The sequence below is a fragment of the Pseudophryne corroboree genome, chromosome 1 (genome assembly GCF_028390025.1).
Source record: "Pseudophryne corroboree isolate aPseCor3 chromosome 1, aPseCor3.hap2, whole genome shotgun sequence".
Classification (NCBI taxonomy): Eukaryota; Metazoa; Chordata; class Amphibia; order Anura; family Myobatrachidae; genus Pseudophryne; species Pseudophryne corroboree.
This window is the reverse complement of record NC_086444.1, coordinates 458,529,194-458,673,372: the sequence shown is the minus strand read 5'-3', so window position 1 is coordinate 458,673,372 and position 144,179 is coordinate 458,529,194. Positions and strand designations below refer to the sequence as shown.

The 144,179-nt window shown below is 44.9% G+C and overlaps 1 protein-coding gene across 1 annotated transcript; it reads right to left on the bottom strand.

Moving 5' to 3' along the window:
- Window positions 1-54,157: 54,157 nt before the first annotated feature.
- LOC134980776 (histone-lysine N-methyltransferase 2D-like) lies at window positions 54,158-133,020 on the bottom strand. The gene is made up of 5 exons (XM_063947770.1): window positions 133,004-133,020; window positions 132,878-132,912; window positions 57,222-57,296; window positions 56,936-57,148; window positions 54,158-55,988 (listed from the first exon to the last, which is right to left on the bottom strand). Exons 1-5 carry the CDS (start codon window positions 133,018-133,020, stop codon window positions 55,585-55,587), a joined length of 744 nt encoding a protein of 247 aa, XP_063803840.1. The 3' UTR covers window positions 54,158-55,584.
- Between the last annotated feature and the right edge of the window lie 11,159 nt (window positions 133,021-144,179).

The window sequence follows — 144,179 nt, the reverse complement described above, 5'->3', positions numbered from 1 at the left end:
GTGGGCAGATGTATAGGCTTGAATGGCCTTTTGCTGCTCCTCCATCCTCTGAAGCATATAGAGGGTTGAATTCCACCTTGGTACCACCTCTTGCTTCAGATGATGGCAGGGCAGGTTCAGGAGTGTTTGCTGGTGCTCCAGTCTTCGGCAGGCGGTGGCTGAATGCCGAAAGTGGCCCGCAATTCTTCGGGCCACCGACAGCATCTCTTGCATGCCCCTGTCGTTTTTTAAATAATTCTGCACCACCAAATTCAATGTATGTGCAAAACATGGGACGTGCTGGAATTTGCCCAGATGTAATGCACGCACAATATTGGTGGCGTTGTCCGATGTCACAAATCCCCAGGAGAGTCCATTTGGGGTAAGCCATTCTGCGATGATGTTCCTCAGTTTCCGTAAGAGGTTGTCAGCTGTGTGCCTCTTAAGGAAAGCGGTGATACAAAGCATAGCCTGCCCAGGAACGAGTTGGCATTTGCGAGATGCTGCTACTGGTGCCGCCACTGCTGTTCTTGCTGCGGGAGGCAATACATCTACCCAGTGGGCTGTCACAGTCATATAGTCCTGAGTCTGCCCTGCTCCACTTGTCCACATGTCCGTGGTTAAGTGGACATTGGGTACAACTGCATTTTTTAGGACACTGGTGGGTCTTTTTCTGAGGTCTGTGTACATTTTCGGTATCGCCTGCCTAGAGAAATGGAACATAGATGGTATTTGGTACCGGGGACACAGTACCTCAAACAAGTCTCTAGTTGCCTCTGAATTAACGGTGGATACCGGAAACACGTTTAACACCACCCAGGCTGCCAAGATGACTGCTGTGATATTTCATCTTCCTCGCAAAGGACTGTTGGACAGTCAATTGCTTACTGGAAGTAGTACAAGTGGTCTTCCGACTTCCCCTCTGGGATGACGATCGACTCCCAGCAGCAACAACAGCAGCGCCAGCAGCAGTAGGCTTTACACTCAAGGATGCATCGGAGAAATCCCAGGCAGGAGAGGACTCGTCAGACTTGCCAGTGACATGGCCTGCAGGACTATTGGCTTTCCTGTGTAAGGTGGAAATTGACACTGAGGGAGTTGGTGGTGTGGTTTGCAGGAGCTTGGTTACAAGAGGAAGGGATTTAGTGGTCAGTGGACTGCTTCCGCTGTCATCCAAAGTTTTTGAACTTGTCACTGACTTCTGATGAATGCGGACCAGGTGACGTATAAGGGAGGATGTTCCTAGGTGGTTAACGTCCTTATCCCTACTTATTACAGCTTGACAAAGGCAACACACGGCTTGACACCTGTTGTCCGCATTTGTGTTGAAATAATTCCACACCGAATAGGTGATTTTTTTTGTATTTTGACCAGGCATGTCAATGGCCATATTCGTCCCACGGACAACAGGTGTCTCCCCGGGTGCCTGACTTAAACAAACCACCTCACCATCAGAATCCTCCTTGTCAATTTCCTCCCCAGCGCCAGCAACACCCATATCCTCATCCTGGTGTACTTCAACAGTGACATCTTCAATTTGACTATCAGGAACTGGACTGCGGGTGCTCCTTCCAGCACTTGCAGGGGGCGTGCAAATGGTGGAAGGCGCAAGCTCTTCCCGTCCAGTGTTGGGAAGGTCAGGCATCGCAACCGAAACAATTGGTCTCTCCTTTGGGATTTGTGATTTAGAAGAACGCACAGTTCTTTGCTGTGCTTTTGCCAGCTTAAGTCTTTTCATTTTTCTAGCGAGAGGATGAGTGCTTCCATCCTCATGTGAATCTGAACCACTAGCCATGAACATAGGCCAGGGCCTCAGCCGTTCCTTGCCACTCCGTGTCGTAAATGGCATATTGGCAAGTTTACCCTTCTCATCAGACGCTTTCAATTTTGATTTTTGGGTCATTTTACTGAACTTTTGTTTTTTGGATTTTACATGCTCTCTACTATGACATTGGGCATCGGCCTTGGCAGACGACGTTGATGGCATTTCATCGTCTCGGCCATGACTAGTGGCAGCAGCTTCAGCACGAGGTGGAAGTGGATTTTGATCTTTCCCTATTTTAACCTCCACATTTTTGTTCTCCATTTTTTAATGTGTGGAATTATATGCCAGTATCAATAGCAATGGCCTACTACTATATATACTGCGCACAACTGAAATGCACCACAGGTATGGATGGATAGTATACTTGATGACACAGAGGTAGGTAGAGCAGTGGCCTTCCATACCATACTGCTATATATACTGGTGGTCACTGTCAGCAAACTGCAAAACTAAAATGCACCACAGGTATAGAATCTAGATGGATAGTATACTAGACGACACAGAGGTAGGTAGAGCAGTGGCTTTCCGTACCGTACTGCTATATATACTGGTGGTCACTGTCAGCAAACTGAAAAACTAAAATGCACCACAGGTATAGAATCTAGATGGATAGTATACTTGACGACACAGAGGTAGGTAGAGCAGTGGCCTTCCGTACCGTACTGCTATATATACTGGTGGTCACTGTCAGCAAAACTCTGCACTGTACTCCTCCTATATAATACTGCTGGTCCCCAGTACCCACAATAAAGCAGTGTGAGCACAGATATATGCAGCACACTGAGCACAGATATGGAGTGTTTTTCAGGCAGACAATGTATACAGGTGGTCACTGTCAGCAAAACTCTGCACTGTACTCCTCCTATATAATACAGCTGCTCTCCAGTCCCCACAATTAAGCAGTGTGAGCACAGATATATGCAGCACACTGAGCACAGATATGGAGTGTTTTTCAGGCAGACAACATATACTGGTGGTCACTGTCAGCAAAACTCTGCACTGTACTCCTCCTATATAATACAGCTGCTCCCCAGTCCCCACAATTAAGCAGTGTGAGCACAGATATATGCAGCACACTGAGCACAGATATGGAGTGTTTTTCAGGCAGACAACGTATACTGGTGGTCACTGTCAGCAAAACTCTGCACTTTACTCCTCCTATATAATATACTGGTCGTCCCCAGTCCCCACAATAAAGCAGTGTGAGCACAGATATATGCAGCACACTGAGCACAGATATGGAGTGTTTTTCAGGCAGACAACGTATACTGGTGGTCACTGTCAGCAAAACTCTGCACTGTACTCCTCCTATATAATATACTGGTGGTCCCCAGTCCCCACAATAAAGCAGTGTGAGCACAGATATATGCAGCACACTGAGCACAGATATGGAGTGTTTTTCAGGCAGACAACGTATACTGGTGGTCACTGTCAGCAAAACTCTGCACTGTACTCCTCCTATATAATACAGCTGCTCCCCAGTCCCCACAATTAAGCAATAAGCACAAATATTTTTGCATCAAGAATTCAAGATTAATAAACGGAGAGGACGCCAGCCACGTCCTCTCCCTAACGTTTCCAATGCACGAGTGAAAATGGCGGCGACGCGCGGCTGCTTATATAGAATCCGAACTCGCGAGAATCCGACAGCGGGATGATGACGTTCGGGCGCACTCGGGTTAACCGAGCCATACGGGAGAATCCGAGTATGCCTCGGACCCGTGTAAAATGGGTGAAGTTCGGGGGGGTTCGGTTTCCGAGGAACTGAACCCGCTCATCACTACAAAACACTAGCAACACACTCAGAACTTTACCAAGCCAGCTAAATGCCATCAGTCCAAAAAACAACAACAACGTACAGACAGATTGGGGGGAAAAAAGCAAAAAAACATAACATAAACACACCTGAAATAATCCCACACAATTTGAGCCCTTACGGCATGACCCCACTGGTTAGCACTTCCCCCACGGAAGGCCCGTCCAACCACTGGCTCCTCATCCGGCAATTCCTCCGTGTGGGGAAGCTCTACGCGACTCCTTACAGCGATGTTATGGTGAATAGCGCACAGGACCACAATTTTACTCACCATCTCCGGCGAATACATGATGTCGCCACCAGTGCGGTGGAGCACACGAAAACGCCCTTTAAGAACCCCAATCGTGCGCTCCACCAGCTGTCTAGTGGCAGTAAGCTCAGAGTTAAATGCCGACTGTGGTCCTGGCCTGGGTTTGCTGTAAGGAGTCATGAGCCAGGGGCTGCAAGGATATCCACGATCTCCTGTTTTCGAATATGAGAAGAGAAAAAGGAGATAAGCCCAATTAAAACCTAAAAAAAAAAACTTACATGATCAAAAACACCAACAACACTCACTCAATAGCCACATGTCTTGGCCTTCCATCATTCTTAATCTTTGCCATATCCCTGATTGTCGAATGACATGTGCATCATGGGAGTTCCCGGGGAACTTAGCATTCAGGGACAGGATCTGGAGGGATGGGCCACAAACAACCATCACATTCAGAGAGTGGAACAGTTTCCTGTTCCTATAGATTTCTTCATTATGTCTTGGTGCAACTATGGCAACATGTGTCCCATCCACAACCCCAATAACGTGTGGGAAGCGACTACCCCCTTCCTGAAATTGTCGCTTCACCACAGCCAGGGCACCAGCATCCAAAGGCATTGATATAAAGCATTGATATAAATTGCTTTACTCGTCGGATAAATGCTTGGCTGACACGCCGCAGGACCTTACTGAACTGGCCCTGCGACATGCCAACCAGGTCATCAACTACATGCTGGTATGATCCTGTGGCCAAAAAATTTAACACAGTAAGGAATTGTGTCAATGCTGGTATTGCTGTAAGATACCTAATGGATTGTTCTAGATCACTCTATTATGGAGAGAGTGTCTAGGATTAGATGAGGTGGCAGCCTGTATCTGCGCAATACTACATCATCAGGCATCCCAAAAAAGGTGACACGTGTTCTGAAAATTGGTGGCCTTGCATGCCTCTGTTGCCTTGAAGGATGAGGAGCCGGTTGGGGTGGGAGGGCTTCCGCCGGTTGGGGTGGGAGTGCTTCCACCTGTTGGGGTGGGATTGCTTCCGCACCAACACTTACGGACATCACCAACTTCAAATGAAGGTAGGAAACATTAAAACACACCATCCATTAACAACACACATTGGTAAATAAACAATTATGTGTATGGCAGGTCAAACACTTACTGCAGGAGCGTACTCCATATCTTCCTGATGAAAATCCGGAACAAACAAACAAAAAAAAAAAGCATTAAATCACATTTACCTACATACCTACAACATTGTTTTCCATCAATACAAAATAAATTAAAGAAAGACAACCAACAAACCCAGAATATTTATAGGAAAAAAGAAAAAAGAAAAACAATGGGAACAACATGTAAATTACAAACAAAAACAAAAAAACCTGCAAAGGAATAACACAAGAAACTGCATACTTTGGACATTAAGAAAACAAAAAAACAACAACTAAAAACAACGCTAATAGGAGCAAACACGCTGTCACCCCTAGAACACCATCCCACCCACGGTCAAACCACTTACCTGCTCTGAAAAGGGTAAAAAAAACTTCAAGAAAGGGAAAAAAATGGCTACTTTGCCTCAGAAATCCCAAAGAACAAACAAAATCAGAAATTGGCAACCTACAAGAGAGAGGAGAGGGCAATGAGAATAGGAGCAAACACACTGTCACCCCTAGAACACCATCCCACCCAAGGCCAGGACACTTACCTGCTCAGAAATGGAAAAAAAGACTTCCAAAAGTGCAAAGAAAGGGCCTACTTTGGCAAATCCAAACAAAAACTTCCACAATAATAATATAGCAACCTACAAGAGACAGGATAGGACACTGAGAATAGGAACAAACACACTGTCACCCCTAGAACTGTAACACTGCAAATTACATGTTACACAACTATTAGATACTACATGTATACACAGAGAATAACTTTATAAAAAGCAAAAAACAAAAAAAAAACAGTACTACCTCCTAGACCTAGATACCCTTTGCTGCTATATACTGACTAACTTACAAAAATTCTTAAAGTTGATTTAAACACGCCGTCCGCAAAGCAACAAATTAAAATTCGCAAGCTAGAAAACGCACATTAGTATGCAGTATACTGCTAAATAACTCACTCGTAAATATTCTTCCCAACATGTCCGCCTTGTCTGTATTGTGTCATACCATACACTCACGCACACAGGCTGCATGCAAGGCCTTCAAATAGCCAGTACTGCAATTACTGGAAAAATTAGCATAATTGGCGCACCTGTGCGAATTACCGCACTGAAAACACACGCAGCTATAAATCGGCAGACAGCTGTGCCAACACACATGCCTCCATCAACATGGCTACACCTGAGGAAATAGCTGCAGAGCTGGAGATGGTGCAGCAGCAGATGACAGCATTGACATCTCACAGAATAGCGCTACGGAGTCAGATGCTACAAGCTGCCAGTGGTGCTGTTGAAAGAGCAGGACCCAGTACTGGGGCAACCCAATCTTCTGATACACAGGGGTATGCTGTGAGTCCCCTGCCAGACACAGATACTGGGGAAACTGAGGTAGATTCTGGAGTACGATCACAAACCCAAACGACACAACCAGCAAGTGAAGAGGAAGATGGTGAGGAGGTACAGGGCGATACCTCACAGGCTACAGCCAAAAAACGGAAAAGACAGCCCGCATTTTCTAAGAGGGAGCTTAGAGTTCTGGTCACACAAGCCATGGACAAAATACATTGAGGCAGCAAAAACATGGGTGCTGCAACCAAAGATCGCATCTGGGGGGACATTACAGATTCTGTAAATGAAGTCGGCTCAATTGTCCACACCCCACAGGAAGTTAGAAGACGGTAAGTGTATATTGGCACACAATTTCATGCCCAATTTCTAAAAAAAAACTTACCTATATGTAGTGATGTGCACCGGACATTTTTCGGGTTTTGTGTTTTGGTTTTGGATTTGGTTCCGCGGCCGTGTTTTGGATTGGGACGCATTTTGGCAAAACCTCCCTGAAATTTTTTTGTCGGATTCGGGTGTGTTTTGAATTCGGTTTTTTTTTTTACAAAAAACCCTCAAAAACAGCTTAAATCATAGAATTTGGGGGTCATTTTGATCCCATAGTATTATTAACCTCAATAACCATAATTTCCACTCATTTTCAGTCTATTCTGAATACCTCACACCTCACAATATTATTTTTAGTCCTAAAATTTGCACCGAGGTCGCTGGATGGCTAAGCTAAGCGACCCAAGTGGCCGACACAAACACCTGGCCCATCTAGGAGTGGCACTGCAGTGTCAGGCAGGATGGCGCTTCAAAAAAATTGTCCCCAAACAGCACATGATGCAAAGAAAAAAAGAGGCGCACCAAGGTCGCTGTGTGACTAAGCTAAGCGACCCAAGTGGCCGACACAAACACCTGGCCCATCTAGGAGTGGCACTGCAGTGTCAGGCAGGATGGCACTTCAAAAAAATTGTCCCCAAACAGCACATGATGCAAAGAAAAAAAGAGGTGCACCAAGGTCGCTGTGTGACTAAGCTAAGCGACCCAAGTGGCCGACACAAACACCTGGCCCATCTAGGAGTGGCACTGCAGTGTCAGGCAGGATGGCACTTCAAAAAAATTGTCCCCTAACAGCACATGATGCAAAGAAAAAAAGAGGCGCACCAAGGTCGCTGTGTGACTAAGCTAAGCGACACAAGTGGCCGACACAAACACCTGGCCCATCTAGGAGTGGCACTGCAGTGTCAGGCAGGATGGCACTTCAAAAAAATTGTCCCCAAACAGTACATGATGCAAAGAAAAAAAGAGGCGCACCAAGGTCGCTGTGTGACTAAGCTAAGCGACACAAGTGGCCGACACAAACACCTGGCCCATCTAGGAGTGGCACTGCAGTGTCAGGCAGGATGGCACTTCAAAAAAATTGTCCCCTAACAGCACATGATGCAAAGAAAAAAAGAGGCGCACCAAGGTCGCTGTGTGACTAAGCTAAGCGACACAAGTGGCCGACACAAACACCTGGCCCATCTAGGAGTGGCACTGCAGTGTCAGGCAGGATGGCACTTCAAAAAAATTGTCCCCAAACAGCACATGATGCAAAGAAAAATGAAAGAAAAAAGAGGTGCAAGATGGAATTGTCCTTGGGCCCTCCCACCCACCCTTATGTTGTATAAACAGGACATGCACACTTTAACGAACCCATCATTTCAGCGACAGGGTCTGCCACACGACTGTGACTGAAATGACTGGTTGGTTTAGGCCCCCATCAAAAAAAGAAGCAATCAATCTCTCCTTGCACAAACTGGCTCTACAGAGGCAAGATGTCCACCTCATCATCATCCTCCGATTCCTCACCCCTTTCACTGTGTACATCCCCCTCCTCACAGATTATTAATTCGTCCCCACTGGAATCCACCATCTCAGGTCCCTGTGTACTTTCTGGAGGCAATTGCTGCTGGTGAATGTCTCCACGGAGGAATTGATTATAATTCATTTTGATGAACATCATCTTCTCCACATTTTCTGAAAGTAACCTCGTACGCCGATTGCTGACAAGGTGAACGGCTGCACTAAACACTCTTTCGGAGTACACACTGGAGGGAGGGCAACTTAGGTAGAATAAAGCCAGTTTGTGCAAGGGCCTCCAAATTGCCTCTTTTTCCTGCCATTATACGTACGGACTGTCTGACGTGCCTACTTGGATGCGGTCACTCATATAATCCTCCACCATTCTTTCAATGGTTAAAGAATCATATGCAGTGACAGTAGACGACATGTCAGTAATCGTTGGCAGGTCCTTCAGTCCGGACCAGATGTCAGCACTCGCTCCAGACTGCCCTGCATCACCGCCAGCGGGTGGGCTCGGAATTCTTAGCCTTTTCCTCGCACCCCCAGTTGCGGGAGAATGTGAAGGAGGAGCTGTTGACGGGTCACGTTCCGCTTGACTTGACAGTTTTCTCACCAGCAGGTCTTTGAACCTCTGCAGACTTGTGTCTGCCGGAAAGAGAGATACAACGTAGGTTTTAAATCTAGGATCGAGCACGGTGGCCAAAATGTAGTGCTCTGATTTCAACAGATTGACCACCCGTGAATCCTGGTTAAGCGAATTAAGGGCTCCATCCACAAGTCCCACATGCCTAGCGGAATCGCTCTGTTTTAGCTTCTCCTTCAATGTCTCCAGCTTCTTCTGCAAAAGCCTGATGAGGGGAATGACCTGACTCAGGCTGGCAGTGTCTGAACTGACTTCACGTGTGGCAAGTTCAAAGGGTTGCAGAACCTTGCACAACGTTGAAATCATTCTCCACTGCGCTTGAGTCAGGTGCATTCCCCCTCCTTTGCCTATATCGTGGGCAGATGTATAGGCTTGAATGGCCTTTTGTTGCTCCTCCATCCTCTGAAGCATATAGAGGGTTGAATTCCACCTCGTTACCACCTCTTGCTTCAGATGATGGCAGGGCAGGTTCAGGAATGTTTGGTGGTGCTCCAGTCTTCGGCACGCGGTGGCTGAATGCCGAAAGTGGCCCGCAATTCTTCGGGCCACCGACAGCATCTCTTGCACGCCCCTGTCGTTTTTTAAATAATTCTGCACCACCAAATTCAATGTATGTGCAAAACATGGGACGTGCTGGAATTTGCCAAGATGTAATGCACGCACAATATTGGTGGCGTTGTCCGATGTCACAAATCCCCAGGAGAGTCCAATTGGGGTAAGCCATTCTGCGATGATCTTCCTCAGTTTCCGTAAGAGGTTGTCAGCTGTGTGCCTTTTCTGGAAAGCGGTGATACAAAGCGTAGCCTGCCTAGGAACGAGCTGGCGTTTGCGAGATGCTGCTACTGGTGCCGCCGCTGCTGTTCTTGCTGCGGGAGGCAATACATCTACCCAGTGGGCTGTCACAGTCATATAGTCCTGAGTCTGCCCTGCTCCACTTGTCCACATGTCCGTGGTTATGTGGACATTGGGTACAACTGCATTTTTTAGGACACTGGTGACTCTTTTTCTGAGGTCTGTGTACATTTTCGGTATCGCCTGCCTAGAGAAATGGAACCTAGATGGTATTTGGTACCGGGGACACAGTACCTCAATCAAGTCTCTAGTTGCCTCTGAATTAATGGTGGATACCGGAACCACGTTTCTCACCGCCCAGGCTGCCAATGCCTGAGTTATCTGCTTTGCAGCAGGATGACTGCTGTGATATTTAATCTTCCTCGCAAAGGACTGTTGGACAGTCAATTGCTTACTGGAAGTAGTACAAGTGGTCTTCTGACTTCCCCTCTGGGATGACGATCAACTTCCAGCAGCAGCAACAGCAGCGCCAGCAACAGTAGGCGTTACACTCAAGGATGCATCGGAGGAATCCCAGGCAGGAGAGGACTCATCAGACTTGACAGTGACATGGCCTGCAGGACTATTGGCTTTCCTGGGTAAGGAGGAAATTGACACTGAGGGAGTTGGTGGTGTGGTTTGCAGGAGCTTGGTTACAAGAGGAAGGGATTTAGTTGTCAGTGGACTCCTTCCGCTGTCACCCAACGTTTTTGAACTTGTCACTGACTTCTGATGAATGCGGTCCAGGTGACGTTTAAGGGAGGATGTTCCTAGGTGGTTAACGTCCTTACCCCTACTTATTACAGCTTGACAAAGGCAACACACGGCTTGACACCTGTTGTCCGCATTTGTGTTGAAATAATTACACACTGAAGAGCTGATTTTTTTTGTATTTTGACCAGGCATGTCAATGGCCATATTCGTCCCACGGACAACAGGTGTCTACCCATGTGCCTGACTTAAACAAACCACCTCACAATCAGAATCCTCCTTGTCAATTTCCTCCCCAGCGCCAGCAACACCCATATCCTCATCCTGGTGTACTTCAACAGTGACATCTTCAATTTGACTATCAGGAACTGGACTGCGGGTGCTCCTTCCAGCACTTGCAGGGGGCGTGCAAATGGTGGAAGGCGCAAGCTCTTCCCATTCAGTGTTGGGAAGGTCAGGCATCGCAACCGACACAATTGGACTCTCCTTGGGGATTTGTGATTTAGAAGAACGCACAGTTCTTTGCTGTGCTTTTGCCAGCTTAAGTCTTTTCATTTTTCTAGCGAGAGGATGAGTGTTTCCATCCTCATGTGAATCTGAAGCACTAGCCATGAACATAGGCCAAGGCCTCAGCCGTTCCTTGCCACTCCGTGTCGTAAATGGCATATTGGCAAGTTTACGCTTCTCATCAGACGCTTTCAATTTAGATTTTTGGGTCATTTTACTGAACTTTTGTTTTTTGGATTTTACATGCTCTCTACTATGACATTTGGCATCAGCCTTTGCAGACGACGTTGATGGCATTTTATCGTCTCAGCCATGACTAGTGGCAGCAGCTTCAGCACGAGGTGGAAGTGGATCTTGATCTTTCCCTATTTTAACCTCCACATTTTTATTCTCCATTTTTTTAATGTGTGGAATTATATGCCAGTATCAATAGCAATGGCCTACTACTATATATACTGCGCACAACTGAAATGCACCACAGGTATGGATGGATAGTATACTTGATGACACAGAGGTAGGTACAGCAGTGGCCTACTGTACCGTACTGCTATATCTTATATACTGGTGGTCAGCAAACTGTGCAAAAATGAAATGCACCACAGGTATGGATGGATAGTATACTTGACGACACAGAGCTAGGTACAGCAGTGGCCTACTGTACCGTACTGCTATATATTATATACTGGTGGTCAGCAAACTGTGCAAAAATGAAATGCACCACAGGTATGGATGGATAGTATACTTGACGACACAGAGGTAGGTACAGCAGTGGCCTGCTGTACCGTAATGCTATATATTATATACTGGTGGTCAGCAAACTGTGCAAAACTGAAATGCACCACAGGTATGGATGGATATTATACTTGACAACACAGAGGTAGGTACAGCAGTGGCCTACTGTACCGTACTGCTATATATTATATACTGGTGGTCAGCAAACTGTGCAAAACTGAAATGCACCACAGGTATGGATGGATAGTATACTTGACGACACAGAGGTAGGTACAGCAGTGGCCTACTGTACCGTACTGCTGTATATTATATACTGGTGGTCAGCAAACTGTGCAAAAATGAAATGCACCACAGGTATGGATGGATAGTATACTTGACGACACAGAGGTAGGTACAGCAGTGGCCTACTGTACCGTACTGCTAAATATTATATACTGGTGGTCAGCAAACTGTGCAAAACTGAAATGCACCACAGGTATGGATGGATAGTATACTTGACGACACAGAGGTAGGTACAGCAGTGGCCTACTGTACCGTACTGCTATATATTATATACTGGTGGTCAGCAGAATTATGCACTGTGCTCCTACTATATACTGTCTACAATGCAGCACAGATATGGAGTGTTTTTCAGGCAGACAACGTATACTGGTGGTCACTGGTCAGCAAAACTCTGCACTGTACTCCTCCTATATAGTATTATACTGGTGGTCCCCAGTCCCCACAATAAAGCAGCACAATGAGCACAGATATGGAGTGTTTTTCAGGCAGACAACGTATACTGGTGGTCACTGTCAGCAAACTCTGCACTGTACTCCTGCTATATAATACAGCTGCTCCCCAGTCCCCACAATTAAGCAGTGTGAGCACAGATATATGCAGCACACTGAGCACAGATAAGGAGCGTTTTTTTCAGGCAGAGAACGGATAAAACTGGTGGTCACTGATCAGCAAAACTCTGCACTGTACTCCTCCTATATTATACAGCTGCTCCCCAGTCCTCCCCACAATTAAGCAATAAAGCACAATCAAGTTCAACAATAAAAACGGGGAGGACGCCAGCCACGTCCTCTCCCTAACATTTCCAATGCACATATACAGAATCCGGCGCTATTTGTTGTAATGAGCACGCCTGCTGCTATGTCCAAAAGGCTGGGTTCACAGCCTGAACAACAACATACAAAAAATACAAGGACAGCGCTGGCACATTCACATTAAAATAATGCTTTTAATAACCCATATAAAAGATTCAGGTATACAATATTTCTCATTAGATATAATTAAAATATATGGTTCATATAATTCATACCATATTGCTATCTTGTGTTGCCAGCCAGAGAATATTGCACAATCCTAACTATATTTCTCTAACGTCCTAAGTGGATGCTGGGACTCCGTAAGGACCATGGGGATTAGCGGCTCCGCAGGAGACTGGGCACAACTATAAAGAAAGCTTTTAGACTACTGGTGTGCACTGGCTCCTCCCACTAAGACCCTCCTCCAGACTTCAGTTAGATTCTTGTGCCCGGCTGAGCTGGATGCACACTAGGGGCTCTCCTGAGCACCTAGAAAGAAAGTACAGACTCACTGCAGCGAGGGACTAAGGGGAGAAGAAGCGAACCTACCTAACAGGTGGTAGTTTGGGCTTCTTAGGCTACTGGACACCATTAGCTCCAGAGGGATCGACCGCAGGACCCGACCTTGGTGTTCGTTTCCCGGAGCCGCGCCGCCGTCCCCCTTACAGAGCCAGAAGCAACGAAGAAGAAGCTGCAGCATACAGCCAGTTCCCAGGAGCAAAAGTCCTCCCCCGCTTCCTGGAATTCGAGACGTCTCCCCCCCGCCGTTTCCTCAAATCTGCCTTGCCAACCACTCCCTCAGGCAGGGAGGCAGTGTTACAGGCAATTCACAAGCTGTATTCACAACAAGTGATAGTAAAGGTGCCCCTACTTCAACAAGGAAGGGGTTACTATTCCACAATGTTTGTGGTACCGAAACCGGACGGTTCGGTGAGACCCATTTTAAATTTGAAATCCTTGAACACATATATAAAAAAATTCAAGTTCAAGATGGAATCGCTCAGGGCGGTTATTGCAAGCCTGGACGAGGGGGATTACATGGTATCACTGGACATCAAGGATGCTTACCTGCATGTCCCCATTTACCATCCTCACCAGGAGTACCTCAGATTTGTGGTATAGGATTGTCATTACCATTTCCAGACGTTGCCGTTCGGTCTATCCACGGCTCCGAGGGTCTTTACCAAGGTAACGGCCGAAATCATGATACTCCTTCGAAAGAAGGGAGTTTTAATTATCCCGTACTTGGACGATCTCCTGATAAAGGCGAGGTCCAGAGAGCAGTTGTTGGTCGGGGTAGCACTATCTCGGGAAGTGCTACAACAGCACGGCTGGATTCTAAACATTCCAAAGTCACAGCTGGTCCCTACGACACGTCTGCTGTTCCTAGGGATGGTTCTGGACACAGAACAGAGAAAAGTGTTTCTCCCGGAGGAGAAGGCCAAGGAGCTGTCATCTCTAGTCAGAGGCCTCCTAAAACCAAAACAGGTGTCGGTGCATCACTGCACGCGGATCCTGGGGAAAATGGTAGCTTCCTACGAAGCGATTCCATTCGGCAGGTTTCATGCAAGAACCTTCCAGTGGGACCTGTTGGACAAGTGGTCCGGATCGCATCTTCAGATGCATCGTCTGATAACCCTGTCTCTGAGGACAAGGGTGTCTCTGCTGTGGTGGCTGCAGAGTGCTCATCTTCAAGAGGGCCACAGATTCGGCATACGGGACTGGGTCCTGGTGACCACGGATGCCAGCCTTCGAGGCTGGGGAGCAGTCACACAGGGAAGAAACTTCCAAGGACTAGGGTCAAGTCAGGAGACTTCCCTGCACATAAATATTCTGGAACTGAGGGCCATTTACAATGCCCTAAGTCAGGCAAAACCCCTGCTTCAAAACCAGCCGGTACTGATCCAGTCAGACAACATCACGGCGGTCGCCCATGTAAATCGACAGGGCGGCACGAGAAGCAGGACGGCAATGGCAGAAGCCACAAGGATTCTCCGATGGGCGGAAAATCACGTGTTAGCACTGTCAGCAGTGTTCATTCCGGGAGTGGACAACTGGGAAGCAGACTTCCTCAGCAGGCACGACCTCCACCCGGGAGAGTGGGGACTTCATCCAGAAGTCTTTCAAATGATTGTAAACCGTTGGAAAAAGCCACAGGTGGACATGATGGCGTTCCGCCTAAACAAAAAGCTAGAAAAATATTGCGCCAGGTCGAGAGACCCGCAGGCGATAGCTGTGGACGCTCTAGTAACACCGTGGGTGTACCGATCGGTTTATGTGTTCCCTCCTCTTCCTCTCATACCAAAGGTACTGAGGATAATAAGGAGAAGAGGAGTAAGAACTATACTCATTGTTCCGGATTGGCCAAGAAGAGCTTGATACCCGGAACTTCAAGAAATGATGTCAGAGGACCCATGGCCTCTACCGCTCAGACAAGACCTGCTGCAGCAGGGGCCCTGTCTGTTCCAAGACTTACCGCGGCTGCGTTTGACGGCATGGCGGTTGAACACCGGATCCTGAAGGAAAAGGGCATTCCGGAGGAAGTCATTCCTACCCTGATTAAAGCTAGGAAAGAAGTAACCGCAAACCAACCGCATATGGCGAAAATATGTTGCGTGGTGTGAGGCCAGGAAGGCCCCAACGGAGGAATTTCAGCTGGGCCGTTTCCTGCACTTCCTACGGTCAGGGGTGACTATGGGCCTTAAATTGGGTTCCATTAAGGTCCAGATTTCGGCTCTATCGATTTTCTTCCAGAGAGAACTGGCTTCACTACCTGAAGTTCAGACTTTTGTTAAGGGAGTGTTGCATATTCAGCCCCCTTTTGTGCCTCCAGTGGCACCTTGGGATCTCAACGTGGTGTTGGATTTCCTAAAGTCACATTGGTTTGAGCCACTGAAAACCGTGGATTTGAAATATCTCACGTGGAAAGTGGTCATGTTGTTGGCCTTGGCTTCGGCCAGGCGTGTATCAGAATTGGCGGCTTTGTCATGTAAAAGCCCTTATCTGATTTTCCATATGGATAGGGCAGAATTGAGGACTCGTCCCCAGTTTCTCCCCAAAGTGGTATCAGATTTTCATCTGAACCAACCTATCGTGGTGCCTGCGGCTACAAATGACTTGGAGGCTTCCAAGTTGTTGGATGTAGTCAGGGCCCTAAAAATCTATGTTTCCAGGACAGCTGGAGTCAGAAAGACTGACTCGCTCTTTATCCTGTATGCGCCCAACAAGTTGGGTGCACCTGCTTCCAAGCAGACTATTGCTCGCTGGATCTGTAGTACGATTCAGCTGGCACATTCTGCGGCTGGACTGCCGCATCCTAAATCAGTAAAAGCCCATTCCACGAGGAAGGTGGGCTCTTCTTGGGCGGCTGCCCGAGGGGTCTCGGCTCTTCAACTTTGCCGAGCAGCTACTTGGTCGGGGTCAAACACGTTTGCTAAATTCTATAAGTTTGACACCCTGGCTGAGGAGGACCTAGAGTTTGCCCATTCGGTGCTGCAGAGTCATCCGCACTCTCCCGCCCGTTTGGGAGCTTTGGTATAATCCCCATGGTCCTTACGGAGTCCCAGCATCCACTTAGGACGTTAGAGAAATTAAGAATTTACTCACCGGTAATTCTATTTCTCGTAGTCCGTAGTGGATGCTGGGCGCCCATCCCAAGTGCGGATTGTCTGCAATACTTGTATATAGTTATTGCTTAACTAAAGGGTTATTGTTGAGCCATCTGTTGAGAGGCTCAGTTGTTGTCATACTGTTAACTGGGTATTGTATCACGAGTTATATGGTGTGATTGGTGTGGTTGGTATGAGTCTTACCCGGGATTCAAAATCCTTCCTTATTGTGTCAGCTCTTCCGGGCACAGTATCCTAACTGAAGTCTGGAGGAGGGTCTTAGTGGGAGGAGCCAGTGCACACCAGTAGTCTAAAAGCTTTCTTTATAGTTGTGCCCAGTCTCCTGCGGAGCCGCTAATCCCCATGGTCCTTACGGAGTCCCAGCATCCACTACGGACTACGAGAAATAGAATTACCGGTGAGTAAATTCTTATTATAATAGCATGCAGCTAAACACTTAACCTGAGCAATCTCATACGACCCTATTGTCACAATTGTAACCTTTTTTGGCAGCCCGTTACAATAGTAGCTGATGTTTGTAATTTAGTGCCTGTATAGCTATTTAACGAGCCTCCTTCAAGTGGCAGTTCTTTGAGTGCACAATTTATAACACAGTCTCTGCACGGAGTTTCTCCGTATACTTTAAACTGGTATTAGATGTTATTTCCAGCTTTATAATTATTCAAAGTCCCCGCTCATCAGAGCCATAGGATAGGTCATCTCCGTATTAATTGACAGCTTTGCATGTGCTTAAATACCTCTCCCGGCTTCATCAGTGTATAGACACTGATGAAGCCACTGACGGGACTCTAAGCGGAGAAACGCGTTTGTCATAACTCCTGCAAGGAGGATTGGATATACCAAGTAAGTGCCGGGCGGCCAGAGACAGCTACCCACATGTAAAGGATTGGACATCTCACCTGCTATTCATCATACGGTGGACTCCAGATAAGGCTATTTTTTGAAGCGATAGCCGGGAGAGGTATTTAAGCACATGCAAAGCTGTCAATTAATACGGAGATGACCTATCCTATGGCTCTGATGAGCGGGGACTTTGAATAATTATAAAGCTGGAAATAACATCTAATACTAGTTTAAAGTATACGGAGAAACTCCGTGCAGAGACTGCGTTATAAATTGTGCACTCAAAGAACTGCCACTTGAAGGAGGCTCGTTAAATAGCTATACAGGCACTAAATTACAAACATCAGCTACTATTGTAACGGGCTGCCAAAAAAGGTTACAATTGTGACAATAGGGTCGTATGAGATTGCTCATGTTAAGTGTTTAGCTGCATGCTATTATATATAGTTAGGATTGTGCAATATTCTCTGACTGGCAACACAAGATAGCAATATGGTATGAATTATATGAACCATATATTTTAATTATATCTAATGAGAAATATTGTGTACCTGAATCTTTTATATGGGTTATTAAAAGCATTATTTTAATGTGAATGTGCCAGCGCTGTCCTTGTATTTTTTGTATTTCCAATGCACGAGTGAAAATGGCGGCGACGCGCGGCTGCTTATATAGAATCCGAATCTTGCGAGAATCCGACAGCGGGATGATGACGTTCGGGCGCGCTCGGGTTAACCGAGCCATACGGGAGAATCCGAGTATGCCTCGGACCCGTGTATAATGGGTGAAGTTCGGGTGGGTTCGGTTTCCGAGGAACCGAACCCGCTCATCACTACCTATATGTGATGTTGCCTATAGCAACCAAATACATAACGTGTACAAGCAAACAAAACAGGTATTCATAACTTTTATATCCATAACCCCTAATTCTAATCACATATGCAGTTGGGCCGACTTCAAGTCCCGCCTGAAGGGCAAGAGGTCTGCGGAGTTGAATGCCTAGAGGGCAACAGGGGGAGGTTCCGCTGCCACTGTGGAATACACAGATCTTGAGAAGCTGGCGATGGACTGCGTGAGCTACGAGGAGGCGGGTGGGGTGTCTCATATGGACACGGACCTGCCTGAAATTGTTAATTTACATGACTTGCCAGGTAAATTAACACACTTAAAAAAAAAAAATTCAAGATCTGACTTATTCATGTAATTTGTGTCATTTTTTCTCTCATTCTTCTATTTGCTTTTAACATAATACAGCACAGGAAGGTGAGCAGGTAGAGTCAGAGGAGGGTTATCTGGCTGAGGCTGAGGTGGGGGACCTAGTGAGTCCGACAGTGTGGGTCACCAGATTCCAACTGCCCCCCTCCCCCCCCCAACCCTCTGCTATCCCGGCCATTCTGTCTGAAATTGCCAGTTATGGTGAGAAACTGACACAATTTCAGGACAGGATGATCCGGGAGGTAAGCCAAATACCTGTACGGCTCACTGAACACACAACCTGTGTTGGGCAAGGTGTAGCTCAACTCTGCCAAGGTCTGGCAGAGATCAGGCAGGGACAAGCCAAACTCGCCCCCTCATTCCAACAACTCGCCAGCTCTGTTGTGCAAGGGCTCCAGGACAACGCTAGCCGCCTTGGCCACAGTGGCAGGGAGCCAGCCACATCTGCTCCCTCCCCTCCCCCTGCCCAGGAAGCAGATCCCACTGGGCAGGGCCCTCAAAGGTCACTTCGCAGACCGAGCCGTGACCAACAACATCAGGCGGGGCAAAAGAAGAGAAAGTAATGTCTCTCCAGATGCCCAGCACCCATGTTTGACATGTTGCCTTGATGTGTTTTGTTTTTGGCTTGTGTGGCCAGAATGGACAACTCCCTCATGATGAAAGGGGGTTGTTGTATTGTTTTTTGTTTTGTAGCCTGTGAGAGATTTTCCTGTACACTTGATCCATCTTCCTCTTCCTAGCGTGCTGTGTATGTTTGGGTTTGTGTATTGTGTCCAGAATCTATCTCAGTTTTCAAAAAAGTATCCTCTGGCTGGGGGCTCACAACATATTTTTTTGTTATGATTACAAATTGAATTTTGCCAGTAGATGGGGGCACCACAGTACTTGGTTCTGTTCTGTAAAAATCACCACTGGCAGCTGTTTGTTGCTATGACCAAATTAGTTTTTCATGCTAATTTCTAGCCATGTTGGCTTTTTCAATTGCTATAATTTCTTCAGTAAAGCAAAATTTACCAAAAAATGCTTGTGTGTGTTTTTTTTACGGTTATGCACTATTGAAAAATGTGAACAGTAAATTGCATATTGACATTTGTGGTACAAGGGAACAAACAGAATATTCTTAAAAACATTGTAAACTCAAATTTACTAAATGTATGCCTTTCACAACACTTAACTGTGCCAAGAAATAAAAACAACATTTGAAATCAACTGGGGTTACTAGGGGCAACATGCCATAGTATTACAAAGGGTCACATGTTCCAATACTAAAATAAGTGTGTTATTAAGTAACATTAAGTGTTGGCTGCATTATGTGGCTCATGTTGTTTGGTATGTACAAAGGAAGATGGCAATGCAGAAAACATGGCATGTTGCCATTTAGCTGATGTAGTTTATAAGTTGGTTTATTCACACTTGATGAAGGGTAAAACTTTAAAAAACATGCTGTTAACATCAAAGTATTTGCAACAACAATAAAAAAAAAATACATTATTTGTGAGTGTGTCAGATTTAGACATGGTAAATGTTAAATTGGGATGTGTAAAAACAATTGCTGACAACAGTCATTTGTAACTGCAGTGTTTGGCAAGTAATTGCTCAACAGGTGAATTAACTTGCCAAATAATAGCTAAATTGGGCAGACACTTGTAGCAGTAGTTCGCAAGGGCTGAGTAGCTGCAGACTTACTCCTCGGCTACGTTCAGCTAGCGAACATTTGTTGTGTACTTTTAACCATCTGCTACGCATTTTTGCACAAAACACGCCTACTGCCGTTTGCATACTCCCACACTAGCCACCTACTTTCACGCCCATTTCGTTAGATTGCGAAGCCTAGCCTCCACACCGCCTCCGTCACACCCTCTTTTCGGTAGAGTAGTACGTACTGAAAGTCAGTTAGTATTTTTGCACAAGCATCATAACGCTGCCTTTGCGCACGCGCAATGTGGAACCCGCGCATGCGCAGTTTGCAAATTTTCACCGATTGCGATGCGATGAACTGCTGCGAACAACTCGGAATGAGGGCCAATATTCCATATGGTAGTCGAAGAAATCTGTATCGACCTTCTGGTGTATTAAATGTACAAAGCTTTGAGCTGGCCTCATCTAGCTTCATTTGCCAGAATCCTGAAGATGCGTCCACTTTACTGAACCATTTTGCTCCCGCAAATTGCGACATGATTTCATCTCTGGTTGGTAGTTTGAAATGTTCTCGTTTAATAGCTTTGTTTAAATCTCTGGGATCTAGACATATTCTGAGTTGTCCATTTTTCTTTTCAACAATTACTAAGGAGCTTACCCATTCAGTAGGCTCATCAACTTTCTGTATCACACCCAAGGCTTCCATGCGATTTAACTCTTGTTTCAGTTTTTCTCTCAGCGCAAACGGAACTTTTCAACAGGGGTGTATCACTGAAGAAACTTATGTGTCTATATTTATTTTATGCTCTCCAGGCAAACAACCTAGACCTTCAAACAAGTCTCTGTATTCTGTAAACATCGATTTGCAGTCATCTTCTACTTGTGATGTCACCATAAAAACTTTCTTTAGCAAGCTTAGCTTCTCACAGGAACTTAATCCTAGAATCGGTTGCACATTTTTATCCACAATCAGTAGAGATGTTTTTAACTGTTGTCCCTTATATTTCAGTGTCACTAAGCATGTACCTTTCACAGGGATTTCCTCCCCAGTGTACCCTGTAACTTTCACTTAGGCTGGATGAATTTTAGGTTTTACTCTAAAAGTCTTATAGTCTCGAAACAATATTAAATTCACCTGCGCGCCAGTATCAAGCTTAAAGGGAATGACATCTCGTTCACAGTTAAAGGGACAATCCATTCTTTCTTATCTGCACTGCAAAGTTCAATGCAATCCACAAAGAATTCCTCTGTTTGTTTAACAGCATGCACATTGGTTGTTTCACTTTTCATTTTACAGCATTTGGCAAAGTGATTAAGTCTACCACATTTCATGCAGGTTTTACCATAAGCCGGGCACATTTTAGGATTGTGAGCATTTCCACATCTACTACACATTTCCTTATTAGACTGTGGCTTAGACTGCTTCATTCTTGAGAATGGAGGTTTGCTTGGCTCTGTTTTCTGCACTACATGGACAGCAGCATCAACTTCCTTGTGTACCGTTTTGGCTTGAAATCTAGTTATTTCTGCAGATCTACACATAGTCACTGCCTTGTCTAGTGTTAGGTCTTGCTCTCTCAGCAGTCTCTCTCTGAGTCCATTATCAGGTATTCCACAGACAATACGATCTCTAACCAGTGAATCCTTTAAATCACCAAACTCACAGGTTTTACTGAGTGATTGCAGCTCTGTAACATACTGATCAAATCCATCTACAGACTTCTGATCACATGTGAAAAACTTATATCTTTCATATGTCACATTTTTCCTTGGCACAAAGTAATCTTCAAACTTTTGCATTATAGAAGATAGCACCATATTCTGCCCCTCAGCAAACTGAAAACTATTATAAATGTCCAGCACATCCTCTCCTATCACATGGAGGAAAATGGATGCCTTAGTTTTGTCAGCATCTGTATCAGCTCCACATGCAGCAAGTTATATATTAAACCTTTGCTTAAATCTTTTCCAGTTTTCAGACAAGTTACCAGACATCAGCATGCCGGTTGGAGGAGCCAGTTTATCCATGGTTACTCACTGTTTGAAGAGAGGAGCACACGGCAGGCTTTGCAGACACTGAGTATCACAGCCTTACAGACTTCTGCAAGATTCTATCACACTCTGAGAGCACTAGCAGTCCAAGTTAAACTTCTTCTGACACCATATTTTGTTCATGTTTGTAAATCCAGTCATAAGGACATAGAAACATGTGAGTTCACAGCTGTGCTGTTTATTCCATCACCAACTCCAGGCACACTGCACACTGGACCACCACTTCCCAGCATCCCCCTGGTCCCAGGGACCATCACTGAAGATTCAGGCTTACACATATTAGTAAGGAAGTGTCTACAAATATTAAGCATTATAATACACTAACATCACACTCCAGGCGCCGAAAAAGTTCAGATTTCTTACAAAGGTTGTGTCTTCTTTCCATATCAACCAACCTGTTGTGGTGCCAGTAGCTTCTGACACCTCAGCCGTTTCTAAGTCCTCGAATGTCGTCAGAGCGTTGAGGACTTATGTTGCAAGAACGGCTCAGATTAGGAAAACTGAAGCTTTGTTTGTCCTTTAGGACCCCAACAAGATTGGGTGTCCTGCTTCTAAGCAGACTATTGCGCACTGGATCAGAGGTACCATTCAGCACGCTCATTCCACGGCAGGATTGCCGTCACCAAGTTCGGTAAAGGTCCACTCTACAAGGAAAGTGGGTTCGTCCTGGGCGGCTGCCCGGGGTGTCTCGACATTGCAGATTTGCCGAGCAGCTACTTGGTCTGGTGCAAACACGTTTGCTAACTTTTACAAGTTTGACACCTTGGCTGCTGACGACCTTAAATTTGGTCAGTCTGTTTTGCAGGAACATTAGCACTTTCCCGCCCATACTGGGAGCTTTGGTACATCCCCATGGTACTAAAATGGACCCCAGCATCCTCTAGGACGTAAGAGAAATTAGGATTTTAATTACCTACCGGTAAATCCTTTTCACGTCCTTTTCTCGTAGTACGTAGAGGATGCTGGGCGCCCGCCCAGTGCTAATTTTTCCCTGCGTTACGTTTTGTCTTTTTTACACAGGTTCTCATGTGTTAAAATGTTTTACAGCAGTTGCTGTTGTGTTATTCATGCACGTTGGCATTGGTTATGTTGAAGGCCATGTTGTGCGACATGGTTTGTATGGTGTGAGCTGGTGTGAATCTCGCCACTAGTTTAATGTGAATTCTCTCGAAGTTGTCCGTCTCCTCGGGCACAGTTCCTATACTGAGGTCTGGAGGAGGGGCATAGAGGGAGGAGCCAGTTCACACTGTTGAAAAGTCTTAAAGTGCCAAAGGCTCCTGGGGAACCGTCTATACCCCATGGTACTAAAATTGACCCCAGCATCCTCTACGGACTACGAGAAAAGGATTTACTGGTAGGTAATTAAAATCCTATTTTTACAGTTCTGCTAATGAGGAATTTTCTTGTGATACCATCGCCTTATTGTAATCTGGTAAAGGAGCATATGGCAGCTGCTGTGGAGTGGGAGGCTAATTTGCAAATACCTGTGATGTGCATAGAGATGAGTGAGTTTACTGAGCTCATAAACAGCCGCACACCCGCTTCCCACCTGTTCCATGCTGCTCAATAAGCCAACCAGGTGGAGGGGGGCTAAAGGCTATTATATGGGGTTGGGGACGGGTGACCGGCGGTCAGCATACCTACGCTGGGATCCTGGCCACCAGAATGCCGACAGGGGTGCGAGCGCAACAAAGCTACTTGCGGACAGGTTCTGTTTCCACTCTATGGGTGTCGTGGACACCCACGAGTGGGAAATGTCCTGGCCCCCCTGCCAGCATACCGACGCCGGGATCATAACTACATCCCGTTGTATGAGGGCAGTTATGGCTTGTAGATGATTAAACCAAACCTGATGTGGGTATGGGAGAACCGTTGTAAGAGCAATAGGTTTTTTGTGAGGTATCTGCTTATCCAACTAGCTGGCCGCAGCCTGGCATATTATTCCCCTTGAAGATAGGCCTCAAACCCTGATGCCCTGTGGCAAGTTTGAAGAGTTACAAGCTCTTTGAGGAAATTACATGCTCTGCCAAAGCTGGACACTGTTAAATTGCTTTAGGAACATGAGACATACTTGCATGTACTGCCTTTTGCATTGAGAAAGTGATACACATTTCTGCAAATTACCCCTCCCTTGGAGCACTCCCATGAACCCTACATGAAAGTTGAGAAAGCCAGTTAGTGATATCTTACTATTTTAGTTTACCTTCGAGGCCTGGGAATATTCATTTAATTTGGCTTGCAGCGTGATTAGTGGAGGCCACCAGGCAAGCTTATTCGGGGAGTCACTGAGTGCCAGTAATTGGAATAATAATAATATTTTTTTTATATAGCGCTCTTTCTCCAACAAGACTCAAGGTCCTTTACAGACATCAAAAACAATGCACATATTACAGAAGATTTAAGTAATACAGCAATAGACAAGCCATGCATAGAGGCATAAGGAGGGCAGTTTTAGTGGAGCGCGAGCTCCTGTTTTGTTCATATGTTTGTAAATCCAGTCATAAGGACAGAGACATGTGACTTCACAGCTGTGCTGTTTATTCCATCACCAACTCCAGGCACACTGCACACTGGACCACCCACTTCCCAGCATCCCCCTGGTCCCAGGGACCATCACTGAAGATTCAGGCTTACACATATTAGTAAGGGAGTGTCTACAAATATTAAGCATTCTAATACACTAACATCACACTCCAGGCGCCGAAAAACTTCAGATGGTGCCATGTGGCCACTGCCAGGACCCTTAACATGGCATAGCTCTCTTGAGGTCTGGCCTGGCCAGGTGCTGGGCTCTTCCCAGACGTGTGTCCTGCAGGTGTCAGGGGAGCCATGTAGCTTTCTGTTATGCACACCAGTGCCTGCAGGAAAGTACTGGTGTCAGAACTGTTATGCACTCCAGTGTCTGCAGGAATGTACTGGTGTTTGAACTGTTATGCAAAACAAATGGACTCACAGACAAACTGGGGAATATGACATAACGTACACAGAAGGTGATAGGGTAACAAAATACACACAAAGTGAACAGAGAAGCCCAGAGGCTAAGGAACTGGGTATCTCCCTTGTATTAGAACTGCTAAGATGGAAAAAGCAAGATGTTGTGTTTTAATACGTAGAGAACCCGAAATGCTGTTGCTAAGGGCAACAGCAAAACCCTAAAGGGTTACCAACGGGTGTGGCAGTAAACTCCTTGGTCAGAGATGGAATGATAGACACAAGGAGAGTCTCCACAATCCTATTTCTCACTTGCAGTGCACAGGTTTTAGCTTACTGCCACTAAACTGACCCCTGACACCTAGCACAGTGAGACAGGATTAGACAGGCAAGTCTTAGAATACAGCCGCAAACTTGCTAAGTTCACAGAGTAGTAACAGAACCCCAGCAAGCTAAACGACTGACTCCAGTCTTACTGCTAGGTCTGGATTGGCAGAGTGTAATACCAAATCCCCAGGCCTATTTGCAGTGAGCAACAAACAAATACAAAGCTACACAGTACTGGCTAACTTTCATGAACTGACTAACCAACAAAGATTCAGCAGCATCTGCTTACCCTGAAAAGAGGCCTTATAAAGCAGGTGCTGTCCACGCCCCACTCAGACCTCACAGACTGTGAGCACAAAAACCAGCACCGGATCCCCTGCCGTGCACAGAGCCTATAACCACTGCACAGCAAAAGACCCGAACCGGAGTATCAGCTGCGCTCAGGTTACTCCACTAGCACTTGTCTCCTGGTTGCCATGACGACGTGGCAGCACAGGGCAGGAGACCCTAACACTTTCTCCCTCTGCCCCCTCACTGCAGCCTGCTCTCAGGTGTTGTGCTGCACTCAGTGAGCCCACCGGCTTGCTCAGCTCATACCCGCCGCTCAGTCCCCATCCTGGCCTGAGAAAGCCTGGATGGAGGCAGGAGGGGGAGAGGAAGGTGGGCTGAAGTACTCTCTGCTGGCTCACTCTACTACACTGTGCAGTACTTGCCCATCTCAGGTGAGAAGGAATCTGTGCTGCTCTTGCCTTCCTGTTAATCAGGGGTGGGGAACCTTTTTTCTACCAAGGGCCATTGGATATTTATAAAATCCTTTGGGGGCAATACAAAAATTATCAACTTAAAAATGAGCCTGCCCCCAGTAGATATGCCCCTAGTCAGTAGTTATGCCCCAGTAGATATGCCCCCAGTCACTTGTTATGCTCCATTAGATATGCCCATCACTTGTTATGCCCTATTAGATATGCCACCAGTCAGTTGTTATGCCCCATTAGATATGCCCCCTAGTAGCGACACTTACACTCACACATTAAAAGGTAAAAAACCCCACAATACTCACCAGCCCCACTCCTGCTTCCGGACCATTACCCTCCGCCTGCCCGCTCGCTCGCTCCTCAGAACTATGGGAGAGAAGGCATGACATCTCTCCCATAACACCGCACAGCAGCACACGCACACTGCCAGAGGTGATGGGGCTGGAGGCTGAAAATGGTGATGAAGCTGAGGAAGGGGATGGGGCTGAGGAAGATGATAGGGGCTGTGGCTGAGAAAGGTTATGTGGGCTGTGGCTGAGGATGATGATGAGGTACTGAGGATGGTGATGAGGGGCTGAGGTAGGTGATTAGGGACTGAGGAGGGTGTTGAGAGGCTTAGGACAGTGTTGAGGGGCTGAGGACGGTATTGAGGGGCTGAGAAATGTCTTGAGATGATGAGGGCTGAGGACGGTGATGAGGTTTCGGGGAAGGGAGTACGCGGGGCAAAGTTTCAACCCACTGGCCTGGTCTGGACTCTCTGGAGGAAGGTACTCACTGGTCTGGACTTAATGGAGCAATTGGATGCTGGTCTCCTGCGATTAGCTCTGCAGCTATCTGTGACAGCCCAGCAGGTGAGGTCAGTCTTCTGTAGGGTGGTGGGGTAATCAATGTTTGTTTTATGTTTTTCTGGCTGTGGTGGAAATTAATCAATGCGTTATTTTTTTTCCTGTGGGACCAATCACTGAGTCTAGGTGTCTCATTTTTTTGTGTAGGCCAATGTGTGTGTTGTTTCCCTATGGGGGCCAATTTGTGTTTGTGTGTTTTTGCCACTGTTTGAGCCAATGTGTATGGCCTTTTTCCTGTGGTGGATTTTGTGTGTGTGTGTGTTTTTCCCCCTGTGGGGGAATTTGTGTGTTTTTTTCCCCGTGGGGTCAATACTTTGTTTTCCCTGTCAGGGACAATGTGTGTGTGTTTGTGTATGTATGGGGGGGGGGGGGGGGGCAGTGACATGAGCTTGCTCCGGGTGCCATGGCTCCACGCTACTCCTCTGGCCAGGCTTGGACTGGCCCACAGGGGTACAGGGGAAACCACCGGTGGGCCCCACTGCCTGGGGCCCCCATCTCCTGCTCTAAGGATCAGGTTCCAGACTGTGCACTTGAATTATACATTATACAGATGTTACCTTATACTGGACTATGGTGTATTTTCTACAGTGCATTGCTGTTATTAATCTGTTATTAATCTGGTACATTATCATGCATGCAGCAGCTGAATTTACTGTATATATTTATGAAGGGGCCCAGACGTTGTACTCTCTAATGGTTACCAATGAGGTGGCAAGCCACACCCCCTCTGCAGACTGATCACACCCCTAAACATGGGCCCCTACCACTGCATTTCCCCGGTGGGCCCTACATGCCCCAGTCCGACACTGCCTCTGGCCACACAGACATAAAAAGAGAGCCTAAAGTACACAGTAAGCATAATGCAGGATTGGTGTAGATATTTTGGGTAATAACTTCCCGGGGTTGTGTATTCCACCCTCACAATGTACCAGGTGAGGCAACCATCTTGGGCTCACTGTGTGGGAATACCCTTGGTTGAATTGTCTACTTCTAGAAGAAATGACACACAATGGGGTAAGTGAGGCGTCCTAACGCTCAGAGTAGGGTCCCAACAAAACTGTCAAGTCCATGTATATTTCATCCCATCCACAAGTGTACCAGATGAGGCAGCCATGTTGGGCGCACTACAAAGGTTACACTTTGGGAGGTGTGCCATACAAGGGCCAAATGCATATATGGGAAAACTGGCACAGGTTGCTGCTGGAAGGGTGTGCTATACATTTGCATGGTAGTATGAGGTTAGCATATGTATAAAGCTGAAGCATTATTTTTCCTATTAACAGATGTGTTATTGCAACCAAGGTAACATTGGGTAGTTTATTCTTTATTACTTTAATATATTTGCATTTATTTATATTTTTCTCCAACACCTAGAATGTATTTATTACAGTACAGCAGGCTCGTACTGGGGCACAATTTTTCTTGCTATGTACTTTTTTTTTTTACTTATGAACAGTATTTGTTGTTTTTTGTTTTGTTTTTTTAAATAAAGGAATGCAGTACCACATCCTTATTCATTATCATATAGATTGACTTGCTGGCAGTATGTTGTGGAATCAGCCATGTGGAAGCCACTAAGCAAGTCTACATGCCTGCCAGTGACTGAAGTTAGCAGCTATTCTAATGGGCTGAGCATCAGCTGTTCTGGATAGGCTGCACTATCACATACTACTCCAGAGCACACATCCAAGAGTAGTAAGATGCCTAAATGTATCAAATATTGTGGCTCTCATATTTTTTGTATTTCTGTATCTTGAGTTTATGGAAAATGCTGGCATTTCATTTGTATTCCACATCTACGAAGAGTAATGTGTGATGCTTAAAGGCTTTGTAACACTAGGGAATATGGGGGTCATTCCGACCCGTTCGCACGCAGCAGTTTATCGCTGTGGAGGGGTCCGGAATGCGTATGCGCGGCGGCCGCAATGTCCAGCAGAACGGAGGGCGGATGTCTGACGTCAAAGCCGGCTCCAGCATCGCTGAGATCGTCGCACAGGGTAAGTATGTCCAGGGCTGGTCAACTTTTGCTTGAAATTTTTTTAGTTTAGCAGGGCTGCACAAGCATTCGCAGCCCTGCTAAGCTAAAATACACTCCCCCATAGGCATGTACTAGTTGATCGCAGCAGCAGCAAAAAGTTGCTGGCTGCGATCAACTCGGAATGACCACCTATGTTAGAATATGCAATAACAGAAAATAGAAAACGTAAATTTGTAGTTATAAAGATTAATTAACCGGAAAGGCTAATGGTAGGGGATATCTTGAATATGACATTTAGTGTGAATTCAGACATTTGTAGAACTGCTGTTTGGTGAGAGCAGAATACTTACATAGAAGGAATTGTAGAAATTTTCATGTACTGCGTCAGTACTGTGTCACTTTGTGGCTTTGCAGAGCACGGCTGTGTAGGGTGACATTCAGCAAGACAGTTCTAAAAGATAAGTAGAACCTTAATAAAAAAAAGTAAGCAGAATTTATGCATGATTTGTAGAGGAATTGCAACCTGGCTGGCATTCATAAACATTTTCCACATAGAGCATTTATTTTATATTAGCTTACGAAATGCATATACACTCATACTCCTTTCAGACCGCATTTGGCGGGTCGCACCCGGGAGCCGTACACAGGTGTTTCCCGGGTGCGACCTGCCTCATCTTCTTTCACAGTGGCTTCCCCAGCCCGGCATATTGACTGGTTGGTGACGTCAACTGTGATGCATGCGGAGGCGGCGCTTGGCCTGTCCATACAGTGTGAACGAGAAACGGGTCACATAGACCCGGCAACACGTTCACATCGCACAGCAACCAGGGTTGAAATACCGTCCATTTCAGACCGTACAGCAACCTGGGTTATGCGCGCTCATGTGCAATAACCCGGGTTACCAGTTGGAGGTCTGAAAGGGGTATCAGTGGTCACTATTTTAGAGACAACTTTTTAGAGATGGGATCTAGTGCGATTTAAAGCACAATGTATTCTAAGGACGTTCTCCATTGGTCTATAGAAACATCCAGTATTAAGCAATAAGATAATGCCATATAAGTGGAAGATATTCCATAACAGTTTCTTAGCAACACATTGCACAATTGACAGGCTGTAGAGGTAGTCCACTGCGCATCCAAAGGCTGTTTGTGTCTGCAACAAACGGAGATAGGCTCAGTCCAATAAGGTGCAAGCTCTGTCCAAGTCTTGTAAATTCGGTGAATGGTGTGACTAGAGTCAAAGTCAGAAAAGGCTTAACGCATTTCCTTGGGCACAGCCACACAGCTTCATCACATGCATTCTGATGAAGTTGTGTGGCCTTGCCTAGGTAACCTGTATGAAGTGTTACATGCTCTTTTAATTGGAGAATAAAACTAAAAATAAGTAAATCATCACATAGATGGGAAATACTTATTGATATTAGAAAGAGAGACATCAATTATCCCTTAAAAATTATTTAATGATCTCTGGTTCCCCTGGGCCCACGAGAAAGCACACTCTTGCTATTTCTACACTAATGGAATATTTGATAACCACCCAATACTGATTTTTGAGTAGTTAAGACCACCAAACAAACAGATTTCTGGGTGCTTTTTTGAGAATGAGAGCATCATGACAGCTAAATGCCATGTGTAGCATAGGAGACATAGTGGGACTGTAGGGAGGTAAGTCATTCAGTTTGGTCACCATCTAATTACAAGGGCATGCATTTTGTCAACAGCAAAATTGGGAGGCTCTACAATATAAAGCGACAAGAGATGTAGGGTCAGTTTTGTGCTGTCTTTATATTAAAGTCACCATAGATATGTGTAGTAAATCCACCAAAGCTCTGTGCAGTCTGCATAGTAAAGCCAATGTAGGTGTGGGGTCTGTATAGTAAAGCCACCATAGGTTTGTAGAGTCTGTATAGTAAAGCCAACATCGGTCTGTGGTAGTATAGTAAAGCTATCGCAGGTCTGTCTGGTCTGTATAGTAAATCCACTATAGGTCTGTGAGGACTTTATAGTAAAGCCACCATAGACCTGGATAGTTCTGGAATCTTCTGTGATTTGTATATGGGCCTGCATCCAATGGATGGATTTGTGTATTTGATTTTACTGTAGCTCTTTGACATAGTATCTTATAATTATAAATATATTTAATAGGCTTTGTAAAGTCACATCTAAATAAAGCAAACCAAAGCCATAACACGTTGACAGAAGAGCCTGGGTCGCTTTTTCACATGGACCCTCAAACTTTAGGGTGTCAGAAGGTGGAAGCTACTGTGAATTTCTGCTAATGCCACAGACAATGGGCTGTCTACAGAGACACCCACCGGATACAGCACTGTGGTGCCCACACCATCGGACATTTGATCAACTATATGTCTGACACATTCCAGTGTCGCTGCTTTGGTAGTAAATGTAGATGCTATTGTAATGGATATCAGTGCCTCGCCCGTACTTTGTTCTGGAACACCACAGTATATTAACACCACATACACAGACATACTAAAAACCAGGAGAGTGGAATGGCTGAGCATCCCCATTATCTCTTGGGAGAAACAACTGAAGAGAGAGAGCCTTTATTTCACCTTTTCCCAGGTAGTACTTGGTCAGATTATTATCTCCACATAAAACCAGTGTTATAATTACCTTTCAATCACTTATCCAAAGAAGCAGTGGCCACGCCCGTGAGTTAGAGCGCCAACAACTGCACTTTACAGCATCTCAGACTTGCACAATTTAGCCGCATAGGGCTGCGTACAAAATTCAGCAAATTCGGGGGCAGAGCAGGCCATGAGGGGTGTGAGATGTGGTGCCGTGGCTGGCGTTTCAATGCCACTGCAACAGCAACTCACACCCTTTGCACACAACTATATTCCCCACCCATAAAGTGTTAAAATAGAAAAAGGTAGTAGCCATTACATAATAATATACATGGTTTTTTGTTTGTTTTTCCTATGCTAGAGATACCCTATTGATACTCTGTTGTGTGAGTCTCAAATACCTGAAATTTCTCACAATTGTCTCTCAGGAGTGATAATTATCACTCTTTACAAATATGGCAGAGAAGTCTTAGACAAAGGGTATTCATACAGCATGACACTATTTAATGCCCAGGAGCAATCTGGTGTTGCTCAACCTGAACCAAAACCTCTGGGCTGCAGCAGTGAGACACAGGCTTAGTTAACAGCCTACTGCACCTTTTCTCTTACGTCCTAGAGGATGCTGGGGTCCACATTAGTACCATGGGGTATAGACGGGTACACCAGGAGCCATTGGCACTTTAAGAGTTTGAGAGTGTGGGCTGGCTCCTCCCTCTATGCCCCTCCTACCAGACTCAGTTTACAAAATGTGCCCGGAGGAGCTGGTCACAGCTAGGGGAGCTCTCCAGAGCTTTTCTAGTAAAATGTCATTTTACAGTTTTTTTATTTTACAGGGAGGCTGCTGGCAGAAGCCTCCCTCCAGCGTGGGACAAAGGGGGGGGGGGATTAGTGTCCGCCCTGTGGGGTCTGAGCCACTTACTCCGCTGAGAGGACACTGAGCTCCTGAGGGGTCAGATCGTTCCCCGCCGCAGGGGATAGCTCGCCCAAGCAGCATGCCGCAAACCACTTACAGAGCTGAAGAATCGGTGGCGAGTGAGGCACCGACCCCCCTAGCAAGGGGGGGGATGGTGTGAAGATGGCGGCAGCAGGGTAGGGGCGCAGTATTAACTGCGTTCTGGACGGCTCAGCGGTACATGGTGCGGCGCTGTGAGGGGTGCCCTGAGCCAGCGTTACACCCTACACTGGTCCAAAAGCCTGTCGGGGTCCCCGGATCTCAGCCAGCACTCAATCCTCATGCCAGTATAATCCTATGAAGAGCAGGAAGACAGCGCCATTTTGGGGGCGGAGCTTCTCAGAGCGGACCCAGCAGTGTTCAGCACCATTTTCCTGCCTGCACAGTGCTGATCAGGAGAAACAGGTCCCTCCACAGCAACTCCAGCTACCTGTTGTCGAAGTCAGAAAATATTACAACACATACATTGCGTACAAACACCACATAGATGGCCTCCGTGTGCGTACGTGTTCGGCTGTGATTGCACATGTTCGCAAATTGCGTATGGTCGCTCCCGCGGTCCTGCGCATTAGAGCGTGGTATGAGTAATTACAGTGGAATTTGTACTCTCATGGAAAAGCCACAGAGACATATCATAAATCTAATCTATATATTGTATAAATCTCACACTGTCTGCTTTTTCTTCTAAATAGCATGAAGATCGGTCACACATAAATTAAAACTCCCAGAGACTAAAATACAATGGCCTTATTTGCACTAGGCTTTGAAATTCTATGAAGAAGGCAAACACCTTTGTTTACTAGGATAGCTGAGTTTCTATTTAAAACAATAAGTACTGGATTGTCATTGTCTCACCTGAAGACAAAAACAAACGAAGAGACAATACCCAGGAACCGAAGTTACGAGAAACTCAATTAGCAAATAGCTAACCAAGGTACAAACCAGACATTTAGAAATCTGAGATATTGACATTCATAGTTTGAACTCTTGGAGATGTATGTGTATATATATATATATATATATATATATATATATACATATAATTCCTAACAAATTGTAATAGCAGGAGTATGTGTGTGTGTGTATACGTATATGTATATATATATATATATATATATATATATATATGAGTATATGGATATATGTGGATATATGTATATCTTGAGGATGGGAATAGATAATCATATCATGTGTGGGATCATATTGTTCAGAGTCACGTAAACATTAATCTGATGGGAATAAGAATATTATTATATATTACCACATTAAATTATTAATAATACCAGATTTATGTATGATTAATGTGACGGGTTTAACTGGTCATGGGGCGGGAACTCAGATGCAAATAACAGAAACCACATATCAAGTCCTAGCCAACGCCCACTTCTTGAGCTGACCAATGATCTCCGGTGCACAGGATATGTCCCACCCCCGAACCAATGGAAGAAGAGCACACAGTGTCTATTGTATTATGTTTTGATCTACTGTATAAAAGATGCCTGCTGCAGGCCTGGTCACACAAGACTCACAAAGTTATCTATCTAGATGACAGAGGACCAGACAGGGTAGCGCGGTGAAATCCAAACAAGTATGTATCATTGACTGTAGCCATTATTCTTTTGTATTGTATTGCTTTGTTATTGTAACCCCCTTTCAGTAATAATACGCTGTGGTGTCGGAACCCAGTAGTTTAATTACAATCTGGTGTCGTGTCTTCCTTTCCCTGCTAAGGTTTAAAGTGTATTATTATCGCATTGCATAGCTGTTAAGGGTTCACGGTGTATCATTGGGTGTGTACACGCTGTGTGTACTTTGTACAGCCAGTGCGGCGTTTGTACGCAAAGTCTATACTCGGTACGGGACTCTGTACGCTAACGGTGTAAAAGTCCGTAGGTTGCGGATTAAGTATAGAGGCCGCAGCGGCTTCATTTAAAGTGTATGAAATGTCTTTTTAAAGTGTTGCTTTTAGTCCTTTATGAAAATCAGCATTCTCAATTGGGAGCATCGTTCGGTTTTCCACATACTCACAGCCTAACAGGTCACAGCAGACTTAATCTATCAGCAAAATGGCGGACAGAAAGTATTCTACGTAACCTTTTCTTGGTCGGTGGATGCACAAAAAAACCCTACTTGTGTGCTGATTAGATGACGTCTGCTCTGTATGGTTTGTAGAGATGCTGGTAGAACCTGTAAAGTAAACAGGAAAAAAAGCTATTTAAAAATCTGTGAAATTTTTTTGGCGCCAAAAGCGTACACAACAAAAGGCACCCATACTCTTTGTATACCCTCTCACATTGTTGCCATAAGATTCAGATTGCTAGATTCATTTAGATCTGTGTGAAATCGGTTACATTTGTTGCTATATAGTTAAAACTAAACTAAATGTTTAAGGAAGTAAGTGTAAAGCACAACGCAGTCTGGCCTGGTTATAAAGGTTTATACAGAAAGAAACTGTGTGTTGTGTTAAATGAGCGATTGTAGTTAGTTTTGCTCACATTTATAGAAGTTGTGGGATTTGTTTTATTGCGGACGTACGGTTTTGTACACGTGTCTCGGACAAAGTACAGGACTGCGCACGCAGCGTAAAAGACACGCACGGTCGCGTGTTTACGCAAAGTGCGTAAGAGTGCGGGCGCTAAGTACAAATTATACAATAGTGTCGTTTAGTTAAAAGGTGGGACAGTAGCCATGCTACAATAGCACAAAACTGACCGGTTTCTAAAGCAGATTAGTATTAAAAAATTTTTTTTTATTGCCTCTGGGGGTAAAGCTGCCAACCTGAATGAATCCAAATTTTCTGTACAGAAAAACAAAGTATAATTGAGTGAGTGAACGTAGGAGTGAGTGGATATTTGAACCCAGGGAATTCAGGATCCCGTCGTGTGGTACACCAAGTGAGTGGAGGCTTGGTGGCGTGAGGCGGCTGACTCACGTTAGTATAAGGTTTAATACGTAAGTCATGAGGAGACTTACACAGGAGCATGGTAGGGAATTGTGAATTGTGTTGTGACCCATATAGTTTTTTTGATACGCTCCGGCTGAGGTTTCGCAGCTTGTGATTAGATTCCAGTGGTCGTACGGCAGATAAGTAACAAGTACCTATACGCTGTGCGATTGGACCGCGCGTTTGTGGGTGCGATATATAGCGCAACGTGATATCCTATTTACGAGCTTTTGCGTAATATCGCTGTATCATTAGCGCTGTATAGAGCATACGCAAGCGTGATTTGTGTATAATAAAGTGCATAGGGAGTTTTCGCTGGTCTCTCTCAGGAAAATCTCCAACGACAGATACTTTACTGGAAAGGGTAAGTTATTCCTAAAAACTTCCAGTAAATATAGGTCAATAGGGGCCCTAAGTTGGGTACATTGCCTTTCGCTATCGACAGTGTATGGTAGTACTGGCCAACGTGGGCGTGAGCGGGTGAAGAGCGCTCAGAGAACTTTCACTGTCACCTTATATTGAGTATTTTGGTGTTTGTGGGAAAAGGCCCACAATTATGGGAGCCAGTTGCTCAAGTAAGGGACGTTTTGTAGCCAGGGTTCAGGTTGAAGAGCTGCGGCCCAGGGGATCAGCGAAGTTTAAAGGAAAAAGTATTGAAGACTTTTTGTCTGAATGGGAACGTATGACTGACAAAGATAGGGAACCATTCCCTAGGGTGGGCAGCTTTGAACCAGAGGTATTGCAGAATTTAAGCAGTAAAATATGTCTTCTTAAATCCAGAAAACAAAGGATTGTTTAAAGTTATGGCAACAGGAGGGGGATGTGCAATGGGAACAAACTCGTAAAGCAGGTTCCAAACCTAACAGGAATGGAGACACAAACACACCATTACCGACACAGGTCGAAGAAAAAAAGATAGCTACAATCAATGGTACATCTGTAAATGATAGTAGTATGCAAGAGCAATGTGTTAACCCTAACCTTTGCAAGTTGTATCCTGTTTTGAAGTCTTTTCAAGGTTATAGGTCACAGAAAGATGAAGGATCCAGCCAAATCGCAGCTCTCCTCCAAGCAGTCACTTTGCAAGAAACTCAGGTGGGGCCTGTCCAACCAGGTAAAGCAGTAACAATATTCCCCAATGAAAGAACTAGTGAGGTCACAGCTACCGGTAAGTGTGAAACAGTTCATTGCACAGAGACAACAACACCTCACAGTAAACAGATTAGGAACAGAATGGTAGAATTACACCCTGTTTTGGAATTAGTAACTCCCAATGGGGGAACTGATAGTCAGGGAGTTATCCTCACCAGGAATAATGCAATGTATTGCCCGTAGCCCAGAGATGAGCTGCGGTCAATCATTTCAGAATTCCCCGACCCTCGGAAGCATTTAGCCAGATGTCAGAAGTTTTTCAGAGATCTGGGTAATGCGTATGAACCGACAAACAAACACTGGCGGATATTTTTTAAAGCGTGCCTACCCCCTAATATTGATACCCAAAAATGTTTCACTGATTGTAGATTAGAGTCGGATAGTCGTATGACTGACAAACACAATCAGTAGAACTTAGTGCAAATTAACATGCAACTAGAGTTGTATTTCCCCACAACTGTTAAGTGGAGAATAATTTTCTCCATAAAACAGAGGGAAAATGAAATGACATCTGAATATTTCCATCGGGACCTGCAAATAATGGATAGATACATTGGGGTATCAGATACAGGGAACAATGCGAATTACAGGGAGGTGGCTGTCTCTGTGCTAATGGACGGACTCAATAAGGCAGTTAGGGACAGGGTACAAGCATCTTTGCCTAATTGGAGAGGGGCCACAGTAGCTTGTCTTAGAGCATGCGCAATTGAACATCATAAGAATATTGCTAGGCGTAGAAAACAACAGGAGGAGAAGCTGATGACAATAAGTCTACAGGCTCTTGCAGCAAAGTCCCACCAACCTAAACCCCAAAACCCGGATAGTAAGAATAGACCTAGGATATGTTACACTTGTAGGAAGGAAGGGCATTTTGCCAGAGATTGTAGATATAGTAGAACACATAGTCAATATAGACCCCTAGACAGAGAAAACAAGCCACGTTATTAAAACACATAGATGGGATCAAGGGACATATAGTAAGGAATCACGAGCCATATAGAAAACACAGATTCGGTTAATGGGAAAAACAGAATAAATGCAACTTTACCCTTTTGACAGAACTTGCTGGGGTTAGGAGGAGGCCTCTAAACTTTTGCTTCTTCCTCTAGCAGAAGTGACCTCTAATTAACTTAACAGGAGTTTTGTTAGAGATGGTATACATATTGAGTGCTCCCGCCCAGGAAGCACAAAGTATGTTGGATACCCAGGAAGACTAATGTTGCATTTCACTGTTCTAGATGCATGTCCATCAGAGGTAGAGGAAATTATCTCAAAGATACCGGGTTCCCTATGAACTTAGAATAGACAGGACACTGGATTGATGTCTGGGATAGTCCCAGTAGAGATTTAACACACATAGAATTCTTTTTAGGGGAGCAGACCGAGTAGAGAATCAATCCCCCGTAGTGCCCAATCCAGATGTCAAATTTTGTAAAATCTTCTTTGCCTCTACAAACTTATCTGTTACTAAACTCTATGTGATTTGTCTTCAAAGTTTCCTATTCATCTCTTGCGTTCACCGACAGGATTACAGTTCAGACGCCACATGCCTACTCGGTCTTTCAGAGCTCTGCCCAAATCCAGTATATCTCACCAGTATAAGAGCATAAGGACACCAGTATTAATGCAGTGTGCCTGGTCATGCACAAAGGGTGGAGAATGAGAATACTGGTGAAGGGAGACTGTGTACAGACGCCGATATGCGTGATGGTGTGACAGCCTGTTGGTGAATGCCAAACCTGGCATTTCCAAATCTGACATTTTTCTCTTCTTTATTTACTATATCCCCCTCTCTTCTCTCATCCAGAGACGGTTTACTTCACACAACTGATAACACACGATAGTAAATTGAAATGAAAAAAGATTTGTGTTCTTTACAGGCGGTCTGGAGGTCAAAGGGGTATGGCCAGGAATCCTCAGGACTGTGGACAGGTGGACAAGGTAAGCCGGTGGCCCCCAGAGCATATCTTCCAAGCTTAGCTGAGGCGGCACACGGTCTGACTCATCTAGGCAAAGAGGGTATGTGCAAGCTGGTAAGAGCCTACTGGTGTGCGCCAGGATTCTCTTCTCATGCAGGTAAGAGAGCAATGACATGCTTTACTTGCTTGAGGAAGAATATTGGAAAGTCAATACCAACAGAGCCATCCCATATCCCTCCGACAGACGGACCTTTTCAGGTAATACAAATCGATTTCATACAGTTACCACCCTGTAGGAATTTAAAATATGTGTTAGTTTGTATCGACGTATTTTCCAACTGGGTAGAAGCGTTCCCTGCTGCCACAAATACTGCTACGTTTACTGCAAAGAAAATTGTGCAGGAATTTGTGTGTGGATATGGTATCCCTAGAATAATTGAAAGTGACAGGGGTACCCATTTTACAGGTGAAGTCTTTACAGGTGAAGTCTTTCTCTTGATACCACCCCATTCAAAACAGGGACAGTGTGCAACTAAGGCACGAGGCAAAACTATAGGGGCAAGGCTTCATGGGGAAAAGACGTGGCCACAGAATAGTAGTGGGCAGTACGGATGGTGTAATAGTCAGCATTACTGCCTCACAGCACTGAGGTCATGAGTTCAATTCCCACCATGACCCTAACTGTGTGGACTTTATATATTCTTCCCGTACTTGCGTGGGTTTCCTCCGGGTAATACGGTTTCCTCCCACAATCTAAAAATATACTGGCTCCTTACAAAATTAACCTTAGTGTCTGTGTGTGGATGTGATAGGGAATATAGGGGGTTATTCAGGGTTGTCAGCAAACCAAAAAACGTAGTAATTAGGCAAAACCATGCTGCACTGCAGGTGGGTCAGATGTAACATGTGCAGAGAGAGTTAGAACCCCTACACACGCGCCCAGCTCTCTTGGTCCGGCCACGGCAGTAAGTCCTCCGGCTTCCGACCATCTCTCCTACTTCTGACTGTGGGCAGTTCATACCGTGAAGCTGGGCGGAAGTGAGTAGCGGGAAGTTGCCAGTGCTGGGCGGGCACTTGCAAATCAGATGGCATTGGCAGGATGAATGAAACCTTAAATGCACACTAAAAAATAAAATCTATAATTTATCTCTGAAACACACTAGAACAAGACTCAGCAGGACTCTGTGTGTGTGTGTGTGTGTGTGTCTTTAGACCTGCATACTCTCATCAGTTAGCAGATTACGCAGGACCCAGACACCCAGACGGAGAGGAGCAGATCCCTGGGTCACTTACATCTATCTCTCCCCCCTCCTACCTCCCCTCTGGGAAGCTCTGTTGGTAGCTCATGAAACCCACTACTCCTGTGTCTCTGCCAGCACTGCATACTATCCTGCTCACATTCTGGATGCTTGGTTCTGCTGCTGCACAAGAGGGAGAGCTTGTGATGTCAGAGTGCTACAGCCAGGAGGCCCCCTGACAGAGGGAGGCCCAGAGTACTTTTTTCCCTGCGCCCCCACCTTAATCTGGCTATGATGTGGAGGGAGTATGTTTTGTGGTGTTCCTTGCTGTATTCAGGATGCACAGTCATTTATTATCCACAAAAGGACTTGAACTTTGCATCATAGCTGACAGAGCTGACCTTGTTCTGTGTATTGTTTCTATTTACATTTTTCTTGATTTAAATTAAAGCTTGAACCACACTAAAGTGACACATGTAAGGTAGGCCCTTTGTTAGATGTAACAGATAAGGAGTGGCAGTGTGAGTTAGCCATAGTAGTGGCTGGCCAGAAGGAAGTCCCTGTTAGCTCCCACTGTCAGATAAAAGAAAGAAATCCAGGGAAAGCCATCAAAATGTAAAGGTGATCTGTGTGTCTGTTGCATATTTGTGGAGGGAGAAAGGAGCTTCTCCAGTTATTCAAATTAGGACTAAGAGACAGAACTATTGGCAGTGCTTCTGAGGAGACTGGCAGGTTGTGTGACCTGATTACAGAAATTTTTGTAAACGGTGACTTGAAACCTTGGGCTTACTTCATGTTTGTACACAATGGCCGATGTTCACAAAACAGCGATTATCGAGAGACGTGCTGCGATTGCAGTGCTCAGTGCTAGGATAGAACTAATATCAGTAATACCCTCTTCACACTGCTGAGATAACGGGGCTATTGCTGGGTTGACCTTGATGATGGCCCGGTGTGAGAGGCTTCCCCAAAAATAACCCAGGTCCCATTTACTGCATAGGGAAAGCCAGATTCCCGGCGATCGGAGATCATGTAATCTCCAAGCACTGTCAGAACAGTTAGCACTGCACCCGTGTGCAGTGTAACAGGGATGTCCCTGGAATAACCTGGGTCAGAGCCGCAGTGTAAACAGGTTTTGTCCTGGATTGGTACCCTGTTCCAACTCCCTTGTCGGACCCAAGAATTTGGTATGATAGGGGTATAAGATTGAATGGTATAATGCAGCCCAGTCAGTGAGGTGGAGCTGTAAGCTGACCAGTTTACATTGTGGCTAGATAGTGTGAAAACACTATAAAAATATTCAAGTATACTAAAGTCTATTAACCGACTGCTACTATATAGGGCCATTAAAAGGTTAGCTGGGAGTCTTGATTAATGATGACAAAGATAAAGCTGAGATATTGAACAAATTTCTTTCTTCATTGTTTACTAGAGAGGACTGGATGGGGGTGGCAGTGCACAGCAAATGCAATGTTAACGTCCCATTACTAAGTAATTGTTTAAGTGAGGAAATAATCCAGAAGAGACTAAGCAAAATTAAAATAAATAAATCTGGTCTGGATGGACTTCATCCAAGGGTTCTTATGGAGCTTATGGGGGATATTCAATTTGCCCTCGAAGAGACATCGGGACTAAAAACCTCTGATGTTTCTTCAGGGGCTGCGGCCGGGCTATTTCATTAGCTCGGCTGGTAACGAGTGCAGTTACACCCGTAAACACACAGGTTCAGTGAAACCTGTGTGTTTTCGGGTGAAATAGCCACGTTTTCGGATGAAAACAGGGCTGTTATTGTGCATTTCGCTCCGGCAGGTGAAGCAAAATCCCTGATAAGCCGTGGCATGCACCGGCTTATCAGTTCTAATTATATAGCCCCCAGCGGCGTCACATTACACCCGCAATCGTTGTGGCCAAATTGAATATCCCCTAAACTCAGAACTAGCAAAGCCTTTATATTTGATTTTCTATGATTCAATTACAACAGAAATGGTAACAAAGGACTGGCCTATAGCATAGGTAGCGCCAATATTTAAAAAGGGGATTAAAACTCATCCTGGTAACTATAAACCAGTAAGTTTGACGTCTATAGTGGGGAAAATATTGGAAGGTATAATAAGGGATATCATACAGGAGCACTTGGAAACCTCCAAGGTTATTAATATGAACCAGCATGGTTTTGTGAGGAATAGGTCATGTCAAACTAACCTAATTAGCTTCTATAAGAAATCTTGACCAAGGGAAAGCAGTGGATGTCGTCTATTTAGATTTTGCTAAAGCCTTCGACATATGAGACTGATTTTCAAATTAAGAGAGCTTGGTCTAGGAAACACTATTTGTACTTGGGTACGGATTGGCTGGATAACAGGGAACAGTGAGTGGTAGTTAATGGGATGTTTTCCAAGTGGGCCTCAGTATTCAGTGGAATACCACAAGGGTCTGTACTCGGGCCACTATCGTTCAACATATTTATTAATGACCTAGGAGCAGGTCTGGAAAGCACAGTGTGAATTTGCAGATGATACTAAACTGTGTAGGGTAATTAATTCAGACAAGGGTGTTGAGTCTCTGCAGAATGACTTATTTAAACTAGAAGTTCAGGCAAATAAATGAAGAATGAGGTTCAATATAGAAAAATGTAAAGTTATGCACTTTGGTACTCAGGGGGTGATTCAGACCTGATCGCTGGGCTGCTAACTTTGCTGTCCTAGGTACAGATATTTGCCGCCCCATGGGGAGTGTAAATTCGCTGTGCAAGTGTGCAATCCCATGTGTATGCCGAGCTGCAAAAAATCCATTGTGTACAGTCTCTGAGCAGCCCAGGACTTACTACTACAGTGCGATCAGAACAGGCTGATCTGGGCCGACTCTGACATCAGACACCCTCCCTAATAATGCTTGGGAACGCCTGCGTTTTTCCGGACACTCCCAGTAAACGGTCAGTTACCACCCACAAATGACCTCTTCCTGTCAATCAGCTTGCGAAGGCCCATGCAAATGAAATTTTCGGACCATCCTGTCGCTGACCGGCAATGCCCGTTGTTGTCCGACGCGTGTGCGCATTACGGTGCATACGCATGTGCAGTTATGACCTGATCACCCTCTGTGTGAAAACGCACAGCAGCGATCAGGTCTGAATCAGGCCCTAAGAACAAACGGGTGGTATTCATGTGACCGCCGGACAGCTGACCGACAGTCACATGACCTCCTCCACCAGCCCGACGGGTCACTGTCCCGATGGTCGGCATGCCGACCAACAGGGACTATTTCCACTCGTGGGTGTCCACGACACCCATAGAGTGGGAATAGAACCCGTGGCGACCGCAGCGTGGCAACCGCAGCGAGCCCGCAAGGGGCTTGCTGCACTCGCCCCTCCCCGCCGGGATCCCGGTGTCGGTATGCTGCCAGGATCCCGACGTCGGTAAGCTGACCGGCGGTCAGGAGACCGCCGGTCAGCCGTACTACACCCGAACAAACATGCATCCTACAAATTAAATGAGGAAAATGTAGGGGAAATTGTAGTTGAAAGAGATTTGGGGATGCCCATTGATAATAGACTAAGTAGCAGTACGCAATGTCAAAGTGCTTCAACAAAGGCTAATAAGGTGTTAGCATGCATAAAATGGGGAATTGAGACAAGGGATGAAAGTGTAATCCTGCCACTGTATAAATAATTGATACAGCAACATCTTGAATACTGTGTACAGTTCTGGGCAAAACACTAAAAAGATATCTTGGAACTTGAGCCACTAAATTGGTTAAGGGTTGGAAGCACTGGAAGAAAGGCTTACTAGTTTAGGTATGTTTACATAAGAGGAGACATTACTATTTATAAATATATAAAGGAAACAATACATGGCGCTATCAGGTGATTTGTTTTTTGGAAAAATCTTTACACTGGACATGAGGGCATCCTCTGAGGTTAGAGGAGAGAAAATTTCACACCCAAAAGGAAAGGGTTCTTTACAGAAAGGGCAGTAAGGATATGGAATTATCTGCCAGAGAAGGTTGTAATAGCTGACTCATCAATATGTTTAAAAATGGATTAGATAACTTTCTTACTGAAAAGATATCCAAGGATATAGCATTTAAAATTACTGTATTTTAGAAACAGGACAAATTATAGTGTTAGATAGATTTAAAATATAACTCCATCCGGGTCATTATTGTTACACTATAGTTACATACAGAGTAGTGTACGATTTATACTAAGGTTTAACTCGATGGACAAATTGTCTTTTTTCAACCTCATTAACTATGTTACTACTAGAAATCCAGGTACTTTCATTGTATGTGAAGATATTGGAAATTTTGCCTAAAAAAACAGGTAAATATAGATCATACTTACTTATTCTCTCGGCAGTAGCAGTAGACTCATAGTATATTTCTGGGTAGTCCACCGCACCCCCGGAAGAGTAGGCGCATCTGCCGCATCCCGCCCACTTTCTTTGAAAGTGGACAGGATAGGTGGATAGAAAATGAAAATTGGAAGATGCGCCTATCAATCAACCTAGATAACTACTAATTCAGATTGACAGCTCTCACAGTGGGTTCTGATTCCCACTACAATAACAGTAACATAAAAAAGAGTGGCATGCTTATTTGAATAAGTGATGATGCCAACTGATATAATCAAATTATTTTAATGATGTGTGTGTGAGAACACAGTCTAGACTTCAGTCCCGGACTGAGAGGGTACCCGGGAGGTGCATAGCTACTTTACTGTTTCATGTCTGCCCCACACACACCAGAGGAGACGGAGGGGTAACTGAAACACTGAATTAACTCCTGAACACCAGGATAGTGGAGGCAGTAGGCCAGGATCCACGGACTCACCGGGAAGCAGTATGATGAAGGTGACAGTGAGCTTCGACAGAACCCGGGTAGTGGTGCCCTGTGTGGACGATAACCTGAAAATTTTCCAGCCTCATCCAGCAAGCGGGGACCAGGTACAAGAAGGCTATCACCAAGGTTCAGCAGCGACTTTATATTGTTTGTGAAACCACCTGTCCTCCCTATATTAGTCGGGTGGTCCCTCCAAACCACTGTGCATTCTCTGCTGAAGCACCTCACTTTCTGCCCTAGGATGGAGTGACCTATATCTGTGGTACCTGTATCATGATCAGTCTTACATTGTGGCAGCACTGTAGGGCTGTCCCCCCATATTACTGTGACACACACACATACACACACACACACACACACACACACACACACACACACACACACACACACACACACACACACGTGCAGGAGGCTGGGTCAGCTGCTGCTCTGAAACTCTGTAAAAATTGTTACATGATGCCTCCAACTCCCTGGTGGAAGTTTCTGCACAGAGTACTGCTGGCTGCATTGTCTGTGAGCACCAAGGCTGGAGGTGCATAGCTACTATACTGTTTCATGTATGTGGTGCGTAGGACAGGGGAAGTGGGGCACAGGCTGCTGCAGAGACATGTTCCCCCCCCCCCCCCCCAAGAATTATTGCCCTGGTTGACAGAAATCTTAGTTTCAACCCTGCCTTGACTCTAGCAAAAGCCCTGATATGATCTGATTATTCTAATACTAGAGTTTGCCTATCCCAAGAATATCCATCCTCCATGTAGTGGGAACTGGAGAGAGTTTAAAAACCGGCGCCTAGGCAGACTCAAGCTTCATGGACATGAGTAGGACTGGCAGAAGGCAGGATTAATAGAGGTGGAGGCCCATGTGCAGCCTTTGTGGGAGCCCTTCTCTCGCTGGCGCATGCACAGAGTAGACTCTAGAATTGTGCATGCACTGAACTCAGGGAACAAGGCTTCCACAACATTTTCCTGGTGGAACAGGTTCTATTCCGATGCCATAGGTGTCGTGGACACCCAGGAGTGGGAATAGCTGTGGCAGCGCTGCCAGCATTCTGGTGGTCAAGATCCCAGTGTCGGTATTCTGACCGCCGGGATCTTGTACACTATGCAGATCTGAGGGAGAATGGAACCTTCCCCATTTATATTGTGATTTCTGCAGTGCTATCTGAAAGGTAAGAAACATCTATGTGTGTACGGTGTGCCCTCCCTGCACCGCACACCCTGCACCCATCATAGAGATACCCATGGCTGAAGTGTGGCTTGTAAAGCAGAGATGTGCGCCGACCCTGTGTTTTGGATTTTGGATCTGTATTAACTTTGTGTTATGGTTTTGCAAATCGCCCTCACATATTTTGGTTTTGAATTTGGATCTGTAAGTTAAAAAAATAACTGCTAAAATCACATAATTTGTTCCTGCAGTATTATTAACTTCAATAACATTCATTTCCTGTCAATTTTGACCACCTCACAGCTCACAATATTGTATTCAACCAGCTAAAGGCTGCAGCAAGTTGGCTGTTACTAAATGACAGTGCAGTGGCACAAACAAATGAAGTTTAAAGTACATCTATGAAACATTGCCACACAGCAGTGACTGAAAAGAAAAGTGGTACATGATGGAATTTTCCATGAGTCCTCTCATCCACCCCAATGTTTGGATATTAAAAAATGACATGCACAGTTTAACAAACCAAGCACTTCAGCGACAGGTACTGACACTTTTGGGGCTGAAGTGCTTGGTTTGTTATGGCCCCACAAAACAAGCTACCAATGGGATTAAAGCAGTTAAGGTAACAATGCTGTCAATGAGCTCTACAGTGGCAAGATGTTATCGTCATTCTCATCCTCACTCTCATCAATGTTTATATCCTCCTCACACAATACTAATTCATCCTCGCTGGAATCCACCATTACAGAAGTCTCTGTACTTTCATGAAATTGCCAGTAAAGATCTTCCTTGTGGAATTTTTAGTTAATTTTGATGAACGTTGCCTGTTCCACATTTTGAGGAAGTAACCTCCTACACCGAACACTGACAAGGTTCCCGGCAGTGCGGAAAACTCTTTTTGAGTACAAAGTAGAGGGTGGGCAGCTTATGTAGTACAAGGGCCTCCAAATGGCCTTTTTTTTTCCTTCCAGTAGTCAAAGGGACTCTATGAAATGCCTATTTGTACACTATCATTAAAAAAAATGATCCACCATTCTTTGAATGTTGACCATATCCTATGAAGTAACAATAGAGGTGTAACTAATTTTGGCCAATTCTTTAAGACCAGATGTCAAAATGTTGTGTTGACTCATCCATCTGCATCATCACTGGGTCTCTTGGGAATGGTCAGGTTTTTTCTCCTGGTAGCAACAGTTGCCGGAAAAACTAAAGGAGGATAGTTGTCATGTACCTCTTGAGCTGACAACTTGCTCACCGGGAACGATTTGCGTCTCTTAAGATCTGGGTTAGTTTTAAAGAAAGACATGATATACAACTTAAACCTCGGATCAAGCATAGTAGCCAAAATGTAGTGATATGATTTCAAGATGATGACAACTGTTGGATCCTGACAAAGCAAATAAGGAACTTCATTTACAAGTCCAACATACTTAGCGGAATCACTTTATTTCATCTCCTCCTCATTTCTCAAGCTTCTTTTTACAAAAGTCAAGTTAGTGGAATCACCTGTCTTAAGCTAGCAATATCAGAACTCACTTCACAGATGACTACTTTTAATGATTTCATCACCTTGCACAACATGTAAAGTATTATCCACTGTGCATTCCCCCTCCTTTCCTAATATCATGGTTTGTTGTGTAGCTTTGTATGACTTGCTGCTGTTCCTCCATCCACTGAAGCATATAAAGAGTAGAATTTAACCTTGTTACCACCTCTTGCTTTAGTTGGTGGCATGAGAAAATGATTGCAGCTGTTGCAATCTCCTACATGTTATTTCTGAATGCCAAAAATGTCCCAAACTTTTTGGGGCCACAAACAGCATCTCCTGCACACCCTGTCATTTCTTAAAAAACTCTGTCACCAAGTTGATTGTGTGAGTAAAACATGGGATGTATTTGAATTCACCCAGCTGTACTGCTCTCACAATATTTGTGGCATTATCAGAAATCACAAATCCTGAGTCCAATCAGGGAAAGCCGTTTTACTATGACATCCCTTCGTTTTTCTAAAAGGTTGTCAGAAGAATGTTTTGTAGTAAAGTCAGTGATACAAAGATTAGCCTGCATCTGAATGATCTACCATTGTTTGTTAGATGCTGCTGCTGTTCCAACTGCTGAAGGTGATTCACCTACACAGTGTACTTTCACAGTTATGTAATCTTTAGTTTGCCCAGTTTCGGTTGTCCACATATCTGTGTTTAAGTGGACAATGGGTACAATGGCATTTTGCCAATGATTAAGGTTTTTTTTAACATCCTTGTGCAGGAATTGCTTGTATAGTAAATGGAACTGAGATGGAATTTGGCAGCTGGATGCAGGACCTCAGTTAACTGTTTAAAACCTGCTGCGTTAATGGCGGATATTGGCTGTAGATCGAATACTGGCATAGCCATCATGGTGTAAGTGATTCAGTGTGCGACTGTGTAACAGCTGTCATACTTGCTTCCTCTTGCAAAGGATTTGTCTAACAGTCAATTGTTTGAAACTACTAGTAGTCTCCTTGGTCCCCTTCAGGGATGAAGATCAACTCCCAGCAGCAGCTGCAGCAGGCCTAGCACTCAAGGATTCTTCTGAGAAATCCTGGATAGGGGAGGGGTCACCTAGCCTTATCAAATTGGATGCAGGACTACCTCCGATCATTAGTGAGGATATTGATGATGAAGGTGTTGTCAGAGGAGATTGCAGGTGCTGGAAATTAGCTGAGAGAAGGGAGGTAGCTTATTCTGGACTTCTTGTTCTTATTTGTTTAACATAAGTTTCTGATTTTCCCCAAAACTCAATACAAATGACATAACAGGGAGTAGGTTCCTAGATGGTTACGGTACCTTCCTCTACTTACTGTGGCTTTACAAATGACACACTTAGACTCTCCTCAGGGAATTGTGACATTTTGGAACAGTTTGTTCTACTGCCTCATGCGCAGTAGCAAATAATCGCTCAACTGCAGCCACCTCTGAATCAGGCCCTCTGTCTTAGCTTAAAAAAAGTTGATCATCACTGAAAAAGGACACCCATTTGGATGCAATACATCTATTATTGGACTTATGTTTTGTATTTTCTGTTCCCATAATTCATTACACTGAGTGGTTTTCATGAGCAATAATAATACATTTTACACACGGCAAACTAAAGCTGCTGCCATATTTTTTTTTATTCAACAACAAGCATAGAATTTCCTTAACTCTTCTTTTTGCACACCACTTGAGGACCTGTTCAGTTTAGTACTGCTATGCTATCATGCTTTAAACAATGTTGGAAATTGTTTTGAAGCAAAGAATATAGTCAGAGGTTTTTTTTAGCTCTTACCTTGTATCAAGGTTTTCTTTTCTGTACTCCCACTGAAATACTTTGAATTAATGCATGAAAATGAATAAAATCAGAAGAAACACATCCATTGTATTTTAAAGCCAAATACAGTGTACAGAGTGTACTGTTTATGTTTAATTGTTATATCGTTTTTGAGTGTGAGGCTTCATTGAAGCACCAGTTTTCTGAAATAAATACTAATTCTCTGATTTAAAACTAGTACACACAGGCATTCACTTTACAAATTGAATGTGCATTAACCACATGCCTGACGTGGCATGGTCGCATCAGATGTCACCACACCAACAAGTGCCTTATTTGGTCTGGTTGCACTCGATGTGACCAGGCAGATATACAGTGCGTGCAGCGGCAGGAAGAGAAACTTCCTGCAGCTTCTGCTCTCAGAGGGACCTTCCTGTCCCTTTGCCTCCCTGCATCCTCCCCAGTGTCTGCCATGTTGCCGATCACTGCTGAAAGTTGCAATGGTCACAATGTTTCCAATGGTGACAGGACGATGTTTTGATGTTTGGGGGGAAAATCAATTTTTTTTACAAATATCAAAATATAAAAAAAATATTTTTTCAAATAAAATCGCTAGCTGTTCTACCCGTTCTTCGCATGGGAGTTTCAGATTTTCACAGTTGTACATAAAAATAAATGTTAAAAATTTGGTACATCTATAAATATGTAAATCTGAGACCTCTTAATGTAATTAAATATTAATCCATGGTTCTTGGCGTTACCCGAAGAGCACCCATAGCAGATATGGTAAAAAGTGACTGGATTATTTTTGTGGTTTATTAAATTCTACACTCTGGAGGTGCAATCCAAATTTTGATCCAATTGTCCATTTGGGCGCTATTATTCATGCAACACAAGCCACGCATTGGTAATGATGTCATCATGTCAACTCCTTTTCATCCCCTTAGGGGAGGTTTGTTAAAATTCAAATTATGTTGTTTTCCAATTTCCCATCTGAAGAATACCTGTTAAATTTCAGCTTCCTAACATGTCAGGAAGTAAGAGAAAATCACTTTAACCTCTTATATGCACGTTTACACTAATAATTAAAAAAAATATGTTAGACAATGAACCTGTACATACATGCTCTGGGGTTGACTCAAAGGCACATACAAACCACATGCAATGCTAATGTTCATATCCAAGGGTGGATTGGCCATAGGGCACACCAGGAAGATTCCTGGTAGACTGACATGTCTGTGGAGCCTGTGTTTTGTGTGTTGTCATGTGGCCCCCACCCCCCACATGACAGGCAGCCCTCTGCACTCAGTACACTGCATTGTCCCCATTCATTCTGTTATTCCATGTATGACGTACAGCCATGGCCGGATTAACAATGGGGCGGATGGAGCTGCAGCTCCAGGCCCCCCATTGAAAATATGCCCACAGGAGTGACAGCAGTGACAGGAAAAATCTCCTTCCTGTCACAGACTGCCAGCGGCCATCCTCTCTCCCGTGCATCTCCTCCCCCGGCTCCAGCACTCACCTGAGATCCGTGCAGGCAGTGTGGTAGCAGCCCCTCCCCTCCAGTCTCTCCTTCACTCAGGGCCCGAGTCTGTCACTCACAGGCCCAAGCTCCGCCCCCCAGGCTGTACTGGGAGCTGCTGCTGATGCAGGAAGCCTGGTAAGTTTAATGGCTTCTTGTTTAGTGGAATCAATAGTGTGTGTGTGTGTACTGTATGTATGGTGTGGTGTGTGTATACTGTATGTGTGTGTGTGTGTACTGTGTGTGTATACTGTATGTGTGGTGTGGTGTGTGTATACTGTATGTGTGTGTGTGTACTGTGTGTGTATACTGTATGTGTGGTGTGTATACTGTGTGTGTACTGTACAGTATGTGTATACTGTATGTGTGTGTACTGTGTATGTATACAGTATGTGTGTGTACTGTATGTGTGCTGAATGTGTGTATACTATATGTGTGTGTATATATATATATATATATATATATATGTGTGTGTGTGTGTGTACTTTGTGGGGGTGTACTGTGTGTGTGTATAGTGTGTACTGTGTGTTTGTATATGTGGGGGTGGTGGGTGGGTGTACTTTGTGTGTGTAGTGTGCACTTGTGAGTGTACTATGGGGGTCATTCCGAGTTGTTCGCTCGTTATTTTTTTCTCACAACGGAGCGATTAGTCGCTAATGCGCATGCGCAATGTCCGCAGTGCGACTGCGCCAAGTAAATTTGCTATGCAGTTAGTGACCACAGACCACTTCTAAGCTTCTATGCTTTCTGGCTGATGTTTTGGTCACTTTTGAAAGCTGGCGGTGCTTTCACTCTAGTGGTAGCATGAGTCTACAACCCACACAAGTGGCTCAGGTAGTGCAGCTCATCCAGGATGGCACATCAATGCGAGCTGTGGCAAGAAGGTTAGCTGTGTCTGTCAGTTTAGTGTCCAGAGCATGGAGGCGCTACCAGGAGACAGGCTAGTACATTAGGAGACGCGGAGGAGGCCGTAGGAGGGCAACAACCCAGCAGCAGGACCGCTACCTCCGCCTTTGTGCAAGGAGGAGCACTGCCAGAGCCCTGCAAAATGACCTCCAGCAAGCCACAAATGTGCATGTGTCTACTCAAACGATTAGAAACAGACTCCATGAGGGTGGTATGAGGGCCCGACGTCCACAGGTGGGGGTTGTGCTTACAGCCCAACACCGTGCAGGACGTTTGCCAGAGAACACCAAGATTGGCAAATTCTCCACTGGCGCCCTGTGCTCTTCACAGATGAAAGCAGGCTCTCACTGAGCACATGTGACAGACGTGACAGAGTCTGGAGACACCAAGGAGAATGTTCTGCTGCCTGCAACATCCTCCAGCATGACCGGTTTGGCAGTGGGTCAGTAATGGTGTGGGGTGGCATTTCTTTGGGGGGCCGCACAACCCTCCATGTGCTCGCCAGAGGTAGCCCGACTGCCATTACGTACCGAGATGAGATCCTCAGACCCTTGTGAGACCATATGCTGGTGCGGTTGGCCCTGGGTTCCTCCTAATGCAAGACAATGCTAGACCTCATGTGGCTGGAGTGTGTCAGCAGTTCCTGCAAGACGAAGGCATTGATGTTATGGACTGGCCCGCCCATTCCCCAGACCTGAATCCAATTGAGCACATCTGGGACATCATGTCTCGCTCCATCCACCAATGCCACATTGCACCACAGACTGTCCAGTAGTTGGCGGATGCTTTAGTCCAGGGCCTATATTTACTAATAATCCGAGTTTGTCCGATTTGTGTTTTTTTTTTCTAAGTCCGAACACGGGAATTCACTAAGCACAAATCTCGGCAGTGTTTGGGCTATTCGTAATGGTTTTAACGGCAAAGTTCAGAAATACGAATGAATAGACCATCGGTCAAACGCGGCTGTTATTTCATACAACATGGGTATTGACTATTCATTTGTATTTGGGTGTTAGTCTCTGAGCGCTCAATTGCGGTCGTATTTTTTCGCGATTCGTTAAAATAAGCGGCAAAAAAATAGACCTGCTTTTTTCAGGCGTGTTTACATGTGTTGCCACTTACAAATCATTCACACCTGAATTAGGATACCTATAAAAGGATCTTAGGCCCATTTCAAACAACCTACACTCAGAAATGGCAGCAGGACTGTGGACCAGTGATCTTTTGTGTGCTGTGGGATTCCTCAGACTCAGACATCAGCCTGTAAGTAACCAGGGCCAAGAAACTGAACATGGTCAGCAGGTTGTACAGGTTCCGCGGAGGCTGCGCAGGCCTCATTTTTTTAAAGGGCGTTTAAACTTGAATGCATTGTCCGATGACAGGGTCATACAGATGTTCCGTCTAAATCGTAACAACATTTTCCGTCTGTATGACCTTGTCAAACTGGGCCTAGACCCTGAGACACCACGCTCTCGCCCTGTCTCAGGCCTGCACAAACTTCTGACTGTGTTGCACTTTATGGCTACTGGGAGCTTTCAGGCTGTGTCTGGGGATGTCATAGGAATCTCACAGCCCTCATTTTAAAGAATATTAACACAGGTGATGTATACCTAACTACCTCCTCTGTTTTTGGTAGGTTTTAATTACTCTCAGTGGCCAGTTCTGTCCTAAAATCTCATGTTTTATTTTCTATCAAATATACACACAGGTGTTGGCTGTTTTGCAGCCCCACATCGATGCCTCAATCTGCTTCCCTACCCAGGAGTCTCAGTGGCATGCCATCAGGGTAGATTTCTATGAGCTTGCTGGCATGCCCAATGTGCTGGGAGCCATAGATTGCACACACATTCAGCTGAGACCACCTAGGGGCAGGCAGCACATCTATACTAATCGTCATCTAGATCACTCCACAAATGTGCAGGTGGTTTGTGATGCAAAACTCAAAATAATGAGTGTTGTTGCTGGTTACCCTGGGGGCTGCCATGACTCCTTCATCCTCAGTCGGTCATCCCTCTTTGATAATTTTGAGGATGGACAAATGCCAGATGGATGGCTGCTGGGTATGTCATTTGATATGTGTAGGCCTGTGTATACTTTGGCCAAATACAGTGTGTTACTTATGTATTGCTGTATCTTAACATGAATCACGTTACTATATCTGTCTTTCAGGTGATGGAGGATATGGCTGTTTCTCTTGGCTTCTAACTCCATTGTCCCGACCTGATACCCCTGCTGAACACAATTACAATCATGCACATAAGTACACACGGAATGTGATAGAAAGATGTTTTGGTGTGCTGAAATCTAGGTTTCGGTGTCTGGATAAGTCTGGTGGCCTTTTGTTGTATAGTCCCTTGAAGGTGACTCAAATTGTGTTCTGCTGCTGCTTTCTTCATAACATGTGTTTGCAACAACATCTGCCACATGTTGATGAGGAGGAGGAGGATGAAGAAAGCAGCCAGCAAGCAGAGGAATTAGAGACATCTGGTGATACTTGGAGTACAGATGTAGGGAGGCAGGTTAGGCAAGACCTCATAAATAGTTCTTTTTTAGGTAAGTTTTGTTTGCTTCTTTCATTTGTTGTGTAGGCCTAAATATATGTTGCCCCATTTTTCGTTTAAAAACCATTACTCAGAATGTGTCTGTCTCCTTGAGACATACAAACATACCCTCGCTTTATGCAAAACAAATGTAGCATGTATATTGTGTTTATTTAAAATCTCTAAACAACAGATTATGAGTGGCATGCATGAAGTCTGGATAAGTGTTAATAAACTTGTACTGATAATTTATTAAAAGCACACATAATCCACATAGTATTTTTTTTAGTATTTTACTTTATGAATGTGTGTAACGTCCTAATGTAACACTTCTCCACATATAATATGTTAGCCTTGAGGAATACATGTGTCCCTATGTGTGATGCTCCATTGTATTTAAGGGACACAAACTTAGTATCATCCAAAATAATTTATTTTGTTATGTTTGCTGGAGTAAACTTGCTGATTTGTAAGTCAATACACAGTTTTCAACATATATCCATTAATAGACACATTATTTTTGTACATTAAAATATTTACAATTTCTTTGTTTCTGCATCATGTGTAAGAATCTGATTACTCATTTTTAACACACACAAACATGGCACAACAATAATGTAATTCATTTTGGGACTGAATTATCTAAATTGTTTCACAACATATTAGGACCTTTTTAGCCAACTCAATTGTGTTATTCTTGTAATGTCGTCTAGAGAAGAAATGTAAAAGAGTTAAAATTCACATTGTAAGTTGTATTGGTCATGGATGAATCTGCAAGGCTGCCAATTAGTCTGTCTGCAGGATATGAGAATGATTGGAATCTAGAAAGAGTAATTATTAGAAAATAATCAAGTGGTCTTGTTTCTGCATGCTAAAGACATTCTGCATGGCTGCCAATTAGTCTGTCTGCAGGATATGAGAATGATTGGAATCTAGAAAGAGTAATTATTAGAAAAAAATCAAGTGGTCTTGTTTCTGCATGCTAAAGACATTCTGCATGGCTGCCAATTAGTCTGTCTGCAGCATATGAGAATGATTGGAATCTAGAAAGAGTAATTATTAGAAAAAAATCAAGTGGTCTTGTTTCTGCATGCTAAGATCAATGTGCAGATCAAATAACTTTTTCCTCCTCCAAAAAAATACAAAGATGTTAAAGAATAAATGTGTTTCAAAAAATCCTGTTGTTGTTTGTAACACTTATAATTAATGATGTTGAATAAATTGACAAGGTGCTAAGTGTTATATATATTGTGACAAACCTATCCTTACTAACTGTGTTTATTTTCTTCTCTATACAGAAATCGGTGTCTCTATTTTTTTATTTTTTTGGGGTTGGCTGCTTGGACTGGCCTTTGCCTTTACCACTGTCGTGTTGGCGTGCTCTGGTGGAGCACCTTGGTGGTGAGGACACTGGCGATAGAATAGGAGTAGTCGTACCAGAACTTCTGCTTGGTTGCTGTTGGTGCTGGGATCTGAGTGTTTCATTGAGGCTAGTGAGGGTGGCATTGAGTTCACGTGTTGCAGCATTTTGATTTTCTAAAATTCTGGTGATAGATTCATTGATCATTTGATTGTTTTCTAAGATGTTGCTGTAGCTTTGCTGTTGTCTGTGCTGTTACATTATGCGTTGTAAGTTGCCCATGACATGTGTAATGTCTGCACGCATGATTTCCATGGTATTGGCAATTCTGGTGGTTGGTTCATTTTGGCGACTGAAATTTCTGCTGATTCTTCTGAGGTTAGATGGTAGGTTAGCAAAAATTTGGGTCTGCCTACGTAGGCAATATTGATTAGTGGCCTGCTGTGTAGCCCAACTGTCCCAAAACACTTGATCAGGGCCTTGTGCTACTGGTGTTTTTGGGCTGTGTTGTGGTGGTGGAGTGCTTTGCTGTGGTGGTGTACTGACAGGTGCTGGGTGGCTGATTCCTTCGATTAATGGCTGCATTTGTAACATGATTGTCTCATCCATGTCACTGTGTTGCTGCTGTTGCGTCGGGATGCTGGTACCAGTACTAGAATCTGGAATTAGAATCATTTTGGTGTTAGTTAGACATATGTTTGTGAAATTAAAGCAAAGCAATAAACATGAAACACATGTATTTAAATAGTGCTTTCAGATATCCAGTATAGCAACATCATCACTCAGAACTTAAATACAGACATATTCCTGTTTGTGGCAAATGTGTCTGCTTACTTCATTCTTAAAGCAAGCACATGAATTGTATGGTAGATCAGACATACTCCACCATAAAAACACACTTTAAATCATAATGTGTTGCCTTATAGTGTTTAAAACAAAAACATAGTAATGTTTTGGCATGTTGGTGCCAATGTTAGGACAAACACATAAGTGACAAGAGAAAAATTACCAATGTAATTAGTCCGGCGCCTTTAAAAAGAGGTGTTTGGCCTGGAGCAGCTGCTTTAAGGGGTAGTTACCCCCTTGAAGAACAATGTAAAAGGAGAAAAATGCAGCGCTATAACTGAACGATGAATTATTATTCAAATACATTTGTGATATTAATTCATTCTAACTTGCTGTGCTGAGATTGCCCCATCTGCTCTAAGTTTTTAATTAGTGCTCATTGTGTGTTATTATAGTAATACTCACGTGATATTGCAATTTTTCTTTTAATAAATTATATATATCTACATATTCAGTTTATAGCGCTGCATTTTTCTCCTTAAACACATAAGTGAAATTGATGAAAAAAACCTTACTATTTGCCAAGCTTACACATGTGTTTATGTTGCAACATCTTCCACACAATCTACTGCTGTATCGCTGAAGTGGACATACATTTCTTTACTGGATGTGGACAAGGCCATTTTGCTCAGAATCCATTTGATGTTTTATTGTTTTCAGTAAGTATAGCAGATTTTGTTGAATTTAGAGTTAATTAGTCTAATTAAATGGATTATTATGAGATGAGTAATTTTTTTATTCATTACAGTTTCTTACTCACAATCAAGATGAGGGGAGTGTGGTTGGCGTCTTGGAGGTGTGTCCAAAATTTGGAGTGATGGGACCGAAGAAACTGTAGACAATCTTCGTGGCGGGGTAGACTGCTGTGGTTGTGATTGGACATCAGACCTTGCTTTCTTTGTTGCCACATGTATTATTGTTTGGTGTGCTACAGGAGTCCGCCTTCTGCTGCTCAAGACTCCTTTTGTTGGACCTAGGATTTAAAGTGTACTTTTGTTATGGTCGTTCCTTTACAAACATAACCTATACTACAATGGACACTTTACCTGCTTCCACAGCGTCATCATCATCAGATGTAATGGGAGTAACTGTAGGCTGACCAGTACTGCTTTTTTTCAACACTGTAAATAATGAAACAAATAAAAGAACTCATTTATTCATGCTATTGTTGATACATCCACCCATTATGTTTATAAACATTAAATCTTTCAAAAATGGATGCTTATTTATTTGGGAATAATTTCGGACCAAAAGCATAAAATATTTTTAAAAACACACACATTGGCCAATAGCAATATGCACTATGGAAAGTGCAACACAGGAAATAATGTACAGGACACAGACATAGGACACTGGGGCAGATTTATTAAGCCTGGTGAAGTGATAAAGTGTAAGGTGATAAAGCACCAGCCAATCAGCTCACAACTGTCATTTTTCAAACCCAGCCTGTAACATGGAAGTTAGGAGCTGATTAGTTGGTACTTTATCACCTTCCACTTTATCACTTCACCAGGCTTAATAAATCTGCCCCACAATTACTAATACATACACTAACAAGCCAAAACACAGACAACTTCATTTTAAAATATTATGTAATTAATGAAAGATGCAATATAGAAAATGCTCTGTGATGTGGCACTCCAAACACACATTAGCACAATATGAGCCAAAAACCAAACCAAAATTAAAAAACCATCATAATAGTAAGGTAACTAAGGGTGTGTACACACGGTGAGATCCCTGCTATGTTCGATTTTGACTATGCGATTTCCCTTGAACTCCCCCTGAGCCCAGATAGCACAGATTGTACAGATTTTGACTATCTGTCCTTGAGATTTTGTCTATGTACGATTTTGACTAAGTGCCAATTTTGACTATACTTTGTACTAGATTGTACACTAGATAGTCAAGATTGACTTGCCTGCACAGTCTAGCCTTACGATACCGACCCCACGGGAGTGCGCATCGGGATCGAATCTGTATCGCAAGATGCCTAACACCTTGAGATATGCACTAACTTTTCATAAGATTTTGACTATATAGTCAAAATCTCACAGATTTATCTCACCGTGTGTACACACCCTAAGTCTACAGTGTTGTGTCAGGGTACAAATACAGACTCAAAATGAACCAGAAAATAGTGGGTTGATTTTAAACAAGATTACATACAGTACTAATGAAATTACACATGTAACTGGCTTCAAAGCCACTTTGCACTACTCCAGCCTCTAACATGTCAACCACTGTTTTTGAAACATTGCACATGGATAACTGAAATAAAAAACATAGGGGGTAATTCCAAGTTGATTGCAGCAGGAAATTTTTTAGCAGTTGGGCAAAACCATGTGCACTGCAGGGGAGGCAGATATAACATGTGCAGAGAGAGTTAGATTTGGGTGTGGTGTGTTCAATCTGCAATCTAAATTGCAGTGTAAAAATAAAGCAGCCAGTATTTACCCTGCACAGAAACGAAATAACCCACCCAAATCTAACTCTCTCTGCACATGTTATATCTGCCTCCCCTGCAGTGCACATGGTTTTGCCCAACTGCTAAAAAATTTCCTGCTGCGATCAACTTGGAATTCCCCCCATAGTCAAACTTGCAAACTGTAAAATGTGCAAAAGGAAAACATTATTGCTGGAAAATTCAATGACACACCAAGTCCAAACTACACATGGAAAATGTACTGTTAAAAAACCACATGACATACAATAAAGTACTATGTTACATTGGCTTTTGTAGAAAACATTACCCAAAACAATGTCTTTGCTGATGCACACATGAAGATGGGAGTAATATGCAACGTCACATGACACACATTTACCCAAAAAATAACGACATAAGTAATGTAATAGAATGTTAAGATAAATACACATGCTCACCATCCTTCCTGGGCAGGTCGGAATCACGGACATGGGTTGCAGACACTACTTCAGGAGGTATTAAACTCTGCATGGGCTCCTTAGAGTCCAGATATCTGGCAATATAGGGCTGTCCCCCACCGGTTTTGCGAGCCGACTTCGCCTCCTTGGCCATTTTGGACTTGACACGTCGCTTTATGTCATAGTACCGTCCGCTTGACCACCCCCTCACTATTTACAGCAGCAACAACTTTCGCCCACAACACCTGTTGTTGGCACCTTGGCGGACTCAGGCCCAAATAGCTATACTTCATCAGCACCCGCACCAATGCCACATTTTCAGCATAACTAAACTTTACATTCCGCCCAGTCTTAGTAGTGGTGCGTGGCTGCGGAGCTCTCTGACTGTCCCTATCACTGTCACTTGAGGCTGCTGCAGCAACCTCACCCACCTCCTCCACCTCACTAACCTCACTCTCACTCACCTCCTCCACCTGACCAACCTCCTCCCCCTCACTCACACCCTCCACCTCACTCACCTCAGCCACCTCAGCCACCTCTGAGTCAGACATAATTGAGAAAAAAAAAACACACTCCTCCACTACCACTGCACAACTCACACACAAACACACACACACACACACACACACACACACACACACACACACACACACACACACACACACACACACTGACAAGGGGCTCTAAATAAAAAAAACTTGGACAAAAAATGAGACAAAACCAAAAAAAACATGACTACAAGAATGACAGGACTACTTTCAAACACAATACTACACTCAGAAATCGCCAAAAAAACTCCTGACCAAACCAACTACTCACCAACCTCCACAACACAACCTCCCTCCTCACCACTAACTAAACCCACGAGGTGCGTACGGTTTGGGGCGTATTTATATGGTTGCGCACAGACACTCCTACATCTGAGACACAACCAATCACGAACGGGGATGAAAATCGAAACTAAAAGTGAAAATGCGGCCGTGGTTGATAAATAACCCTGCCGCGTTTAACATAGAAAATAAACCAGTAAAAACAACAAAAACACGTACGCAAACAACGACGGACGTAAATTAGTGATGAGCGAGGTTCGGTTTTACTCGGTTTTACTCGGTTTTACTCGGTTCTCAAAACGGCATCTTATTGGCTATCCAAAACACGTGACATCCGTGAGCCAATAAGATGCCGTTTTGAGAACCGAGTAAAACCGAGTAAAACCGAATCCGCTCATCACTAACGTAAATGTGCCAAAAAAAACCCGACTGGCATCAACATCGGAAAACACGAAAACCATAAACTCGACTGCTTCGTAAATTAGCGTATATAGTTTCAAAAAGTTGCATGAAAATGCACCCGATAAAAAATGAGTTTAAACACTACACAAAACAACTCAAACACGAATATTAGTAAATAAACCCCCAGGTCTGGGAGGAGATCCCTCAGGAGACCATCCGCCACCTCATCAGGAGCATGCCCAGGCATTGTAGGGAGGTCATACAGGCACGTGGAGGCCACACACACTACTGAGCCTCATTTTGACTTGTTTTAAGGACATTACATCAAAGTTGGATCAGTCTGTAGTGTGTTTTTCCACTTTAATTTTGAGTGTGACTCCAAATCCAGACCTCCATGGGTTAATAAATTTGATTTCCATTGATAATTGTTGTGTGATTTTGTTATCAGCACATTCAACTATGTAAAGAACAAAGTATTTAATACGAATATTTCATTCATTCAGATCTAGGATGTGTTATTTTAGTGTTCCCTTTATTTTTTTGAGCAGTATGAATATATACACGGGGGTATATTTACTAAGATACGTAATTGTCGGGATTTGGAGGGAGATTAAACACGAATGACATCGAATGTGTGAATGTGCGACTTTTTGTCTTTTTTACGCCTCATTTACTATGCTGTCGTATTCTGCATTGTCGTGTTTTCTGATGCCGATGTCATTCGTAATGTCTGGCAGTGTTTTACAGGAGTGATTAGTAAAACACTGCCGAACTTAACACAATGAATCCCGTCCGGATCAGTATGATCCGTGCAGGGCTTCATTGTATACCTTAAAAGAAGCGTGGAAAGTGTTAAAAATCACAAAAAAAAATTGCGTGGGATCCCCCCTCCTAAGCATAACCAGCATCGGGCTCTTTGAGCCGGTCCTGGTTGTAAAAATACGGGGAAAAATTTACAGGGGTTCCCCATATTTTAACAACCAGCTCCGGGCTCTGCGCCTGGTCCTGGTGCAAAAAATACGGGGGACAAAAAATGTAGGGGTCCCCCGTATTTTTAACACCAGCACTGGGCTCAACTAGTCAGAGAGATAATGCCACATCCGGGGAACACTTTTATATTGGTCCCTGCGGCCCTGGCATTAAATCTCCAACTTGTCACCCCTGGCCGGGGTACCCTGGAGGAGTGGGGACCCCTTAAATCAAGGGGTCCCCCCTCCAGCCACCCAAGGACCAGGGGTGAAGCCCGAGGCTGTCCCCCCCCATACAAGGGTGGCGGATGGGAGGCTGATAGCCTTTTTTGTAAAAAATAATAATATTGTTTTTTGTAGCAGAACTACAAGTCCCAGCAAGCCTCCCCTGCAAGCTGGTACTTGGAGAACCACAAGTACCAGCATGCGGGGGGAAACGGGACCACTGGTACCTGTAGTTCTACTTCAAAAAAATAGGATTTTAATACCTACCGGTAAATCCTATTCTCTTAGTCCGTAGAGGATGCTGGGGACACTTCAAGAACCATGGGGTATAGACGGGATCTGCAGGAGACATGGGCACTTTAAGTCTTTCAAAGGGGTGTGAACTGGCTCCTCCCTCTATGCCCCTCCTCCAGACTCCAGTTATAGGAACTGTGCCCAGGGAGACGGACATTTTGAGGAAAAGGATTTATTGTTAAACTAAGGTGAGATACATACCAGCTCACACCTCAAGTACATCGTACAACATGGCATTCAACGCAAGTCAACGGCATGAACAACATCAGCAACAGGCTGACCACAAACGTAACACAACATGTGTGTAACCATAACTAATAACTAATAACTGCAGATACAGTACGCACTGGGACGGGCGCCCAGCATCCTCTACGGACTAAGAGAAAAGGATTTACCGGTAGGTATTAAAATCCTATTTTCTGATACGTCCTAGAGGATGCTGGGGACACTTCAAGAACCATGGGGTTTATACCAAAGCTCTAGAACGGGCGGGAGAGTGCGGATGACTCTTCAGCACCGATTGACCAAACATGAGGTCCTCATCAGCCAGGGTATCAAACTTTTAGAACTTTGCAAAGGTGTTTGAACCTGACCAAGTAGCCGCTCGGCAAAGTTGTAATGCCGAGACCCCCCGGGCAGCCGCCCAGGACGAGCCCACCTTTCTGGTAGAATGGGCCTTCACCGATTTCGGTAACGGAAATCCAGCCGTAGAATGAGCCTGCTGAATCGTATGACAGATCCAGCGCTCAATAGTCTGCTTGTAAGCAGGAGCTCCAAGTTTATTGTGAGCATACAGGACAAACAGAGCCTCTGTTTTCCTAAACTGAGCCGTTTTGGTGACATACATTTTCAAAGCTCTTACTACATCTAGAAGCTTCGATTCCAGCAAGGCATCGGTAGCCACTGGCACCACAATAGGCTGGTTCAAGTGGAACGATGGAACCACTTTTGACAGAAACTGCTGTCGAGTCCTCAATTCTGCTCTATCTTCATGGAAGATCAAATAAGGGCTCTTGTGAGATAAGGCCGCCAATTCAGACACCCGCCTGGTGGATGCTAAGGCCAACAGCATGACCACTTTCCAAGTGAGAAATTTCAACTCCACCTTTTGTAAAGGTTCAAACCAATGAGATTGAAGGAATTGCAACACCACGTTAAGATCCCACGGTGCCACAGAGGCACAAATGGAGGTTGGATGTGCAACACACCTTTCACAAAAGTCTGAACTTCTGGAAGGGAGGCCAATTGCTTTTGGAAGAAAATCGATAAGGCTGAAATTTGCACTTTAATGGAGCCCAACTTTAGGCCCGCATCCACACCTGCCTGCAGAAAATGGAGAAAACGTCCTAACTGAAATTCTTCTGTAGGAGCCTTCTTGGATTCACACCAAGACACATATTTTCTTCAAATACGGTGGTAATGTTTCGCCGTCACTCCTTTTCTAGCCTGAAGAAGCGTGGGAATGACTTCACTGGGAATACCCTTTCAGGCTAGGATCCGGCGTTCAAACGCCAAACCGTCAAACGTAGCCGCGGTAAGTCTTGATATACGCACGGCCCCTGCTGTAACAGATCCTCTCGTAGAGGAAGAGGCCAGGGATCTCCTATGAGTAATTCCTGAAGATCTGGATACCACGCCCTCCTTGGCCAGTCTGGAACAATGAGGATCGCCTGAACCTTTGTTCTTCTTATGATCTGTAGCACCTTTGGAATGAGTGGAAGCGGAGGGAACACATACACCGACTGAAACACCCATGGTGTCACTAGGGCGTCCACTGCTATTGCTTGAGGGTCTCTCGACCTGGAACAATATCAATGAAGTTTCTTGTTGAGGTGAGACGCCATCATGTCTATTTGAGGAATTCCCCAATGACTTGTCACTTCTGCAAAGACCTCTTGATGAAGACCCCACTCTCCTGGATGGAGATCGTGTCTGCTGAGGAAGTCTGCTTCCCAGTTGTCCACAACTGGAATGAAGATTGCTGACAGAGCGCTTGTATGTCTTTCCGCCCAGCGGAGAACTTTAGTGGCCTCTGCCGTCGCCGCTCTGCTCTTTGTTCCGCCCTGGCGGTGTATGTGCGCTACTGCTGTTGTATTGTCCAACTGGATCAGGATGGGCAGATTGCGAAGAAGATGATCCGCTTGAAGAAGGCCGTTGTAACTGGCCCTTACTTTCAAGACGTTTATGTGTAGACAAATTTCCTGGCTTGACCATCTTTCCTGGAAGGTTTCCCCCTGTGTGACTGCACCCCAGCCTCGGAGTCTCACATCCGTGGTTACTAGGATCCAGTCCTGGATCCCAAACCTGCGTCCCTCTAGGAGGTGAGATCTGTGCAGCCATCACAGGAGTGAGATTCTGGTCTTGGAGGACAGGATTATTTTCTGGTGCATGTGCAGATGGGATCCGGACCACTTGTCCAACAGGTCCCACTTAAACACTCTGGCATGGAATCTGCCAAATTGAATGGCCTCGTAGGCCGCCACCATCTTCCCCAGCAATCGAGTGCATTGAAGGATTGACACTCTTGCTGGTTTCAGAATTTGTTTGACCAGACTCTGAATTTCTAGAGCTTTTTCCACTGGAAGATAAATTCTCTGTAATTCTGTGTCCAGAATCATTCCCAAAAACGACAGCCGTTTCGTCGGAATTAACTTTGACTTTGGCAAGTTTAGGAGCCAACCATGTTGTTGCAGAACCGTCAGGGAGAGCGTAATGTCCTGCACCAGTTTGTCCTTGGATCTCGCCTTTATCAGGAGATCGTCCAAGTACGGGATAATTGTGACTCCTTGCTTGCGCAGGAGAACCATCATTTCCGCCATTACCTTGGTGAAAATCCTCGGAGCCGTGGACAGACCAAACGGCAATGTCTGAAATTGGTAATGACAATCCTGAATGGCAAACCTCAGGTAAGCCTGATGCAGAGGATATATGGGGACGTGTAAGTAGGCAACCTTTATGTCAACCGACACCATAAAATCCCCTTCCTCTAGACTGGAGATCACTGCTCGGAGAGATTCCATCTTGAAATTGAATTTTCTTACTTAGAAATTGAGGGATTTTAGGTTCAGAATTGGTCTGACCGAGCCGTCCGGTTTCGGGACCACGAACAAACTCGAATAAAAGCCTTCTCCCTGTTGTGACGGGGGAACCCTGATAATGACTTGATTTTGACACAACTTTTGTATCGCATCGCATACTACCTCCCTGTCCTGAAGAGAAGCTGGTAAGGCCGATTTGAAAAATCGACGAGGGGGAATGTCTTGAAACTCTAGTTTGTACCCCTGGGACACTATTTCTAATACCCATGGGTCTAGGTCCGAACGATCCCAGAACTGACTGAAGAGTTTGGGACATGCCCCCACCAGTGCGGACTCCCGCAGAGGAGTCCCAGCGTCATGCGGTGGATTTGGCAGAAGCCGGGGAGGATTTCTGCTTCTGGGAACCCGCCACAGCCGGAGATCTTTTACCTTTTCCTCTTCCTCTATTAGCAAGGAAGGAATAACCTCGGCCTTTTTTGTATTTATTTTGCCGAAAGGACTGCATCTGTTAAAGTGTGTACCTTTTGTCTGAGGTTGTTTGTACTCCTCCCCCTCCCTCTGGGGGGTCTGATAGTCACACAAATACAAAATAACCTTTATACCAGTATTAATTGTTATAAGTAATTATTGGAAAATGATACAATACTTCCTTCCATTCCATATTCCTTACATGTGATACTACTTCATCTATGACCTTCTGACTAATATTCACTAGCCTTACCATGCAGTCTTATAATATATATATTTTTGTCTTATACCACAACAGCCCACAGACAGAAGGTCCCAGCTGAAATGCATTATGTATCTCAGCTAGAGTCCCATGTGAGCTATACATGCAAACTCTCTACTATTGCCTAGGCCAAAACCGCCCAAATATTACTCCTTGACAAAATCCGTCAAGTAACCTCGTTATATCGCTATATTGCATTATACATATGATTTAAACATTTAAATCCTTCTTACCCTCAGTTGTAATGAACCAAAGACCATATAAAGTATAACATCTTTTACTCCATAAACAGTAACTGCAATGTTATAGATGACTTACATGTGGACAGTTACAAATAATGCAATATAGATTACCAGGTCAGATACACAATACAGTTTAACAACTCAGAAGTGAATTCCTAACTTGATCCCAGTAATGTATTACCCCATTCTGTTGCTAAATAAACTTCAATGCAGGTTCTAGTTATTCCTTACTCGTATATGTTCTTGGTGTACGTGTAGATATATATATGTATGTGTGTGAATGTATGAATGCAAGAAAGCTGTGCTAGTGTTATAAGATTGTGCTCTTCCCTGTGTACGTGTGTATAAGGATGTGAGTAGATGGCTGTTCCAGAAAGCATGGTGAGAAACGTGTGTGTGTGTGTGTGTGTGTGTGTGTGTGTGTGTGTGTGTGTGTGTGTGTCTGTAGCATGTATTGTTAGGGGATAAATGTTTAACACGGACTCGGCTAATCAGTGGACTAACTGGTAAATGCTGGATAATCATCTACCTGAAAAACATCTAGTGTGTGTGTGTGTGTGTGTGTGTGTGTGTGTGTGTGTGTGTATGTATATATATTTTTGGGTATGTTAAAAAGTTATCAGTATGTGTATAGAGATGAAGAGATGAGCAAAAGGAGAGGTGATTTAAAGTGAAGGTATAAATAAAGGTAGAGTGTGTTCTAGTATAGTCAGAAGTATGGTTACCTTCCAAAGAAAGTGTTTTGTTGAGTGGATTTCCAGAAGCCAGGTCAGTGTTGTGTCCTGTATTGTAGTGTCAGGAAAAGAGAGCTTGTTTTTGGGTGAGGGGGCTTTATTAGTATTGTATAATTTTCCAATAATTACTTATAACAATTAATACTGGTATAAAGGTTATTTTGTATTTGTGTGACTATCAGACCCCCCAGAGGGAGGGGGAGGAGTACAAACAACCTCAGACAAAAGGTACACACTTTAACATTGGCGCCTGAACAGTCCTGCTACAAATTGTAATATCTAAAGGCCACAGAGAACTACAATTACCAGCAGAGAACCATTATTTTGTTTTTATTATTATTTACTTTTTCTTTAAATGGTTACACAATACAATCTTTTATATCTGAGTAATACATTGCTCAAAGCAATTAACAATCTGCTTATGTTTAAATGTGCTAACATTTCTTTCTCTAGGTGGACTAGGGAACTGAGACTTGCATATTAGTAGGTTTGACTGAATACTAACTTGAAATCTTTTATTTGGAAAATGTTATAATTTTTCTGTAATTTTTCATATTATTATTATTATTATTATTTTTTTTTAATATTGTTACAATATTTACTAATGACCATCTACTATAGAACACAATATTCGGGTTATTGCATTCTCTTTTCCAGGATAGCGAAAGCAGAAAACCAACCCGTATTTCTTGCAGAAACACGTCTTTGAAAGCTGTCTAGTGGGTACTTGCTTCGGCGACCACATTAAGAATTTTGAGCAGGCGGCGCGCACTGGGTACCTGTTCTAAGGCCGATATTAGCGATTTCGGCTGGGTGGCTCCAGGTCTGCAAGATAAATTCACCAATCCCATACAGGATTGAGGACTTCATTTCCACACAACAGACAGAAAATATTACTCGGGTCATTACACAGGTAGATATGGATTTCCTTACCATTAAGAAACTTGCAAAGGATAGCATGTATAATCCAGTTATACCAACTAGCTATACATCAGCTGAAAATTTGTGATTACAATTGTTAGATCAAGTTTATAGTCAAGATAAGCTTTGTAATGATAGATGGAATCTAAACCACAACTCTAAAAGGTTAAAAATGTTAGCTAAACTAGTACAAGTTTATGAAGACATAATTTGGACACCAGAACATGCAGAAATGTTAGCTAGAAGTATGTTGACTAAAAAAGGAAAAATGCTAGATCAGGAAGATAGTTGTAATATAGAAAAGATCAAGAAAAATGATACATTAAAGACAAATGTGGAAAAAAGCAGTTGTAAAGACTGCACAGATAGAGAAATTGAGATTGCACAGTTATGCACTGAGCTTAATACTGCAGATGATAACATGGCTACTACTGAGGCCCATATGGCCCAGATGCAACAAGATCTGGATAGTAGAGCCCAAATGATGATGAATATGCAGGGTTTAATAACTAATCTTTCTAATTCTATAAAAAATGTGTCCATAAATCCTAGAATTGATCCCATTGGATCAATACCCACAAAACAGGTTTGTGTATATAACAGGGAAGGTAATGGAGCAACAGGGAACCAAACATTTAGTTTGGAACCACATCCAACACTGCTTGATAGCAGAAATGATCAACAGGAATTAAGTACCCCCATGATTTATCCTGCAATACCTGTAGTGCGTTCACTACAATACCCATTAACAACGGGGGAAAATTCTATTGTTGTACAAGAGAATAGAGGTGGATGGGATGTACTTGATGCCACTTCTAGCTCTGTGCAAGCACACAATAGAAAAAAGGATTTGTTTTCTTTGAATCAACCGCAAGGTAATGATATAAACAGAACTAAGATCCTGTTAGACCTCAAGAGAGAATTCCCACAATATGATGGCAATGTAGATCCATTCACTTCATGCGATATTTTTGAGGGACATTGCACACAACTTAGTGTAGCCCCAGAAGATCGCATGGATTTGTTCAAATTGTGGTTACCCATTCACCTCAGTCAACGGTACGACATCACTGGGGACTCCACCCCCAAAAATGGCTTATATCATAACAGAGAGGAAAGACTTTCTGCACTTATGATATTAACAACAGGACATAAGGAAGTGACTCCAAACATCCTTGCTCACTTCACACCTACCATACAACATGAGCCATTAGCTCTATGTGGTAGGTTTAAAGCCATGTATAGGACAATAACCAATGACCATAGGTCCCATACTCCACCAGGCATGATTCGCGCATTTGTGGAAAAATTCACATACACAAATGTCAATCTGCGTACAATGGCTGAGAGGGAAACCACAATTTCTGGTGCAGCCAGAATAATTGAGGAATTCAGAAAAGAACTGTTGAGTTCTAAGAAATCTGTCCAGGTTAGGGAACATGATATGCGAGGAGGCATAAAAAAAGATCGCCACCATGCATACCGTGAACACAATCAAACGGTATCTCAGCCCTCTGCTCCACCAGCAGAGAGTGAGAACCTGATTTGTTACAGGTGTAGACAAAAGGGACATAAAAGATTAAATTGTCCTAACAAATTCCCATCCCAATCCGGAAATACTAATGGCTTCAAAAAGCGATATAGTAATTCCATACGGACAAAACATTTGCCCGTCTCACACTTACAGAAAAGTGTGGCAGCTTTAAATGTGCAAGCAGAAAAGCAGTCTGCTCCACAATTCAATGCAATGCAGCAAAAACAAGTAGCAGTCTGTGCAACAGAAGTTCCCACAGGAATTCTGATGCAGATAGATTGAAGGTCAGGGGTCCCAAAGGATCTGATACCAATATGTAGCCTCATATTGGATCCTTCAGGGAGACCCCATATCATGGCAAAGATAAAAAATATTTGGTTACAAATCATGCTTGACACTGGAGCTGAAATTTCAATCACCAACGTAGAACATGATTTAGACCCAGATAGCCCTCAGTGTGTGGTGATCGGCTTTGATCACCAACAAGGGGGGGGTGAAGGCTCATAGGATTAATGAGGTCAATGTAGAAATCAGCAGTGATTTCTCCTTAAACATTCCAATGTGGTATTACACAGGATCTGATAACATCATTGGAACTGATGTAATGACACAAAATGGTTGGATTCTGGATCTGGCAAATGGTATGGTATGGAGGGGTCCCAGAAAATCAAAGGTTTGGGTTATACAACAGCATTTTCTGAGCTCACCCATACACACAAATGTCAAAAGCAACATGCTTGTCCATAAATGGCCAGAGGTCTCACATAACAAAGACCTTGAACCTATTGTGTACAAGTATCCAGAATTATGGGCACAAGGAAAAAATGACTGTGGAAGAATGCTTGATGTACAGGTGGACATTCAAGGGCCAGACCCACCACCTCAGCATCAATATCGCTTCCCTCCTGAAGCCATGGAACCTGTGGTAGAATCTGTAGAGGACTTAGAAGAAAGGGGAGTGGTCATAAAGGGAAATTCAAAATGCAATAATCCTTTATGGCCAGTTAAGAAGAAGGAAACAAACACCTGGAGACTCACAATTGATCTCCGTGTTTTGAACAAATACACTCCCATATCAGCACAGGTAGTGGCAGAAACACCAGACATCATGGCAAGGATAAATGGCAAAAGTCAAGTGTTCTCAACCATTGATGTGGCTAATGGATTTTTTTCCATAGCTTTAACTGAAAGTTGCCGGTACAAGTTTGCATTCACTGTACGTGATACGCAATACATGTTTTGCGTTCTACCACAAGGATTCCATAGTAGTCCAACTTACTTCCATCAGGCATTAGCAGCAGTTCTGAGTGTTTTCTCACGCCCAGAATGCCTGCTACAGTATGTTGATGACCTACTCCTTCATACAGAGACCATGGAGGAGCACTTAACCCTCTTACAGGAATTGTTAGGCCTCCTGTCACGTGCAGGACTCAAACTGAGTCCTCACAAGGCAAACTTGGCGAGGTCAGAGGTAATATTCCTAGGAGTTAAGATTGCCCATGGAACAAAGGGTATAATGGCTGCCCGCGTGGAAGCAATGGTAAAACTACCCAAGCCAGGCACCTTACAGGACTTGCGTAAGTTCCTGGGGGTTGCAAACTTCATGAGGGAGTTCATAGAGGACTTTGCTACCAAAGCAAAGCCTCTCTATGAATTACTCAGAGGTGAAAAACCATCACTGAAAGGATGGGCAGATACACAAGAGGAAGCTTTTATCACACTTAAAAGAGACCTCTCCTCTGCCCCAGTTCTAGCCACCCCACATCCAGATGGAAACTTGGCCATCCAAGCACATGCTGGTTCATTGTCTATATCAGCGGTCCTCCTTCAGGATGTGGGAACAATGATCAGACCTCTTGGATACTTCTCAAGACTTCTTTCACCAGTGGAAAGAGGATTTGATGAATGTGCAAAGCAACTTGCAACCATACATTATGCTGTCAAAGTGACAGAGCATATTGTAGGGTTCAGACAGCTTACTGTGCAGACACCTCACTCTCCACTAACTCTCCTACTCCGGGATACACTTCCTGGAGTCTCTCAGCAGAGATTTGGGAGATGGATAATGGACCTCAGTGGGCGGAATATCAAAATCTGTCACAAAGCCAAGTATGTCCTTTCCCAGTTGTTAAACACAACAGGAACAGAGCATGATTGCGGCCAAGTAACACATTCCCTTGCAACACCATTCTTTAGGCAGGTAGCGCACCCCGATGACAGAATCATCTTTGTTGATGGGTCCCGCTCTTACCTGGATGGGTCATATGTGACAGGTTATGCGGTCTTGGATGAGACCACAGGAGCCCAGATTCTGGTTAGACTTCCGGGTCACCTGTCAGCCCAACGTTCTGAATTGGAGGCAGTGAAGGAAGCACTCCTTCTACAACCCCAAGGGAAACGCACTATATATAGTGACAGCTCATATGTAGTGCGGTCTCTTACATCACATCTTCAAACTTGGCAAAAACGTGGATTTGTTGACAGCCAGAATAAACCTCTGGCTCACGTTTCAGTTCTAACAGAACTATGGGAATGGGGTGTTTCCCACCCGGAAGAAGCAGCAATCATTAAGGTCCCTGCACACCAAAAAGGGAGCGATCCCTAGGGAACAACGCAGCAGATGAAGCGGCAAAAGTGGCTGCAGTATCTGGGATTTTCCGTGATCCTGATGCTCAAGCTTTGCCTTCATTCCAGGTAGCTGTACGTAGGAAAGCCCTTGCAGAAGGACCAGTGTCATTTGAAGATGAGCAAGCAAAAGACTCTATTCTTATGACTCACATAATTTCACCACAAGACCCCTGGTCTATAAGACAGGGTATACTGTGCCATTCACCAGGAGAAGGATTAGAACCTCTACCTGCAGTACCCTCACATCTCCAAGTGGAACTGACAAGACTCAATCATCAGCTCCTAGGACATCCTGGCCGGGATAAACTTTTTTCTCTTTTAAAGAGCAAATTATACTGGTCAGGAATGTTCAAAACTGTAGAAAATGTCACCCAACAGTGTTTGGTGTGTGCCCAAATCAACCCTCGGGCACCAGCCCTCAAGCCAGTGTTACAGCGTGTGCCTCCTGCAGAAGGGCCATGGGCAACTCTGCAAATTGACTTCATAGGACCACTACCAGCTGGCAGTCGAAATTGTCGCTATGCCTTGGTAGTAGTTGACGTGTTCTCCAAGTGGGTAGAAGCCATTCCTACAGCGAATGATTCAGCCACCACTACAGCACGGGTCTTATGGGATCAGATTTTGTCATGCTGGGGTATCCCAAGGATCATAGAATCAGATCGTGGGACCCATTTCACTGGCAAGGTCATGAAAGCCCTTTGTGAACTTCTGGACATAAAGCAGCGATTTCATGTCCCTTATCACCCAATATCAGCTGGAATTGTGGAACGAATGAATCGGACCATCAAGTCCCGGTTGGCTAAGGCATTGTTACAGAAGGGCTCTTCATGGGTAACAGCCTTACCTGCAATACTCATGGGTATTAGGGCCACGGAAGCAACCACCACAGGGATCACTCCGTTTGAGCTCATGACAGGTCGCAAAATGCCACTTTGCTTCCCTAATGAGCCCCAATTGTCAAACCCAATTAAAGATGCTGTCGCAAGAGATACGTTCCTGCAACAGGTGCAAGATAATCTCAAGGGACTGTTGCCTTATGCAGCTCTGCGGCTGCATAAACCCTATCTACAGGGGGAGACACCCATGCCCTCTGTAGGTGACTCAGTAATGGTCAAAGTTTTCCGTAAAGCAGGTCCTTGGGATGCAAACTGGGAGGGACCATATCAAGTCCTTGAGACAATGGGTGATACCATGTTAAAGGTACAAAGGCCAGTAACTACAAAGAGAGACTCTCAAAGGAGGCGCAAGGTTCTTTGGGTCCATATAGACCAAGCAAAGACCACCAGGACCTCTCCAGTCCAGAAAGATGCCAGAGTGCTCAATAAGTTGTGAAGGTAAAAAGAAGCACAAGGCAGGAGACAGATCTCTTTGAAAGCCATCATACGGTTATACATAAACTGCCTTTATTGGAACTATACTCATGCCTTCTCTCTTAGCAGATCATGGAACCAGGGAGAAAAGCTGTAACCCCAGTTCCCAAAGGACACCATTACAAATCCCATTCCTCCCTAGGAACCAAGAGGTGCAGAGTAAACCGCCATCTGAGAAAACTAAGCTTACAGACACTGGTACTACTGGTAGGTGTGGTACTGGTAGGATCTGTTACCCCTCTTAACAGCAAGAGAGAAAAGGGGGGGTCAAATACAACATCACAAGTAAATTACATGAGATCCGAACCTACTAACCAGTCGGGTCTCTTAGCAATAGAATGTAAGGAAGGTAAAATCCAGGCGCCCTACTACAATTACACTTTTGTACCGGGCCAATGGTATTTGTATGGATTTTGGAGAGATGGTTTTGCTGATGGTATGGTCCAACACTATACACCGGTAGTTAATGCGTCTGCTATTCAATATGAATTGCATGCATTATGCTTGAAAGAATATACCCACTTTAGAGATACCGATTCAGGACCCATTAAATCCATTAGGTGGATTTCAAAAGACCCACATTTACATCCATATAAAAAACCAATTGATAATACCACTGAAGTAGTGTGCACAAGAGATGGTGTCTTAAACCCTGAAGACACCACAGGGGGAGAATATGATGGATGGTATATTCTCAAAGCCACATTTATAGGATCTAATGTTCAGGATACCCTACGTGTCAGAACATATTTCGATAGACCTATACCCATCATAGGCACTATGAAAGCATATTGTATGTTCAGAGATTCCAAAATGTTAATCACAAGGGAGTCCAAATATGCACAAGGCCACATTCCCACAGATTATTTGCAAACTAGTGTCATGATGCTGAAATTAAACTGCAGCAGCACAGGCCAAGCAATATGGAACGATCAGATTGGCTCAGTAGACATGGAAGGATTGTACAGAGCAGTCGTTTTGAAAATCCGAACTGATGCCAAAAGCCTTAAATACATTCAGATAGAGGGATCACCATCCATACGATCTTTTATGATATCCATAATGAGAGATAAATGTATACCAGATGTTACTGGGTACTATTTTATCACCTATGCACATTGGGACTCAGATAAACAATGGTAATGTCTGATGTGAATCTATGGAGATGAGATATAATTTGCAATGGAATAGATACTCCCATAATTGAGGTATGGATGGATGGGACCCCTATGACTGAGGAGTATAGGAATAGATATGTGTCCTTTGATTGGAAGGATCCCAGTGGAAGAGATATCAATTTTGATATAAATATAGATGGACCTTTTAATTGGCCATTCTGTGAAGCAGTAGATGAAGGGTGTTGGACATTTTCACAGTGGGTCTATCTCTCCAAAATAAAACCTGTCTAATTCCTTTCCTTGCAACCAGGGGATAGTGACCAGTGGTACCCGTTTTAAGGGAGAGGACAGATATGTGTGACCATAGTCAGAACCACTTATGAAACAGAAGACCTACAACCAGTCAAACCACACCTAGATGCATGTAATTTCACTACACATAAAATAGCAGATGTAATAGCGCCCCAACTGTCTTCTCCATGGAATATTATAACAGATGTTAAATTCGTATTGTATACTTGGAGAATTTCAGTAGTTGACTTCAGTGTAGATCACTGGGACTATAGATGTGAAAAGTTTGTGAGAAACCATATAGACATGCTAAAGGGTTGGATAGAATCTGGTCAGGAAACAAGAAAATATGGTTTGGGTGTTAGGAAAAGTAGGAGTAAAAGAGATATCCTTTGCACATTTTTGGGAGGAGGAGCATTAGGATTAGGCACTCTTAATACCATGGACTTGGAAGTTCTAAGGAGTAAACTTGGGAGTCTGGCACAACATACAGGAGAAGGAATAAAGACCCAATTAGATGTAAATCACATCCTTGAACACTTGCAACATTCTCAAATAGATGCCACAACATCCCTATCCTTTGCTCTTCGTGAAAAATTTAGAGGATTGGTTGCAGGCCTGATTTCAGACCAAGATGAAACTCAGCTAGCACTGGCATGCACCCAGGTTCAGAGTGAACTGTCAGAAAATCTAAAACATATTGTATCCTCCCTTCACAATGGTCACTATCCATTCAACCTTAGGCAGCGGATAAGACCATTTGTCCCTTCCTTTGCGTTGAACCACACAAAGTGGTGGCTCACTCAGTGGCATGGTTGTCAGAACCTGACCTGTACTGCCTCTTCTCTAGCTCCCGTTTCAGGTACGGAAAGGCAGGGTTACACTGCAGTGAACTTAGGTATTCTCATGTCTGGAGAGACAATTCTCCATCCACACCTACAATCTGACATTGTAACATATGAAGGATTGAATCCGTATCTAATTGATACAGATGGTTGTTGGAAACGAGAAAATGCCATATTGTGCCAAGGAGATCACGACAGGGTTCTTAGACGACAGTGCTGGGACTCTGAAGGATCTTGTTTGATGGATGCTAGTCCAAAACCATCATCTAACTTAAAGTATCTGGGACATGGATACTGGTGCTGGTATCAACTCCAAAATGCCTCATATACTGTATATGCTACTAACTGCACGCAAAGAGGAACTCTCCTCCGAGGAGTGTATTGTACCCTTAATCCCATTCTAGGTATCGATGTAGCAGACGAGAGAGGAAGAACACCAGTAACCCCAGAGAAGCGACTAGATATCCTCCCAGACACTCCAGTGAGACTTCAAAAGATTCCACTTGGATTTGTTACAGAACTTAAGAACTGGCTGCTCGACTTCGGGAAAGAGGACGACATCCTGAAGAAACTGAAGGAGAATGAAAATCAAGCAACCATCAAATTGGATCATGATACCGTCAAGATAACAAGTATTATACATGCCTTAGAAGAAGACTCTAAAGTATCTTGGTGGGAAAGCATCTTCGGATACAGCCCAAAGGCAACATCATTCTTCAACCTTCTCATACATCCCGTAATAGTTCTCATCTTTTTGGTATTGATTATGTACATTGTGTTAATAATTGTCTACCGGAAGATAAAAAGACTGAATACACAACTACAAGACACACTAGAACTATACAAAGAAGAACTTTTAAAGACAAAGACTCGTCAAATGAGGAACTATTAAGGGAGGGGGGGCATATAAAGAGATGTTTTTCTCTTTGGGGGGGTTTTTCCTACTGAAAACAAAAAGAAACAGAGGTTTTTTTTTATCTCCCCGTAACTTTCAAGCCCTAACAAGATTGTTTGATTCCCCTGCCTGAAAGAACTTTGCGTTTCGGGTTCAAAGACTTTACGTTTCGGGTTCAAGGACTTTGCGGCGGGTTCAAGGACTTTGCGTTCGGGTTCAATTATTTTTTTTTATGTACATGCAAAATTGTTCATGAATTTGATTTTGTTTATTTTACTTATGGAAACTTGTTTGAAAAACTGTATTTGTTTATAGTAACTGCACTAACTCCAAAATTATTATTTTTTTTTGTATGTATAACTACAGAAGTGAATAGGTTTTATACTAAGATAGGGAGAAGTAACCAGAAATACATTTCCAACTTATAGTGTCGGATTTCCGACAACAGGGGGACTGTGAAGGAGCATCGATATTCGCGTCTGCTCAGCGCCACTGATAATGTGCGCATGCGCAAGACTGCTTGCGCACATTAAGAAATACACTGGGAATAAATCAGCTGTATATAGAACAAAATAAATATACTGTATTGATCGTAACATGAGCTACAGTAATACAAAGAACAGGAAATTACACCTAGCCAGCCATGGACCTTATGTCCCACTTCCAAGCCATGTGCAGCTGTGGGGGTAGGTTGGTGAAGTGCATGCTGGGAAAGGTTATATAAAGCCCCCTCACCCAAAAACAAGCTCTCTTTTCCTGACACTACAATACAGGACACAACACTGACCTGGCTTCTGGAAATCCACTCAACAAAACACTTTCTTTGGAAGGTAACCATACTTCTGACTATACTAGAACACACTCTACCTTTATTTATACCTTCACTTTAAATCACCTCTCCTTTTGCTCATCTCTCCATCTCTATACACATACTGATAACTTTTTAACATACCCACAAATATACATACATACACACACACACACACACACACACACACACACACACACACACACACACACACACACACACACACACACACACACTAGATGTTTTTCAGGTAGATGATTATCCAGCATTTACCAGTTAGTCCACTGATTAGCCGAGTGCGTGTTAAACATTTATCCCCTAACAATACATGCTACAGACACACACACACACACACACACACACACACACACACACACACACACACACACACACACACGTTTCTCACCATGCTTTCTGGAACAGCCATCTACTCACATCCTTATACACACGTACACAGGGAAGAGCACAATCTTATAACACTAGCACAGCTTTCTTGCATTCATACATTCACACACATACATATATATATATCTACACGTACACCAAGAACATATACGAGTAAGGAATAACTAGAACCTGCATTGAAGTTTATTTAGCAACAGAATGGGGTAATACATTACTGGGATCAAGTTAGGAATTCACTTCTGAGTTGTTAAACTGTATTGTGTATCTGACCTGGTAATCTATATTGCATTATTTGTAACTGTCCACATGTAAGTCATCTATAACATTGCAGTTACTGTTTATGGAGTAAAAGATGTTATACTTTATATGGTCTTTGGTTCATTACAACTGAGGGTAAGAAGGATTTAAATGTTTAAATCATATGTATAATGCAATATAGCGATATAACGAGGTTACTTGACGGATTTTGTCAAGGAGTAATATTTGGGCGGTTTTGGCCTAGGCAATAGTAGAGAGTTTGCATGTGTAGCTCACATGGGACTCTAGCTGAGATACATAATGCATTTCAGCTGGGACCTTCTGTCTGTGGGCTGTTGTGGTATAAGACAAAAATATATATATTATAAGACTGCATGGTAAGGCTAGTGAATATTAGTCAGAAGGTCATAGATGAAGTAGTATCACATATAAGTAATTATTGGAAAATGATACAATACTTCCTTCCATTCCATATTCCTTACATGTGATACTACTTCATCTATGACCTTCTGACTAATATTCACTAGCCTTACCATGCAGTCTTATAATATATATATTTTTGTCTTATACCACAACAGCCCACAGACAGAAGGTCCCAGCTGAAATGCATTATGTATCTCAGCTAGAGTCCCATGTGAGCTACACATGCAAACTCTCTACTATTGCCTAGGCCAAAACCAGTGACGTGCGGTGAGGTCATTGGCTGGGGAGGCACTGAGATATATAGTGGTCGAACTGGAAATTTTGAAGTGGGGGAATGCAAAAGTCAAGGATGCAATTATTTTGGCGCGCGCGCTACAGAAGAGGGGCGTGGTTACCCAAGAAGGGGCGTGTCAAGTGTAGTAGAACCCCTTATACTATCTAGTACTGGTGCCCCTTTCACCTTATAGCACACGGTACGAGCTGAAATTCACATTATAGCACACGGTACGAGCCGAAATTCACATTGTAGCACACTGAATGAGCCGAAATTCACATTGTAGCACACTGAATGAGCCGAAATTCACATTGTAGCACACTGAATGAGCCAAAATTCACATTGTAGCACACTGAATGAGCCGAAATTCACATTGTAGCACACTGAATGAGCCGAAATTCACATTGTAGCACACTGAATGAGCCGAAATTCACATTGTAGCACACTGAATAAGCCGACATTCACATTGTAGCACACTGAATGAGCCGACATTCACATTGTAGCACACTGAATGAGCCGACATTCACATTGTAGCACACTGAATGAGCCGAAATTCACATTGTAGCACACTGAATGAGCCGAAATTTACATTGTTGCACACTGAATGAGCCGACATTCACATTGTAGCACACTGAATGAGCCGACATTCACATTGTAGCACACTGAATGAGCCGAAATTCACATTGTAGCACACTGAATGAGCCGAAATTCACATTGTAGCACACTGAATGAGCCGAAATTCCCATTGTAGCACACTGAATGAGCCGAAATTCACATTGTAGCACACTGAATGAGCCGAAATTCACATTGTAGCACACTGAATGAGCCGAAATTCACATTGTAGCACACTGAATGAGCCGACATTCACATTGTAGCACACTGAATGAGCCGACATTCACATTGTAGCACACTGAATGAGCCGACATTCACATTGTAGCACACTGAATGAGCCGAAATTCACATTGTAGCACACTGAATGAGCCGAAATTCACATTGTAGCACACTGAATGAGCCGACATTCACATTGTAGCACACTGAATGAGCCGACATTCACATTGTAGCACACTGAATGAGCCGACATTCACATTGTAGCACACTGAATGAGCCAAAATTCACATTGTAGCACACTGAATGAGCCGAAATTTACATTGTAGCACACTGAATGAGCCGACATTCACATTGTAGCACACTGAATGAGCCGACATTCACATTGTAGCACACTGAATGAGCCGAAATTCACATTGTAGCACACTGAATGAGCCGAAATTCACATTGTAGCACACTGAATGAGCCGAAATTCACATTGTAGCACACTGAATGAGCCGACATTCACATTGTAGCACACTGAAAGAGCCGACATTCACATTGTAGCACACTGAATGAGCCGACATTCACATTGTAGCACACTGAATGAGCCGACATTCACATTGTAGCACACTGAATGAGCCAAAATTCACATTGTAGCACACTGAATGAGACGAAATTCACATTGTAGCACACTGAATGAGCCGACATTCACATTGTAGCACACTGACTGAGCCGAAATTCACATTGTAGCACACTGAATGAGCCGACATTAACATTATAGCACACTGAATGAGACGAAATTCACATTGTAGCACACTGAATGAGCCGACATTAACATTATAGCACACTGAATGAGACGAAATTCGCATTATAGCACACTGAATGAGCTAAAATTGTGACAGCCAGAGTGACAGCAGAGACAGGGAGAGAGAGAGTGACGTCAGGGAGAGAGAAAGTGACGACAGGGGGAGAGAGAGTGACGGCAGGGAGAGAGTGACGACAGGGAGAGTGTGACGACAGGGAGAGAGAGTGTGACGACAGGGAGAGAGAGTGTGACGACAGGGAGAGAGAGTGTGACGACAGTGACAGCAGGGAGAGAGAGAGTGACAGTAGGGACAGTAACGACAGGGAAAGAGGGTGACGGCAAGGGAACATTACCTGAATGTGGACGGCGGAGGCACCCATGGGTAGCGGCGGTGATAAGGAGTCCTTTGGTGCGATGAGGTCCTTCTGACCGCCATTTGTTGCGGCTGAGTGGCTGACAGCGGTGAGCGGAGGGTGGCTGGCGGCGGTGAGCAGCTGGCCAGGGACGTAAGTTAATACCATACGCCAGGAGGTGAAAAAGATCATATTGACTCCCCCCCCCCCACTCAGCCCAGTTCAGGTATACACACAAAGACACATGTACACGCATACATACACTTACATATATAAAAATACACACCTAGCCACATTTACAAACACACACACACACACACACACACACACACACACACACACACACACACACACACACATACATTATACCACTTATACACAAATAGCCACACATATATAGCCACATATCTACTCACAGTCACACACACACACACACACACACACACACACACACACACACACACACACACACACACACACACACACACACACACACACACACACACATACATGTCCCCACACTGACACTCTCCTCCATTAGTTCCAGACTGAGCTGTCAGTGGGGCAGGAGCTGGCCTGGCGGGCGGCTGTGAGCCGCGGCTTTTGATGCAAGAGTCGGGCTGTGGTGAGCTGTCAGTGGGGCGGGGGACGGGGACGGGAACCGGGCTGGCGGCGGCGGGTGGCTGGGCCGCTGTGAACTGCGGCTTTTCAAGCGGGAGCCGCGGATTTTCTTGCGGGAGCCGTGCCGTGGTGAGCTGTAAGTGGGGCGGGGGACGGGAGCCGGGCTGGCGGCGGCGGCGGGCGGCTGTGACCTGCGGCTATTCATGCGGGAGCCGGGTGGTTATGAGCCGGGGGCAGGTGAGGAGTGGAGCGGGTATAGAACATGGGAGAAGGGAGGAGCTACGTGCTAGTAGGTGGTGACGGGGCCAAAATGACCGCTGTCACAGTGATGGGCGTGCTTTCAGATACGCTGAAAGCACGCCCCTACAGTTCAGCGGCACTTAGACAGGTGCCGCTTCCATTAGTTTTTTCAATGGGCTTTTACAGCCCTCTGCTTGTCCCCGCCCCCTGCCCGCCCCCTGCTTCCGGCCGATCGCAATGGAGAGCAGGAGGCACCGATCTCGGTGCCGCACAAATACATTTCATCAGCAATTTAAACTGAAAAATTATTAATATAATATAAATAAAATACTTATGACACAGAATATGTGTCATAAGTATCTTCTTTGTATTATTTTAATAATCACAGGGGAGGCACTGCCTCCCCTGCCTCCCCTGACTGCACGTCCCTGGCCAAAACCGCCCAAATATTACTCCTTGACAAAATCCGTCAAGTAACCTCGTTATATCGCTATATTGCATTATACATATGATTTAAACATTTAAATCCTTCTTACCCTCAGTTGTAATGAACCAAAGACCATATAAAGTATAACATCTTTTACTCCATAAACAGTAACTGCAATGTTATAGATGACTTACATGTGGACAGTTACAAATAATGCAATATAGATTACCAGGTCAGATACACAATACAGTTTAACAACTCAGAAGTGAATTCCTAACTTGATCCCAGTAATGTATTACCCCATTCTGTTGCTAAATAAACTTCAATGCAGGTTCTAGTTATTCCTTACTCGTATATGTTCTTGGTGTACGTGTAGATATATATATGTATGTGTGTGAATGTATGAATGCAAGAAAGCTGTGCTAGTGTTATAAGATTGTGCTCTTCCCTGTGTACGTGTGTATAAGGATGTGAGTAGATGGCTGTTCCAGAAAGCATGGTGAGAAACGTGTGTGTGTGTGTGTGTGTGTGTGTGTGTGTGTGTGTGTGTGTGTGTGTGTGTGTCTGTAGCATGTATTGTTAGGGGATAAATGTTTAACACGCACTCGGCTAATCAGTGGACTAACTGGTAAATGCTGGATAATCATCTACCTGAAAAACATCTAGTGTGTGTTAGAGATGAGCGGGTTCGGTTTCTCTGAATCCGAACCCGCCAGAACTTCATGTTTTTTTTCACGGGTCCGAGCGACTCGGATCTTCCCGCCTTGCTCGGTTAACCCGAGCGCGCCCGAACGTCATCATGACGCTGTCGGATTCTCGCGAGGCTCGGATTCTATCGCGAGACTCGGATTCTATATAAGGAGCCGCGCGTCGCCGCCATTTTCACACGTGCATTGAGATTGATAGGGAGAGGACGTGGCTGGCGTCCTCTCCGTTTAGACACTTGATTTACTAATTTTGGGGAGCATTAGGAGTACTCAGTAGTGTACAGTGCAGAGTTTTGCTGATAGTGACCAGTGACCACCACTTTTATTTATAATCCGTTCTCTGCCTGAAAAAAGCGATACACAGCACACAGTGACTCAGTCACATACATACCATATCTGTGTGCACTGCTCAGGCTCAGGCCAGTGTGCTGCATCATCTATATATATTATATATCTGTCTGACTGCTCAGCTCACACAGCTTATAATTGTGGGGGAGACTGGGGAGCACTACTGCAGTGCCAGTTATAGGTTATAGCAGGAGCCAGGAGTACATAATATTATATTAAAATTAAACAGTGCACACTTTTGCTGCAGGAGTGCCACTGCCAGTGTGACTAGTGACCAGTGACCTGACCACCAGTATATAATATTAGTAGTATACTATCTCTTTATCAACCAGTCTATATTAGCAGCAGACACAGTACAGTGCGGTAGTTCACGGCTGTGGCTACCTCTGTGTCGGCACTCGGCAGCCCGTCCATAATTGTATATACCAGTGACCTAACCGTGGTTTTTTTTTCTTTCTTTATACATACATACTAGTTACGAGTATACTATCTCTTTATCAACCAGTCTATATATTAGCAGCAGACACAGTACAGTGCGGTAGTTCACGGCTGTGGCTACCTCTGTGTCGGCACTCGGCAGCCCGTCCATAATTGTATATACCACCTAACCGTGGTTTTTTTTTCTTTCTTTATACATACATACTAGTTACGAGTATACTATCTCTTTATCAACCAGTCTATATATTAGCAGCAGACACAGTACAGTGCGGTAGTTCACGGCTGTGGCTACCTCTGTGTCGGCACTCGGCAGCCCGTCCATAATTGTATATACCACCTAACCGTGGTTTTTTTTTCTTTCTTTATACATACATACTAGTTACGAGTATACTATCTCTTTATCAACCAGTCTATATATTAGCAGCAGACACAGTACAGTGCGGTAGTTCACGGCTGTGGCTACCTCTGTGTCGGCACTCGGCAGCCCGTCCATAATTGTATACTAGTATCCAATCCATCCATCTCCATTGTTTACCTGAGGTGCCTTTTAGTTGTGCCTATTAAAATATGGAGAATATGGAGAATTGTCAGCAATCGGCGTACGAGGTTACATCCAGAAAATGTGGAGAAGATGATGTTCATTAAAATGAATTATAATCAATTCCTCCGCGGAGACATTGACCAGCAGCAATTGCCTCCACAAAGTACACAGGGAGCTGAGATGGTGGATTCCAGTGGGGACGAATTGATAATCTGTGAGGAGGGGGATGTACACGGTGATATATCGGAGGGTGAAGATGAGGTGGACATCTTGCCTCTGTAGAGCCAGTTTGTGCAAGGAGAGATTAATTGCTTCTTTTTTGGGGGGGGGTCCAAACCAACCCGTCATATCAGTCACAGTCGTGTGGCAGACCCTGTCACTGAAATGATGGGTTGGTTAAAGTGTGCATGTCCTGTTTTGTTTATACAACATAAGGGTGGGTGGGAGGGCCCAAGGACAATTCCATCTTGCACCTCTTTTTTCTTTTCTTTTTCTTTGCATCATGTGCTGATTGGGGAGGGTTTTTTGGAAGGGACATCCTGCGTGACACTGCAGTGCCACTCCTAGATGGGCCCGGTGTTTGTGTCGGCCACTAGGGTCGCTAATCTTACTCACACAGCTACCTCATTGCGCCTCTTTTTTTCTTTGCGTCATGTGCTGTTTGGGGAGGGTTTTTTGGAAGGGCCATCCTGCGTGACACTGCAGTGCCACTCCTAGATGGGCCCGGTGTTTGTGTCGGCCACTAGGGTCGCTAATCTTACTCACACAGCTACCTCATTGCGCCTCTTTTTTTCTTTGCGTCATGTGCTGTTTGGGGAGGGTTTTTTGGAAGGGACATCCTGCGTGACACTGCAGTGCCACTCCTAGATGGGCCCGGTGTTTGTGTCGGCCACTAGGGTCGCTTATCTTACTCACACAGCGACCTCGGTGCAAATTTTAGGACTAAAAATAATATTGTGAGGTGTGAGGTATTCAGAATAGACTGAAAATGAGTGTAAATTATGGTTTTTGAGGTTAATAATACTTTGGGATCAAAATGACCCCCAAATTCTATGATTTAAGCTGTTTTTTAGTGTTTTTGGAAAAAAACACCCGAATCCAAAACACACCCGAATCCGACAAAAAAAATTTGGTGAGGTTTTGCCAAAACGCGTTCGAACCCAAAACACGGCCGCGGAACCGAACCCAAAACCAAAACACAAAACCCGAAAAATTTCAGGCGCTCATCTCTAGTGTGTGTGTGTGTGTGTGTGTGTGTGTGTGTGTGTGTATGTATATATATTTGTGGGTATGTTAAAAAGTTATCAGTATGTGTATAGAGATGGAGAGATGAGCAAAAGGAGAGGTGATTTAAAGTGAAGGTATAAATAAAGGTAGAGTGTGTTCTAGTATAGTCAGAAGTATGGTTACCTTCCAAAGAAAGTGTTTTGTTGAGTGGATTTCCAGAAGCCAGGTCAGTGTTGTGTCCTGTATTGTAGTGTCAGGAAAAGAGAGCTTGTTTTTGGGTGAGGGGGCTTTATATAACCTTTCCCAGCATGCACTTCACCAACCTACCCCCACAGCTGCACATGGCTTGGAAGTGGGACATAAGGTCCATGGCTGGCTAGGTGTCATTTCCTGTTCTTTGTATTACTGTAGCTCATGTTACGATCAATACAGTATATTTATTTTGTTCTATATACAGCTGATTTATTCCCAGTGTATTTCTTAATGTGCGCAAGCAGTCTTGCGCATGCGCACATTATCAGTGGCGCTGAGCAGACGCGAATATCGATGCTCCTTCACAGCATCTGATAGTGGTGAGCTTTCTTTTGTTGTGGAGGAACATAAGGCAAAAAAGACGACTTACCCGCGGTAGCTGTAGATACCAAATCAGCGAGGCCATCACCAAACAAAATACCACCTTTATACGGTAGAGCCTCCATAGCTTTCTTAGAGTCAGCATCAGCATTCCATTGATGAATCCACAATGCCCTCCTAGCTGAAACTGCCATTGCATTGGCCTTTGAACCCAAAAGGCCAATATCTCTCGCAGCTTCCTTTAGGTAGGCTGCAGCGTCCCTGATATAACCCAGCGTTAAAAGGATACTATCCCTATCCAGGGTATCTATATCAGATGACAAATTATCTGCCCACTTCTCGATAGCACTAGTCACCCACGCAGATGCAATGGCTGGTCTGAGTAGTGTACCTGTGGTGACGTAAATGTATTTTAACGTATTTTCTTGTTTATGATCCGCAGGATCCTTAAGGGCTGCCGTGTCAGGAGACGGTAGAGCCACCTTTTTAGACAACCGTGATAGAGCCTTGTCCACAATGGGGGGTGATTCCCACTTTTCTCTATCCCCAGAGGGGAAGGGATACTCCACCGTAATCCTTTTGGGAATCTGAAACTTTTTGTCAGGATTTTCCCACAGCTTTTCAAAGAGAGTATTCAGTTCATGAGAGGGAGGAAACGTTATCTCAGGCTTCTTTCCCTTAAACATACAGACCCTTTTGTCAGGAACAGTAGGGTCCTCAGTGATATGCAATACATATTTTATTGCCATAATCATGTACTGAATGCTCTTTACCAATTTTGGGTCTAATCTGGTATCACTATAGTCGAAACTGGAATCAGTGTCCGTGTCGGTATCGGTGTCTGCCAACTGAGTAAACGAACGCTTATGTGACCCTGAGGAGGTCTGGACTTGTGATAACACAACCTCCACAGATTTCTTCCATGCCTGGTTTTGAGACTCAGATTTGTCTAATCTCTTACTAATAAGAGCCTGATAATGCTGAAATATCCTTAGGAAAGAAAGCTATACCTTAAACACACCTTAAATACACTTTACCATGGAGCCGCTGCGGCCGCTGTACTTAACACACACTCTGCGCACTTTGTACGCTATTAGCTTACAAAGTCCCGTACTGCATACGGACTTCGCGTACAAATGCCGCGCTGACGGTACAAAGTACTCACAGCGCGTACACACCCAGAGATACACCACAAACCCTGAACAGTTATGCAATGCAATGAAAATACGCTTTAAACCTTAGCAGGGCAATGAAGACGCGACACCAATTGTGATTTTACCGCTGGGTTCCGACACCACAGTGGATTATTGCTGAAAGGGGGTTACAATACAAACAATACAATACAATATATTATAACAGAGTAAATGGCTACATTCAATGGTACCTACGTGAGTAGATTCGCTTGCGCTTCCCAGCCCGGTTCTCGTCATCTGACGAGAAGTCTTGTGTCAGACCAGGCCTGCAGCAGCTCTCTTTATACAATTCTTCCAATAAGCAATACAATAGATACTGTAATCTCTTTGTCCATTGGACACAGGAATGCACATTTACAGTACAGGAGAGGTCATAGGTCGGTTTGAATAGGTAGGCGATGTCTTTCCCAACTGCTCTTGTGGGTGGTCTCCTCTGGATTCCCGCCGCATACATAATGTACAGTAAATACAGTTTATATCTATATTCTGCTCCTGCACATAACTATCCGCAGGAACATGCGATCTTTCTCAAACCAACACCGGAATGTTACCCTTAAAATACCCTTCAGCTGGATACCAAACACCACCTTATGACCTTGTTCTGTCCCCTCCTATTCTGTAAAGGTGAATCCCTTTGTTCTGTTACCATTACACAATTGTTACTTTCTGATGTGGTACAGGGATACTATGTATACATTGTGCACTATTTGGATTAAATATGTAATGTGTTTTGATAGCCTTCCGTGCGTTCACAAACTCTACCGTAAATACTCATACCACGCGCTAATGCGCAGGACCGCGGGAGCGACCATACGCAAATTGCGGATATGCGCATGCATGACAGAACAAGTGCACGCAGGGAGGCCATCTGTGTGTAGTTTGTACGTGATGTGTGTACTGCAATATTTTTCGAATTTGACAGTCCACCCTTTGGCAGTCACCAATAACTGCCACTATCTAATCACTAAACAGAAAAATATCTATACAATATCTACAGAAGCTTTGATGATCGGAGAGTTGTAGGTGGGAAATGTATGACCTAGTGGGATAGTAAAAAGCATGTATGTATGAATCCATGTCTGAGGGGCATGTATCACCGTGCCGTATATGTTCTAAATAAGCTTCGAGGTATTGCGAAGTATACATTAAATCCTTCTCATCCCATACTAAGGGTCTGTAAATAGGCCAACAAACACTACCGAGCTCTTGTCGGATTGTTCCAACAAATGGGGTGCACATTTAGTTGATGATACACGGAGGGGAGACATATGTGAGTGCTAGTATATGTGGATATCACCTGTCGACTATGTGTGCTATTAATTGGAGGTTGCAGAGATGAAGATAAGACACATATCTAAAATACATTCAAATAAACATTTTTGGGTATGGCTGATGTCTTTTCCGGATGGATGTATCTGGGCAGAGGGGGAAACAAAAGAAAAACGGGTGAAAGAAACAGGCCATGAAATTAATTTGCAATCCTTATCATAACACTGTCTCTATGGATGGGTCATAAATTAAATCTGCTGCTATAACAGCGCCCTCGCTCCTTAGACTCATCAACTTTGTGCCGTGCTTGCGCCGCGTCAGAATTCGAACACACCTAAATATCGAACCAATAATTATGACGACTCCCAAGATACAAAGGAGAAACTTCCCTACACTCATAATAAAATTTTGAGCCCACTCTCCTAAACCTGAGAACCAATTTCGTGGGTTCAACCATGAGACCCAGCCGGTCAGTTCATTACTCACAGTCGCCAAGGTAAGGTTGTGTTTCCTCCTGAACTCCCACTTCTACTGCAAGATATCGTCCATCCTTTGATCGATAATCTCCGTTGGGTCATCAGTACTGTTCGTAATATACGTACAGCACTTCACCCCATATTGAGTTGCCAGAGTAACACAGTACCCACCTGTCACGGCTGTGATATAATTTAGGACCATCCTGTGCTGAATCAGTTCCTTCTTGTAAGCTTGTAACTCCCTTCCCGTATACCTGAAGGTGTCGTCATACCTCTCAGTGATATTATCTATCAAGTTCGCTAGCGCATGGATATACCTATAGTTTATAATTCCTCTGGCAGTACGGGTGATGTCTAATGCGAGAAGGAATTGAATCCCGGTGAATTCGTGGATCAAATCAGAGGCTGCGTGCTCTGTCCTATCTATGAGGTGTCTCTTGATAATGTGTTCATAGTGAGTATGAGTATAAGGAGCCTGAGCACTGCGGTGAACGTCTTTCAACTTATCATGGGTTATGGTCATGACCTCTGGCAGTACTCTCCCAATATAACACAATCCCTCTGAGCTCGGGGCAAGCCACTTGTACGCCTTCCTCCCACATGTGAAATAGGCATAATTTGGGAGGACATAGGGGACAAAATATAACATCACCATATTACAAACTTTCCAAGTGAAGAAACCAATCCCTAGTTCTCCCATCTGCTCAGTACAAGTATCGGGCTGGATGATATGAGCACAGTACCCTGGCAATACTTTTTCAACCCACATGGTCTTGCTTCCACGAGTATACCTATACCGGAAATACCTCCCACTGTTGGCTATTTGACGTACAAGTTCAGAGTCTATGGGTATCCTATCAGCTCTGTGTGAAAAGGTCATTGTCTGGTTATGCCACGTCACTTCCCAATTTCCCGGTTTTCGGTAATTGGAAATATTGAAACATAATAAGGATCTGTCTACATGATACTGGTGGAGCTTCAAACTAGGGGGCCTTGAAATATTGAATTTCTTGTCCACCGGTCTCCCATCCCGTAATTCGAGTACCTCATCTATTGCTAAAGGGTATGGTACTAATCCTGACTTGCTCTGACCTTGAGGTACCTGTGAGCACACCCAACATTCTGTCTGGTTTAAGACCTTACCCACTAGTGAGTGGTAATCACTCAACGGATGACGGTCCATGTCGATATTAAAGTTGGACTGACATCTCTGGATGCACCCATCCTGAACTATATTCTCACAATTTCAATATTCATCAGACAATAACCCCTCACAGTGCCTCCGAGCTCCTTGACTACCAGAGCGCTTACTGATGCCAGCCTTTACCAAAATGATGTGCTGATCCTGAGATCCTACAAATTCGTACTTGCCATCAGAACCCATTCCAGATCCCTGCTCGACCTCTCTGGGACCCTCACTAAAACAAACTGTCCTTATCAAAACCAGAATTACTAACAGAACCTGAAACGCAGTCTCTTGTTATCGATCCATTTCGTTAGGGGAAAGGAGGAAAATAAGAAGGAGAAAAGAAAGGAAAAATGTAGGGGGAGGTGAAAAAAGAAAGTGGTACGACAACCGTTCTAGCTCTTGTTACTCTCTGTGCTCAGATGCCCTTCAACAGTCCTGCCTCTCAACTTTCCCGGAACAAATACTCTAGTGTCTCTTTGCTTTGCTCTTTGGACACACAGTTCACTTTGCTCTTTGAACACACAGTTACCAAACCACAAAAACTTGATGAAACTGCACGAGTTCTCTCAGGGTCAGCGACCTGCTTGCAGTGGGACAAGTGGATCCACGTCTCTCTTTCGGCGACCTTCAATGCTGTTGTGCTGATTAACAAGACTTGATATGGTCCTTCCCACCTGTCTATGAGGCAACCTGAGCGTAAGAAATTTCGAAACATCACATAATTCCCAGGTTCAATGTCATGACAATTACTGTTCGGTAGGTCAGGAATCACCAGCTTTAAATTTCTCTGTTGATTTCTCAGCTGCTGGCTCATCCCAACCAAATATTTCACAGTGACTTCATTATTAAATTTCAAATCATCCTGGGGGTCTATCATTACATGAGGTTGTCGACCAAAAAGGATTTCAAAGGGTGATAGGTTAAGGGGAGACCTGGGAGTGGTTCTGATGCTGTACAACACTAGTGGCAAAGCTTCTGGCCACGACAATCCAGTTTCAACCATTAATTTGCTCAGCTTGTTCTTAATAGTGCTATTCACTCTCTCCACCTTTGCACTCGCCTGTGGACGATACGGAATATGCAGCTTGCTATTAATTCCCATCAGTTTGCACATGACCTGAAAGACTTCACCTGTAAAATGGGTACCCCTATCACTTTCAATTATTCTAGGGATACCATATCTACACACAAATTCCTGCACAATTTTCTTTGCAGTGAACATAGCAGTATTTGTGGCAGCAGGGAACGCTTCTACCCCATTTGAAAATACATCAATACAAACTAACACATATTTTAAATTCCTACAGGGTGGTAACTGTATGAAATCGATTTGTATTACCTGAAAAGGACCGTCTGTCGGAGGGATATGGGATGGCTCTGTTGGTATTGACTTTCCAATATTCTTCCTCAAGCAAGTAAAACATGTCATTGCTCTCTTACCTGCATGAGAAGAGAATCCTGGCGCACACCAGTAGGCTCTCACCAGCTTACACATACCCTCTTTACCCAGATGAGTCAGACCGTGTGCCGCCTCAGCTAAGCTTGGAAGATATGCTCTGGGGGCTACTGGCTTACCTTGTCCACCTGTCCACAGTCCTAAGGATTCCTGGCCATTTCCCTTTGACCTCCAGACTGCCCTTTCCTGTAATGAACACAAATCTGTTGTGTATTATCAGTTGTGTGAAGTAAACCGTCTGTGGAAAGTGAAAAGAGAGGGGAAATAATAAAAAGAAAATTTGTCAGATTTGCGTTCACCATCAGGCTGTCACACCATCATGCATATCGGTGTCTATGCACAGTCTCCCTTCACCAGTATTCTCATTCTCCACCCTTTGTGCATGACCAGGCACACTGCGTAAATACTGGTGTCCCTATGCTGGTGAGATATACTGGATTTGGGCAGAGCTCTGAAAGACCGAGTAGGCATGTGGCGTTTGAACTATAATCCTGTCAGTGAACGTAAGAGATGAATAGGAAACTTTGAAGACAAATCACATAGAGTTTAGTAACAGATAAGTTTGTAGAGGCAAAGAATATTTTACAAAATTTTACATCTGGATTGGGCACTACGGGGGAATGATTCTCTACTCGGTCTGCTCCCCTAAAAGAAATTCTATGTGTGTTATATCTCTAATGGGACTATCCCAGCCATCAATCCAGTGTCCTGTCCATTCTAAGTTCATAGGGAAGCCGGTATCTTTGAGATAATTTCCTCTACCTGTGATGGACATGCATCTAGAACAGTGAAATGCAACATTGGTCTTCGTGGGTATTCAACATATTTTGTGCTTCCTGGGTGGGAGCACTCTATATGTATACCATCTCTAACAAAACTCCTGTTAAGTTACTAGAGGTCACTTCTGGTAGAGAGAGAAGCAAAAGTTTAGAGACCTCCTCCTAACCCCAGCAAGTTCTGTCAAAAGGGTATAGTTGCATTTATTCTGTTCTTCCCATTAACCGAATCTGTGTTCTCTATATGGCTCGTGATTCCTTACTATATGTCCCTTGATCCCGTCTCTGTGTTTAATAACGTGGCTTGTTTTCTCTGTCTAGGGGTCTATATTGGCTATGTGTTCTACTACTCCTACAATCTCTGGCAACATGCCCTTCCTTCCTACAAGTGTAACATATCCTAGGTCCTTTCTTACTATCCGTGTTTTGGGGTTTAGGTTGATGAGACTTTGGTGTAAGAGCCTGTATTCTTTCAATCCTCAGCCTCTCCTCCTGCAGTTCTCTATGCCTAGCAATATTCTTATGGTGTTCAATCGCGCACTCTCTAAGGCAAGCTACTGTGGCCCCTCTCCAATCAGGCAAAAATGTTTGTACCCTGTCCCTTACTGTCTTATTGAGTCCGTCCATTAGCACAGAAACAGCCACTTCCCTATAATTCGCATTGTTCCCTGTATTTGATACCCCAATGTATCTATCCATTCTTTGCAGGGCCCGATGGAAATATTCAGATGTCATTTCATTTTCCCTCTGTTTTTTGGAGAAAATTCTTCTCCACTCAATGGGGAAACACAGCTCTAGTTGCCTATTAATTTGTTCTATATTTTCCTGAATGTTTCTGTCAGTCATAAGACTATCCGACTCTAATCTACAATCAGTGATAAATATTTGGGTGTCAATATTAGGGGGTAGGCACGCTTTCAAAACTATCCGCCAGTGTGTGTTTGTCGGTTCATACGCATTACCCAGATCTCTGATAAATTTCTGACATCTGGCTAAATGCTTCCGAGGGTCGGGGAATTCTGAAATGATTGATCGCAGCTCATCTCTGGGCCACGGGCAATACATTGCATTATTCCTGGTGAGGATTACTCCCTGACTATGGGTTCCCCCATTGGGAGTTACTATTTCCAAGACAGGGTGTAATTCTACCATTCCGTTCCTAATCTGTTTACTGTGAGGTGTTGTTGTCTCTGTGCAATGAACTGTCTCACACTTACCGGTAGCTGTGACCTCACTAGTTCTTTCATTTGGGAATATTGTTACTGCTCTACCTGGTTGGACAGGCCCCACTTGAGTGTCCTGCAAAGTGACTGCTTGGAGGAGAGCTGGAATTTGGCTGGATCCTTCATCTTCCTGTGACCTATAACCTTGAAAAGACTTCAAAACAGGATAAATCTTGCAAAAATTAGGGTTAATACATTGTTTTTGCATACTACTATCATTTACGGATATACCATTGACTGTAGCCATCTCTTCCCCTTCGACCTGTGTCGACACTGGTGTGTTTGTGTTCTCATTCCCGCTAGGTTTTGAACCTGTTTTGCGAATTTGTTCTCTTTGCATATCTCCCTCCTGTTGCCATAGTTTGAAACAATCATTATGTCTAATCCTTTGTTTTCTGGATTTAAGAAGACATATTCTACTGCTTACATTCTGCAGTACCTCTGGTTCAAAGCTGCCCACCCTAGGGAATGGTTCCCTATCATTGTTAGTCATACATACCCACTCATTGCATAAAACTTCTGTGTGTGAACCATATTTTTCACACATGATAAACCTTGCTGAGCCTTTTGGCCACAATTCTACCTGAAACCTGTCTAAACGTCTCTTACTTGAGCTCCCATACTCCCATATTTGTGGGTCTCTTCTAATAATTTAAAAAAATTCCCACAAACACCAAAATACTCAATATAAGTAGACGGTGGAAGTATACCTCGCCCACGCTGGCCAGTACAACGATACACTGTTGGTAGCGGATCGCAATGTACCCAACTTAGGGCTCCTATCAGACCTTACACCGTAATTTCTTTCGGTGGAAGTTCTGTTTGGAATATTTTCCTGAGAGAGGCAGTGAAAATTTCCTTTTCGGTATCTTTCAACTGGAATTGTTTGTAGCGTGAAAAACAGAGAAATTAGATAACTACCTTTCACCCTTTCCAGTGAAGCCCACCAGGGAGATTTCCCGAAGTTATCAAAGAAAAACCCCTTTGTCTATACAATCACGTCTGCGTATGCTCTTCCACAGCGCATATGACACAATAATATCACGTTGCGCTGTGCAGAACAAACGGACGTGTGATGCAATAGCACAGCCTATAGATACTAGTTATCTATATGCCCTACGATTGCTGTAGACCACCTAGCCTAGACCACTTCAGACCACTAAGAGTTGTATGGGATACCACTCAGTCCACTAAGACCACCTAGTTAATAATGCAGGATTGCGAACCCTACGCCACCGGGCCTCTACTAACCCAGTGTGTCCAACTTGCTTAGACCACCAAGACCACTTCAGTTCTTGGGTTCAGTATCCACTCTCTCCTGCGTTCGCTCACTCAAATACACTTTATTTTTCTGTACAGAAAATTAGGATTCATTCAAGTTGGCAGCTTTACCCCCAGAGGCAATTAAAAACATTTTTATTTATACTAAATTTAGTTTTTATACTAAATTTCTTAAGAAACCGGGTGGTTTGGTGCTATTGTAGCGTGGCTACTGTCCCACCTTTAAACTAAATGAACCTATCGTGTGGTTTTATTATGCGCGCACAACCCTATGCAAGCTTGCGTAATTACGCAACCGTGCGTACCTCTATGCCACGTGTGCGGCCTTGCGCTACGTGCACGTTTTTGTACGCTGTCCTCACGTTCCGTACCACGTATACCAATGTGCATACGCAATAAAACAGATCACACAACTTCTATAAATGGGGGTCATTCCGAGTTGTTCGCTCGTTATTTTTTTTCGCAATGGAGCGATTAGTCGCTAATGCGCTTGCGCAATGTCCGCAGTGCGACTGCGCCAAGTAAATTTGCTATGCAGTTTGGAATTTTACTCACGGCATTACAAGCTTTTTTCTTCGTTCTGGTGATCGTAATGTGATTGACAGGAAGTGGGTGTTTCTGGGCGGAAACTGGCCGTTTTATGGGTGTGTGCGAAAAAACGCTACCGTTTCTGGGAAAAACGCGGGAGTGGCTGGAGAAACGGAGGAGTGTCTGGGTGAACGCTGGGTGTGTTTGTGACGTCAAACCAGGAACGACAAGCACTGAACTGATCGCACTGGCAGAGTAAGTCTCGAGCTACTCAGAAACTGCACAGAGAAGTCTTTTCGCAATATTGCGAATCTTTCGTTCGCAATTTTGATAAGCTAAGATTCACTCCCAGTAGGCGGCGGCTTAGCGTGTGCAAAGCTGCTAAAAGCAGCTTGCGAGCGAACAACTCGGAATGACCCCCAATGTGAGCAATAAAACTACTATTGCCCACTAAACACAACACAGTTTCTTTCTGTATAAACCTTTACAACTAGGCCAGACTGTGTTTGTGCTTTACGCTTACTTCCTTAAATATTTTTTTAATTTTTTTTAACTATATAGCAACAAATATCTCCGGTTTCACACAAGTCTAAATGAATCTAGCAATCTGAATGTTATGGCAACAATGTGACAGAGTATGCAAAGAGTATGGGTGCTGTGTACGGTTTTGGCGCCAAAAAGAAATTCACAGATTTTAAATAGCTTTTTTCCTGTTTACCTTACGGGTTCTACCAGCATCTCTACAAACCATACAGAGCAGACGCCATATAATCAGCAATCAAGCAGGGTTTTCAGCATCCATTGACCAAGAAAAGGATACGTAGGATACTTTCTGTCCACTCTTTTGCTGGTAGATGAAGTCTGCTGTGACCTGTTAGGTAGTAAGTATGTGGAAAACCGGAGAGCCCCCAATTGACAATGCTGAAATATCCTTAGGAAAGAAAGCTATACCTTAAACACACCTTAAATACACTTTACCATAGAGCCGCTGCGGCCGCTGTACTTAACACACACTCTGCGCACTTTGTACGCTATTAGCTTACAAAGTCCCGTACTGCGTACGGACTTCGCGTACAAACGCCGCGCTGACGGTACAAAGTACTCACAGCGCGTACACACCCAGAGATACACCACAAACCCTGAACAGTTATGCAATGCAATGAAAATACGCTTTAAACCTTAGCAGGGCAATGAAGACACGACACCAATTGTGATTTTACCGCTGGGTTCCGACACCACAGTGGATTATTGCTGAAAGGGGGTTACAATACAAACAATACAATACAATATAATATAACAGAGTAAATGGCTACATTCAATGGTACCTACGTGAGTAGATTCGCTTGCGCTTCCCGGCCCGGTCCTCGGTCATCTGATAGATAACTTTGTGAGTCTTGTGTCAGACCAGGCCTGTAGCAGCTCTCTTTATACAAATCTTCCAAAAAGCAATACAATAGATACTGTAATCTCTTTGTCCATTGGACACAGGAATGCACATTTATAGTACAGGAGAGGTCATAGGTCGGTTTGAATAGGTAGGCGATGTCTTTCCCAACTGCTCTTGTGGGTGGTCTCCTCTGGATTCCCGCCGCATACATAATGTACAGTAAATACAGTTTATATCTATATTCTGCTCCTGCACATAACTATCCGCAGGAACATGCGATCTTTCTCAAACCAACACCGGAATGTCACCCTTAAAATACCCTTCAGCTGGATACCAAACACCACCTTATGACCTTGTTCTGTCCCCTCCTATTCTTTAAAGGTGAATCCCTTTGTTCTGTTACCATTTAAACTGTTGTTACTTTCTGATGTGGTGGAGGGATACTATGTGTACATTGTGCACTATTTGGATGAAATATATAATGTGTTTTGATAGCCTTCCATGCGTTCACAAACTCTACTGTAAATACTCATACCACGCGCTAATGCGCAGGACCGCGGGAGCGACCATACGCAAATTGCGGATATGCGCACGCACGATAGAACAAGTGCACGCAGGGAGGCCATCTGTGTGTAGTTTGTACGTGATGTGTGTACTGCAATATTTTTCGACTTTGACAAGCCACATTAGCATTCAACACATTTACCCAATCAGGAGTCAGCGGTGCCGACAGGGTCACTCCCACAGCCCTTTCTGTCCCTAATACAGTCTCCTCCTGGGAAGAGCACTCAGCCTCAGACATGCCGACACACGTGTACCGACACCTACAGACACACTGGGCATATAGGGGACAGACCCATAGTAAAGCCTGTCAGAGAAACACAAAGGGAGTTTGCCAGCTCACAACCCAGCGCTTATCCCGGTTCTGAAACTCTTATATATTGCCTCAGACCTGTAGCGCTTATATAATTAACTTATTTTGCACCAAATTAACTGCGCTCCCCCCCTTTTTCACCCTGTTACTTGTACAGCAGTGTTGAGGAAGGACCAGCGTCTCTGCGGTGAAGAGAAAATGTCGCTGAGTAGAGCTGTGAGGGCTAAGCCTCGCCCCCTTAATGGCGCGCTTCAGCCCGCTATTTTTTAACATATTTATGCTGGCGGGGGTTAGGATTTAGTGCCTAGGCACTTATACCACTCTTTGCCAGTCTCATATGAGGTTTTATATGCTGCCCAGGGTGCCCTCGCGCCCTGCACCCTGTAGTGCCGCTGTGTGTGGGAGCATGGCGTGCAGCGCGATCGCTGTTTGGTACCTCAAAGCCGTCACTGAAGTCTTCTGATCTTCTTCTACTCACCTGTCTTCTGACTTCTGTCTCTGCAAGGGGGGTGACGGCGGGCTCCGGGAATGAACCGCTAGGCGTACCTAGTGTTCCAAACCCTCAGGAGCTAATGTAGCCAAGAAGCAGAGCCTTGAACTCACTGGAGGTAGGTCTAACTTCTCTCTCCTAAGTCCCACGAAGCAGGGAGATTGTTGCCAGCAGTCTCCCTGAAAATAAAAAACCTAACATAAGTCTTTTTCAGAGAAACTCAGTAGAGCTCCTCAGAGTACCTCCAGTCTGCCTGGGCACAATTCTAAAACTGGAGTCTGGATGAGGGGCATAGAGGGAGGAGCCAGTTCACACCCCTTTGAAAGTCTTAAAGTGTCTATGTCTCCTAGGGATCCCGTCTATACCCCATGGTTCTTGAAGTGTCCCCAGCACTCTAGGACGTATGAGAAATACCCAAATAAAAACAAAACACATACCGTGATAGTAAAATTTTATTAAATATACATGCACACTTACATACATACATACTTAACTATGTTGACACGAAGCAGTCGGTCCCCTTGTCCAGTAGAATCCAGGGGTACCTGTAAATAAAATTATACTTACAAAGAATCCGGGGTAGATCGGTCCTCTTCTTATAAATTATAATCCAGGGATTTGGTAAAATAAAAAAAAAAACGGAATACCCGATCCACGCACTGAAAGGGGATCCATGTTTACACATGGATCCCCTAACCCCGACTGGCGTGACCCCCCGTGACTGCTGTCAAAGATGGTCCCTTCAGCCAATCAGGGAGCACCACGTCATGGCACTCTCCTGATTGGCTGTGCGCTCCTGAACTGTCAGTAAGGCTGCGCACTGTAGATACAATGTAGCGCAGAGGTGCTCCATTATATCCAATGGTGGGAACTTTGCGGTCTGCGGTAGATTGCGAGATTAAGTGGGGCCGACCACAAGAGTGACCCCACTTAACCTCTACAGTGCGCAGCCTGACTTTGCCTTAAAAAAAAATACGAATGCCCTCATCACTGCTGAGATTTGTGTTTACTAAATTCCTGAGATGACACTTTGATGAAAAAATACCAACTCGGTCAAAATTGGGAGTTTAGTAAATATACCCCACAGTATCTCAGAAATGCCATTTAAACAGTGATAACCAGTATATAAGCACAATAATATATTATTTCCTTACTTTCAAATCAAGAGGGTAATGGTGGCCTATCTAAATATTTTTTGGGGTAAAAGGTAAAAAAGTTCCTTGACCCCTGACCTAGACAGTACCTCTGTGACATCACAATGCATTTAGCTGCAGGCAGATAGACAGTACCTCTGTGACATCAGAATGCATTTACCTGCAGACAGCTAAACAGTACCTCTGTGATATCACAATGCATTAAGCTGCATACAGACAGTACCTCTGTTACATCACAATGCATTTAGATGCAGGCAGCTAGACAGAACCTCTGTGACTTCATAAGTACCACTGTGACATCACAACGCATTCAGCTGCAGGCAGCTAGACAGTACCTCTGTAACATCACATTGCATTCAGCTGCAGGCAGCTAGAAAGTACCACTGTGACATCACACTGCATTTAGCTGCAGGCAACTATACAGTACCTCTGTAACATCACAATGCGTTCAGCTGGATGCAGACAGAAAGTACCTCTGTGACATCACAATGCATTCAGCTACACACAGTACCTCTGTGACATCACAATGCATTCAGCTGCATACAGCTAGACAGTACCTCTGTGACACCACAATGCATTCAGCAGCGGGTGATTAGAAAGTACCTCTGTGACATCACAATGCATTCAACTGCATACAGACAGTATATCTGTGACATCACAATGCATTTAGCTGCATGCAGCTAGACAGTACCTATGTGACATCACAATGCATTCAGCTGCAGACAGACAGTACCTTTGTGACATCACAATGCATACAGCTACAGGCAGCTAGAAAAGACCTATGTGACATCAAAATGCATTTAGCTGCAGGCAGCTAGACAGTACCTCTGTGGCATCACATTGCAATCAGCTGTAGGCAGCTAGAAAGTACCACTGTGACATTGTAAAAGGTGAGTACAAGGTTTAATGTCAATGCAGATGCAGCTGGATGTACCTGGATTCTTCAACTGGAATTTCCCTCTTGGACCGGAACTCACTGCTGGAACCCTAGGCAGAGGGATGAAGAACCCCAGCCCCGGAGGACCCAATACAATAGTTACCACATGTTAGGACGGTAACATAGAATTTATTATTCTGAGACAGCTGGTCACCGCTATGAAATTGACGGGTTACAAGGGCAAGTACAATTCCACATAATAGAAACTATGCAAACAAGGATGTATAATAATAAGGCAAATAATAATGTACATTCACAATAGACTCGTATAATACCTTATACCATTTACTCTAACACTACGCGTCTTTTCCATTACTAAAATGTACTAATGTATACACACAGTGGCGGTATAACCGTAGATGTCACGGCAAACTGCTTCTACCTAAAGCGTATACTCGGTTCAGTAATTACCTCTGATCAGCAAAGGAAGCACTTTAAATATTAGGGGTATAAACCCTCGGTCACTCTCAGTCTTAAAGTTAGCAGGTGAGCGAATAACGTATAGTCAAATAATAGAATATATAGCACAGTTCAGTAGTGCAAAGTAAGTGGATTAAGCACAGTTCTGTATTGCGGAATAGCAGATAGTATACATCTAGTTAAAGCAAGCAGTTCAGGGGATAGAGAAGTATAGCACTTAAATTTATCTCACTGTACAGATAGTAAAAGGGAGCATGCAAGTGCCAGTTCAGTTCCGTCAGTAGGTAGTAGCATGCACCAGCAGATAGGCAGGTTGGTTTGTAATTAAAGGTAAGCAAACAACAGTCTCTAGTCAAAGTGCAGATAAAGGTGAAGGCATATAGGCACCCAGGGTATTTGCAGAAGTAAAGGAGTGAGTTCGGAGTGATAATTTGGTCAACACACACTACTCTCTTCCGTAGGGGCTGTCACTTAGCAGAGCACACTGGTGAAACACAGCCCCTGCACTAAAGTTACTCTCCTTCCACACTACCAGTCTGGGAGCAGCTCCTGCATTATTTCACTCTTTGCACTCAAACTGCTGCTTAAAGGAATTGCAGAGTTTGCATTAGCCCCCTTTTTAAGTCTCTCTCTGTGTGGCTGCAGCTGCTAGAATAAGGGCTTCAATTGTGCTTATGAACAGCTGCACTATCCCTGACTCTGAGGGGATAGTACTATTACATTGGGGGACTAAGCTCTCCCTCTTGTTCCCTAATTGCTGTGGGAATGGCTACTGACTGAAGAGCTGGTGGGGTGTCAGTGTGGCTGATGGGAGTACCTGCTAGTAACAGCTGTCGTTGTCTGGGTCCCCAGCTTCAAGGCTCTAATGACCGCTCCCTCTGATTCTCTGGCTGTTCTCAGGGGCATACTGATGATCTCCTCCCCGTATACTGTGTACAGGCTCCCACAGGGTTGCGGCTGGTGGCTGTCAGCTCCTTGTCTCTCCCCAGCATCTCCTCAGCGCAGCATCACTCACCGCGCTGTTGCCTCAGCGCACCACTCCTCACAGCGTCTCTCTCCCTGTCACCTCAGGAGACTTTCAGCAATCACCTCAGGAGGTAACCCCGCCTCCTACTCTTCCCACTCTGCACCATCCAATCAGCAGCTTTGATTCCTCCTGCTGGTGTTGTCTTGCAACCTAAGTAAGAGAAGCTGTTAACCCTTTCAGCTGCACTGTGCCGGCTAGTGAGAAGTGAGGGTTCCTTTTAGGGAAAATGTAGGTGTCTCACCCAGGTTGTCTCCAGTATATGGGTGATGGTACCTATATAGCAACATATATCTCCATAAATCCAAGTTAATATGCTATCCATATCAGAGTGTCACATAATCCCCACTAAAAACATTCATGTCCTCATGCAAGATTTTCAAAGGCAAGAATTCTGAGAAACCGTTCGTCAAATACATACTCAAGTCTTGAATGTCGCAGAGTAATATTGAGCATAAACAATATACTCCAGGTAAGTACATACTTATTAAATTATCTACATATATACAGAACAGCGGTTGAGGAAACATACTGTATCAAAACTTTCAATCGTGGTACCTTAGAGGTAACGTACCTCTTGTACTGCATTCTGGCCTCTTAGGAACTGGGGTAAGCACCCATTCGGCCTGATCGGATATATTACAAAGCGTATCATCACATTTATTTGTGATAATGCTGATTTATCTTCAGGAATGAAAGCTATACCTTAAACACACCTTAAATACACTTTACCATGGAGCCGCTGCGGCCGCTATACTTAATACACACTCTACGTACTTTGTACGCTATTAGCGTACAAAGTCCCGTGCTGTGTACGGACTTTGCGTACAAACGCCGTGCTGACGGTACAAAGTACTCACAGCGCGTACACACCCAGAGATACACTGTAAACCCTTAACAGCTATGCAATGCAATGCTAATACACTTTAAACCTTAGCAGGGCAAAGAAGACACGACACCAGATTGTAATTAAACCGCTGGGTTCCGACACCACAGCGTATTATTGCTGAAAGGGGGTTACAATACAAACAATACAATACAATATAACAGAGTAAATGGCTACAGTCAATGTTACATACGTGAGTGGATTCGCCGCGCTACCCAGTCTAGTCCTCCGTCATCTGATAGATAACGTTGTGAGTCTTGTGTCTGTCCAGGCCTGCAGCAGGCTCTCTTTATACAATTCATCCAAAACTTAACACAATGGATACTGTAATCTCTTTGTCCATTGGACACAGGGATGGTCATTTACAGTACAGGAGAGGTCATAGGTCGGTTTGAATAGGTGGGCGATGTCTGTTCCAACTGCTCTTGTGGGTGGTCTCCTCTGGATTCCCGCCGCATACATAATGTACAGTAAATACAGTTTATATCTATATTCTGCTCCTGCACATAACTATCCGCAGGAACATGCGATCTTCCTCAAACCAACACCGGAATGTTACCCTTAAAATACCCTACAGCTGGATACCAAACACCACCTTATAACCTTGTTCTGTCCCCTCCTATTCTGTAAAGGTGAATCCCTTTGTTCTGTTACCATTTAAACTGCTGTTACTTTCTGATGTGGTGCAGGGAAACTATGTGTACATTGTGCACTATTTGGATTAAATATGTAATGTGTTTTGATAGCCTTCCATGCGTTCACAAACTCTACCGTAAATACTCATACCACGCGCTAATACGCAGGACCGCGGGAGCGACCATACGCAAATTGCGGATATGCGCACGCACAGCAGAACAAGTACACACGCGGAGGCCATCAGTGTGTAGTTTGTACGTGATGTGTGTACTGCAATATTTTTTTCGACTTTGACAGTGGGTACCTTTACCCTGGGTCTTGGGGCTATTTGTTTCATGGAGCTCGGATTTGCACTACCCATAAATAATAAGAGCTCTATGGGGTCATGAAATGGAATACCCACTAGGGTTCCCCACCCCTCTGCCAGAGGTGAATCTTTTTCTACCGCCGGTATTTCAACAGTGCAGAGCTTCACTTGGTCACGAGGAACAGTACTCAGATGTCCATCGGGTCTTTGGATTTGGTAGGTATATAGTCCATCAGTTGGAACTCGGACAATCACATAAGGAACATCTTCCCACATAGCATCTAATTTACTGGACCGGTGATTTTTCCTTTTACAATCTTTATCTCCGATCTTGAGTGGTATTGGCTGGGCATCAGAATTATAGTTTTTCTCCTGACAGTGATGCACTGTTTTCATCCGTTGTTCAACCAGTTGCCGAGCAGTTTCTATCTGGTACTGATGTTCTTGCACCCAGTTAGTCTGCAGTGTCAGGCTCATCCACCACTGGTGCCATCTCTAAGTCTTTTGGGAGTTTGCCCTGTCTCCCGAATATTAGGTAGAATGGAGTGAATCCCGTGGAGCAGTGCTCTGTATTGTTATAGAGGTAAGTCAGTTCCAGAAGATCGTTTACTTTTACATTACGTTTCTCTGTTGAAAGACTTCGGAGCATTCCAATTATGATCTGGTTGGCTCTCTCGCATAGGCCATTCCCCTGCGGGTGATAGGCCGTAGTCCGCAACTTTTTACAACTGTAGAGGGAACAGAGTTCTTGGAATAACTGGGACACGAATGTGGGGCCTTGGTCGGTGAGAACTTTGTCAGGGTAACCGTAGGGGTGAATGAAATGCCAGAGGAACAGTTCAGCTGTTGTTTTTGCTGTCAAGTCACATGCTGATACCACCACCAAGAATTTGCTGTGGTGATCGGTGATGGTCAGGACATACTGGAACCCAGCGGAGCTATGCTCAAGTTTCACATGGTCTAAAGCAACAGGTTCAAGGGGGCAAGAGCTCGATATTGGATGTAGGGGATCTTTCTGGGACACGTCAGCTGGTCTTCTAAAAATAAAAATATCTTGCAATCACGACACCACTTGTCTATATCAGATCTCATCCCAACCCAAAAGAATCTCTGCCGGAGTACAGCATCCATCTTCTGTGTCCTGTAGTGCCCTGACTGACTGTGATAGGCATTAAGCAACATATCAGCTTGCTGTCTAGGTACGACAATTTGAGAGATGGGCTGGTGGGTGCCGGGATCAAGGCTGGTGAAAGATGACAAGGCCCTGTTGGAGGCTGATTCGCTCTCGGTGGCACAGCAGTTTGATCAGTTCAGGATCAGCAGCTGCTCTCTGGGACTTGGTAGGACAACTCTTGCTGCAAATAAGGCGCATTAAGTCTTGTAATACAGGACTCGCTTCCTGCACTTTCTTCCAGTCGAACTCAAGATTGTCCTATGGAGCATCATCAGGTGTGAGGTCGGCCGTGGCAGTAACAGGATCGGCGGTAACTATCGGCTTTCTTTTCTTGGGAGGTTTGAACACGGGTCTCAATATCTTCAGACCAATCACTTTCCTCTTCTGCGACATCGGTGGTTGGGAGGCGAGACAAGGCATCAGCATTTCCATTGGACTTGCCACTCCGGTACGACACTGTGTATCTGAAGTTGGCAAGATATGCCATCCATCGCTGCTCCAGCGCTCCAAGACGAGCGGAGGAAAAGTGCGCCAGTGGATTATTGTCCGTAACAATCACGAAGGGTGTGGCTGTTAGATAATTTTTTTTTACTTTTCGGTGACGGCCCAGATGAGGGCAAGGAGCTCCAGTTTAAAGGTGCTGTAGTTTTCACTGTTTATTTCGGTCTTCCTTAGACCTCTGCTGGCATACATAGTAACATAGTAATTGAGGTTGAATAGAGGCAAATTGCCCATCGTGTTCAACCTGTATTAAGTTGAGTTGGTTATAATGTACCTGCTGAAGTAATGTTTTATGACTAGATAACAATTATAATCATGCTACATCCGGGTTAACAACGCCAATATTTTAAATGTTATAACCTTGGATATCATTTTCAATCAGAAATGTATCCAATACTTTTTAAAATGCATTTACAGAGTCCGCCATTACCACCTTCCCTGTCAGGGAATTCCAAATCCTTATTGCCCTAACAGTGAAGAACCCTTTCCTCCGTTGCGTACAGAATTTTCTCTCCTCCAGCCTCAGCGAGAGTCCACGTATCCTAAACAGTGTTCTTTTAATAAATAATTCCTCTGATAACTCTTTCTAATGTCCCTTTACATATTTGAAGATATTAATAATGTCTCCTCTTAGACGCCTCTTTTCCAGTGTAAACATATTCAAACTAGTAAGCCTTTCCTCGTAATCCAGTTCCTCTAGTCCTTTAATCAATTTAGTAGCTCGCCTTTGAACCCTTTCGAGTTCACCAATATCTTTTTTATAACGTGATGCCCAAAACTGAACACAATATTCCAGGTGCGGACGTACCAATTATTTGAACAGCGGCAGGATTACATCCTCGTCCCTCGTCTCAATTTCCTGTTTTATGCATGCTAGCACCTTACTTGCCTTCTTTACTGCTCTATGACATTGTGTATGGTTATTAAGCCTATTATCAATGAGTACCCCAAAGTATTTTTCTAATACTGTTACCCCTAGACTTTCCCCATTTAATATGTAGGATGCAAGTTTGTTTTTAGTCCTGAAATGCATAACCTTGAATTTTTCTATATTGAACCTCATTCTCCATTTAGACGCCCAGGTTTCTATTTCCGAATTAATTACCCTACACAGTTTAGTATCATCTGCAAAGATTGACACTGTGCTTTCCAGGCCTATTTCTAGGTCATTGATAAATATGTTGAACAGTAGTGGCCCGAGTATGGACCCTTGTGGTATTCCGCTGACTACTGGGGTCCAGCTTGAGGACTTTCCGTTGACCACTACTCGCTGTACCCTGTTATTCAGCCAGTTACTTATCTATGTGCAAACAGTTTTTCCTTTGCCAAACTCCTTTAATTTGGTCATCAGTCTTCTGTGAGGCACTGTATCGAAGGCAAAATCTAAGTAGACCACATCCACAGCTTTTCCTTGGTCGAGATTATTGCTCACTTCCTCGTAGAAGCTAATTAAGTTAGTTTGACATGATCTGTCCCTCACAAACCCATGCTGGTTATTGCTAATAATCATAGCGGTCTGTAGATACTCCTGTATGCTATCCCTTAGAATTCCTTCCAATATTTTCCCCACTATAGACGTCAAACTAACCGGTCAGTAGTTACCCGGATAATTTTTGGATCCCTTTTTAAATAATGGCACTACCTCAGCTATACGCCAATCCTTCGGTACCATACCTGATGTAATTGAAATCAAGTATAGGGGTCTTGCTAGTGGTGACCTAAGCTCCATAAGAACCCTCGGGTGAAGTCCATCATGACCTGGTGATTTATTAATCTTAATTTTGCTTAGTCTCTCCTGGACTACTTCTTCACTTAAACAAGTATCTAACTCATTACTGTCACTATCGTTATACACTACTCCCACCATCAGTTCTTCTCTGGTGAACACTGATAAAAACATTTTGTCAGTATTTCCGCTTTTATTTCGTCATCATTTATCAATACTCCAATTTCATTTTTTATTGGACCTATGTTCTCCTTTTTTAACCTATTACTGTTTATGTATTTAAAAAACTTTTTAGGATTGTTTTTACTCTCTATAGCGATTTGCATTTCATTATCCATTTTAGCTGCTCTTATTGCATTTTTGCATTATTTATTGCATTCCTTGTAATACTTGAATGACTCCTCCTTTCCATTAGATTTAAATGCTTTGAAAGCACGCTTCTTTTATCTATTTCTGCCTTGACCTTCTTGTTAAGCCACATCGGTTTGCATTTAGTACTCCTGCTTTTACTGCCCATGGGAATAAATTTGTGAATATTGCTATCTAGCACCCTTTTAAAGCATCCCACATTTCCGAAGTGTTCTTGTTATGAAACAGAACTTCCCACTCAATGTCGTTAAGTGCACATCTCAGCATACTGAAATTAGCCTTCCTAAAGTTAAATGTTTTGGTTGAACCCTTATAGCTATGTTTCCTGAAACTGATGTCGAATGTGATCATATAGTGATCACTGTTACCCAAAGTCTCCCCAACTTTAGTGTTTTATGTAATGTACACGTTATTAGTAATTACTAGATCCAGAGTAGTTTTACCCCTAGTTGGGTCCTCGACTAATTGAGACAAGTAGTGATCCTTTAACATATTTAAGAACCTGTTGCCCCTCACTTTAACACATGAATCTTTACTCCAATTTATATCAGGATAATAAAAATCCTCAATCACTAGGATGTCCCCCAATCCCGCAGCCCTTTCAATTTGCTGAAGGAGTTGTTCTTCCTCATGTATGCCAATATCTGGCTGTTTGTAGCACGTGTCTATGACTAGGTTTTTTGCAGCAATACCCCAACCTGAGATTTCAACCCATAGTGACTCCACATTATTGCATGTCCCCTCATAAATAACCTCCTTTAAGTATGGTTTAAGAGATGGTTTAACATAAAGACATACACCTCCTCCTCTTTTGCTTGCCCTGTCCATCCTGAAAAGAATACCCCTCCAAGTTTGCAACCCAGCCGTGAGAGTCGTCCCACCATGTTTCCGTAATACCTATAATGTCATACTCAGCCTTTGATGCTAACAATTCCAATTCCCCCATTTACCTGCTAAACTTCTTGAGTTTGCAAGCATACATTTTAGTTTAGCGGGTTCCCTTGTTCATTTGTTTTTTTAAGATAACCTATCATGGTTTACTAGTGCGTCCCCAGAGTTACTCTTACTGACTGTCCTTCTCGCTCCCTCTCCACCCCCACCATACTTAATACTGCCCACCTTACTCTTCTCTTTGATCAACCCAGTGTTTCCATCTAAATTCTCCGCACTGACATAAGTATTTTCCCTTATGCTCCGTACATAATTTTCTATATGCTGTAATGATGACACAAAATTTTGTTAGTTAATGTTTTGGCAATACCTTTGTTATTTCCCTTTTTAGAACCCATGTCAATACCCTTGCCCTTGCTGGCACTTTCCCTACCCCCATCTCCACCCCCATTTAACTCACTACCAGCATCCCTACTATTCTCTCTGCATGACCCATAGTTTCTAGCTAAACCCTCCCCCCAGGCTCCTAGTTTAAAAGCTCCTCCAACCTACTAACCATCCTTCCCCCCAGCACCACAGCCCTCTCCTCATTCAGGTGCAATCCATCGCGACAAAAAAGATGGCGCCTGACTGAGAAGTCCTCCCAGTGTTCCAAGAACACAAACTCCTCTTTCCTACACCAGTCTCTAAGCCACACATTTACCTCCCTGATCTCCCTCTGCCTCCCTGGGCTAGCGCGTGGCACTGGTAATATTTCAGAGAATATTACCTTAGATGTCCTTTTTTTTAGTTTCTGGCCTAAATCTCTATAATTTTTTTTAAGGACATCTCACCTACCACTAACTTTGTCATTGGTGCCCCTCCCAACAATCTATCTACCCGGTCCGCGATGTTCTGTACCCGAGCACCCGGGAGACAACAGACCATATGGTGATCACGATCCCGGTAGCAGGTTGCCCTATCTGCCTTCCTGATGATAGAGTCCCCTACCACCACCATCTGCCTGCGTGTCTCTCTAGCTTTCATCCCATCTGAGCCAGAGGGACCACTCCTCCGGTTGCTTGATGGAACAGTCTCTTCCGGCTTCGTCATTTCGTTGCTGTCATCCACCAAATCTTCGTCCAATCAGGCAAATTTGTTCAGGTTTGATAGTTCAGAGATGTCATGCCTCTTTTTCTTCCTTCTAATAGTGACTCAACTGGCTAACTGATTATCCTCGTCTACCGGTGACCCCTCCCGCAACTCCTCCACCGTTCTATCTAAGCCTTGCTCGAGATTATGAATATCCCTCAGTCACGTAACAGTCTGCTCTAGATCAGTTACCTGGGCTTCCAGGGCAACCGTTTGCACACATCTCGTGCATATGTATTCGCACTGGGTAGGCTGCTCCAGGTGCAAAAACATCTTGCACGACACGCACTGAGTGAGACTCTCAATCACGGCCCCACCCATTTGTTTGAAAACTCTAACTCCCTGTTACCTTCCGAAGAACAATGCAAAACAATATAACTATGCAATACGATATTGACTATGACCTTGCTGTGAACAGAATCAATATTCACAACACAGCAGAAATAGCCAATACAATCAAATTCACAATACACAATAAAGTATATAATCAATACTTATCTGAGTGGGTCCTCTCTCTCGTCCATCTTATATTTGAGAAAGTAAAGCTCCCAGTCCACGGTGGCTGGCGTTCGTATAGACCTGGAAAGGTTTCTCATAGTCCGGATATGCAAGAAGTGGGGCCTCCGTTAGTGCCACCTTCAACCGTTCAAAAGCATTCTGTTGCTCCTCTGCCCATGTGACCAGGGCAGTACTCCACCTCTCTTGTCCTGACTTGCCTAGTAGTAACTCAATAAGCGGGGCGCCCACATTGGTGAAGTGTTGGTTAAAACGTCGATAATATCGCACAAAGCTGAGAAAGCTGTGGATGTCTTTCACTGTACGGGGAACAGGCCAGTCCGGCTTAACCCCTCCGGAGCTAACTATGTGGCCCAGATATTGCACACTTGGTTTGAGAAGATGGCACTTGGACGGCTTTAACTTTAGACCACATTTGGCCAACTGGACGAAGACTTCCTCTAGATGTTTCAAGTGCTTGTCATAGGATTTTGAGAATATGATGACATTGTCCAGATACAACAGGACCATCTCGAAATTCTTGTGCCCCAAACAGTGCTCCATAACTCATTGGAAGGTGGCAGAAGCATTACAAAGCCCGAATGGCATGCAATGAAACTCGAATAGACCCATTGGAGTCTTGAACTCGGTCTTTTCCCTGTCTTCTGGGGCCATTCAGAACTGCCAGTATCCGCTCGTCAGGTCAAGAGTTGAAAAGTACTGAGCTGTCTTAAGAGTTGTCAATGATTCCTCTATCTGGGGCAGTGGATAAGCATCTTTGCGTGTCACCACGTTCAGTTTTCGGTAGTCGATGCAGAATCTGAGGTTACCATCTTTTTTCTGCACAATCACTAATGTTGCTGCCCATGGACTATGGCTCTCACGTATCATACCAGCTTCTTTCATCTCATGTATCATGTTTCTCAATGGTTGGTACATGGCCGGTGGTAGAGGCCTGTGTCTCTCTGTAACTGGCTGATTAGTTCCAGTATGCATGTGGTGTTGGACTCCCTCAACCTTCCCGAAGTCTGATGGGTACTGACTAAAGGCCTCGGCATTCCTGTGCACAATCTGAAGTACGCCCTCACGCTGACTTTCTGAAGTATCTGGGCCACCGATCTGTACTTTGCTCCACCATGGAGCCTCACCAGTGGTCAATACTGGTCTGTCCAGCCACCGCTACCTCTGGAATCTTGGGTAGAGCCTCACCAAGGACATCATGACAGTCTACCAGAATGACTCTAGCTACCGGGCAGTGTCGAAACAATCGGACTGGAAAACTATGTGGGTTTAATATCCAGACAGGTACTCTCCCATGTGTCACTTTAGCCACCATCCATGCCACCATGAATGGTTGCTGTCCATCGAAGTCGCAGGGTTCCAGGATTGCCTCATAATTTCATTCCCCAGGGCTGATCTGGGTTTTGCACCACACTACGTGCTCAGAATTTGGTCGCAGGATGACGTGTTGGTGAATGGTGATTCTCGCCTTTCCAACTTCTCCCCTTGTACTGGTAAATCTCTTTTGCCCCTCAAGCAACCTAACTGTCTGCTGTAGAGTCTTCCGCTCCATCGGGGCCGCAGACCACATTTCCAGTTCGAAAGCCTCCACCAATGCATCCAGGCAGTTCTTTAAAATGTTCTTCCCTAAGATGACCGGGGGTAGATATTCATTGTACGTAGTGGTGACCAGACACCCTTGCCGCTCCATGTTAGCCTTGCCAATAGTTAGATCAGCCTCCCAATAGCCACGGAACTTGATTTGCTGTCCATTACTGGCCAATAGGTGTAACCAGGTATTTGGTGGGCTTACTATCTCAGATTCGTCCCTGTGTCTCTGAAACGGCAAGCTGGATCGTCATCACCTATGAGCCGTGTCCAGAAGAGCAGCCACCTCCACCCCATTAACTTGGATCTTTAGGTGGGGAGACTTTCCAACATATTGAGGCCACCACCCTCGCTTTGATGGACATACTGATTAAAGACTCATTGGGACACTACTTCTCGATGTGCCCACTCTGTTTGCACCACCTGCATATAGGTCTTCCTTTGGCATCAAATTGATCCATGGGGCGTTGCCCCAATTCTCGTGGCACATCCCACCATGGTCATCCTCTTCCACCTTGATTGCTCTTTGCTTTAGCCTGTTCCAGCCATATTTCCTACAGCTCCTTTATCATATCATTGACTACACTGGTGAGGGCTCCAATTTGATCTTGACCAGACTGTGATTGTTGAATGACGGTCCCTCTAGAGATAAAGGGTTTGGCCATCGGGCTTAGCTGAGACTCCCCGGGCACTCTACCCTCAGATGGTTCTAACACCGCTACATACTCTCCATCGTTGTTTTGGTTCAGTCCCAAGATGTGCATCATAGCCTCCTTGTACTCGGAGAAGGTGCAGATAGTCGCTTCCACTCTTGCTCCTTCTATGAGTAAGTTAATCATAGTCTCATCCACTTGTTCAGCTTCCCAGGGATCTCTGACCTGTATTGCCCACATGGTTACTTGTACCCTCAGGGCAAACTCCCGGAGAGATTCATTTGGTTGCTGCTTCCGGGTGTACAGATGACCCTTTAACTCTGCAATTGTCTGTAGATTGAAGATACCGGCCAACTTATTCAAGATGCCGTCGGCTGTCTTTCGCTCCTCATCAGATCAAGATATGACTTATCTTAGTGCTGCACCTCTTAGTTGTCCAATAACGACTTCCGCTCTTTGTTCCTCGTTAAGGGGGTACTGCCTGAATATAGAGCTTAATTTTTCCTTGCATTCTTTAAAAGGACTCGTGCCAGCTGTCTTAGTATATACCGAGTATATGGGAAGCCATGTGGACCCAAAATAATAGGGCATTGTGATCGGTGCAGCCTGTGATGACACAGCTGGTGGTGACTGGCCTGGTGAAGTGGGTAACCTCCTTCGGACTGTAGTTGATGTGGGCATGTGAGGTTCCTCTGGTTCCGACATCCTGAATCCTGTTTGTGGATGCCAAGTTGTAAAAGGTGAGTACAAAGTATAATGTCAATGCAGATGCAGGTGGACGTACCTGGATTCTTCACCTGGAATTTCCCTCTTGGACCGGAACTCACTGCTGGAACCCTAGGCAGAGGGATGAAGAACCCCAGCCCCGGAGGACCCAATACAATAGTCACCACATGAAAGGACAGTGACATAGAATTTATTATTCTGGGCCAGCTGGTCACTGCTTTGAAATTGACGGTTTACAAGGGCAAGTGCAATTCCACATAGGAGAAATGATGCAAACAAGGATGTGTAATAATAAGGCAAATAATAATGTACATTCACAATAGACTCGAATAATACCTTATACCATTTACTCTAACACTACGCGTCTTTTCCTTTACTAAAATGTACTAATGTGTACACACAGTGGTGGAATAACCGCAGTAGTCACTGCAAGCTGCTTCTACCTAAAGCGTATACTCGGTTCAGTAATTACCACTGAGCAGCAAAGGAGGCACTTTAAATATTAGGGGTATAAACCCTTGGTCACTGTCAGTCTTAAAGTTAGCAGGTGAGCGAATAACTCATAGTCAAATAATAGAATATATAGCACAGTTCAGAAGTGTGGATTAATCGGATTAAGTACAGTTCTGTATTGCGGAATAGCAGATAGTATACATCTAGTTAAAGCAAACAGTTCAGGGGATAGTGAAGTATAGCACTTAAACTTCTCTCACTGTACAGATAGTTGGTTTGTAATTAAAGGTAAGCAAACAACAGTCTCTAGTCAAAGTGCAGATAAAGGTGAAGGCATATAGGCACCCAGGTGATTTGCAGAAGTAAAGGATTGAGTTCGGAGTGATAATTTGGTCAACACACACTACTCTCTTCCATAGGGGCTGTCACTTAGCAGAGCACACTGGTGAAACACAGCCCCTGCACTAAAGTTACTCTTCTGGCACACTACTAGTCTAGGAGCAGCTCCTGTATTATTTCACTCTTTGCTCTCAAACTGCTGCTTAAAGGAATTGCAGAGTTTGCATTAGCCCCCTTTCTAAGTCTCTCTCTCTCTCTCTCTCTCTCTCTCTTTCTCTGTGGCTGCAGCTGACTAGAATAAGGACTTCACTTGTGTGTCTGAACAGCTGCACTATCCCTGACTCTGAGGGGATAGTACCATTACATTGGGGACTAAGTTCTCCCTCTTGTTCCCTAATTTCTGTGGGAATGGCTACTAACTGAAGAGCTGGTGGGGTGTCAGTGTGCCTGACGGGAATACCTGCTAGCAACAGCTGTCATCGGCCGGGTCCCCGGCTTCAAGGCTCTAATGACTGCTCCCTCTGATGCTCTGGCTGTTCTCAGGGGCATACTGACTCTCTCCTCCCCGTATACTGTGTACAGCCTCCCACAGGGTTGCGACTGGCGGCTCTCAGCTCCCTGTCTCTCCCCAGCATCACCTCAGTGCAGCATCACTCTCTGCGCTGTTACCTCAGAGAACCACTCCTCACAGCGTCTCTCTCCCTGTCACCTCAGGAGACTCCTCAGCAATCACCTCAGGAGGTAACCCCGCCTCCTACTCTTCCCACTCTGCACCACCCAATCAGCAGCTTTGATTCCTCCTGCTCTGCAGGTCTGTACCTGGGTCCTAGGGCTCCACAAGTTGCTGTCCTTTGGTTGCTGGCGTTGCCTAGCAACCTAAGTAAGGGAAGCTGTTAACCCTTTCAGCTGCACTGTGCCAGCTAGTGAGAAGTGAGGGTTCCTTTTAGGGAAAATGTAGGTGTCTCACCCAGGTTGTCTCCAGTATATGGGTGATGGTACCTATATAGCCACATATATCTCCATAAATCCAAGTTAATAGGCTATCCATGTCAGAGTGTCACAACATCACAATGCATTTAGCTGTAGGCAGCTAGACAGTACCTCTGTGACATCACAATGCATTCAGCTGCAGACAGACAGTACCTCTGTGACATCACAATGCATTTAGATGCAGGCAGCTAGACAGAACCTCTGTGACTTCATAAGTACCACTGTGACATCACAATGCATTCAGCTGTAAGCAGTTAGACAGTACCTCTGTGACATCACATTGTATTCAGCTGCAAGCAGCTAGAAAGTACCACTGTGACATCATAATGCACTTAGCTGCAGGCAGCTAGACAGTACCTCTGTGACATCACAATGAATTTAGATGCAGGCAGCTGGACAGTACTAGTGGCGGATTGGCTCACCAGGAAGATTCCTCCTGGTTGGCTGACGTGTCTGTGAAGTCTGCTTTGTGTGTTGTCATGCCCCACCCAGGCAGCTAGACAGAACCTCTGTGACTTCATAAGTACCACTGTAACATCACAATGCATTCAGCTGCAGGCAGCTAGACAGTACCTCTATGACATCACAATGCATTCAGCTACAGACAAACAGTACCACTGTGACATCACAATGCATTCAGCTGCAGACAGCTAGACAGTACCACTGTGACATCACAATGCATTCAGCTGCATGCAGCTAGACAGTACCTCTGTGACATCACAATGCATCAGCAGCAGACAGATAAACAGTACTTCTGTGACATAACAATGCATTCAGCTACAGGCAGCTAGACAGTACCACTGTGACATTCCAATGCATTCAGCTGCAGGCAGCTAGACAGTACCTCTGTGACATCACAATGCATTCAGCTGGATACAGCTAGACAGTACCTCTGTGACATCACAATGCATTTAGCTACAAACAGTACCTCTGTGACATCACAATGCATTCAGCTACAGGCAGATTAGCAGTACCTCTGTGACATCACAATGCATTCAGCTGCAGACATATAAACAGTACCTCTGTGGCACAACAATGCATTCAGCTACAGGCAGATAAAGAGTACTACTGTGACATCACAATGCATTCAGCTGCAAGCAGCTAGACAATACCTCTGTGACATCACATTGCATTCAGCTGCAGGCAGCTAGAAGGTACCACTGTGACATCACAATGCATTTAGCTGCATGCAGCTACACAGTACCTCTGTGACATCACAAAGCATTCAGCTGGATGCAGACAGACAGTACCTCTGTGACATCACAATGCATTCAGCTACAGACAGATAAACAGTACCACTGTGAGATCACAATGCATTCAGCTGCAGGCAGCTAGACAGTACTACTGTGACATCACAATGCATTCAGCTGCAGACAGAGAGTACCTTTGTGACATCACAATGCTTACAGCTGCATGCAGCTAGACAGTACCTCTGTCACATCACAATGCATTCAGCTGCATACAGACAGTACCTCTGTCATATCACAATGCATTTAGCTGCATGCAGTTAGACAGTACCTTTGTGATATCACAATGCATTCAGCTGCAGACAGACAGTACCTTTGTGACATCACAATGCATACAGCTGCAGGCAGCTAGAAAAGACCTCTGTGACATCACAATGCATTTAGCTGCAGGAAGCTAGACAGTACCTCTGTGACATCACATTGCATTCAGCTGCAGGCAGCTAGAAAGTACCACTGTGACATAGAAACATAGAATTTGACAGCAGATAAGAACCACTTGGCCCATCTAGCCTGCCCCCTTTTTTTTTTATCCTTTAGGTAATCTCAACCCTTTTCAAACCTTAATTCTTCACATCACAATGCATTTAGCTGCAGGCAGCTAGACACTACCTCTGTGACATCACAATGTATTCAGCTGCAGACAGCTAAACAGTACCTCTGTGACATCACAATGCATTAAGCTGCAGACAGACAGTACCTCTGTGAAATCACAATGCATTTAGATGCAGGCAGCTAGACAGAACCTATGTGACTTCATAAGTACCACTGTGACATCACAATGCATTCAGCTGCAGTCAGCTAGCCAGTTCCTCTGTGACATCACATTGCATTTAGCTGCAGGCATCTAGAAAGTACCACTGTGACATCACAATGCATTTAGCTGCAGGCAGCTAGAGAGTACCTCTGTGACATCACAATGCATTCAGCTACAGACAAACAGCACCACTGTGACATCACAATGCATTTAGCTGCATGCAGCTAGACAGTACCACTATGACATCACAATGCATTCAGCTGCATGCAGCTAGACAGTACCTCCTGTGACATCACAATGCATTCAGCTGCAGGCAGATAAACAGTACCTCTGACATAACAATGCATTCAGCTGCAGGCAGCTAGACAGTACTACTGTGACATCACAATGCGTTCAGCTGCAGACAGACAGTACCTTTGTGATATCACAATGCATTCAGCTACAGGTAATTAGAAAGTACCTCTATGACATCACATTGCATTCAGCTGCATACACACAGTACCTATGTGACATCACATTGCATGTAGCTGCATGCAGCTAGACAGTACCTCAGGGACATCACAATGCATTCAGCTGCAGACAGACAGTACCTTTGTGAAATCACAATGCATTCAGCTGCAGGCAGCTAGAAATGACCTCTGTGACATCACAATGCATTTAGCTGTAGGCAGCTAGACAGTACCTCTGTGACATCACAATGCATTAAGCTGCAGACAGAAAGTACCTCTATGACATCACAACGCATTTAGCTGCAGGCAGCTAGACAGTACCTCTGTGACATCACAATGCATTCAGCTGCAGGCATTTAAAAAGACCTCTGTGACATCACATTGCATTCAGCTGCAGGCAGCTAGAAAGTACCACTGTGACATCACAATGCATTTTGCAGGCAGCTAGACAGTACCTCTGTCACATTACAAACGCATTTAGATGCAGGCAGCTACACAGTACCAGGGGCGGATTGGCTCGCCAGGAAGATTACTCCTGGTAGGCTTTCATGTCTGTGAAGCCTGCTTTGTGTGTTTTCATGGTCTCCCCCAACCTCCTTCCCCACATGACAGGCAGCCCACTGCACTCAGTACACTGGCAGATATAACATTTGCAGAAAGAGTTAGATTTGGGTGGGTTATTTTATTTCTGTGCAGGGTAAATACTGGCTGCTTTATTTTTACACTGCAAATTAGATTGCAGATTGTACACACCACACCCAAATCTAACTCTCTCTGCACATGCTATATCTGCCTCCCCTGCAGTGCACATTGGTGGTCATTCCGAGTTGTTCGCTCGGTAATTTTCTTCGCATTGCAGCGATTTTCCGCTATCTGTGCATGCGCAATGTTCGCACTGCGACTGCGCCAAGTAAATTTGCTATGCAGTTAGGTATTTTACTCACGGCATTACAAGGTTTTTTCTTCGTTCTGGTGTTCGTAATGTGATTGACAGGAAGTGGGTGTTTCTGGGCGGAAACTGGCCGTTTTATGGGTGAGTGTGAAAAAACGCTACCGTTTCTGGGAAAAACGCGGGAGTGGCTGGAGAAACGGAGGAGTGTCTGGGCGAACGCTGGGTGTGTTTGTGACGTCAAACCAGGAACGACAAGCACTGAACTGATCGCACTGGAAGAGTAAGTCTCGAGCTACTCAGAAACTGCAAAGAAATTTCTATTCGCAATTTTGAGAACCTTTCGTTCGCAATTTTGATAAGCTAAGATTCACTCCAAGTAGGCGGCGGCTTAGCGTGTGCAATGCTGCTAAAAGCAGCTTGCGAGCGAACAACTCGGAATCACCCCCATGGTTTTGCCCAATTGCTATCAAAAATCCTGCTGCGATCAACTTGGAATTACCCCCAAAGTCTCTAATTATGGCTTCCAAATCTATATTTTCCACAACCTTCTGCTCAATTGAAAGTATAGCCAGATTTGATACACGTTCTTGCCCCATACTCAAGCGGAGATAATTTTTAATCAGCTTCAATTTGCTGAAACTACGTTCACAGGATGCCACAGTGACAGGTAGTGTCAGGAAGATCCTTTGAGCGATTTCCACATTGGGGTATGCATCTTTCAGGGAGTACTTAGTAATACATTTTAATAAATCCAGTTGGGTAGCTGACTCTATATTTTCTATGAGTTCAGTCAGTGGCGTAACTAGAAATTATTCTCCCCCAAGCCAAAAAATTCTCTGGCGCAAAGTGAAGAATTTGCGCGCGTGCCAAAAAGGGGGGTAGCTTCATTAGAATGGGTGTGGCTTCGCTGAAAGTGGCGTTGCAGGAAAAGACTACCTTATACCCCAGTTTTGCAACCTGCATGCCGAGACACTGGCCACCACAGGAAAAAAAAATAATAATCCTGATTCATGCCCCTTACATTATTTGTCATTATTCCTCCTTATAGTAATGCCCCTTACACATTATGCCACACACTGCAATGGCCCTTAGACATTATGCCACACACCGTAATGCCTGTGACATATTATGCCACACCGTAATGCCCGTTATAAATTATGGTACACATTGCAGTGTCCCTGAGACATTATACCACACACCATAATGCCTGTGACACATTATGCCACACACCACAATGCCCGTTATACATTATACCACACACTGCAATGCCGCTAAGACATTATGCCACACACTGCAGTGTCATTGAGACATTATACCACACACCATAATACCTGTGACACATTATGACACACACTGTAATACTTGTGACACATTACGCCACGCATCACAATGCCCATTATACATTATGCCCCTGAGACATTATGCCACATACAATGCTCGTGATACAGTATACCACACACCGTCATGCCTGTGACACATTATGACACACACCGCAATACCCGTTATACATTATAACACACACACTGCAATGCCCCTAAGACATTATGCCACATACAATGCCCGTGATACAGTATACCACACACCGTCATGTCTGCGACACATTATGACACACACTGCAATGCCCGGTATACGTTATACCACACACCGCAATGCCCGGTATACATTATACCACAATGTCTGTGATACATTATGCCACACACCACAATGCCCGTTATATATTATGCCACACACCGCAATGCCCATTACACATTAAGCCCTACAGTAAGGCCTCTAATTACTTTTAAATTACCTGATTGTTGCCAGGGGTTTCATGATCTTGGTTCCATGCACGGTGCCAGGGTTTTTCATGCTTAGGGTGTCATGCTCGTTGCCAGGGGTTTCATGCGCTGGGTGTTATGCTCATTGCCAGAGGTTTCATGCTTAGGGTGTCAAGCTCGTTGCCAGGGAAAAATGCTTGTTGTCAGGGATTGCAACAAGCTCCCCTCTGTTTAGTGTGCTGCGGGCACCGCTGCCCGATCCCCCTATTGCTGTTGCTGTGCCAGCTATGCCCCCAGTGCCAGATATACATGTCCCCACAGTGCCAGATATACATGTCCTCACAGTGCCAGCTATGCCCTCAGTGCCAGTGTCCCCACAGTGCCAGATATGCCCCCAGTGCCAGTGTCCCCACAGTGCTAGCTATGCCCCCAGTGCCAGTGTCCCCACAGTGCCAGATATGCCCCCAGTTCCAGTTTCCCCACAGTCCCAGATGTGCCCCCAGTGCCAGTGTCCCCACAGTGCCATATATGCCCCCAGTGCCATTGTCCCCACAGTGCCAGATATACCCCCAGTGCCAGTGTCCCCCACAGTGCTAGCTATGCCCCCAGTGAGTGTCCCCACAGTGCCAGCTATGTCCCCAGTGCCAGGGTCCCCACAGTGCCAGATATACCCCCAGTGCCAGTGTCTCCACAGTGCCAGATATGCCCACAGTGCCAGATATACATGTCCCCACAGTGCTAGCTATGCCCCAGTGCCAGTGTCCCCACAGTGCCAGATATGCCCCCAGTGCCAGTGTCCCCACAGTGCCAGCTATGCCCCCAGTGCCAGTGTCCCCACAGTGCCAGATATGCCCCCAGTGCCAGTGTCCCCACAGTGCCAGATATGCCCCCAGTGCCAGTGTCCTCACAGTGCCAGATATGCTCCAGTGCCAGTGTCCCCACAATGCCAGATATGCCCCCAGTGCCAGTGTCCCCACAGTGAGAGTGTCCCCACAGTGCCAGATATGCCCCCAGGGCCAGTGTCCCCACAGTGCCAGATATGCCCCCAGTGCCAGTTTTCCCCACAGTGCCAGATATGCCCCCAGTGCCAGTGTCCCCACAGTGCTAGATATGCCCCCAGTGAGAGTGTCCCCACAGTGCCAGATATGCCCCCAGTGCCAGTGTCCCCACAGGGCCAGATATGCCCCCATTGCCAGTGTCCCCACAGTGCCAGATATGCCCCCAGTGCCAGTGTCCGCACAGTGCCACATATGCCCCCAGTGCCAGTGTCCCCACCATGCTGCTGTTGTTTTGTGAGGGAAGAAGAGCGCAGCACGCACCTCTCCTGCCCCTCACTCTCCTGCGGCAGTAACTCTCTTCAATTAGGTGCCGGTCCGTGACCCAATCAAAGCTTGCGGTCCGGCAGCAAATCAGGAGCCTCAACTGCCGGTCCACGAGCTCTGATTGGCTCACGGATCGGTGTTGAATTGAAGAGACACCGCCGCCGGAGACATGTGTGTGTGCCGGGCAGCAGTGGCCAGGACGCGGCCGAGCCGCACGTGGCGGATGAAAGAGCCACGGTTTGGCCCCCGCTGTCCTAGACGCTAGAGGTCAAGTATGACCTCTAGCATGTTTCCTCCATGGCGGCGGCCATTTTGGAGGGGACATTTAACAGATTGACATGCGGACAACTAGTCCGCATGTCAATCTGCTCTGAAAGTGGTGGCGCCCCCGCAGCCCTGCACCTCCAAGCCTCCGCAGTGGCTGCGGGGGCAGTAGTTACGCCACTGAGTTCAGTAGCTTGAGCTTGGCAGCATTCCATTTCAGAAGCTAAATCTTCAACATTGACATCGTTTTTATTCTTAAGGCCAAAATTAGCTGCACATTTCTGTTAGAGATGAGCGCCTGAAATTTTTCGGGTTTTGTGTTTTGGTTTTGGGTTCGGTTCCGCGGCCGTGTTTTGGGTTCGAACGCGTTTTGGCAAAACCTCACCGAATTTTTTTTGTCGGATTCGGGTGTGTTTTGGATTCGGGTGTTTTTTTCCAAAAACACTAAAAAACAGCTTAAATCATAGAATTTGGGGGTCATTTTGATCCCAAAGTATTATTAACCTCAAAAACCATAATTTACACTCATTTTCAGTCTATTCTGAATACCTCACACCTCACAATATTATTTTTAGTCCTAAAATTTGCACCGAGGTCGCTGTGTGAGTAAGATAAGCGACCCTAGTGGCCGACACAAACACCGGGCCCATCTAGGAGTGGCACTGCAGTGTCACGCAGGATGTCCCTTCCAAAAAACCCTCCCCAAACAGCACATGACGCAAAGAAAAAAAGAGGCGCAATGAGGTAGCTGTGTGAGTAAGATTAGCGACCCTAGTGGCCGACACAAACACCGGGCCCATCTAGGAGTGGCACTGCAGTGTCACGCAGGATGGCCCTTCCAAAAAACCCTCCCCAAACAGCACATGACGCAAAGAAAAAAAGAGGCGCAATGAGGTAGCTGTGTGAGTAAGATTAGCGACCCTAGTGGCCGACACAAACACCGGGCCCATCTAGGAGTGGCACTGCAGTGTCACGCAGGATGTCCCTTCCAAAAAACCCTCCCCAAACAGCACATGACGCAAAGAAAAAAAGAGGCGCAATGAGGTAGCTGACTGTGTGAGTAAGATTAGCGACCCTAGTGGCCGACACAAACACCGGGCCCATCTAGGAGTGGCACTGCAGTGTCACGCAGGATGTCCCTTCCAAAAAACCCTCCCCAAACAGCACATGACGCAAAGAAAAAAAGAGGCGCAATGAGGTAGCTGTGTGAGTAAGATTAGCGACCCTAGTGGCCGACACAAACACCGGGCCCATCTAGGAGTGGCACTGCAGTGTCACGCAGGATGGCCCTTCCAAAAAACCCTCCCCAAACAGCACATGACGCAAAGAAAAAAAGAGGCGCAATGAGGTAGCTGTGTGAGTAAGATTAGCGACCCTAGTGGCCGACACAAACACCGGGCACATCTAGGAGTGGCACTGCAGTGTCACGCAGGATGTCCCTTCCAAAAAACCCTCCCCAAACAGCACATGACGCAAAGAAAAAAAGAGGCGCAATGAGGTAGCTGACTGTGTGAGTAAGATTAGCGACCCTAGTGGCCGACACAAACACCGGGCCCATCTAGGAGTGGCACTGCAGTGTCACGCAGGATGTCCCTTCCAAAAAACCCTCCCCAAACAGCACATGACGCAAAGAAAAAAAGAGGCGCAATGAGGTAGCTGACTGTGTGAGTAAGATTAGCGACCCTAGTGGCCGACACAAACACCGGGCCCATCTAGGAGTGGCACTGCAGTGTCACGCAGGATGTCCCTTCCAAAAAACCCTCCCCAAACAGCACATGACGCAAAGAAAAAAAGAGGCGCAATGAGGTAGCTGACTGTGTGAGTAAGATTAGCGACCCTAGTGGCCGACACAAACACCGGGCCCATCTAGGAGTGGCACTGCAGTGTCACGCAGGATGTCCCTTCCAAAAAACCCTCCCCAATCAGCACATGATGCAAAGAAAAAGAAAAGAAAAAAGAGGTGCAAGATGGAATTGTCCTTGGGCCCTCCCACCCACCCTTATGTTGTATAAACAAAACAGGACATGCACACTTTAACCAACCCATCATTTCAGTGACAGGGTCTGCCACACGACTGTGACTGATATGACGGGTTGGTTTGGACCCCCCCCAAAAAAGAAGCAATTAATCTCTCCTTGCACAAACTGGCTCTACAGAGGCAAGATGTCCACCTCATCTTCACCCTCCGATATATCACCGTGTACATCCCCCTCCTCACAGATTATCAATTCGTCCCCACTGGAATCCACCATCTCAGCTCCCTGTGTACTTTGTGGAGGCAATTGCTGCTGGTCAATGTCTCCGCGGAGGAATTGATTATAATTCATTTTAATGAACATCATCTTCTCCACATTTTCTGGATGTAACCTCGTACGCCGATTGCTGACAATTCTCCATATTCTCCATATTTTAATAGGCACAACTAAAAGGCACCTCAGGTAAACAATGGAGATGGATGGATTGGATACTAGTATACAATTATGGACGGGCTGCCGAGTGCCGACACAGAGGTAGCCACAGCCGTGAACTACCGCACTGTACTGTGTCTGCTGCTAATATATAGACTGGTTGATAAAGAGATAGTATACTCGTAACTAGTATGTATGTATAAAGAAAGAAAAAAAAACCACGGTTAGGTGGTATATACAATTATGGACGGGCTGCCGAGTGCCGACACAGAGGTAGCCACAGCCGTGAACTACCGCACTGTACTGTGTCTGCTGCTAATATATAGACTGGTTGATAAAGAGATAGTATACTCGTAACTAGTATGTATGTATAAAGAAAGAAAAAAAAACCACGGTTAGGTGGTATATACAATTATGGACGGGCTGCCGAGTGCCGACACAGAGGTAGCCACAGCCGTGAACTACCGCACTGTACTGTGTCTGCTGCTAATATATAGACTGGTTGATAAAGAGATAGTATACTCGTAACTAGTATGTATGTATAAAGAAAGAAAAAAAAACCACGGTTAGGTGGTATATACAATTATGGACGGGCTGCCGAGTGCCGACACAGAGGTAGCCACAGCCGTGAACTACCGCACTGTACTGTGTCTGCTGCTAATATATAGACTGGTTGATAAAGAGATAGTATACTCGTAACTAGTATGTATGTATAAAGAAAGAAAAAAAACCACGGTTAGGTGGTATATACAATTATGGACGGGCTGCCGAGTGCCGACACAGAGGTAGCCACAGCCGTGAACTACCGCACTGTACTGTGTCTGCTGCTAATATATAGACTGGTTGATAAAGAGATAGTATACTCGTAACTAGTATGTATGTATAAAGAAAGAAAAAAAAAACACGGTTAGGTGGTATATACAATTATGGACGGGCTGCCGAGTGCCGACACAGAGGTAGCCACAGCCGTGAACTACCGCACTGTACTGTGTCTGCTGCTAATATATAGACTGGTTGATAAAGAGATAGTATACTCGTAACTAGTATGTATGTATAAAGAAAGAAAAAAAAACCACGGTTAGGTGGTATATACAATTATGGACGGGCTGCCGAGTGCCGACACAGAGGTAGCCACAGCCGTGAACTACCGCACTGTACTGTGTCTGCTGCTAATATATAGACTGGTTGATAAAGAGATAGTATACTCGTAACTAGTATGTATGTATAAAGAAAGAAAAAAAAACCACGGTTAGGTGGTATATACAATTATGGACGGGCTGCCGAGTGCCGACACAGAGGTAGCCACAGCCGTGAACTACCGCACTGTACTGTGTCTGCTGCTAATATATAGACTGGTTGATAAAGAGATAGTATACTCGTAACTAGTATGTATGTATAAAGAAAGAAAAAAAAACCACGGTTAGGTGGTATATACAATTATGGACGGGCTGCCGAGTGCCGACACAGAGGTAGCCACAGCCGTGAACTACCGCACTGTACTGTGTCTGCTGCTAATATATAGACTGGTTGATAAAGAGATAGTATACTCGTAACTAGTATGTATGTATAAAGAAAGAAAAAAAAACCACGGTTAGGTGGTATATACAATTATGGACGGGCTGCCGAGTGCCGACACAGAGGTAGCCACAGCCGTGAACTACCGCACTGTACTGTGTCTGCTGCTAATATATAGACTGGTTGATAAAGAGATAGTATACTCGTAACTAGTATGTATGTATAAAGAAAGAAAAAAAAACCACGGTTAGGTGGTATATACAATTATGGACGGGCTGCCGAGTGCCGACACAGAGGTAGCCACAGCCGTGAACTACCGCACTGTACTGTGTCTGCTGCTAATATAGACTGGTTGATAAAGAGATAGTATACTACTAATATTATATACTGGTGGTCAGGTCACTGGTCACTAGTCACACTGGCAGTGGCACTCCTGCAGCAAAAGTGTGCACTGTTTAATTTTAATATAATATTATGTACTCCTGGCTCCTGCTATAACCTATAACTGGCACTGCAGTAGTGCTCCCCAGTCTCCCCCACAATTATAAGCTGTGTGAGCTGAGCAGTCAGACAGATATATAATATATATAGATGATGCAGCACACTGGCCTGAGCCTGAGCAGTGCACACAGATATGGTATGTATGTGACTGAGTCACTGTGTGCTGTGTATCGCTTTTTTCAGGCAGAGAACGGATTATAAATAAAAGTGGTGGTCACTGGTCACTATCAGCAAAACTCTGCACTGTACACTACTGAGTACTCCTAATGCTCCCCAAAATTAGTAAATCAAGTGTCTCTCTAATCTATTCTAATTCTAAACGGAGAGGACGCCAGCCACGTCCTCTCCCTATCAATCTCAATGCACGTGTGAAAATGGCGGCGACGCGCGGCTCCTTATATAGAATCCGAGTCTCGCGATAGAATCCGAGCCTCGCGAGAATCCGACAGCGTCATGATGACGTTCGGGCGCGCTCGGGTTAACCGAGCAAGGCGGGAAGATCCGAGTCGCTCGGACCCGTGAAAAAAAACATGAAGTTCTGGCGGGTTCGGATTCAGAGAAACCGAACCCGCTCATCTCTAATTTCTGTAGGTGAGTGACAGACTCGTTCTTGAAGGATTTCCCTGACAAAAAGCTAAACTCTGACGACAGTGATGAAATAGTTTCATATCGATCCTTCATTTCTAACATCAGTCTGTCATAAACAGAATTTACTTCTATTTCAAAGTTCTGTTCAGAAGTGAAAAAAGAGGCATCATCTGCAGTCATCTCAGAGGTCAAAAATGTTCACTTTTCTTCTCCTTTTCTCAGAAAAATGTGTGTCAATTCCAAGTGCTTCAGCTGTTTGACTCCCATACTCTAGAATTGGCTGTATCCCTTCATCACACATTTTTTGAATAGATGTTGTAAGGCCTTTGATCATTTTAGAAGCGTCATCAAGGGAAATGCTTTTGCTTTGGATTGATTTGTTGATTCTGTCAATGGTTGTAAGAATCATATTCCAAAGATAAAGAAGACAAAGGAATCTGCAATCTATTTGTTTTAGGCTGGCTCTGGCTCCAGAAACAGTGTCAGAATTCCATGTAGTATTATTTGTCATTTCATGGAGCACTGTAAAACCTCATTAATTTTTTTTCTTAAGATCTCCATTTGCATTTTGTTTTGATGACCATCTAGTTTCACAGTGGGCCTTAAGAGTCGTTCCAATATGCTTCACTAAAAATTCCCACCTTAAAGTAGAACCACTGAAAAATGTAAAGAGATTTTGCACTATACCAAAAAATGTTATCATCATGGTAGACACACTGGCAGCATGTGTTCCAATGACATTTAAACTGTGGGCAGCGCAGGCAACAAATTGAGCTAGTTCATTTATCTGAGATATACAAGCTTGGATACCTTTGTATTTCCCAGCCATGTTAGCCCCATTATGGAATCCTTGCCCCCTGCAGTCCGCAATATTTAATCCGTCAGCCTGAAGTTTCAGTAGTATCTCATCTGTGAGCCCTTTTCCAGTTTTCTGATGAGTGTGGACAAAGTCAATAAAACTTTCTTCTATAGTACAAACACCTTCTGACATATCTACAAACCGTACCATTTCACTCATTTGCTCAAAGTGAGCACTGTCTGTGCAATCCAGTAAAATAGAAAAATATTTTGCTGCTTTAATTTTCTGAAAAATTTCATTTCTCACCTTCTTTCCGAGGAGCTCAATAACTTCATTTTGGATAATGGATAAAGTGCGTTTTTAGTTGCTTTCACATACGCAATTTGCTCTGCTAGCTGTGCATTATAATGACTAATAAGCTCCAAGGTGCTCAAAATACATCAGTTTTGTTGTCCGATTTTTCCTGTTTTTCCTCTTAGTGGAAAGTTATTTTTGGCACAATATAGAATAACATCCACAACTACCTTTAAAATGTTTCGCCACTTTTCTGTTTCTTTTTGTACACTCATTTGTATATCTGAATCCAAGGTTTTTCTTTCTTTTAGACGTTTTCCAGCTCTTTCCATGTCAAATAACATGTTCGGTGTGAAGAAGAACTTTCATGATTATCAATAAGAGGATTCAAATGTTTCCAATCTTGAAAACCCATCAGTAGATCAGTAAGAGGGCAAGATTTTACACTTGTTGCAAAAAGCAAACAGGGAAAACAAAAAAGAGCATTCTTTGTTTCACTGTACAGCATCCACTGCCTTTTAACTCGTTCACCATTTGGGAGGACTTTATAAAACCATTTGGAAACCAGGCGTCTGCCATCTTCTGATAACGGAAACTTGAACTTAGTAAAGTCAGTTGTTTTTGGACCATGTTCTATAAGTTCCAAACGAACACTGTCTGTAATTGCTGGGACTCCTGGCCACTTTACAGGATCTTCATAGATGATTTTTATGCATGGTTGTGAACAGGTTTCTGTTGATTCCTCAGATACAATATCGGTGCATAAGTTTTGATCTTCAGAGTCAGGAGACCTATTGCTCACAATGATTGGGTTCTGACTGATTGTGGTTGAAGATGAAGCTGCACTTTTTTCTATATCAAGTAGTGTAGTAGTATCTTCCTTTGTCAACCAACTAAGTTACCAGCCAGATTTGAAGCAATCCTTTCTCTTTCCTTTTTCTGTTTGCGAAAGGTGCTACCAGAAGCTTTTTTTGGGCCCATTTTTGTGCCTATGATGAATATAATCAGGGTATGGGTAATAAAGAAACTCCATATGGATTTTTTTTTTTTTTACATTGCCACACAAAACGGACTGCATCCTAGTGATAGACAAATAATACAGACTGCATCCTAGTGACTGCAATACAATCAGCATTCTTGTAATCACAATGCAATAAAAGAAGCCTCCTTGTGATTGTCACATATTACAGAAAATATTCCTGTATCCATAATACAAAAGGAAGCACAGCCTTGTGAGTGTCTTAACAATACATACACCATTTATATGACCACCACACAATAGCAACTCCATCAATATCTGAAAAATTATTTACCCCTTAAAAATCATTCCATTCCTCATCACCACATCATCAGTTGCATTAAATAGCCCCGTGGACACGGATGGTTAACCATTGTTTTAAAAAGTACTTATGTACATTTTATAAACAATTTTGAAACCATGGGACAGTACTGTAATCAGTGGCGGAATTAGCAAGTGGTGGGCCCTGGTGCAATAATATGTTTTGGGCCTCACCCCAGGGACGTGCAGTCAGGGGAGGCAGGGGAGGCAGTGCCTCCCCTGTCATCAATGATTCAAATAATACAAAGAAGATACTTATGACACATATTCTGTGCCATAAGTATCTGCTTTAGCCTTTGTATTATGTTAATAATTTTTTACCAACTAAAAAACAGTGTCAATGTGTTTTGGAGCCGCTGTCTGTGATGAAGGGCTGGAAGCGGGGGGCAGGGCCAAGCATCGGACAGTCATAGCCCATTGAGAAAAAACCCTGTAAGCGGCACCTCGAGAAGTGCCGCTTTGACAGGGGCGTGCTGACAGCCCTTATCATGCAAGCACGCCCCTGCCACTGATCTCATGTGATTGCCCGATTTCGGGGGTGGGGGGGACCACTAATAATTATTATTTACATTATTTTATTATGCGCCTGCCCGTCCCCCAGTAACGCACAGCTGCTGCCAAGTGCAGTCCGACCTGAGGGGGAGGAACGGCCGCGTTTCCTTCTCCTCTCACATGCAACTGCCATATCTGAGCTGCGGTGACAGAAGAGGACCACACTGGGTGCCAGGATGTCTGTGCTGTACTCCCCCAGTGACCCGAAGCACAGGAGCAGCAGCAGCCTCTCAGCCTCCCTGACTGAGTTCCCAGCTCCCCCAGTCTGCAGCAGGCGGCTGGGGATCAGAGACAGCGGGTAGGTGGGCGTCCGGCACTTAGCACCAGACTCCGGACGCAGCACCAGTGCCGGATTTAAAGCAGGGTCGTGTGGGGATCAATGTGCTCGGTACTCTACTCCCATGCCTGGGGGCTCTGCTCCATACTCTTCTAGCCCAGCCCAGGCTGCTGGCTGTCTGCAGTTCGGCATAATGAAGATGGTGGCTGAGGGCATGATCCTCCACATCACAACAGGGGGCACTGACAGGTAAGGCACTAGCTTCTGGCCCTCTACAGTATGTTTGTGTAAGTTGTAACTGTGTGTGCACACTTTGCCCTCCCGTGCCTGTTACAATGACAGCGGCTGTGATGGGGTGCTGCAGCTGGCCTGGCACCCTGGCACTTCAAGATGGCACATAGCTTCACAGAGGCCACCCTCTCTTGTCCCACTGCCCCATGTATCCCGCAAATCATGCCTGCCATGTTTATCTCCGCGCTTCCCACTTCAGTGTAATTAAACTAGACCACAACTCCAGGGAGCATGAGGGTGGCAGCGTGATCACCCGCACTGAGGACACCATCTGCAACAGCGGCCTGGGTGCCACAGGGTCCTCCATGGTGCATGTACCTTACAGTGTCGACTTGGTGATCAGGTAGCCCACCCTTAGCAATTTGTCACGGAGCATCTGCAGCCCATAGATGGAGAGGCAGCAGTGGTGGTGCCTGAGAGTGCCGGCAATCCATGTATCCTGCAGCCCCCATCCCAGCTGCTGCAGCAGGGCCAGTCCTGTATACCCACACAGTGTTCTGCAGAGTGGGCATAATTGCCCTGTGCCCGTTGCCCTATCACCTATGTCTACCAGCAGGGCCACACTGGTCATCTGACAGTCTGGTCCAGTCAAGCAGCAGATACACCTCCTGGCGATGCGCTCTGTGGGTGCGGGTTTTGTACAATTTGGCTGTGTCATGACGTCACTTTGCACAGCAACATATTTGGTAACACACTGGGACGAGGAGTTGAGGAGTTGTGAGTGGCATTACCGCTCTCCTGGTGCTGCCTTCTCCTGCTCTCCCGTCTCTCACTATTCCTCTTCTCTACCTCTCCCACTATTCCTCCTCTCTACCTCTCCCATCTCCCACTAGTCCTCCTCTCTACCTCTCCCATCTCCCACTATTCCTCCTCTCTACCTCTCCTATCTCCCACTATTACTTCTCTCTACCTCTCCCATCTCCCAGTATTCCTCCTCTCTCCCGTCTCCACTATTCCTCCTCTCTCCTGTCTCCCGCTATTCCTCCTCTCTACCTCTCCCATCTCCCGCTATTCCTCCTCTCTACCTCTCCCATCTCCCGCTATTCCTCCTCTCTACCTCTCCCATCTCCCACTATTCCTCCTCTCTACTTCTCCCATCTCCCACTATTCCTCCTCTATACCTCTCCCATCTCCCACTATTCCTCCTCTCTACCTCTCCCATCTCCCACTAGTCCTCCTCTCTACCTCTCCCATCTCCCACTATTCCTCCTCTCTACCTCTCCCATTTCCCACTATTCCTCCTCTCTACCTCTCCCATCTCCCACTATTCCTCCTCTCTATCTCTCCCACTATTCCTCCTCTACCACTACCATCTCCCACTATTCCTCCTCTCTACCTTTCCCGCTATTCCTCCTCTCTACCACTACTATCTCCCACTATTCCTCCTCTCTAGCTCTCCCATCTCCCACTATTCCTCCTCTCTACCTCTCCCATCTCCCAGTATTCCTCCTCTCTACCTCTCCCATCTCCCACTATTTCTCCTCTCTACCTCTCCCATCTCCCACTATTCCTCCTCTTTCCCGTCTCCACTATTCCTCCTCTCTACCTCTCCCATCTCCCACTATTCCTCCTCTCTACCTCTCCCATCTCCCACTATTTCTCCTCTCTACCTCTCCCATCTCCCACTATTCCTCCTCTCTATCTCTCCCACTATTACTCCTCTCTACCACTATCATCTCCCACTATTCCTCCTCTCTACCTCTCCCATCTCCCACTATTCTTCCTCTCTACCTCTCCCATCTCCCACTATTCTTCCTCTCTACCTTTCCTATCTCCCACTATTACTCCTCTCTACCTCTTCCATCTCCCACTATTCTTCCCCTCTACCTCTCCCATCTCCCATTATTCCTCCTCTCTATCTCTCCCACTATTACTCCTCTCTACCACTATCATCTCCCACTATTCCTCCTCTCTACCTCTCCCATCTCCCACTATTCTTCCTCTCTACCTCTCCCATCTCCCACTATTCCTCCTCTCTATCTCTCCCACTATTCCTCCTCTCTACCACTATCATCTCCCACTATTCCTCCTCTGTACCTCTCCCATCTCCCACTATTCTTCCTCTCAACCTCTCCTATCTCCCACTATTCCTCCTCTCTACCTCTCCCATCTCCCAGTATTCCTCCTCTCTACCTCTCCCATCTCCCACTATTCCTCCTCTTTCCCGTCTCCACTATTCCTCCTCTCTCCTGTCTTCCGCTATTCCTTCTCTCTACTTTAATTTTACATACCAGCACTTCTATTTACTAACATCAATGACTGATTTACCCCAAATATAAGTGGGATGTGCATTTGCTATACCATTTGGCATAACAACTTTAGGAGGACATTGTGTGTTTACAGCAGACATGTGGGACTATATCCCTACTCCCCTATCTTGCCGCACCAGCAACTGAGCTTCCCAGCTGCAGTGCCTCACCAGCCACTGACCTCACCGCACACCACTGCCTCACCCCTTTAACACACAAAATATTTAATATATATGTGTATATATATATATACACACACACACACACACACACACACACACACACACACACACACACACACACAAACATATACCTCACTCTAGGATATTTTGGGGGCAGGGTGCATCAGAGTTAGATTAAGGCTCTGGGATGCCAGGCGCACTAAAGAGCAGAGGGACCCCCATTGACTAAAATAAAAGTTTATTTGCGCCAGACAAGGGGGCACAGAATGTCATATACACAGGGGTAGGGGGGCACAGGGTGACACACACAAGGGCAGCGGGCACAGGGTGTCAAACACGGAGGGGGGGGTAGGGGGTCACTGGGTGACACACACAGAGGTGCAGGGGGTGCACAGTGTATCAAACATAGGGGCACCACACATGGGGGAGCACAGAATGTTATACACACAGGAGTAGGGGGGCACAGGGTGACACCCACACTCACAAAGGCAGCGGGCATAGGGGGCCACACAACAACATGAGGGGGGGGGGTAGATGGTGCCACACACACATAAGTCAGGGGGGAGGGCACAAGGTTTCATATACACACAGGGGTGAGGGAGGAAAAGGGGGCCACACACACATAAGGCGGGGGTACATGGGGCCACTCACAGGGGGGTGGGAAGCAGGAGGGCACAGGGCTCTCTGGGCACTCACTGCTCCAGCGAGGGAGGCTTGCGGACCCAGGCACAGGCTGAAGAGGAGGCCAGCGGCAAGAGGATCAAAGTAACAGCGCCAATGCAGCACCATGGCACCGCACGATAGTGTGAGGCCGGAATAGAGGACACTCCTGGAACTGTGCCCGTAACTGCTACACCCCTCCCCCCCACACAGGGCAGCTGCTGGAGGAGGGAGGGTGCCTTGACTGCTGGGGCGTCTATAACTGCCAGGTAAATATCTTAACCCTCTCCCTCTACCCTCCTAACTCTCCCTACCAGCAGCCTAACCCTAACTCTTCCCCCCCGCGCTGCCTAATGCACCCCCCCTTTAGTGAACCTTAACCCTCTCCGCAGCCTAACTATTCCCCCTTAGTGCTTAACCTTAACCCTCCCCGCAGCCTAACCCTCCCCCCTTAGTACTTAACCCTAACCCTCCCTCCCCACGGCCTTCCCCAAACCTGACAGTTGGGATTCCGGCATCAGCATTGTGATCCATGTCGGGATCCCGACTCATCCCAAATGCCAGTATACTGACCAGATCCCTATTATAAACACTTACCTTTTCCTACTTCTCCCACTTGATTCCCTGGGGACCTTTATTCCAAGATGCTGCTGCTGCTGTCATCCCTTAAGCTCCTGTTCTCTCCAGGATCCAGGTTTTTAGCCACTCCTGTGTCACTATTACAATAGCCCAGTAGTCATCTCACCACTGGTCACTTAAGGGATGAGATAAGGGGAGGGGGAGGGGTCAATGGGTGCTGTTGTAAAGTCTCTGCTCTGTTCTACCTCTGTCGGGAAGGAGGGAGAGGAGCTTGTTGGACATGTGATCCTCTGCTGCTGTCACACGGAGAAAGCCTCTACAACCCAGCAAAGAAGGAGAGGTCTCCTGAGGTACAGAGCTGCTATGTACCCTACAGAAAGAGCTGCTCCACTGTTTATCATACAATATACTGTCAGGCAGCAGTGGATTAGATGCAGCATCGGACAGCCTGTGCTGTATAATCACAAAATACATGCTGCAAGGATTGAGTTTTAGCCATGTGTGCCCTGCCCCCTCCCCCTCCCCCCCCCCCCCTTCCCCCATATCCACAAGTACACCCACGGGTGGGGGGCAGAGCACACATAGCTAAAACTCAATCTTTGCAGCATGTATTTTGTGATTATACAGCACAGGCTGTCCGATGCTGCATCTGATCCACTGCTGCCTGACAGTATATCGTATGATAAAGAATGCCCCCGGACATCCCCCCCCCCTCCCCAGCGGGTGCCCCCCCCCCCCTCCACCCCTCGCTGGACTTTTCCCATTGTCCTGTTGGCAGACACTAACAGTGCTCTCTGCTGCCCCTTTCTCTCAATCAGCGGCAGCGCTGATGTTTCTAATACCCATTTCACACAGCCCAAAATTTCCCAGGTTAAAACACATGAACGTGCATCAACCCGGGAAATTTCTCAGTGTGAAAGGGTACAGGGACAAAATCCCGGGATTTCTGTCCCCGCATTTCAACCCTGCAATCGACCAGGGTTGGTCCTGGGATGTTCCCTGGAACCTGGACAGTGTGAATGGTGCATGGACATGTCCCGCCTTCCCGGGTTGCCTATACTGATGCTGATTGGCTCTTCAGGGCACTTCCTGGTCTTGTTTTTTTTCTGTGGCGCGCAGAGGATGCACAGCAGCGTGGAGGCAGGTACTGTCAGCTCTGTGGCACAGCAGAACCCTGCTGCGCATTTAAACCACTGCTGCCCTTCAATGTCTTGGACAAATGCGGAGGTGAGGGAGCTTTTAAGTATCAGAGGGGAGGAGGAGATCTGGCGCCAAGTCACAGGCACTGTAAAGGATGCCCAGATATACCACCACATAGCGAAGATGCTGGTCTCGCGGGGCATAATCCGTACCCAACAACAAGTGGTAAATAAACTGAAATCGCTGAAAAAGCAGTTTAATCGCATCCATGCCCACAACAGGAACAAAAGTGGTGTTGCAAGGCGCAACTGGATGTTTTATGATCAATGTGCATCTATTTTTGGCAGCACTGCGCTCAATGACCCCATCAGCCTGTCATCCTCCAGCACAGCCACTCCCTCACCCTTTGTGGTTGCTGATGAGAGTGAGTCCAGCATGGAAAGTACCCAATGTGGCACACCATCATCATCCCCCATACTATTCCCAGATGACCTTGGCCACCCCGATCTGGAGTCATCTGTCAACCAGACTGATGACAATATACCCGACATCAGTGCGGAAGCTGTGATTGGGCAGGAGACAAATGTGGATGCGACACTCCAGCCAATTCCCCCTGTGATGCGCACCAATAGTAAGTATATGTGCTTGCTTAGCATCATTTATGCTTAAAAAAGCCGTATTCCTTTGAACATTAATTCTGCACTATATGACACAGTAACCGCCCACAATGAAGTTTATTCTGTAGAGTTTAGAGTGTATCTAGTGAAGGTGGTAGGTGGCCCCAAACGCGTACAAAAACAACACTGCTTGTTCTTATATGCCCTTTTATTCCCCTTGCAGTATATACAGTTCCCAAGAGGAGACGCAGAGCCACCAAAGTGGAGCTTGCTGCACGGGCAATGACCTCTGTACTGTTTGCAGAACTGCGCGACATGGATACCAACATGCAGCACCAGGAGGATGTCCGCCAACTCCGTTTTATAGAGGCAGAAAGAGAGCTGCAGCAATCATTCATTACACAGATAATGGGACACCAAGAACGCATCTTGAGCCAATACCAAGAGCGGCAGTTTTAGTTCATGGAACGCTTCTTGCCACACAATCAGAGCCACGATATGTACCCACATAACCACCCCAACCAGGCTCCCCCTGTCCCAGAGCACAGTAATCCATCGTATTCTCGAGGTCACTACTATGACCCCCCTAACCATAACCCTAACCCCACCCCGACCCCTAATATTTCATCTCCAGAATACAAAATCTATAGGCAACTGCCATAGTCAGTCTTTGGACTGTATACTTGTCATTTTCGTTCACACTTTTGTGCTGTTATAGGTAGTGATGTGCACCGGACATTTTTCGGGTTTTGTGTTTTGGTTTTGGATTCGGTTCCGCGGCCGTGTTTTGGATTCGGATGCGTTTTGGCAAAACCTCCCTGAAATTTTTTTGTCGGATTCGGGTGTGTTTTGGATTTGGGTGTTTTTTTACAAAAAACCCTCAAAAACAGCTTAAATCATAGAATTTGGGGGTCATTTTGATCCCATAGTATTATTAACCTCAATAACCATAATTTACACTTATTTTCAGTCTATTCTGAACACCTCACACCTCACAATATTATTTTTAGTCTTAAAATTTGCACCGAGGTCGCTGGATGGCTAAGCTAAGCGACCCAAGTGGCCGACACAAACACCTGGCCCATCTAGGAGTGGCACTGCAGTGTCAGGCAGGATGGCACTTCAAAAAAATTGTCCCCAAACAGCACATGATGCAAAGAAAAAAAGAGGCGCACCAAGGTCGCTGTGTGACTAAGCTAAGCGACACAAGTGGCCGACACAAATACCTGGCCCATCTAGGAGTGGCACTGCAGTGTCAGGCAGGATGGCACTTCAAAAAAATTGTCCCCAAACAGCACATGATGTCAAGAAAAATGAAAGAAAAAAGAGGTGCAAGATGGAATTGTCCTTGGGCCCTCCCACCCACCCTTATGTTGTATAAACAGGACATGCACACTTTAACGAACCCATCATTTCAGCGACAGGGTCTGCCACACGACTGTGACTGAAATGATTGGTTGGTTTGGGCCCCCACCAAAAAAAGAAGCAATCAATCTCTCCTTGCACAAACTGGCTCTACAGAGGCAAGATGTCCACCTCATCATCATCCTCCGATTCCTCACCCCTTTCACTGTTTACATTCCCCTCCTCACAGATTATTAATTCGTCCCCACTGGAATCCACCATTTCAGGTCCCTGTGTACTTTCTGGAGGCAATTGCTGCTGGTGAATGTCTCCACGGAGGAATTGATTATAATTAATTTTGATGAACATCATCTTCTCCACATTTTCTGGAAGTAACCTCGTACGCCGATTGCTGACAAGGTGAGCGGCTGCACTAAACACTCTTTCGGAGTACACACTGGAGGGAGGGCAACTTAGGTAGAATAAAGCCAGTTTGTGCAAGGGCCTCCAAATTGCCTCTTTTTCCTGCCAGTATACGTACGGACTGTCTGACGTGCCTACTTGGATGCGGTCACTCATATAATCCTCCACCATTCTTTCAATGGTGAGAGAATCATATGCAGTGACAGTAGACGACATGTCAGTAATCGTTGGCAGGTCCTTCAGTCCGGACTAGATGTCAGCACTCGCTCCAGACTGCCCTGCATCACCGCCAGTGGGTGGGCTCGGAATTCTTAGCCTTTTCCTCGCACCCCCAGTTGCGGGAGAATGTGAAGGAGGAGATGTTGACGGGTCACGTTCCGCTTGACTTGACAATTTTCTCACCAGCAGGTCTTTGAACCTCTGCAGACTTGTGTCTGCCGGAAAGAGAGATACAACGTAGGTTTTAAATCTAGGATCGAGCACGGTGGCCAAAATGTAGTGCTCTGATTTCAACAGATTGACCACCCGTGAATCCTGGTTAAGCGAATGAAAGGCTCCATCCACAAGTCCCACATGCCTAGCGGAATCGCTATGTTTTAGCTCCTCCTTCAATGTCTCCAGCTTCTTCTGCAAAAGCCTGATGAGGGGAATGACCTGACTCAGGCTGGCAGTGTCTGAACTGACTTCACGTGTGGCAAGTTCAAGGGTTGAAATCATTCTCCACTGTGCTTGATTCAGGTGCATTCCCCCTCCTTTGCCTATATCGTGGGCAGATGTATAGGCTTGAATGGCCTTTTGCTGCTCCTCCATCCTCTGAAGCATATAGAGGGTTGAATTCCACCTCGTTACCACCTCTTGCTTCAGATGATGGCAGGGCAGGTTCAGGAATGTTTGGTGGTGCTCCAGTCTTCGGCACGCAGTGGCTGAATGCCGAAAGTGGCCCGCAATTCTTTGGGCCACCGACAGCATCTCTTGCACGCCCCTGTCGTTTTTTAAATAATTCTGCACCACCAAATTCAATGTATGTGCAAAACATGGGACGTGCTGGAATTTGCCCAGATGTAATGCATGCACAATATTGCTGGCGTTGTCCAATGTCACAAATCCCCAGGAGAGTCCAATTGGGGTAAGCCATTCTGCGATGATGTTCCTCAGTTTCCGTAAGAGGTTGTCAGCTGTGTGCCTCTTCAGGAAAGCGGTGATACAAAGCGTCACAGTCATATAGTCCTGAGTCTGCCCTGCTCCACTTGTCCACATGTCCGTGGTTAAGTGGAGATTGGGTACAACTGCATTTTTTAGGACACTGGTGACTCTTTTTCTGAGGTCTGTGTACATTTTCTGTATCGCCTGCCTAAAGAAATGGAACATAGATGGTATTTGGTACCGGGGACACAGTACCTCAATCAAGTCTCTAGTTGTCTCTGAATTAACGGTGGATACCGGAACCACGTTTCTCACCGCCCAGGCTGCCAAGGTCTGAGTTATCCGCTTTGCAGCAGGATGACTGCTGTGATATTTCATCTTCCTCGCAAAGGACTGTTGGACAGTCAATTGCTTAGTGGAAGTAGTACAAGTGGTCTTCCGACTTCCCCTCTGGGATGACGATCGACTCCCAGCAGCTACAACAGCAGCGCCAGCAGCAGTAGGCGTTACACTCAAGGATGCATCGGAGAAATCCCAGGCAGGAGAGGACTCGTTAGACTTGCCAGTGACATGGCCTGCAGGACTATTGGCTTTCCTGTGTAAGGAGGAAATTGACACTGAGGGAGTTGGTGGTGTGGTTTGCAGGAGCTTGGTTACAAGAGGAAGGGATTTAGTTGTCAGTGGACTGCTTCCGCTGTCACCCAAAGTTTTTGAACTTGTCACTGACTTCTGATGAATGCGGTCCAGGTGACGTATAAGGGAGGATGTTCCTAGGTGGTTAACGTCCTTACCCCTACTTATTACAGCTTGACAAAGGCAACACATGGCTTGACACCTGTTGTCCGCATTTGTGTTGAAATAATTCCACACCGAAGAGCTGATTTTTTTTGTATTTTGACCAGGCATGTCAATGGCCATATTCGTCCCATGGACAACAGGTGTCTCCCCGGGTGCCTGACTTAAAAAAACCACCTCACCATCAGAATCCTCCTTGTCAATTTCCTCCCCAGCACCAGCAACACCCATATCCTCATCCTGGTGTACTTCAACAGTGACATCTTCAATTTGACTATCAGGAACTGGACTGCGGGTGCTCCTTCCAGCACTTGCAGGGGGCGTGCAAATGGTGGAAGGTGCAAGCTCTTCCCGTCCAGTGTTGGGAAGGTCGGGCATCGCAACCGACACAATTGGACTCTCCTTGGGGATTTGTGATTTAGAAGAACGCACAGTTCTTTGTTGTTTTTGCCAGCTTAAGTCTTTTCATTTTTCTTGTGAGAGGATGAGTGCTTCCATCCTCATGTGAATCTGAACCACTAGCCATGAACATAGGCCAGGGCCTCAGCCGTTCCTTGCCACTCCGTGTCATAAATGGCATATTGGCAAGTTTACGCTTCTCATCAGACGCTTTCAATTTTGATTTTTTGGGTCATTTTACTGAACTTTTGTTTTTTGGATTTTACATGCTCTCTACTATGACATTGGGCATCGGCCTTGGCAGTTGATGGCATTTCATCGTCTCGGCCGTGACTAGTGGCAGCAGCTTCAGTACAAGGTGGAAGTGGATCTTGATCTTTCCCTATTTTAACCTCCACATTTTTGTTCTCCATTTTTTAATGTGTGGAATTATATGCCAGTATCAATAGCAATGGCCTACTACTATATATACTGCGCACAACTGAAATGCACCACAGGTATGGATGGATAGTATACTTGACGACACAGAGGTAGGTACAGCAGTGGCCTACTGTACCGTAATGCTATATATTATATACTGGTGGTCAGCAAACTGTGCAAAACTGAAATGCACCACAGGTATGGATGGATAGTATACTTGACGACACAGAGGTAGGTACAGCAGTGGCCTACTGTACCGTACTGCTATATATTATATACTGGTGGTCAGCAAACTGTGCAAAACTGAAATGCACCACAGGTATGGATGGATAGTATACTTGACAACACAGAGGTAGGTACAGCAGTGGCCTACTGTACCGTAATGCTATATATTATATACTGGTGGTCAGCAAACTGTGCAAAACTGAAATGCACCACAGGTACGGATGGATAGTATACTTGACGACACAGAGGTAGGTACAGCAGTGGCCTACTGTACCGTAATGCTATATATTATATACTGGTGGTCAGCAAACTGTGCAAAACTGAAATGCACCACAGGTATGGATGGATAGTATACTTGACGACACAGAGGTAGGTACAGCAGTGGCCTACTGTACCGTAATGCTATATATTATATACTGGTGGTCAGCAAACTGTGCAAAACTGAAATGCACCACAGGTATGGATGGATAGTATACTTGACGACACAGAGGTAGGTACAGCAGTGGCCTACTGTATCGTAATGCTATATATTATATGCTGGTGGTCAGCAAACTGTGCAAAACTGAAATGCACCACAGGTATGGATGGATAGTATACTTGACGACACAGAGGTAGGTACAGCAGTGGCCTACTGTACCGTACTCCTATATATTATATACTGGTGGTCAGCAAAATTATGCACTGTACTCCTACTATATACTACAATGCAGCACAGATATGGAGTGTTTTTCAGGCAGACAACGTATACTGGTGGTCACTGTCAGCAAAACTCTGCACTGTACGCCTCCTATATAATACTGCTGCTCCCCAGTCCCCACAATTAAGCAGTGTGAGCACAGATATATGCAGCACACTGAGCACAGATAACGGATAAGGAGCGTTTTTTTCAGGCAGAGAACGGATAAAACTGGTGGTCACTGATCAGCAAAACTCTGCACTGTACTCCTCCTATATTAATTATACAGCTGCTCCCCAGTCCCCACAATTAAGATATAAGCAAGCACAAATATTTGCATCAACAATGAATAAACGGAGAGGACGCCAGCCACGTCCTCTCCCTAACATTTCCAATGCACGAGTGAAAATGGCGGCGACGCGCGGCTGCTTATATAGAATCCGAATCTCGCGAGAATCTGACAACGGGATGATGACGTTCGGGCGCGCTCGGGTTAACCGAGCCATACGGGAGAATCCGAGTATGCCTCGGACCCGTGTAAAATGGGTGAAGTTCGGGGGGGTTCGGTTTACGAGGAACCGAACCCGCTCATCACTAGTTATAGGCCACAATTTTCATGTTTGGGTGTGTGTGTGTGGGGGGAAGTTGTGTTTGAAAGTTTATTTTATTATTTTAAGTTTGCATTGTGCTCCGCACATATTGCCATTTTATGCCAAGTTGAAACCTATATATGCCTGTGCATTTAACAGGTTACTTTTGCACCATTAAAACAAAGTCAAAAGCTTGCCAAAACTTTTGTTTATGTACAATTATTTATATAGGTTGAGTATCCCATATCCAAATATTCCGAAATACGGAATATTCCGAAATACGGAATTTTTTGAGTGAGAGTGAGATAGTGAAACCTTTGTTTTTTGATGGCTCAATGAACACAAACTTTGTTTAATACACAAAGTTGTTAAAAATATTGTATTAAATGACCTGCAGGCTGTATGTATAAGGTGTATATGAAACATAAATTAATTGTGTGAATGTACACACACTTTGTTTAATGCACAAATTTATAAAAAATATTGGCTAAAATGACCTTCAGGCTGTGTGTATAAGGTGTATATGAAGCATAAATGCATTCTGTGCTTAGACTGGGTCCTATCGCCATGATATCTCATTATGGTATGCAATTATTCCAAAATACGGAAAAATCCCATATCCAAAATACCTCTGGTCCCAAGCATTTTGGATAAGGGAGACTCAACCTGTATTAGGAATCACTTAACATTTCTTTAAGGACGGTACAAATGTTTTCACTGTTTGCCACTCATCTTTGTGCCCCTTAAAAAGGGCATTTCTAATGGCATTCTTCCTAAAATTAAGGCCCATCTCGGGTTCTGTATGAAAGGTGCAGACCTGGGATGTCTCGGCTCAAAATGCTGGTGTGAAAGGTGCCAACCCGGGAATGTTCCTGCATGAGCCCGTGGCAGTATTCCCAGGTTTTGCCCCTGCATTTCTGGTGTGAAAGGGGTATTAGAGAGCAGCTGACCAGAGAAAAGCATTAATAACATTCAAAACTGATCACGGTGGCACCGCCTCGCTGGGCAGCGCCCCTGGCGAGTGCCATCCTCACCAAACAATAGATACGCCCCCGGCCGCGAGTTGTAAAAGGTTAAAAATCTCTGTGTTATTCCGTGTATACAATACAGCAACTCTGTCATCCAGTGATGTTTCCATGGCTACTTGGTATGTTATATCTCTTGTGCTGCCCATGTCAGGCCACTTCTACAAAATGTTACAGGGCCACTTTTAGTTCCCAATCTGCCCCTGGTCTCAGACACAGCTGCAGCAAAAGGCATACGGAAGGCCCAATTGCGTACAATCAGACCCTAGGAGGAGGGGTTCCACCACCACATCAGACCCCACCCCCTCATCAGACCACACCCCTATTAGGGCTGCTTGCATAAATTTCCCGGGCTGGTTTTCCATCCCAATCTACCCCTGTTCATATCGTTGAGCAATTATTTACAACTGCACATACAACAAAACATTCAGAAAAGCCCTCAGGTGCATGTGTTACACAGGGGCTGTTATAATCGGGAGAGAAGATATTAGAAATGGAGCAACAAAGTGGTAGGCATCAATGGAAGGTGACTAGGTGGCCTGAAGTGAACGCAAAAAAAGTCTGTCTTATGGGCGTTTTATGTGAGAGGCATGTCAGTGAAAGCTGCTGGGTTCCCAGATGCACAGACACTGCCACAGAGGCCATGCTTGGATGCAGAAATTGCCCCTGCAGTAGGGCAGGTACAAATGTTGATGGTTCGCCGATGGCGGCTTATCAAGAATCACAGTCAGTGTTACAGTGCGCAGAGATGCATAAAGTGGGCAATCAGGTGCACGCTGGTACATCTGGGGTAGGCTGACACTAGCATTTACATAATATCGCAGCCGTGATTCCAGCAACAGACGCAAGAGAGCGCGCAGCATCTATCTCTGAACCAAGGGAGTTATTCTGACCTGATCGCTCACTGCAGTTTATTGCAGTGCAGCGATCAGGTCAGAACTGCGCTGGTGACGCAGTGCGCCGGCGCACGGCTGACAGCCGAAGGCTGTCGTTGCCTAGCGATCGCCTCTGCCTGATTGACAGGCAGAGGCGGTCGCTGGGCGGGAGGGTGCAGCACAGCAGCGTTTGCCCGCCGTTTTGTGGGCGCAGTCCAGCCAATGCAGGCGTGACCGGACCGTGTGGGCAGAGTCGGCCCTAGGCATAGGCAAACTAGGCAAATGCCTATGGCATTTGGAATGCCTAAGGGCACAAGCAGCCTCTGCTGATTAAAATGATATGTAGCATGCCTATATTCTGTGTGCGGCTGCGGCTCTATCTGCATACGAAATGCATTACTAATGTGAGTCATTATGTGTATAAGGTGCACTACAGTACTTTGTGGTGTAACGTATAGAAAGGGCACTACTGTGTGGTCTAATGTGAATAAAGAGTAATATGGTGTGGTGTAATGTGAATAAGGGGCACTACTGTGAGGAGTAACGTGGTACTACTATGTGATGTAACGTGAATAAGAGACACTATTGCATGATATAATGTGAATAAAGTTGCAGTACTGTGTGGCGTAATTGGCGTATTATTGTGTGGCCATGCCCCTTCCCAGCAAGAACACACCCCGTTTTAGGCTGCAGACTGAATGTGCACACTGTTCCTATTTAGGGGTTAAGAGCAAAATGAGGACTGCTATGGGTGGGGTGTGATCGTGCTGGGAAAGGGGCACAGGGTCAGAGGCGGAACTAGCATCTGTACAAGGGGGCACCAGCCAAAATCTTGCCTACTGCATCATATTGGTTAGGGCTGGCTCTGCGTGTGGGGGGCGGGCCGCAGCGGCAGCTTGACGTCACACGCAGCTGCTGCGAGCTGGGCAGCGATGAGTAGCTCCCGGCCAGCGGGCAAAAGCTGCGCTAGCCGGAAGCTACTCCTGAAGTACAAAAGCATCGCCGCTGTGCGATGCTTTTGTACTTCAGCGACGGGGCAGGGACTGACATGCGGGGCGGGCTAGCTCTGTGCTGGGTGTCCACCAGCATGTCAGTGTGGATGATCGTAGCTGTGCTAAATTTAGCACAGCTACGATCAACTCGGAATGACCTCCCAAGTCCTTTGTTCCTTCTTCAGAGGTAGGAGCAATTAAAAAAGAAGAACACAAGGAACAATTAGCTTCTGTATCAAACCATTGTGCACTATTTTGTAATACATGCTTGCATGCAGGGAAATTACTGGCTAACAAATACTGGACAGCTTTATTTTTCCCTGAAATTTAGAATTAAGCTAGGATACACCGTTTCCACATTTAGCTGTCTCCACATTTAATATATGCGCTGCCATCAGTGAAACATATATTTATGGAAGCACTAATTAAAAATATTATTTAGTAAAACAAATTTCCATGAAAATTTCAAAAATTGTAGTTTTAATATCACAGTGATTTGCAGCAGCCCAAGGCAAACTAATGAAGGATAGTGCAGTTCCATTTGGTCGCAATGGGGACTGCAGTGTGAAGAAATTAACCCTGCTTCTCACCCCTGCATCTAGTAACATAGTAACATAGTAACATAGTATCTGAGGTTGAAAAAAGACAATTGTCCA

Excerpts from the sequence above, each read along its gene's own strand:
- LOC134980776 (XM_063947770.1), bottom strand. Across the intron at positions 57,297-132,877 it reads AGTGGGAGAAGTAGGAAAAG|TGTTGAAAAAAAGCAGTACT; the intron begins GTAAGTGTTTAT and ends CATTATTTACAG. Across the intron at positions 55,989-56,935 it reads ACACTCCCCTCATCTTGATT|ATTCTAGTACTGGTACCAGC; the intron begins GTGAGTAAGAAA and ends TTCTAATTCCAG.